Raw genomic sequence first — 144,179 nt, forward strand, 5'->3', positions numbered from 1 at the left:
ACAGAATGAGCAGTATGGCTGGTGGCATTGTCATGCCGGAGGGTCCTGTCAGGATGAGCCTGCAGGAAGGGTACCACATGAGGGAGGAGGATGTCTTCCCTGTAACGCACAGCGTTGAGATTGCTTGAAATGACAATGAGCACCGATGGAGGGATTGTGCGATCCTGGTGTAATTCGGGCAGTTGTTGTTGCCATCCTGTCCCTGTCCCACAGGTGTGATGTTCGGATGTATCGATCATGTGCAGGTGTTGTTACACGTGGTCTGCAACTGCGAGGACCATCAGCTGTCCGTCCTGTCTCCCTGTAGCTCTGTCTTAGGCGTCTCACAGTACGGACATGGGCGTCTTTTGGTGTTTTTCAGAGTCAGTAGAAAGGCCTCTTTAGTGTCCTAAGTTTTCATAACTGTGACCTTAATTGCTTACCGTCTGTTAGCTGTTAGTGTCTTAACGACCGTTCCACAGGTGCATGTTCATTAATTGTTTATGGTTCATTGAACATGCATGGGAAACAGTGTAAAAACCCTTTACAATGAAGATCTGTGAAGTTATTTGGATTTTTACAAATTATCTCTGACAGACAGGGCCTGAAAAAAGGACGTTTCTTTTTTTGCTGAGTTTAGATCTTTAGAAAGTATCTTTCCGCCCGTAGTGGATTCTTTGCTTTGAATTGCACTACTGAGCAGTGGAGTCCTCTATGAACAGCCACTTTTATTCTGAACTAATCAAAGTCACTACAATTGATCACAGATGGAAGCCAATTAGCTTGATTTGGGATCTGGAAGGTGGTTGGTTATACCTCAGCAAGTTTGCAATTGCAATTCTAAGGGTGTTTACTTATCCAAGTTGTAACGCTGTGCGCTGAGAGTCGGGAAGCAAGTTCAGGGAGTGAGTGTTTTAATACATAAACACAACAATGAACACGAAACACAAACAACCCCCTGACACGAAAACAGAGTCAATAACACCTGAGGAAAGAACCAGGGGGAGTGACAGATACAGGGAAGATAATCATGGAGGTGATGGAGTCCAGGGGAGGGACAGATATAGGGAAGATAATCATGGAGGTGGTGGAGTCCAGGTGAGTTTCATGAGGCCCAGGTGCGCGAGACGATGGTGACAGGTGTGTGGGATAATCAGCATCCTGATGACCTAGAGGCCGGAGAGGGAGTATACGTGTAACAAATAGGGTATTGTTTTATTTTTAATTGTTGTTTTAATTTATTTTTCACTTGGACATTGTGGGTTACTGTGTGTAAATACATTTTATGTATGTGTTTTCATTTCAGACTGTAAGGCAACAAAAGGTGAACATTTTGAAAAGGGTTGGTGACTCTCTATACCCACTGTATGTGTGTGTTATCATTCATTCTGTCGGTGTGTGTGTGTGTGTGTGTGTGTGTGTGTGTGTGTGTGTGTGTGTGTGTGTGTGTGTGTGTGTGTGTGTGTGTGTGTGTGTGTGTGTGTGTGTGTGTGTGTGTGTGTGTGTGTGTGTGTGTGTGTGTGTAGATGGCAGAGAGCCTGATGACCATAGCCTATGACAACGGAGTGAACCTGTTTGACACAGCAGAGGTTTACGCTTCAGGAAGGTACGCTACTCTCTCTCCCACTCTTTCTATCTTTCTCTCCCCTTCTCCACCCAGTAGGCAAGCAAATAATTCATAGATGGCTAAATGTAGTGATTTGTGGGTCTCTCTCAGGGCTGAGACGACTCTGGGTAAAATCCTAAAGAAGAAGGAATGGAGGTGAGGCCCATCTTACACTCTTTCACTCATTCTCTCTATCCGTCTCAGTCACTGATGGTGACAGCTCAGCAATAATACTGAAATAATGTCTATCCCTCTCTCCTCCTTCAACTCCATCTCATCCCCCTTCCTCTATTAATCATCCATCCCTCTTCTCCCCCCTCTCCCCCTCTTCCTTTCTCTCTTTCTCTTCCCCTCTCTCCCTCACCCCCTCTCTCTCTCCCCCCCTCTTCCCCCTCTCCCACCTCTCTCTCCCCTCTCTCTTTCTCCTCCCTCTCTCTCTCTATCCTCCCTCTATTTCTCTCTCCCCCTCTCTTTCAATTCAATTGACTTTATTCACATGGCAAGTTCATTATTGTGTGTGTGTGGACATTGTCAAATTGTTCTTTCTCTCTCTATCCACCAGGAGGTCTAGTTATGTGGTGACCACTAAGATCTACTGGGGAGGACAGTAAGTGTCTCTAAAAGCAGATGTTTAATAGTTTGACTCTCTCTTAAATCACTTATTGTGTTTCTGTTGGAAATGTCTTTTAAAGGGATAGTTCAGGATTTTGGCAATGAAGCCCTTTATCTACTTCACCAGAGTCAGATGAACCAGTGGATACCATTGTGTCCAGTATAAAGGAAGTTAGAGGTTGTTCCATGTGGCTCAGTTGGTAGAGCACTTGCAATGCCAGGGTTGTGGGTTCAATTCCCACGGGGGACCATAACAAAAATGTATGCACGTAAGTCGACTCTGGATAAGAGTGTTTTTTAAAATGTAGTTTCCCGAAACAATGAAGCAATGGAACAGCGAGCAGCATCGAGAGCCACGAGCTCATCTGACTCTGGGGAAGAAAATAAAGGGCTCCAAAACTATCCCCTGAGAGAATGTCCAAAAGAGGACTATGTTTATTTATTTCACCTTTATTAAACCAGGTAGGCTAGTTGAGAACAAGCTCTCATTTACAACTGCGACCTGGCCAAGATAAAGCAAAGCAATTCGACACATACAACAACACAGAGTTACACATGGAATAAAAAAAAAACATACAGTCAATAATACAGTAGAAAAAATAAAACAAAAAGTCTATATACAGCGAGTGTAAATGAGGTAAGGGAGTTAATACAATAAATAGGCCGTGGTGGCGAAGTAAACAATATAACAATTCACACTGGAATGGTAGATGTGCAGATGATGAATGTGCAAGTAGGGATACTGGGGTGCAAAGGAGCAAGATAAATAAATAAATGCAGTATGGGGATGAGGTAGTTGGGTGGGCTGTTTACAGATGGGCTATGTACAGGTGCAGTGATCTGTGAGCTGCTCTGACAGCTGGTGCTTAAAGCTAGTGAGGGAGATAAGAGTCTCCAGCTTCAGTGATTTTTGCAATTCATTCCAGTCATTGTCAGCAGAGAACTGGAATGAAAGTCGGCCAAAGGAGGAATTGGCTTTGGGGGTGACCAGTGAGATATACCTGCTGGAGCGCGTGCTACGAGTGGGTGCTGCTATGGTGAGCTGAGATAAGGCGGGGCTTTACCTAGCAAAGACTTGTAGATGACCTGGAGCCAGTGGGTTTGGCGACGAGAGTGAAACGAGGGCCAGCCAACGAGAGCATACAGATCGCAGTGGTGGGTAGTATATGGGCCTTTGGTGACAAAACGGATGGCACTGTGATAGACTGCATCCAATTTGTTGAGTAGAGTGTTGGAGGCAATTTTGTAAATGACATCGCCGAAGTCAATGACTGGTAGGATGGTCAGTTTTACGAGGGTATGTTTGGCAGCAGGAGTGAAGGATGCTTTGTTGCGAAATAGGAAGCCGATTCTAGATATCATTTTGGATTGGAGATGCTTAATGTGAGTCTGGAAGGAGAGTTTACCGTCTAACCAGACACCTAGGTATTTGTAGTTATGCACATATTCTAAGTCAGAGTGCGGGCAGATGCAGGCAGTGATCGGTTGAAGAGCATGTATTTAGTTTTACTTGCATTTAAGAGCCGTTGGAGGCCACGGAAGGAGAGTTGTATGGCATTGAAGCTCATCGGGAGGTTAGTTAACACAGTGTCCAACGAAGGGCCAGAAATATACAGAATGGTGTCATCTGCGTAGAGGTGGATCAGAGAATCACCAGCAGCAAGAGCAACATCATTGATGAGAAAAGAGTCGGCCCGAGAATTGAACCCTGTGGTACCCCCATAGAGACTGCCAGAGGGCCGGTTAACAGGCCCTCCGAATTGACACATTGAACTCTATCAGAGAAGTAGTTGGTAAACCAGGCGAGGCAATCATTTGAGAAACCAAGGCTGTTGAGTCTGCCAATAAGAATGTTGTGATTGACAGAGTCGAAAGCCTTGGCCAGGTCGATGAATACAGCTGCACAGTAATGTCTCTTTTCGATGGCGGTTATGATGTCGTTTAGGACCTTGAGCGTGGCTGAGGTGCACCCATGACCAGCTCGGAAACCAGATTGCATAGCGGAGAAGGTGCGGTGGGATTCGAAATGGTCAGTAATCTGTTTGTTAACTTGGCTTTCGAAGACCTTAGAAATGCAGGGTAGGATAGATATAGGTCTGTAGCAGTTTGGGTCTAGAGTGTCCCCACTTTTGAAGAGGGGGATGACTGTGGCAGCATTCCAATCTTTGGGAATCTCAGACGACACGAGAGGTTGAACAGGCTAGTAAATAGGGGTTGCAACAGTTTCGGCAGATCATTTTAGAAAGAGGGTCCAGATTGTCTAGCCCGGCTGATTTGTAGGGGTCCAGATTTTGCAGCTCTTTCAGAACATCAGCTATCTGAGATCTTGGTTGAAAACAGCAGAGGTGTATTTGGAGGGAAAGTTAGTTAGGATATCTATGAGGGTGCCCGTATTTATAGATTTGGGAATGTACCTGGTAGGTTCACTGATAATTTGTGTGAGATTAAGGGCATCAAGCTTAGATTGTAGGATGGCCAGGGTGTTAAGCATGTTCCAGTTTAGGTCACCTAGCAGCACGAGCTCTGAAGACAGATGGGGGGCAATCAGTTCACATATGGTGTCCAGGGCACAGCTGGGGGCAGAAGGTGGTCTATAGCAAGCGGCAACGGTGAGAGACTTGTTTCTGGAAAGGTGGATTTTTAAAAGTAGAAGCTCAAATTGTTTGGGTAAGGTCTGGACAATAAGGTCTACCTGAACACTAAGCCATAACTTCCTCTTACTTCCTGTGAAGGGCGGAGACGGAGAGAGGGTTGTCTCGGAAACACATCATTGAAGGTATGACATCACTTCCTCCTCACAGAGCTATGTCCCCTAGCTCAGTGACATCATCAGCTGACAGCTCAGAACATAGAGGAAAGAGAGACCAAGCAGAAAGAGAGGGATTGAGGGAGAAAGGAGAGCAGAGGGCTTGAGGGAGAAAGGAGAGCAGAGGGATTGAGGGAGAAAGGAGAGCAGAGGGATTGAGGGAGAAAGGAGAGCAGAGGGCTTGAGGGAGAAAGGAGAGCAGAGGGATTGAGGGTCAAAGGAGAGCAGAGGGATTGAGGGAGAAAGGAGAGCAGAGGGCTTGAGGGAGAAAGGAGAGCAGAGGGCTTGAGGGAGAAAGGAGAGCAGAGGGATTGAGGGTCAAAGGAGAGCCGAGGGATTGAGGGTTAAAGGAGAGCAGAGGGCTTGAGGGTCAAAGGAGAGCAGAGGGATTGAGGGTCAAAGGAGAGCCGAGGGATTGAGGGTTAAAGGAGAGCAGAGGGATTGAGGGTTAAAGGAGAGCAGAGGGATTGAGGGAGAAAGGAGAGCAGAGGGATTGAGGGAGAAAGGAGAGCAGAGGGATTGAGGGTAAAGGAGAGCAGAGGGATTGAGGGAGAACGGAGAGCAGAGGGATTGAGGGTCAAAGGAGAGCAGAGGGATTGAGGGTCAAAGGAGAGCAGAGGGATTGAGGGAGAAAGGAGAGCAGAGGGATTGAGGGAGAAAGGAGAGCAGAGGGATTGAGGGTCAAAGGAGAGCAGAGGGATTGAGGGTCAAAGGAGAGCAGAGGGGTTGAGGGTCAAAGGAGAGCAGAGGGATTGAGGGTCAAAGGTGAGCAGAGGGATTGAGGGTCAAAGGAGAGCAGAGGGATTGAGGGTTAAAGGAGAGCAGAGGGATTGAGGGAGAAAGGAGAGCAGAGGGATTGAGGGTCAAAGGAGAGCAGAGGGGTTGAGGGTAAAAGGAAAGCAGAGGGATTGAAGGAGAAAGGAGAGCAGAGGGATTGAGGGAGAAAGGAGAGCAGAGGGATTGAGGGTCAAAGGAGAGCAGAGGGATTGAGGGGGAAAGGAGAGCAGAGGGATTGAGGGTCAAAGGAGAGCAGAGGGATTGAGGGGGAAAAGGAGTGATAAATATCATAGTGGAAATGTCATAGTGATGATGTCATAGCGATGATGTAGTGTGAAAAATGGCATAGTGATACTGCCATAGTGATGATGCCATAGTGATGATGTCATAGTGATGATGTCATAGCGATGATGGCATAGCGATGATGTCATAGCAATGATGTCATAGTGATGATGTCATAGCGATGATGTCATAGTGATGATGTCATAGTGATGATGTTATTGTGATGTAGCGATTACGTCATAGTGGAAATGGCATAGCGATAATGTCATAGCGATGATGTCATAGTGATGATGTAGTGAAAATGTAACAGTGATGATGTAGTGAAAATGTGACAGTGATGATGTAGTGATAATGTCACAGTGATGATGCAGTGATAATGTCACAGTGATGATGTAGTGATAATGTCACAGTGATGATGTAGTGATAATGGCACAGTGATGATGCAGTGAAAATGTCAGTGTTGTCAGTGATGATGTCGTAGTGATGATGTCATAGCTATGATATCATCACTGTGTTCCAGGTCTGAGGGGATCTCTGTCTCATTGTGATGTTAGAGTGATGATGTAATAATGACGTATTGAAGTGATGATGATGTAACCTCTTTAATCCAGGTCTGAGGGATTCTCTGTCTCGGCTGCAATTGGAGTATGTTGACATCGTCTTCGCTAACCGCACAGACATCAACTCACCTATGGAGGGTAATAACCATGCTTTTATTGAACAGATTGGACAGTAGAGACAAGACTGGCAGGACAGTAGAGACGAGACTGACAGGACAGTAGAGACGAGACTGACAGGACAGTAGAGATGAGACTGACAGGACAGTACAGACGAGACTGACAGGACAGTAGAGACAAGACTGACAGGACAGTAGAGACGAGACTGACAGGACAGTAGAGACTGTCAGGACAGTAGAGACGAGACTGACAGGACAGTAGAGACAAGACTGGCAGGACAGTAGAGACGAGACTGGCAGGACAGTAGAGACGAGACTGACAGGACAGTAGAGACGAGACTGACAGGACAGTAGAGACGAGACTGACAGGACAGTAGAGACGCGACTGACAGGACAGTAGAGACGAGACTGACAGGACAGTAGAGACAAGACTGACAGGACAGTAGAGACGAGACTGACAGGACAGTAGAGACGCGACTGACAGGACAGTAGAGACGAGACTGACAGGACAGTAGAGACGCGACTGACAGGACAGTAGAGACGAGACTGACAGGACAGTAGAGACAAGACTGACAGGACAGTAGAGACGAGACTGACAGGACAGTAGAGACAAGACTGACAGGACAGTAGAGACGAGACTGACAGGACAGTAGAGACGCGACTGACAGGACAGTAGAGACGAGACTGACAGGACAGTAGAGACAAGACTGACAGGACAGTAGAGTCTGTCAGGACAGTAGAGACGAGACTGACAGGACAGTAGAGACGAGACTGACAGGACAGTAGAGACGCGACTGACAGGACAGTAGAGACGAGACTGACAGGTCAGTAGAGACAAGACTGATAGGGACAGTAGAGACGAGACTGATAGGGACAGTAGAGACGAGACTGATAGGGACAGTAGAGACGAGACTGATAGGACAGTAGAGACGAGACTGACAGGACAGTAGAGACGAGACTGACAGGACAGTAGAGACGAGACTGACAGGACAGTAGAGACGAGACTGACAGGACAGTAGAGACGAGACTGACAGGACAGTAGAGACGAGACTGACAGGACAGTAGAGACTGTCAGGACAGTAGAGATTAGTTTGGGTTGCTCTATCCAATCAAATCTTGTTTAAACCCTTCCCTGTTTTGGTTGTAGAGGTTGTGAGGTCTAACCCTGTGTGTTGTAGAGGATGTGAGGTCTAACCCTGTGTGTGTTGTAGAGGATGTGAGGTCTAACCCTGTGTGTGTTGTAGAGGATGTGAGGTCTAACCCTGTGTGTGTTGTAGAGGTTAAGAGGTCTAACCCTGTGTGTGTTGTAGAGGATGTGAGGTCTAACCCTGTGTGTGTTGTTGAGGTCTAACCCTGTGTGTGTTGTAGAGGTTAAGAGGTCTAACCCTGTGTGTGTTGTAGACGATGTGAGGTCTAACCCTGTGTGTGTTGTAGAGGATGTGAGGTCCAACCCTGTGTGTGTTGTAGAGGATGTGAGGTCTAACCCTGTGTGTGTTGTAGAGGATGTGAGGTCTAACCCTGTGTGTGTTGTAGAGGTTGTGAGGTCTAACCCTGTGTGTGTTGTAGAGGATGTGAGGTCTAACCCTGTGTGTGTTGTTGAGGTTAAGAGGTCTAACCCTGTGTGTGTTGTAGAGGATGTGAGGTCTAACCCTGTGTGTGTTGTTGAGGTCTAACCCTGTGTGTGCTGTAGAGGATGTGAGGTCTAACCCTGTGTGTGTTGTAGAGAATGTGAGGTCTAACCCTGTGTGTGTTGTAGAGGTTGTGAGGTCTAACCCTGTGTGTGTTGTAGAGGATGTGAGGTCTAACCCTGTGTGTGTTGTATAGGATGTGAGGTCTAACCCTGTGTGTGTTGTAGAGGATGTGAGGTCTAACCCTGTGTGTGTTGTAGAGGATGTGAGGTCTAACCCTGTGTGTGTTGTAGAGGATGTGAGGTCTAACCCTGTGTGTTGTAGAGGTTGTGAGGTCCAACCCTGTGTGTGTTGTAGAGGATGTGAGGTCTAAACCTGTGTGTGTGTGTGTGTGTGTGTGTGTGTGTGTGTGTGTGTGTGTGTGTGTGTGTGTGTGTGTGTGTGTGTGTGTGTGTGTGTGTGTGTGTGTGTGTGTGTGTGTGTGTGTGTGTGTGTGTGTGTTGTAGAGGTGGTGAGGGCGATGACGTTTGTGATCAACCATGGCATGGCCATGTACTGGGGCACGTCACGATGGAGCGCAATGGAGATCATGGTGAGGATGACCTTTAACCCCTAATCCCTTCACCATCTAACCTGACCTTAGTCCTAACCTTAACCCTAACCCATCCCATTGTTTCAGATTGTGGGAGTGAATCATGTAATGTGGCAGAGTATATTGACTCCTTTCTCAACCCCTTATCTCAGAAGCACCCAAGTTATGTAAAGGATACCTATAGCATTTGTTAATAAACTTAGAGAAATGGAGTTACCTTCTGGAGCAATGTTATTCTCGATTGATGTAGACTCGCTATACACTAATATCGACACTCAGCTCGGACTTAGGGCAGACATTTTCCAAAAACACGGGGATACAAATAGACCAGATGAGGCCATCCTTTCTCTCTTAAAACTTGGACTAATGCATAATGACTTTGAATTTGATTCTAAACACTACTTACAAATCTCAGGTACTGCAATGGGGAAGAAGTTTGCTCCTGCATTGGATAGAAAACACTCTGAAGTTTCTAAAACTGTTAAAATAATGTCTGTGAGTATAACAGAACTGATATGGCAGGAGAAAACACGAGGAAAATTCATCCGGATTTCTTTTTTTTTTTGAGGTCACAGGCCTTTTTGAAATCTGACAACGTGGTTGGATTATCAAGAAGTTAAGCTTTTAAATGATGTATGACACTTGTATTTTCATGAATGTTTAATATTACGATTTTTGTATTTTGAATTTCGTGCTCTGTAATTTCACCGAATGTTGTCGTAGGTGTCCCGCTAGCGGTTCATGCACCAAAACAGGTTTTAACAGAATTTGTACAAATATGAAGGTAAACAAATACTCTTTAAAGCACTCAGACATAGGGGCTACACCAATAGATCTCTACTCACAGTCAAAGCAGAGGTAACGATGGACCTGGAGTGTGGGGAACCTCCTAGCCAGTCCAATGACTAAAGAGGGACCTGGAGCGTGGGGAACCTCCTAGCCAGTCCAATGAGTAAAGAGGGACCTGGAGTGTGGGGAACCTCCTAGCCAGTCCAATGAGTAAAGAGGGACCTGGAGCGTGGGGAACCTCCTAGCCAGTCCAATGAGTAACGATGGACCTGGAGCGTGGGGAACCTCCTAGCCAGTCCAATGAGTAAAGAGGTAACGATGGACCTGGAGCGTGGGGAACCTCCTAGCCAGTCCAATGAGTAAAGAGATAAAGAGTGACCTGGAGCGTGGGGAACCTCCTAGCCAGTCCAATGAGTAAAGAGGGACCTGGAGCGTGGGGAACCTCCTAGCCAGTCCAATGAGTAAAGAGGTAAAGAGTGACCTGGAGCGTGGGGAACCTCCTAACCAGTCTAATGAGTAAAGAGGTAAAGATGGACCTGGAGCGTGGGGAACCTCCTAGCCAGTCCAATGAGTAAAGAGGTAAAGAGTGACCTGGAGCGTGGGGAACCTCCTAGCCAGTCCAATGAGTAAAGAGGTAAAGAGTGACCTGGAGCGAGGGGAACCTCCTGGCCAGTCCAATGAGTAAAGAGGGACCTGGAGCGTGGGGAACCTCCTAGCCAGTCCAATGAGTAAAGAGGGACCTGGAGCGTGGGGAACCTCCTAGCCAGTCCAATGAGTAAAGAGGGACCTGGAGCGTGGGGAACCTCCTAGCCAGTCCAATGAGTAAAGAGGGACCTGGAGCGAGGGGAACCTCCTAGCCAGTCCAATGAGTAAAGAGGGACCTGGAGCGTGGGGAACCTCCTAGCCAGTCCAATGAGTAAAGAGGTAAAGAGTGACCTGGAGCGAGGGGAACCTCCTGGCCAGTCCAATGAGTAAAGAGGGACCTGGAGCGTGGGGAACCTCCTAGCCAGTCCAATGAGTAAAGAGGGACCTGGAGCGTGGGGAACCTCCTAGCCAGTCCAATGAGTAAAGAGGGACCTGGAGCGTGGGGAACCTCCTAGCCAGTCCAATGAGTAACGAGGGACCTGGAGCGAGGGGAACCTCCTAGCCAGTCCAATGAGTAAAGAGGGACCTGGAGCGTGGGGAACCTCCTAGCCAGTCCAATGAGTAAAGAGGGACCTGGAGCGTGGGGAAAATCCTAGCCAGTCCAATGAGTAACGAGGTAAAAAGGGACCTGGAGTGTGGGGAAACTCCTAGCCAGTCCAATGAGTAACGAGGGACCTGGAGCGTGGAGAAGCTCCTGGCCAGTCCAATGACTAAAGAGGGACCTGGAGCGTGGGGAACCTCCTAGCCAGTCCAATGAGTAAAGAGGAACCTGGAGCGTGGGGAACCTCCTAGCCAGTCCAATGAGTAAAGAGGTAAAAAGGGACCTGGAGTGTGGGGAAACTCCTAGCCAGTCCAATGAGTAAAGAGGGACCTGGAGCGTGGGGAACCTCCTAGCCAGTCCAATGAGTAAAGAGGGACCTGGAGCGTGGGGAACCTCCTAGCCAGTCCAATGAGTAAAGAGGGACCTGGAGCGTGGGGAACCTCCTAGCCAGTCCAATGAGTAAAGATGGACCTGGAGTGTGGGGAACCTCCTAGCCAGTCCAATGAGTAAAGAGGGACCTGGAGTGTGGGGAACCTCCTAGCCAGTCCAATGAGTAAAGAGGGACCTGGAGCGTGGGGAACTTCCTAGCCAGTCCAATGAGTAAAGAGGGACTTGGAGTGTGGGGAACCTCCTAGCCAGTCCAATGAGTAAAGAGGGACCTGGAGCGTGGGGAACCTCCTAGCCAGTCCAATGAGTAACGAGGGACCTGGAACGTGGGGAACCTCCTAGCCAGTCCAATGAGTAAAGAGGGACCTGGAGCGTGGGGAACCTCCTAGCCAGTCCAATGAGTAAAGAGGGACCTGGAGCGTGGGGAAAATCCTAGCCAGTCCAATGAGTAACGAGGTAAAAAGGGACCTGGAGTGTGGGGAAACTCCTAGCCAGTCCAATGAGTAACGAGGGACCTGGAGCGTGGAGAAGCTCCTGGCCAGTCCAATGACTAAAGAGGGACCTGGAGCGTGGGGAACCTCCTAGCCAGTCCAATGAGTAAAGAGGAACCTGGAGCGTGGGGAACCTCCTAGCCAGTCCAATGAGTAAAGAGGTAAAAAGGGACCTGGAGTGTGGGGAAACTCCTAGCCAGTCCAATGAGTAAAGAGGGACCTGGAGCGTGGGGAACCTCCTAGCCAGTCCAATGAGTAAAGAGGGACCTGGAGCGTGGGGAACCTCCTAGCCAGTCCAATGAGTAAAGAGGGACCTGGAGCGTGGGGAACCTCCTAGCCAGTCCAATGAGTAAAGAGGGACCTGGAGTGTGGGGAACCTCCTAGCCAGTCCAATGAGTAAAGAGGGACCTGGAGTGTGGGGAACCTCCTAGCCAGTCCAATGAGTAAAGAGGGACCTGGAGCGTGGGGAACCTCCTGGCCAGTCCAATGAGTAAAGAGGGACCTGGAGTGTGGGGAACCTCCTAGCCAGTCCAATGAGTAAAGAGGGACCTGGAGTGTGGGGAACCTCCTAGCCAGTCCAATGAGTAAAGAGGGACCTGGAGTGTGGGGAACCTCCTAGCTAGTCCAATGAGTAAAGAGGGACCTGGAGCGTGGGGAACATCCTAGCCAGTCCAATGAGTAAAGAGATAACGATGGACCTGGAGCGTGGGGAACCTCCTAGCCAGTCCAATGAGTAAAGAGATAAAGAGGGACCTGGAGCGTGGGGAACCTCCTAGCCAGTCCAATGAGTAAAGAGGGACCTGGAGCGTGGGGAACCTCCTAGCCAGTCCAATGAGTAAAGAGGGACCTGGAGCGTGGGGAACCTCCTAGCCAGTCCAATGAGTAAAGAGGGACCTGGAGCGTGGGGAACCTCCTAGCCAGTCCAATGAGTAAAGAGGGACCTGGAGTGTGGGGAACCTCCTAGCCAGTCCAATGAGTAAAGACGTAATGATGCACCTGGAGCGTACCTAACCTTTCCTCCTAGACCACCGCTCTGAGCTTGGCCCCTGGTCTCTATTCTTAGTTCTGAATCCGTAGTTCTTAACCCAAGCATTATTTTAAATTCTGATTCTAATCTTATTTTATATTCTTTTTTAGTCATTAACTTCTCTGCGCTACGGATCCCTTTTACGGGATCATTTTCCTAAACAACCGCTGAATTGCAGGGCGCAAAATGTTACTAAAAATATTTATAATCATGCAATCACAAGTGAAATATACCAAAACACAGCTTAGCTTGTTGTTAATCCACCTATCGTGTCAGAATTTGAAAATATGCTTTACAGAGAAAGAAATCCAAGCTTTTGTCAGTGTATCAATCAATGCTAGAACAGCTAGCCCCAAATTAGCATGGTCACGAAAGTCAGAAAAGCAATAAAATGAATCGCTTAACTTTGATAATCTTCGGATGTTTGCACTCACGAGACTCCCAGTTACACAATAAATGTTATTTTTGTTTGATAAATATTACTTTTATAACAAAAAAACGTAATTTGGGTTGCGCGTTATGTTCAGAAAACTACAGCCTCGTTCCGGTCCTGAAAGGCAGAAGAAAATTCCCAAACGTATCAGATTCAAAAATATTACTAAAAATATTTATAATCATGCAATCACAAGTGAAATATACCAAAACACAGCTTAGCTTGTTGTTAATCCACCTATCGTGTCAGATTCTGAAAATATGCTTTGCAGCGAAAGCAATCTAAGCTTTTGTGAGTGTATCAATCAATGCTAGAACAGTTAGCCTTATATTAGCTTGGTTAGCTTGGTCACGAAAGTCAGAAAAGCAATACAATTAATGGCTTACCTTTGATAATCTTCGGATGTTTGCACTCACGAGACTCCCAGTTAAACAACAAATGTTATTTTTGTTCGATAAATATTACTTTTATAACAAGAAAACGCCATTTGGGTTGCGCGTTATGTTCAGAAAACCAAAGCCTCGTTCCGTTCTACGAAAATTCCAAAAAGTATCCGTAATGGTCGTAGAAACATGTCAAATGTTTTTTATAATCAATCCTCAGGTTGTTTATAACAAACATAATCGATAATATTTCAACCGGACCGTAACCTATTCAATAAGAGAGAAAAAGAAAATGGGGAGCCCCTCTCTCGCGCGCAGGAACTAATCAATCAATCAATCAATTTTATTTTATATAGCCCTTCGTACATCAGCTAATATCTCGAAGTGCTGTACAGACACCCAGCCTAAAACCCCAAACAGCTAGTAATGCAGGTGTAGAAGCACGGTGGCTAGGAAAAACTCCCTAGAAAGGCCAAAACCTAGGAAGAAACCTAGAGAGGAACCAGGCTATGAGGGGTGGCCAGTCCTCTTCTGGCTGTGCCGGGTGGAGATTATAACAGAACTATGCCAAGATGTTCAAAAATGTTCATAAGTGACAAGCATGGTCAAATAATAATCATGAATAATTTTCAGTTGGCTTTTCATAGCCGATCATCAAGAGTTGAAAAACAACAGGTCTGGGACAGGTGGCGGTTCCATAACCGCAGGCAGAACAGCTGAAACTGGAATAGCAGCAAGGCCAGGCGGACTGGGGACAGCAAGGAGTCACCACGGGCGGCAGTCCCGACGCATGGTCCTAGGGCCCAGGTCCTCCGAGAGAAAGAAAGAGAGAAGGAGAAAATTAGAGAGAGCCAAGATTTTCAAAATGTTCATAAATGACAAGCATGGTCAAATAATAATCAGGAATAAATCTGTTGGCTTTTCATAGCCGATCATTAAGAGTTGAAAACAGCAGGTCTGGGACAGGTAGGGGTTCCATAACCGCAGGCAGAACAGTTGAAACTGGAATAGCAGCAAGGCCAGGCGGACTGGGGACAGCAAGGAGTCACCACGGCCGGTAGTCCCGACGTATGGTCCTAGGGCTCAGGTCCTCCGAGAGAAAGAAAGAGAGAAGGAGAAAATTAGAGAGCGCCAAGATTTTCAAAATGTTCATAAATGACAAGCATGGTCAAATAATAATCAGGAATAAATCTCAGTTGGCTTTTCATAGCCGATCATTAAGAGTTGAAAACAGCAGGTCTGGGACAGGTAGGGGTTCCGTAACCGCAGGCAGAACAGTTGAAACTGGAATAGCAGCAAGGCCAGGCGGACTGGGGACAGCAAGGTGTCATCATGCCCGGTAGTCCTGACATATGGTCCTAGGGCTCAGGTTCTCAGAGAGAAAGAGAGAACGAGAGAATTAGAGAGAGCATACTTAAATTCACACAGGACACTGGATAAGACAGGAGAAGTACTCCAGGTAACCAACTGACCCTAGCCCCCCGACACATAAACTACTGCAGCATAAATACTGGAGGCTGAGACAGGAGCGGTCAGGAGACACTGTGGCCCCATCCGAAGAAACCCCCGGACAGGGCCAAACAGGAAGGATATAACCCCACCCACTTTGCCAAAGCACAGCCCCCGCACCACTAGAGGGAAATCCTCAACCACCAACATTACAATCCTGAGACAAGGCCGAGTATAACCCACAAAGGTCTCCACCACAGCACAAGCCAAGGGGGGGCGCCAACCCAGACAGGAAGATCACGTCAGTAACTCAACCCACTCAAGTGACGCACCCCTCCTAGGGACGGCATGAAAGAGCACCAGCAAGCCAGTGACTCAGCCCCTGTAACAGGGTTAGAGGCAGAGAATCCCAGTGGAGAGAGGGGAACCGGCCTGGCAGAGACAGCAAGGGCGGTTCGTTGCTCCAGAGCCTTTCCGTTCACCTTCACACTCCTGGGCCAGACTACACTCAATCATATGACCTACTGAAGAGATAAGTCTTCAGTAAAGACTTAAAGGTTGAGACCGAGTCTGCGTCTCTCACATGGGTAGGCAGACTGTTCCATAAAAATGGAGATCTATAGGAGAAAGCCCTGCCTCCCGCTGTTTGCTTAGAAATTCTAGGGACAATTAGGAGGCCTGCGTCTTGTGACCGTAGCGTACGTATTGGTATGTACGGCAGGACCAACTCGGAAAGATAGGTAGGAGCAAGCCCATGTAACGCTTTATAGGTTAACAGTAAAACCTTGAAATCAGCCCTTGCCTTAACAGGAAGCCAGTGTAGGGAAGCTAGCACTGGAGTAATATGATCAAATTTCTTGGTTCTAGTCAGGATTCTAGCAGCCGTATTTAGCACTAACTGAAGTTTATTTAGTGCTTTATCCGGGTAGCCGGAAAGTAGAGCATTGCAGTAGTCTAACCTAGAAGTAACAAATGCATGGATTAATTTTTCTGCATCATTTTTGGACAGAAAATTTCTGATTTTTGCAATGTTACGTAGATGGAAAAAAGCTGTCCTTGAAACAGTCTTGATGTGTTCGTCAAAAGAGAGATCAGGGTCAAGAGTAACGCCGAGGTCCTTCACAGTTTTATTTGAGACGACTTTACAACCATCAAGATGAATTGTCAGATTTAACAGAAGATCTCTTTGTTTCTTGGGACCTAGAACAAGCATCTCTGTTTTGTCCGAGTTTAAAAGTAGAAAGTTGTCAGCCATCCACTTCCTTATGTCTGAAACACAGGCTTCTAGCGAGGGCAATTTTGGGGCTTCACCATGTTTCATTGAAATGTACAGCTGTGTGTCATCCGCATAGCAGTGAAAGTTAACATTATGTTTTCGAATAACATCCCCAAGAGGTAAAATATATAGTGAAAACAATAGTGGTCCTAAAACGGAACCTTGAGGAACACCGAAATGTACAGTTGATTTGTCAGAGGACAGACCATTCACAGAGACAAACTGATATCTTTCCGACAGGTAAGATCTAAACCAGGCCAGAACTTGTCCGTGTAGACCAATTTGGGTTTCCAGTCTCTCCAAAAGAATATGGTGATCGATGGTGTCAAAGGCAGCACTAAGGTCTAGTAGCACGAGGACAGATGCAGAGCCTCGGTCTGACGCCATTAAAAGGTCATTTACCACCTTCACAAGTGCAGTCTCAGTGCTATGATGGGGTCTAAAACCAGACTGAAGCATTTCGTATACATTGTTTGTCTTCAGAAAGGCAGTGAGTTGCTGCGCAACAGCTTTTTCTAAAATTTTTGAGAGGAATGGAAGATTCGATATAGGCCGATAGTTTTTTATATTTTCCGGGTCAAGGTTTGGCTTTTTCAAGAGAGGCTTTATCACTGCCACTTTTAGTGAGTTTGGTACACATCCGGTGGATAGAGAGCTGTTTATTATGTTCAACATAGGAGGGCCAAGCACAGGAAGCAGCTCCTTCAGCAGTTTAGTAGGAATAGGATCCAGTATGCAGCTTGAAGGTTTAGAGGCCATGATTATTTTCATCATTGTGTCAAGAGATATAGTACTAAAACACTTAAGTGTCTCTCCCGATCCCAGGCCCTCGCAGAGCTGTGCGGATCCAGGACAGCTAAGCCCTGGAGGAATACGCAGATTCAAAGAGGAGTCCGTAATTTGCTTTCTAATGGTCATGATCTTTTCCTCAAAGAAGTTCATGAATTTATTACTGCTGAAGTGAAAGCCATCCTCTCTTGGGGAATGCTGCTTTTTAGTTAGTTTCGCAACAGTATCAAAAAGAAATTTTGGATTGTTCTTATTTTCCTCGATTAAGTTGGAAAAGTAGGATGATCGAGCAGCAGTGAGGGCTCTTCGGTACTGCACGGTACTGTCTTTCCAAGCTAGTCGGAAGACTTCCAGTTTGGTGTGGCGCCATTTCCGTTCCAATTTCCTGGAAGCTTGCTTCAAAGCTCGGGTATTTTCTGTATACCAGGGAGCTAGTTTCTTATGACAAATGTTTTTCGTTTTTAGGGGTGCAACTGCATCTAGGGTATTGCGCAAGGTTAAATTGAGTTCCTCAGTTAGGTGGTTAACTGATTTTTGTCCTCTGATGTCCTTGGGTAGGCAGAAGGAGTCTGGAAGGGCATCAAGGAATTTTTGTGTTGTCTGAGAATTTATAGCACGACTTTTGATGCTCCTTGGTTGGGGTCTGAGCAGATTATTTGTTGCGATTGCAAACGTAATAAAATGGTGGTCCGATAGTCCAGGATTATGTGGAAAAACATTAAGATCTACAACATTTATTCCATGGGACAAAACTAGGTCCAGAGTATGACTGTGGCAGTGAGTAGGTCCAGAGACATGTTGGACAAAACCCACTGAGTCGATGATGGCTCCGAAAGACTTTTGGAGTGGGTCTGTGGACTTCTCCATGTGAATATTAAAATCACCAAAAATTAGAATATGATCTGCTATGACTACAAGGTCTGATAGGAATTCAGGAAACTCAGAGAGGAACGCTGTATATGGCCCAGGAGGCCTGTAAACAGTAGCTATAAAAAGTGATTGAGTAGGCTGCATAGATTTCATGACTAGAAGCTCAAAAGACGAAAACGCCATTTTTTTTTTTGTAAATTGAAATTTGCTATCGTAAATGTTAGCAACACCTCCGCCTTTGCGGGATGCACGGGGGATATGGTCACTAGTGTAACCAGGAGGTGAGGCCTCATTTAACACAGTAAATTCATCAGGCTTAAGCCATGTTTCAGTCAGGCCAATCACATCAAGATTATGATCAGTGATTAGTTCATTGACTATGACTGCCTTTGAAGTGAGGGATCTAACATTAAGTAACCCTATTTTGAGATGTGAGGTATCACGATCTCTTTCAATAATGGCAGGAATGGAGGAGGTCTTTATCCTAATAAGATTGCTAAGGCGAACACCGCCATGTTTAGTTTTGCCCAACCTAGGTCGAGGCACAGACACAGTCTCAATGGGTATGGCTGAGCTGACTACACTGACTGTGCTATTGGCAGACTCCACTAAGCTGGCAGGTTGGCTAACATCAGAAGACACCTGACTAGTTTTGAAAAATCTCGCTCTTTTTTCTAAATAAAAGCCTGAAACTATGTCTAAAGCCTGGTCACAGCCTGAGGAAGCCATTGGGAAAGGAATCTGGTTGATACCCCTTTAAATGGAAGAAAGACGGGCCAGGAAACACAGATTTAAAAAAAAGAAAATCACTTCCGGGTTATATTTTCTCAGGTTTTCGCCTGCAGAATCAGTTTTGTTATACTCACAGACAATATTTTGACCGTTTTGGAAACTTTGGAGTGTTTTCTATCCTAATCTGTAAATTATATGCATATTCTACGATCTGGACCTGAGAAATAGTCTGTTTACCTTGGGAATGTTTATTTTTTATTTTTACTATTGACCTTTAACCTCTTGACCTTTAACCTCTTTAACCTCTTGACCCCTAGCGTCAAGGGGTTAAAGTATTTTTATACATAAGTCTTACCATCTATCCTAAAGGGGTTGCCTGTGCCAGTGCACATCAGATTCGTCTGTTATTTATTGAACCTAACCTTAACCCTAACCTTAACCTTAACCTTAACCCTAACCTTAACCCTAACCTTAACCCTAACCTTAACCTTAACCCTAACCTTAACCCTAACCTTAACCTTAACCTTAATACCTTCATCCCTTGGGGGATTCCAATTATGTACTTAATTATTTATTTATTTCATTGATCCAGTTTTTATGTTTTATTATGATTTTATGATATAACATTTGCTTTAAAGTTAAACCTTTTTACCCTCAGCACTTGTCTTCCTCCTGTTATTGAACTGTTATGGGTGACCCCTCAAAGCTCTGTCTCATGGTCTCCTCTCCAGACCTGTTATTGAACTGTTATGGGTGACCCCTGACCCCTCAGGCACCCTCTGTCTCATGTTCTCCCACCCTCTCCAGACTGGTCTGATGTACAGCCTCTTTCTCCTGGAGAAAAATAACAGCGACTGGAGCATATGTGTGTGTGTGTGTGTGTGTGTGTGTGTGTGTGTGTGTGTGTGTGTGTGTGTGTGTGTGTGTGTGTGTGTGTGTGTGTGTGTGTGTGTGTGTGTGTGTGTGTGTGTGTGTGTGTGTGTGTGTGTGTGTGTGTGTGTGTGTGTGTGTGTGTGTGTGTGTAGGAGGCATACTCAGTAGCACGGCAGTTCAACCTCATCCCTCCAGTGTGTGAGCAGGCAGAATACCACTACTACCACAGAGACAAAGTGGAGGTCCAGCTACCTGAACTATACCACAAGATAGGTACTGTACACACACACACACACACACACACACACACAACAGTGGATCTCTTTAGCACAAACAAATAAGAATATGAAAGACAGATAATTCACTTTATTTTTAACGATGGTGAATGAATCACACATGTTAAATGTTGTACCTGCAACCTGTCTGTGTTTACATCCTCTCAGTCCAACCACCATAGACGGCTACAGTAGAGGGAGAGAGGTTACAAGAGAAGGGGGGAGACTAGGTGGAGGTTCAGACTGCTATAGTAGAGGGAGAGAGGTTACAAGAGAAAAGGGTGAGGGACTAGGTGGAGGTTCAGACTGCTATAGTAGAGGGAGAGAGGTTACAAGAGAAAAGGGTGGGGGACTAGGTGGAGGTTCAGACTGCTATAGTAGAGGGAGAGAGGTTACAAGAGAAAAGGGTGGGGGACTAGGTGGAGGTTCAGACTGCTATAGTAGAGGGAGAGAGGTTACAAGAGAAAAGGGTGGGGGACTAGGTGGAGGTTCAGACTGCTATAGTAGAGGGAGGGAGGTTACAAGAGAAAAGGGTGAGGGACTAGGTGGAGGTTCAGACTGCTATAGTAGAGGGAGGGAGGTTACAAGAGAAAAGGGTGAGGGACTAGGTGGAGGTTCAGACTGCTATAGTAGAGGGAGAGAGGTTACAAGAGAAAAGGGTGAGGGACTAGGTGGAGGTTCAGACTGCTATAGTAGAGGGAGAGAGGTTACAAGAGAAAGGGGTGGGGGACTAGGTGGAGGTTCAGACTGCTATAGTGGAGGGAGGGAGGTTACAAGAGAAAAGGGTGGGGGACTAGGTGGAGGTTAAGATCTCCTGGAGAGTTACCCTCCTGTAGCTTATCAACCAGCTAGTTAATATAGTCAGGTGCACAAGATTAGGGTTGGAGATGGTAATTCTCCAAGAGAGCCCTGAATCAGATCATACTGGATGTTGTGTTAAGTCTGTGGATTCCATCTTCTTCTGGTCATCCTCATCGTGGTACTCCAGATCGCTGGGGCCTGATTGGGTCATCCTCATCGTGTTACTCCAGATCTCTGGGGCCTGATTGGGTCATCCTCATCGTGATACTCCAGATCTCTGGGGCCTGTTTGGGTCATCCTCATCGTGGTACTACAGATCTCTGGGGCCTGATTGGGTCATCCTCATCGTGATACTACAGATCTCTGGGCCTGATTGGGTCATCCTCATCGTGATACTACAGATCTCTGGGGCCTGATTGGGTCATCCTCATTGTGGTACTCCAGATCTCTGGGGCCTGATTGGCTCATCCTCATCGTGATACTACATACCTCTGGGGCCTGATTGGGTCATCCTCATCGTGGTACTACAGATCTCTGGGGCCTGATTGGGTCATCCTCATCGTGGTACTACAGATCTCTGGGGCCTGATTGGGTCATCCTCATCGTGATACTACAGATCTTTGGGGCCTGATTGGGTCATCCTCATCGTGATACTACAGATCTCTGGGGCCTGATTGGGTCATCCTCATCGTGATACTACATACCTCTGGGGCCTGATTGGGTCATCCTCATCGTGATACTACAGATCTCTGGGACCTGATTGGGTCATCCTCATCGTGATACTCCAGATCTCTGGGGCCTGATTGGGTCATCCTCATCGTGATACTACATACCTCTGGGGCCTGATTGGGTCATCCTCATCGTGATACTACAGACCTCTGGGGCCTGATTGGGTCATCCTCATCGTGGTACTACATACCTCTGGGGCCTGATTGGGTCATCCTCATCGTGGTACTACATACCTCTGGGGCCTGATTGGGTCATCCTCATCGTGGTACTACAGATCTCTGGGGCCTGATTGGGTCATCCTCATCGTGGTACTACATACCTCTGGGGCCTGATTGGGTCATCCTCATCGTGATACTACATACCTCTGGGGCCTGATTGGGTCATCCTCATCGTGGTACTCCAGATCTCTGGGGCCTGATTGGGTCATCCTCATCGTGATACTTAAATGGTTATCTTTGTTAAAGCAAGGCCCCTGAACTCTCATGTATTTTCTGCATTATGCAATGATATGGGCAGCGACCATGTAGCGCTTTACAGCGTACAGAAGTGCGCTGGTTATCAAGGGGCAAAGTATTGACACGTTTTTTTTAATTGAGAGAAGAGCTGAAAGTTTTCTTTACTGACCATCATTTCCACTTGTCCGACCTCTTGCATGATGACGAGTTTCTGACACGACTGGCCTATCTGGGGGATGTTTTCTCTCACACGACTGGCCTATCTGGGGGATGGTTTTTCTCTCCTGAATGATCTGAATCTAGGATTACAGGGACTCTCCGCAACTATATTCAATGTGGGGGACAATATTGAGGCGATGATTAAGAAGTTGGAGCTCTTCTCTGTCTGCATTAACAAGGACAACACATAGGTCTTTCCATCAGTGTATGATTTTTTTTGTGTGCAAATGAACTCAAGCTTACGGACAACGTCAAATGTGATATAGCGAAGCACCTGAGTGAGTTGGGTGCTCAATTACGCAGGTACTTTCCCAAAACGGACGACACAAACCACTGGATTTGTTATCCCTTTCATGCCTCCAGTCCACTTACCGATATCTGAACAAGAGAGACAAATTGCAACAAGCGGTTCTGTGAAAATGTAATTTAATCAGAAGCCACTGGCAGATTTCTGGATTTCTGCGCTCAGAGTATCTTGCCTTGGCAAATCGCGCTGCTAAGACACGGATACCCTTTGCACTTTGCAACCACATACCTATGTGAGAGTGGATTCTCTGCCCTCACTAACTAAATACAGGCACAGACTGTGTGTGGGAAAGGATTTAAGACTCTCTCCAATACAACCCAACATTGCAGAGTTATGTGCATCCTTTTAAGTACACCCTTCTCATTAACCTGTGGTGAGTTATTCACAGTTTTCGATGAACAAATAAGGTTTTGACAAAGAGCAAAATGACAAAGAGCAAAATTATTGATTATTATATTATTATTTGTGCCCTGGTCCTATAAGAGCTCTTTGTCACTTCCAGCGATCCGGGTTGTGACAAACTCACACTCATTCTTCTGTTTAATAAATGTATCATATAGTGTGTGTGTGTGGCAGGCTTACAATGATGGCAAAAAACAACATTTGAGAGTGCGCTGACCCTGGTGCTAGAAGGGGTACAGCTGGAGGTTGAATGGGTACGGGACTATAAAATGTTTGGGAACCACTGGTGTAGAGAATCATTGTACCATCTAAACCGCTGTGAAATATATTTTCAATATCCAAAAATATTGTATTTTCAACAGTTTGAAGCTGGTGTACAAAACCGAAATTCAAAGAGGCAAAAATTGAAATTTCAGCATAGAAATAGCAAACATAGAACATAACAACCGCTTCTTAGACTTCCTTTCAATGAGAATGACAGATCTATAACTCACATTTCTATGTGAATTTGGCCGGTCACCCAAAAAGTTACACATTGCAGCCTTAATCCCAGGTGTAGGAGTGATGACGTGGTCCCCTCTAGCTGGAGGTCTGATATCAGGGTTACAGATTCAATAGAGCCTTTAGTAACTATCTGTTCCCAGGTGTAGGAGTGATGACGTGGTCCCCTCTAGCTGGAGGTCTGATATCAGGGAAATACAACGACGGAGTTCCTGAAGACTCTAGAGCTGCCATGAAGGTACACACACACACAACCGTGCACGTACCAACACACACACACAACCGTGCACGTACCAACACACACACTTTCTTATCTTTACAAATATGTTTTTAAGCTATTTTAAGATTTCTGGAACAGATCAATCAAATCAAATGTATTTATAAAGCCCTTCTTACATCAGCTGATGTCACAAAGTGCTGTACAGAAACCCAGCCTAAGACCCCAAACAGCAAGCAAGGCAGGTGTAGAAGCACGGTGGCTAGGAAAAACTCCCTAGAAAGGCCAGAACCTAGGAAGAAACCTAGAGAGGAACCAGGCTATGAGGGGTGGCCAGTCCTCTTCTGGCTGTGCCAGGTGGAGATTATAACAGAACATGGCCAAGATGTTCAAATGTTCATAAATGACCAGCAGGGTCAAATAATAATAATCACAGTGGTTGTCGAGGGTGTAACAGGTCAGCACCTCAGGAGTAAATGTCAGTTGGCTTTTCATAGCCAATCATTCAGAGTATCTCTACCGCTCCTGCTGTCTCTAGAGAGTTGAAAACAGGCCTCCCGGGTGGCGCAGTGGTCTAGAGCACTGCATCGCAGTGCTATGCTGCGCCACCAGAGTCTGGGTTCGCGCCCAGGCTCTGTCGCAGCCGGCCGTGACCGGGAGGTCCGTGGGGCGACGCACAATTGGCTTAGCGTCGTCCGGGTTAGGGAGGGTTTGGCCGGTAGGGATATCCTTGTCTCATCGCGCTCCAGCGACTCCTGTGGCGGGCCGGGCGCAGTGCGCGCTAACCGAGGGGGGCGGGTGCACGGTGTTTCCTCCGACACATTGGTGCGGCTGGCTTCCGGGTTGGAGGCGCGCTGTGTTAAGAAGCAGTGCGGCTAGGTTGGGTTATGCTTCGGAGGACGCATGACTTTCGACCTTCGTCTCTCCCGAGCCCGTACGGGAGTTGTAGCGATGAGACAAGATAGTAATTACTAGCGATTGGATACCACGAAAATTGGGGAGAAAAGGGGATAAAATTTAAAAAATTAAAAAAAATAAAAAATAATAAAAAGAGAGTTGAAAACAGCAGGTCTGGGACAGGTAGCACGTCCAGTGAACAGGTCAGGGTTCCATAGCCACAGGCAGAACAGTTGAAACTGGAGCAGCAGCACGACCAGGTGGACTGGGGACAGCAAGGAGTCATAGCTGGAGGCTGTATTATTACCGCTAGAATATAAATAAATAAACCTGCAGTAGAATTCATCCACTCTCTGAGACAACACCAATAAGGCTGTCCATTACCGCACATCAATAAGCCCGGTTATACAAACTGTGTGTGTGTGTGTGTGTGTGTGTGTGTGTGTGTGTGTGTGTGTGTGTGTGTGTGTGTGTGTGTGTGTGTGTGTGTGTGTGTGTGTGTGTGTGTGTGTGTGTGTGTGTGTGTGTGTTTGCAGGGCTATGTGTGGATGAAGGATCGAATATTCAGTGAGGAGGGACAGAAACAGCTGGCCAAGATCAAAGAGCTCCACCCTCTGGCTGATCGGATGAACTGCACCCTATCTCAACTCGCTATAGGTACAGGTATTGCGTTGTGTTTGGGTGTGTTAGTGCTGAGCGATTCCCAGAAAACGTCGTAAATGGTTTTTTTTAAACAACTAATTGACTAATGTCTGTTCAATTATTTGAATTCCATAGTGTTTTTCTTTCTTTCGGTGAGCGCATTGTTTCTCTAGAGATAAATCAGATCTAACTGAGTAATGTTTTAGCTCTGACAGTGCAGTAATACACAACATATACCCAATATATACACAACATATACCCAATATATACATGTACACAACATGTACCCAATATATACATATACACAACGTATACCCAATATATAGACAACATATACCCAATATATACATGTACACAACGTATACCCAATATATAGACAACATATACCCAATATATACATATACACAACATATACAGAATATATACACAACATATACCCAATATATACATACACACAACATATACCCAATACATACATATACACAACATATACCCAATATATACATATACACAACATATACCCAATATATACATATACACAACATATACCCAATATATACATATACACAACATATACCCAATATATAGACAACATATACCCACAACATATACCCAATATATACATACACACAACATATACCCAATATATACATATACACAACATATACCCAATATATACATATACACAACATATACCCAATATATACATACACACAACATATACCCAATACATACATATACACAACATATACCCAATACACACATATACATACACACAACATATAGCCAATAGACACAAATCTAGTAAAGGAATGGATTTAAGAATATAAAAATATATGGATGAGGATTGTCAGAGCGGCAAAGACTAAGACATAGTAGAACTGTCTGTCTGTCTGTCTGTCTGTCTGTCTGTCTGTCTGTCTGTCTGTCTGTCTGTCTGTCTGTCTGTCTGTCTGTCTGTCTGTCTGTCTGTCTGTCTGTCTGTCTGTCTGTCTGTCTGTCTGTCTGTCTGCCTGCCTGCCTGCCTGCCTGCCTGCCTGCCTGCCTGCCTGCCTGCCTGCCTGCCTGCCTGCCTGCCTGTCTCTTCCCCCCCCTCTCCCTCCCCAGCCTGGTGTCTGCGTAGTGAGAGGGTCAGCTGTGTTCTCCTGGGGATCACCAACACAGACCAGCTGCACGAGAACCTCGGCTGTATCAGGGTAACACACACCACTCAAGGTGTAGACCTTACCGTGAAATGCTTACTCACAAGCCCTTAAGCAACACTGCAGTTCAAGAACTAACTAACCTAAAAAATAAATTAAATGTAACACAATCAAATAACAATAATGAGGCTATATACAGGGGCTACCGGTACCTAGTCAATGTGCGGGGGTACAGCTTAGTCGAGGTAATTTGTACATGTAGTGAGGAAAAAGAGACTATGCATAGATAATAAACAGCGAGTAGCAGCAGTGTAAAAACAAAGGGAGGGGGGGGGGTCAATGTATATAGTCCGGTGGCCATTTGATTGATTGTTCAGCAGGCTTATGGCTTGGGGGTAGAAGCTGTTAAGGAGCCTTTTGGTCCTAGACTTGTCGCTCCGGTATGTATAACCCAGTATCACTGATATAATGTGATGTATAGTCCAGTATCACTGATATAATGTGATGTATAGTCCAGTATCACTGATATAATGTGATATAATGTGATGTATAGTCCAGTATTACTGATATAATGTGATGTATAGTCCAGTATTACTGATATAATGTGATGTATAGTCCAGTATTACTGATATAATGTGATGTATAGTCCAGTATTACTGATATAATGTGATGTATAGTCCAGTATTACTGATATAATGTGATGTATAGTCCAGTATCACTGATATAATGTGATGTATAGTCCAGTATCACTGATATAATGTGATGTATAGTCCAGTATTACTGATATAATGTGATGTATAGTCCAGTATTACTGATATGTGATATAATGTGATGTATAGTCCAGTATTACTGATATAATGTGATGTATAGTCCAGTATTACTGATATAATGTGATGTATAGTCCAGTATTACTGATATAATGTGATGTATAGTCCAGTATCACTGATATAATGTAATATAATGTGATGTATAGTCCAGTATCACTGATATAATGTGATGTATAGTCCAGTATTACTGATATAATGTGATGTATAGTCCAGTATTACTGATATAATGTGATATAATGTGATGTATAGTCCAGTATTACTGATATAATGTGATGTATAGTCCAGTATTACTGATATAATGTGATGTATAGTCCAGTATTACTGCTATAATGTGATGTATAGTCCAGTATTACTGATATAATGGGATGTATAGTCCAGTATTACTGATATAATGTGATGTATAGTCCAGTATTACTGATATAATGTGATGTATAGTCCAGTATGACTGATATAATGTGATGTATAGATGTGATTTCTAGATGTGATGTATAGATGTGATGTATAGATGTGATTTCTAGATGTGATGTATAGATGTGATGTATAGATGTATAGATGTGATGTATAGATGTGATTTCTAGATGTGATGTATAGATGTGATGTATTGATGTATAGATGTGATGTATAGATGTGATGTATAGATGTGATGTATAGATGTGATGTATTGATGTATAGATGTGATGTATAGATGTGATGTATAGATGTGATTTCTAGATGTGATGTATAGATGTGATGTATAGATGTGATGTATAGATGTGATGTATAGATGTGATTTCTAGATGTGATGTATAGATGTGATGTATAGATGTGATTTCTAGATGTGATGTATAGATGTGATTTCTAGATGTGATGTATAGATGTGATGTATAGATGTATAGATGTGATGTATAGATGTGATTTATAGATGTGATTTCTAGATGTGATGTATAGATGTGATTTCTAGATGTGATGTATAGATGTGATGTATAGATGTGATTTCTAGATGTGATGTATAGATGTGATGTATAGATGTGATGTATAGATGTGATGTATAGATGTATAGATGTGATGTATAGATGTGATTTCTAGATGTGATGTATAGATGTGATGTATTGATGTATAGATGTGATGTATAGATGTGATGTATAGATGTGATGTATAGATGTGATGTATTGATGTATAGATGTGATGTATAGATGTGATGTATAGATGTGATTTCTAGATGTGATGTATAGATGTGATGTATAGATGTGATGTATAGATGTGATTTCTAGATGTGATGTTTATATGTGATGTCTAGATGTAATGTGGAGATGTGTTGTATAGATGTGATGTATAGATGTGATGTATAGATGGGCTGTATAGATGTGATGTATAGATGTGATGTATAGATGTGATGTATATATGTGTTGTATAGATGTGATGTATAGATGTGATGTATATATGTGTTGTATAGATGTGATGTATAGATGTGATTTCTAGATGTGATGTATATATGGGTTGTATAGATGTGATGTATAGATGTGATGTATATATGTGATGTATAGCTGTGATGTATAGATGTATAGATGTGATGTATAGATGTATAGACATGATGTGGTGTATAGATGTGATGTATAGCTGTGATGTATAGATGTGATGTATAGATGTATAGACATGATGTGATGTATAGATGTGATGTATAGCTGTGATGTATAGCTGTGATGTATAGCTGTGATGTATAGCTGTGATGTATAGATGTATAGATGTGATGTATAGATGTATAGATGTGATGTATAGATGTATAGACATGATAGGATGTATAGATGTGATGTATAGCTGTGATGTATAGATGTGATGTATAGATGTATAGATGTGATGTATAGATGTGATGTATAGATGTATAGATGTGATGTATAGATGTGATGTATAGATGTATAGACATGATGTGATGTATAGATGTGATGTATAGCTGTGATGTATAGATGTATAGATGTGATGTATAGATGTATAGATGTGATGTATAGATGTATAGACATGATGTGATGTATAGACGTGATGTATAGCTGTGATGTATAGATGTGATGTATAGCTGTGATGTATAGATGTATAGATGTGATGTATAGATGTGATGTATAGATGTGATTTCTAGATGTGATGTATAGATGTGATGTATAGATGTGATGTATAGATGTGATGTATAGCTGTGATGTATAGATGTATAGATGTGATGTATAGACATGATGTGATGTATAGATGTGATGTATAGATGTGATGTATAGCTGTGATGTATAGCTGTGATGTATAGATGTATAGATGTGATGTATAGATGTGATGTATAGATGTGATTTCTAGATGTGATGTATAGATGTGATGTATAGATGTGATGTATAGATGTGATGTATAGATGTGATTTCTAGATGTGATGTATAGATGTGATGTCTAGATGTATAGATGTGATGTATAGATGTGATGTATAGACATGATGTGATGTATAGATGTGATGTATAGCTGTGATGTATAGCTGTGATGTATAGATGTGATGTATAGATGTGATGTATAGATGTGATTTCTAGATGTGATGTATAGATGTGATGTATAGATGTATAGATGTGATGTATAGATGTGATTTCTAGATGTGATGTATAGATGTGATTTCTAGATGTGATGTCTAGATGTATAGATGTATAGATGTGATATATAGATGTATAGATGTGATGTATAGATGTATAGATGTGATGTATAGATGTGCTGTATAGATGTGATGTATAGATGTATAGATGTATAGATGTGATGTATAGATGTGATGTATAGATGTGCTGTATAGATGTATAGATGTGATGTATAGATGTGATTTCTAGATGTGATGTCTAGATGTATAGATGTGATGTATAGATGTGATTTCTAGATGTGATGTATAGATGTGATGTATAGATGTGATGTTTATATGTGATGTATAGATGTTATGTATAGATGGGCTGTATAGATGTGATGTATAGATGGGCTGTATAGATGTGATGTATAGATGTGATGTATAGATGTATAGATGTGATGTATAGATGTGATGTCTAGATGTGATGTATAGATGTATAGATGTGATGTATAGCTGTGATGTCTAGATGTGATGTATAGATGTGATGTATAGATGTATAGATGTGATGTATAGATGTGATTTCTAGATGTGATGTCTAGATGTATAGATGTGATGTATAGATGTGCTGTATAGATGTGATTTCTAGATGTGATGTATAGATGTGATGTATAGATGTGATGTTTATATGTGATGTATAGATGTTATGTATAGATGGGCTGTATAGATGTGATGTATAGATGGGCTGTATAGATGTGATGTATAGATGGGCTGTATAGATGTGATGTATAGATGTGATGTATAGATGTATAGATGTGATGTATAGATGTGATTTCTAGATGTGATGTGTAGATGTGATGTCTAGATGTATAGATGTGATGTATAGATGTGATGTCTAGATGTAATGTGTAGATGTGATGTCTAGATGTATAGATGTGATGTATAGATGTGATGTATAGACATGATGTGATGTATAGATGTGATGTCTAGATGTAATGTGTAGATGTGATGTCTAGATGTATAGATGTGATGTATAGATGTGATGTATAGACATGATGTGATGTATAGATGTGATGTATAGATGTGATGTATAGATGTGATTTCTAGATGTGATGTATAGATGTATAGATGTGATGTATAGATGTAATGTATAGATGTGATGTATAGATGTGATGTATAGATGTGATTTCTAGATGTGATGTATAGATGTATAGATGTGATGTATAGATGTGATTTCTAGATGTGATGTATAGATGTGATGTCTAGATGTATAGATGTGATTTCTAGATGTGATGTATAGATGTGATGTATAGATGTGATTTCTAGATGTGATGTATAGATGTATAGATGTGATGTATAGATGTAATGTATAGATGTGATGTATAGATGTGATGTATAGATGTGATGTCTAGATGTATAGATGTGATTTCTAGATGTGATTTCTAGATGTGATGTATAGATGTGATGTATAGATGTGATGTATAGATGTGATGTATAGATGTGATGTATAGATGTAATGTATAGATGTAATGTATAGATGTAATGTATAGATGTGATGTATAGATGTGATGTATAGATGTGATGTATAGATGTGATGTATAGATGTGATGTATAGATGTGATGTATAGATGTATAGACATGATGTGATGTTTATATGTGATGTATAGATGTGCTGTATAGATGTGATGTATAGATGTGATGTATAGATTTCTAGATTTGATGTATAGATGTATAGATGTGATGTATAGATGTATAGACATGATGTGATGTTTATATGTGATGTATAGATGTTATGTATAGATGGGCTGTATAGATGTGATGTATAGATGGGCTGTATAGATGTGATGTATAGATGTGATGTATAGATGTATAGATGTGATGTATAGATGTGATTTCTAGATGTGATGTATAGATGTGATGTCTAGATGTAATGTGTAGATGTGATGTCTAGATGTATAGATGTGATGTATAGCTGTGATGTATAGATGTGATGTATAGATGTGATGTCTAGATGTGTTGTATAGATGTGATGTATAGATGTGATGTATAGATGTGCTGTATAGATGGGCTGTATAGATATATAGATGTATAGATGTGCTGTATATATATATAGATGTATAGATGTGATGTATAGTCCAGTAGAGTTGATCTGATGTTATTATTTATGAAGATCACCTCATCCACACTCTCTCTCTCCTTCCCCCTGCTCTCTCTTCCTCGTTCCCCCATCCACCCTGGTCTCCTTCAGGTCCTCACCCAGCTTTCCCCTCAGACCGTAGCAGAGATGGACGATCTTCTGGGAAACAAACCCCGACCCAAGAAGGAGGCTCTCGCATGAAGAGAGATGGAGAGAAATCTAAAGGGAACAAGAGATGAAGAGAGAGACAGAGAATGGGGGAAAAGGAGACGAAAAGCAGAGGAGTGAAAAGGAGGAGAGGAAGGACAAACAAACAGATAATACTATGTAGAAGGAGAATCTGAAGTGAAGTACAGTCAGAAATTAAGGTTTAGATGTGTTCCTAAAGGGGTACAACTGGTTGTCACTGGGGTCCTCCTTTGTACTTTTGGTTAGAGGTACATAATTGTATCCCAGGTCATACCTCAGAGAGTACCTTTCTACACAGGTACAAATGCATGCTCTTTTCCTTTAAATAGTACTACCACAGTGACAAAGCCATTTGTCAAAGGTGGCAAAACATTACCTTTAGCATAGATCACGAAAACTGGTAAAACACTTTCACTCATGGGTGGCCAAAAATAACTATCTGAAAGCAACGCCCCCAGTAAGCCACGCCTCCAATATGCTTTCCCAGTGTGCCTTGACTGTCAAGGTTAGGAACAGTGTGAGGACACGACCTAAGCCATTTCAACTGGAACAACCATTTCAGTAACGGGTGCAAAAAAATCTAACTAACTGATTGGATTAGTTTCGAAAAATGTATGTTATTGATCTTTGTGTAGTATAACACAGATTTAAAAAAAAAAATCTATAAACCTGCAGCAGAGCATGCTGGGAAATATGATGATGAAAATAATGATGGTACAAATGACCCTTTTAGGGTGGCACCCCAGTGACACATCCCTTAGTTCCTTTTAGGGTGTCATTGTACCTTATAGTGGGTATTGAGGGTACCAAAAATACATTCGTACCCTGGGTAACAGAAATGCACAGTGCATTCGGAAAGTATTCAGACCCCTTGACTCGTTCCACATTCCACATCTACACACAATACCCCATAATGACATCACAATACCCCATAATGACATCACAAAACCCCATTATGACAAAACGAAAACAGGATTTTAGAATTTTTTCCGCACTTATACCCTTAAAAGGTGCAAGTATACTCTTTATCTGCACATGTACCTGAAAATGTACCATTATAGTCTTTATCTGCACATGTACCTGAAAATTTACCATTATAGTCTTTATCTGCACTTGTACCTGAAAATGTACCATTATACTCTTTATCTGCACTTGTACCTGAAAATGTACCATTATAGTCTTTATCTGCACATGTACCTGAAAATGTACCATTATAGTCTTTATCTGCACTTGTACCTGAAAATGTACCATTATACTCTTTATCTGCACATGTACCTTAAACGGTACCATTATACTCTTTATTTGCACTTGTACCCTAAAAGGTACCATTATACTCTTTATCTGCACATGTACCTGAAAATGTACCATTATAGTCTTTATCTGCACGTGTACCTGAAAATGTACCATTATACTCTTTATCTGCACATGTACCTTAAAGGTACCATTATACTCTTTATCTGCACGTGTACCCTTAAAAGGTACCATTATACTCTTTATCTGCACGTGTACCTTAAAAGGTAGCAAAATGTGAGATCAATATGTGTACCTCTATTCTGATATTTTTTTACCCCAGGGAACAATACGTACCCTTATTTCTAAGAGTGTATTGTTCTACTGCACACCACCTTTAAGACACTGTGCTCATCCCTTTAATACACACTGCTCATCCCTTTAATACACACTGTGCTCATCCCTTTAATACACACTGCTCATCCCTTTAAGACACACTGTGCTCATCCCTTTAATACACACTGTGGTCATCCCTTTAATACACACTGTGCTCATCCCTTTAATACACACTGTGCTCATCCCTTTAAGACACACTGTGCTCATCCCTTTAAGACACTGTGCTCATCCCTTTAATACACACTGTGCTCATCCCTTTAATACACACTGTGCTCATCCCTTTAAGACACACTGTGCTCATCCCTTTAAGACACTGTGCTCATCCCTTTAATACACACTGTGCTCATCCCTTTAATACACACTGCGCATCCCTTTAATACACACTGTGCTCATCCCTTTAATACACACTGCTCATTCCTTTAATACACACTGTGCTCATCCCTTTAAGACACTGTGCTCATCCCTTTAATACACACTGTGCTCATCCCTTTAATACACACTGTGCTCATCCCTTTAAGACACACTGTGCTCATCCCTTTAAGACACTGTGCTCATCCCTTTAATACACACTGTGCTCATCCCTTTAATACACACTGCGCATCCCTTTAATACACACTGTGCTCATCCCTTTAATACACACTGCTCATTCCTTTAATACACACTGCGCATCCCTTTAATACACACTGTGCTCATCCCTTTAATACACACTGCTCATTCCTTTAATACACACTGTGCTCATCCCTTTAATACACACTGCTCATCCCTTTAATACACACTGTGCTCATCCCTTTAATACACACTGCTCATCCCTTTAAGACACACTGTGCTCATCCCTTTAATACACACTGTGGTCATCCCTTTAATACACACTGTGCTCATCCCTTTAATACACACTGTGGTCATCCCTTTAATACACACTGTGCTCATCCCTTTAATACACACTGTGCTCATCCCTTTAAGACACACTGTGCTCATCCCTTTAAGACACACTGTGCTCATCCCTTTAATACACACTGTGCTCATCCCTTTAAGACACACTGTGCTCATCCCTTTAATACACACTGTGCTCATCCCTTTAAGACACACTGTGCTCATCCCTTTAAGACACTGTGCTCATCCCTTTAATACACACTGCTCATCCCTTTAATACACACTGTGCTCATCCCTTTAATACACACTGCTCATCCCTTTAAGACACACTGTGCTCATCCCTTTAATACACACTGTGCTCATCCCTTTAAGACACACTGTGCTCATCCCTTTAATACACACTGTGCTCATCCCTTTAAGACACACTGTGCTCATCCCTTTAAGACACTGTGCTCATCCCTTCAATACACACTGTGCTCATCCCGTTAAGACACACTGTGCTCATCCCTTTAATACACACTGTGCTCATCCCTTTAATACACACTGTGCTCGTCCCTTTAAGACACACTGTGCTCATCCCTTTAATACACACTGTGCTCATCCCTTTAAGAGACACTGTGCTCATCCCTTTAAGACACTGTGCTCATCCCTTTAATACACACTGTGCTCGTCCCTTTAATACACACTGTGCTCATCCCTTTAAGACACTGTGCTCATCCCTTTAATACACACTGTGCACATCCCTTTAAGACACACTGTGCTCATCCCTTTAATACACACTGTGCTCATCCCTTTAAGACACACTGTGCTCATCCCTTTAAGACACACTGGAGGGTGTCGGTGAACACTGAGACAAAAGGAGCAGACAGAAGAGGAAGCAGCAGCCGTCTGCCACAAAGACTATCCCCGGACCTCACCTCCAAGACCCTCCCAAAGGCACACAGACTGTGGCCAAGGCTCTGTACTTATGGTCTGTTCAGGGGGAGAGAAGAAGAAAGGACAGTAGAGGACCAGACTACCTCTGTGTGTGTAGACAGAGTCCATCTATGGAGGGAGCTATACAAACACTACTGTCATATAGACTAGAGAAGTTCACTGTCCTCGTAAACGCACATGCTGTATCTGTAACCCACTGGGTTGGCTGCTTTTCCTTCACTCTGCACTACAACTCATCCCAAACCATCACAATTGGGTTGAGGTCGTGTGATTGTGGCCAGGTCATCTGATGCAGCACTAAATCACTCTCCTTCTTGGTCAAATAGACCTAACACAGCCTGGAGGTGTGTTGGGACATTGTACTGTTGAAAAAAAATGAAAGCGCAAACCAGATGAGATGGGAAATGTAGTCCTGACCCGACAAATCTGTACCTCTAACCCTGATATTACATATCTATAACTCTATCCTCTCCATAACTCTAACCCTACATATCTATATCTCTATAACTCTAACCCTACATATCTATAACTCTATCCCTACATATCTATAACTCTAACCCTACATATCTATAACTCTAACCCTACATATCTATAACTCTAACCCTACATATCTATAACTCTATCCTCTCTATAACTCTAACCCTACATATCTATAACTCTAACCCTACATATCTATATCTCTATAACTCTAACCCTACATATCTATAACTCTAACCCTACATCTCTAAAACTCTAACCCTACATATTTATAACTCTAACCCTACATATCTATAACTCTAACCCTACATATTTATAACTCTAACCCTACATATCTATAACTCTAACCCTACATATCTATAACTCTATAACTCTAACCCTACATATCTATAACTCTAACCTTACATATCTATAACTCTAACCCTACATATCTATAACTCTAACCCTACATATCTATAACTCTAACCCTACATATCTATAACTCTATCCTCTCTATAACTCTAACCCTACATATCTATAACTCCAACCCTACATATCTATAACTCCAACCCCACATATCTATAACTCTAACCCTACATATCTATAACTCTAACCCTACATATCTATAACTCTAACCCTACATATCTATAACTCTAACCCTACATATCTATAACTCTAACCCTACATATCTATAACTCTAACCCTACATATCTATAACTCTAACCCCACATATCTATAACTCTAACCCTACATATCTATAACTCTAACCCTACATATCTATAACTCTAACCCTACATATCTATAACTCTCACCCTACATATCTATAACTCTAACCCTACATATCTATAACTCTATCCTCTCTATAACTCTAACCCTACATATCTATAACTCTAACCCCACATATCTATAACTCTAACCCTACATATCTATAACTCTATCCTCTCTATAACTCTAACCCTACATATATATAACTCTAACCCTACATATCTATAACTCTAACCCTACATATCTATAAATCTAACCCTACATATCTATAACTCTAACCCTACATATCAATAACTCTAACCCTACATATCTATAACTCTATCCTCTCTATAACTCTAACCCTACATATCTATAACTCTATAACTCTAACCCTACATATCTATAACTCTAACTCTATCCTCTCTATAACTCTAACCCTACATATCTATAACTCTAACCCCACATATCTATAACTCTAACCCCACATATCTATGTAGGGTTAGATAACTCTATATAACTCTAATATAACTATATAACTTAGAGTTATAGATATGTAGGGTTAGAGTTATAGATATGTAGGGTTAGAGTTATAGAGAGGATAGAGTTAGAGTTATAGATATGTAGGGTTAGAGTTATAGATATGTAGGGTTAGAGTTATAGATATGTAGGGTTAGAGTTATAGAGAGGATAGAGTTAGAGTTATAGAGATGTAGGGTTAGAGTTATAGATATGTAGGGTTAGAGTTATAGATATGTAGGGTTAGAATTATAGATATGTGGGGTTAGAGTTATAGATATGTGGGGTTAGAGTTATAGATATGTGGGGTTAGAGTTATAGAGTTATAGATATGTAGGGTTAGAGTTATAGAGAGGATAGAGTTAGAGTTATAGATATGTAGGGTTAGAGTTATAGATATGTGGGGTTAGAGTTATAGATATGTAGGGTTAGAGTTATAGAGTTATAGATATGTAGGGTTAGAGTTATAGATATGTAGGGTTAGAGTTAAAGATATGTAGGATTAGAGTTATAGATATGTAGGGTTAGAGTTATAGATATGTAGGGTTAGAGTTATTGATATGTAGGGTTAGAGTTATAGATATGTAGGGTTAGAGTTATAGATATGTAGGGTTAGAGTTATAGAGAGGATATAGTTAGAGTTATAGATATGTAGGGTTAGAGTTATAGATATGTAGGGTTAGAGTTATAGAGAGGATAGAGTTAGAGTTATAGAGAGGATAGAGTTATATATATGTAGGGTTATAGTTATAGATATGTAGGATTAGAGTTATAGATATGTAGGATTAGAGTTATAGATATGTAGGGTTAGAGTTATAGATATGTAACTTATAGATATAACCCTACATATCTATTTTTCAGATTTTATTTATTTCAAAGAAAAGAAGTGAAAGACAGAACAGTAGAAACTGTTAAACACGGTGTGTAGGTGGGAAGCCCTGAAAAAGGTATGTTTATTGTGACTGTACCTGACTCAGTAAACCAGAAAAACATCAATGATTTGTTTTTGTGTCTGTGTGTGTGTGTGTGTCTGTCTGTGGGTGTGTGTGTGTCTGTGTGTCTGTCTGTGTGTGTGTGTGTGTGTGTGTGTGTGTGTGTGTGTGTGTGTGTGTGTGTGTGTGTGTGTGTGTGTGTGTCTGTCTGTGTGTGTCTGTGTGTGTGTCTGTCTGTGTGTGCGTGTGTGTGTGCGTGCGTGTGCATGTGTGCGTGTGTGCGCATGTGTGCGTGTGTGTGCTAGGATACATGAGGGGATTATTGGGTAGTTTGATTCATCAGGCTGACCCCCAGTCTTCATGGGGGGATTATCGGGTAGTTTGATTCATCAGGCTGACCCCCAGTCTTCATGGGGGGATTATCGGGTAGTTTGATTCATCAGGCTGACCCCCAGTCTTCATGGGGGGATTATCGGGTAGTTTGGTTCATCAGGCTGACCCCCAGTCTTCATGGGGGGATTATCGGGTAGTTTGGTTCATCAGGCTGACGCCCAGTCTTCATGGGGGGATTATCGGGTAGTTTGGTTCATCAGGCTGACCCCCAGTCTTCATGGGGGGATTATCGGGTAGTTTGGTTCATCAGGCTGACCCCCAGTCTTCATGGGGGGATTATCGGGTAGTTTGGTTCATCAGGCTGACGCCCAGTCTTCATGGGGGGATTATCGGGTAGTTTGGTTCATCAGGCTGACCCCCAGTCTTCATGGGGGGATTATCGGGTAGTTTGGTTCATCAGGCTGACGCCCAGTCTTCATGGGGGGATTATCGGGTAGTTTGGTTCATCAGGCTGACCCCCAGTCTTCATGGGGGGATTATCGGGTAGTTTGGTTCATCAGGCTGACGCCCAGTCTTCATGGGGGGATTATCGGGTAGTTTGGTTCATCAGGCTGACCCCCAGTCTTCATGGGGGGATTATCGGGTAGTTTGGTTCATCAGGCTGACGCCCAGTCTTCATGGGGGGATTATCGGGTAGTTTGGTTCATCAGGCTGACCCCCAGTCTTCATGGGGGGATTATTGGGTAGTTTGATTCATTGGTTTAGGTAAACTGTCTGGGACCTGGAAGAATCCATTGACGGGTTTAGGTAAACTGTCTGGGAGGTATGAGTATATGTAGATGAAAGTGCATAATTGGTGCATATTAATGTCGTAAATAGACAAGATATTGAGTTATAGTATAGAGTTAGGAAGCAAGCCTGATGAACCAAACCCCTAATCTGTCTGATGACACCAACAGATTTCATCACTTTGCTGCAGACAAATTTAATAAAATCTTTCCAGGATAACGTTTCATCAATTAGAACTCAATGGGGAATCTAGTGGATGGGATTTGTTCCATTTCATTCAAACCAATTGAGATTCTCGCTCTTTTTTTATTCTTACTTGTGAATATAATAAAGTAGCATTTTTGTACATTTAAAGATCATTTGTTTATCTGTAACCATTCAGAAACTGTGGAAATACCTGAGTTTGTTTCATTAATTAGTGAATCAAGATTTTTGCGTGATAAAATCTAATTGGTATCATCAGAAAAGAGAAAGGGAAGTGCAGTTGAAGACCCAGCAGTAAGGTCATTGATATAGATTAGTATGGTAGAAGACCCAGCAGTCAGGTTATTGATATAGATTAGTATGGTAGAAGACCCAGCAGTCAGGTTATTGATATAGATTAGTATGGTAGAAGACCCAGCAGTCAGGTTATTGACATAGATTAGTATGGTAGAACACCCAGCAGCAAGGTTATTGATATAGATTAGTATGGTAGTAGACCCAGCAGTAGGGTTATTGATATAGATTAGTATGGTAGAACACCCAGCAGCAAGGTTATTGATATAGATTAGTATGGTAGAAGACCCTGCAGTCAGGTTATTGATATAGATTAGTATGGTAGAAGACCCAGCAGTAAGGTTATTGATATAGATTAGTATGGTAGTAGACCCAGCAGTAAGGTTATTGATATAGATTAGTATGGTAGTAGACCCAGCAGTCAGGTTATTGATATAGATTAGTATGGTAGAAGACCCAGCAGTAAGGTTATTGATATAGATTAGTATGGTAGTAGACGCAGCAGTCAGGTTATTGATATAGATTAGTATGGTAGTAGACCCAGCAGTAAGGTTATTGATATAGATTAGTATGGTAGTAGACCCAGCAGTAAGGTTATTGATATAGATTAGTATGGTAGTAGACCCAGCAGTAAGGTTATTGATATAGATTAGTATGGTAGTAGACGCAGCAGTCAGGTTATTGATATAGATTAGTATGGTAGAAGACCCAGCAGTCAGGTTATTGATATAGATTAGTATGGTAGAAGACCCAGCAGTCAGGTTATTGAAATAGATTAGTATGGTAGAAGACCCAGCAGTAAGGTTATTGATATAGATTAGTATGGTAGAACACCCAGCAGCAAGGTTATTGATATAGATTAGTATGGTAGTAGACCCAGCAGTAGGGTTATTGATATAGATTAGTATGGTAGAAGACCCAGCAGTCAGGTTATTGATATAGATTAGTATGGTAGAAGACCCAGCAGTCAGGTTATTGATATATATTAGTATGGTAGAAGACCCAGCAGTCAGGTTATTGATATAGATTAGTATGGTAGAAGACCCAGCAGTCAGGTTATTGATATAGATTAGTATGGTAGAAGACCCATCAGTAAGGTTATTGATATAGATTAGTATGGTAGAAGACCCAGCAGTCAGGTTATTGATATAGATTAGTATGGTAGAAGACCCAGCAGTCAGGTTATTGATATAGATTAGTATGGTAGAAGACCCAGCAGTCAGGTTATTGATATAGATTAGTATGGTAGAAGACCCAGCAGTAAGGTTATTGATATAGATTAGTATGGTAGAACACCCAGCAGCAAGGTTATTGATATAGATTAGTATGGTAGTAGACCCAGCAGTAGGGTTATTGATATAGATTAGTATGGTAGAAGACCCAGCAGTCAGGTTATTGATATAGATTAGTATGGTAGAAGACCCAGCAGTCAGGTTATTGATATAGATTAGTATGGTAGAAGACCCAGCAGTCAGGTTATTGATATAGATTAGTATGGTAGAAGACCCAGCAGTCAGGTTATTGATATAAATTAGTATGGTAGAAGACCCATCAGTAAGGTTATTGTTATAGATTAGTATGGTAGAAGACCCAGCAGTCAGGTTATTGATATAGATTAGTATGGTAGAAGACCCAGCAGTCAGGTTATTGATATAGATTAGTATGGTAGAAGACCCAGCAGTCAGGTTATTGATATAGATTAGTATGGTAGAAGACCCAGCAGTCAGGTTATTGATATAGATTAGTATGGTAGAAGACCCAGCAGTAAGGTTATTGATATAGATTAGTATGGTAGAAGACCCAGCAGTCAGGTTATTGATATAGATTAGTATGGTAGAAGACCCAGCAGTCAGGTTATTAATATAGATTAGGAATAACAACGGTCCAGTTGTCTTGGCCCTGGTAGATGCCAAGCCATTTGTATAAACAAATTGTTCTCTCTCATAAACATAACTATAACCAATTATGTGTTTAATCGTGAAAAATGTAATAATGCAATAAGAAAGTAATATTTAATGATTAACCGTTTAAAACGCTTTGGATGAATCTATAAGGTGCCAAGAGTGTATTAATTGTTAAGGGCTGTAAAGATTTTATCTACAAGTTGCAAAAGAGACATATCTGTGGAGTAGTTTTTGTGAAAACCATATTGGTGCTCATATAGAATACCGTGTTGATTTAAATGTTTTAACATTCTCTTACACACCAACTTTTAGAAAAACATGGTAGTATAGATATTGGGCGATAGTTTATAAAGGATCTTGGATCCCCAGATTTACAGAGGGGGATAACTTTGGCAATTTTCAAATCTTTAGGAACAATACCAGTTTGCATAGATTTGGTGAAGATATAAATTAGAGGTTCAGTGATCGAGGAAGACACTGATTTCACCAGAGGCACCAATCTCATCATGACCTACTGCTGATATCTCTAAATGACCTCCATCACCTCCATCCCCTCCATTACCTCCATCACATCAGGAGGATCAAACTGAAGCAGAGAAGGGAAATGTCCTTTAATGTAATCCAAGGGATTTCCGTCAGTTTTCTCTCATTTCTTTGACAGAGAGAAACCCACATTTACAAAAAGGGTATTAAATTGACATGAAATAGCATCAGTGTCACTATAGGTCTTATTTACAACAAGACATTGAGATGGAATAGCATCAGGATCACTATAGGTCTTATTTCCAACAAGACATTGACATGAAATAGCATCAGGATCACTATAGGTCTTATTTCCAACAAGACATTGAGATGGAATAGCATCAGTGTCACTATAGGTCTTATTTCCAACAAGACATTGACATGAAATAGCATCAGGATCACTATAGGTCTTATTTCCAACAAGACATTGAGATGGAATAGCATCAGTGTCACTATAGGTCTTATTTCCAACAAGACATTGAGATGGAATAGCATCAGGATCACTATAGGTCTTATTTCCAACAAGACATTGACATGAAATAGCATCAGGATCACTATAGGTCTTATTTCCAACAAGACATTGACATGAAATAGCATCAGGATCACTATAGGTCTTATTTCCAACAAGACATTGACATGAAATAGCATCAGGATCACTATAGGTCTTATTTCCAACAAGACATTGAGATGGAATAGCATCAGTGTCACTATAGGTCTTATTTCCAACAAGACATTGAGATGGAATAGCATCAGTGTCACTATAGGTCTTATTTCCAACAAGACATTGACATGAAATAGCATCAGTGTCACTATAGGTCTTATTTCCAACAAGACATTGAGATGGAATAACATCAGGATCACTATAGGTCTTATTTCCAACAAGACATTGAGATGGAATAACATCAGGATCACTATAGGTCTTATTTCCAACAAGACATTGACATGGAATAACATCAGGATCACTATAGGTCTTATTTCCAACAAGACATTGACATGAAATAGCATCAGTGTCACTATAGGTCTTATTTCCAACAAGACATTGAGATGGAATAGCATCAGGATCACTATAGGTCTTATTTCCAACAAGACATTGAGATCTATAGTTGTAGATGCTTTTTTCTTAGTCAACAGTTGATTGATGATTTTCCAAGTTGACTTTATATTATTTAAGGATTCTTGGAATTTGTTTGTAAAATATACTTTTGTGGATTGTTCTTATACTTTTGGTAATTTGCAGAGTTCAAGGGAGAGGGATTTGTGAGAAACTTTTTATACAATTTGTTTTTTAAAGTGAGGTTTCCAGAACCTTCTGCTGCTCTTACATGGTTTAACTAAGGGAAAGCAGTGGTGAAATACAGAACCTTCTGCTGCTCTTACATGGTTTAACTAAGGGAAAGCAGTGGTGAAATACAGAACCTTCTGCTGCTCTTACATGGTTTAACTAAGGGAAAGCAGTGGTGAAATACAGAACCTTCTGCTGCTCTTACATGGTTTAACTAAGGGAAAGCAGTGGTGAAATACAGAACCTTCTGCTGCTCTTACATGGTTAAACTGAGGGAAAGCAGTGGTGAAATACAGAACCTTCTGCTGCTCTTACATGGTTTAACTAAGGGAAAGCAGTGGTGAAATACAGCATTGAAAGATGTGAGAAAACTCTGGTAAGCAGACTCCACATCGGCCTGATCATAAACAATTCACCATGAAATATCAATCGACATTTTACAGCGCTCACAATTACTTATTTAATGCTGCTAATCATCCCGTCTATTCATTTCCAGCTGCCAAAGAGAAGTGGGAAATTGGAAAGAGATCACTATAAAGTATACCTGTATTAGCCACATTATTAATATAATTAGTAAAAATATGACCAACAAGGGTGGCAGGTGAACTGGTCAGTCTTGTGGGATTATAGGTCAGGGGACACAGATAGATGATGGATAAAGTATTTAAAACATCAGATGTCAGTGAGATGTTCTCACTTTCAAATACATTTATGCTGTAATCACCCAATATAAAACACATTTTATCTTCATTATTAATCAAGTCCAAGGTTAATGCAAGGATATCAATGAAAATACCCATGTCAGCATCGGGTGGCCGATAGATGCATCCAATTACCACTTTTTTTTACCACCAACAAATGAACAGGAGGGAATTTCTATGAAAAGATTTAACATCAATGTTATCAAGCGTAAGTGCGAGGTCCTCTCTCACAGAGAATTGAAAACATTTATGAACAAAAATGGACCCTCGTCCTCCCACTCTTGAGGTTCTCCAGTGGTGAGCAGCATTATAAGGAGACATGTTAAAGCATGATTGTCTCTTCAGTCAACCAGGTTTCTGAAAGGGCAACAATGGAACATTCATAACTGAGACAAGACAGATATTAAAGGTGGTCATGATTTTTAGGAAGACTGTGAACATCCAAATGAAAGGTAGAAAATAAGCTTGTCTTGGAATTAGATACACTGCTGTACAGGCTGTTAATCTGTTTCACATTATAGTAATCACAAGTGATAGATTTTTTAAATCTAGATCAACACAATGATTATATTTATAATTGGCTTCATTAATATCTAATGGGTTAAAGACCATGTTATCAGGGTTGATATCTTGCCCAACTTAAAGAGATACACAGTCTGAGAGTGGAACAGAAACAAGTGTATGCCTCACATGTCCAATACAACCATACATTGGTGTTAGTTTCATCAGTAGGGGTGCACTTCCTGTGGACTGCACATTGACACAGTCCACCTAACACCACTGAAGACAGTTAGCAATGTGTGGTAACGGTCATGAGGTGAAACACAGAAACACACTTCTTCAATTGGCAGCAGTTCCTTTCTTTTTTGATGGAGATTTGAGTTCCCTTCAGGCACTTGGCTCTCCTGAGAATCATCTTTGAACCAGTTTCATCACTATAGATCTTTATTTTATTTATTTAACGAGGCAAGTCAGTTAAGATCAAATTCTTATTTACAATGACGACCTACCAAAAGGCCTCCGCAGGGACGGGGGCCGGGATTCTAAATAACAATGTAGGACAAAACACACATCACAAGAGAGAACTAAATCTTTCCGTCGGGGAAGAAAAACCCATTTATATGCGCCCTCTAACATTTCGATGAGTTTAGCGTCTAGTTTGAGTTGTTCTGCCAGGAGTTTCTTGGCCTTGAGTTCTGTGTCATACCAAGTTTCAGTCTTTATGTCCTCAATTCCATCCATTAAAATGTTATTGTACCTCGAGTGGTTTTCGAGGTAGTCTCCTTTGGAAGAGTGCTTGTCAAGTGTTGTTTGGAAAATTGTGAAATCCTCAGACATGGTTTTGAATGCAGTCAACTCTAACCCTACATATCTATAACTCTAACCTACATACAGTGCATTTGGAAAGTATTCAGACCCCTTGACTTTTTCCACATTTTGTTACGTTACAGCCTTATTCTAAAATGGATTACATAAATAACAATCCTCAGCAATATACAAACAATACCCCATAATGACATCACAATACCCCATAATGACATCACAATACCCCATAATGACATCACAATACCCCATAATGACGAAGTGAAAACATTTTTATTTTTATAAAAAATAAAAACAGAAGTACCTTATTTACATAATTATTCAGACCCTTTGCTATGAGACTCGAAATTGAGATGAGGTGCATTCTGTTTCCATTGATCATCCTTGAGATGATTCTACAACTTGATTAGAGTCCACCTGCGGTAAATTCAATTGATTGGACATGATTTGGAAAGGCACACACCTGTATTTATAAGGTCCCACAGTTGACAGTGCATGTCAGATTTTAAACCAAGCCATTAGGTTGAAGGAATTGTCCATAGAGCTACGAGATGATTGTGTTGAGACAGAGAGGTGGGGAAGGGTAACAAAACATTCTGCAGCATTGAAGGTCCCCAAGAACACAGTGGCCTCCATCATTCTTAAATGGAAGTTTGGAACCACCAAGACTCTTCCTAGAGCTGGCCGCCCGGCCAAACTGAGCAATCGGGGGAGAAGGGCCTTGGTCAGGGAGGTGACCAATAACCCGATGCTCACTCTGACAGAGCTCCAGAGTTCCTCTGTGGAGGTGGGAGAATCTTCCAGAAGGACAACCATCTCTGCAGCACTCCACCAATCAGGCCTTTATAGTAGAGTGGCCAGATGGAAGCCACTCCTCAGTAAAAGGCACATGACGGCCCGCTTGGAGTTTGCCAAAAGGCACCTAAAGGACACGGACCACGAGAAACACGATGTTCTGGTCTGATGAAACCAAGATTGAACTCTTTGACCTGAATGCCAAGCGTCACGTCTGGAGGAAACAAGGCACCATCCCTATGGTGAAGCATGGTGGTGGCAGCATCATACTGTGGGGATGTTTTTCAGCTGCAGGGACTGGGAGCCTAGTCAGGGTCGAGGGAAAGATGAACGGAGCAAAGTAGAGAGAGATCCTTGATGAAAACCTGCTCCAGAGCGCTCAGGACCTCAGACTGAGGTGAAGGATCACCTTCCAACAGGACAACGACCCTAAGCACAAGGCCAAGACAACTCAGGAGTGGCTTCGGTACAAGTCTCTGAATGGCCTTGGGTGGCCCAGCCAGAATCCGGACTTGAACCCGATCGAACATCTCTGGAGAGACCTGAAGATATCTATGCAGCAACGCTCCCCATCCAACCTGACAGAGCTTGAGAGGATCTGCAGAGAAGAATGGGAAAAACTCTCCAAATAAAGGAGTGCCAAACGTGTAGCGTCATACCCAAGAAGACTCAAGGCTGTAATCGCTGTCAAAGGTGCTTCAACAAAGTACTGAGTAAAGGGTCTGAATACTTATGTAAATGTGATATTTCCATACATACAGTTCCACATATCAGCCCTGTCGTCCCTAGAACATATCAGCCCTGTCGGTCCCCAGAACATATCAACCCTGTCGGTCCCTAGAACATATCAACCCTGTCGGTCCCTAGAACATATCAGCCCTGTCGGTCCCTAGAACATATCAGCCCTGTCGTCCCTAGAACATATCAGCCCTGTCGGTCCCCAGAACATATCAGCCCTGTCGGTCCCTAGAACATATCAGCCCTGTCGGTCCCTAGAACATATCAACCCTGTCGGTCCCTAGAACATATCAGCCCTGTCGGTCCCTAGAACATATCAGCCCTGTCGTCCCTAGAACATATCAGCCCTGTCGGTCCCCAGAACATATCAGCCCTGTCGGTCCCTAGAACATATCAGCCCTGTCGTCCCTAGAACATATCAGCCCTGTCGGTCCCCAGAACCTATCAGCCCTGTCGGTCCCCAGAACATATCAGCCCTGTCGGTCCCTAGAACATATCAGCCCTGTCGGTCCCTAGAACATATCAGCCCTGTCGGTCCCTAGAACATATCAGCCCTGTCGGTCCCTAGAACATATCAGCCCTGTCGGTCCCTAGAACATATCAGCCCTGTCGGTCCCTAGAACATATCAGCCCTGTCGGTCCCTAGAACATATCAGCCCTGTCGGTCCCTAGAACATATCAGCCCTGTCGGTCCCTAGAACATATCAGCCCTGTCGGTCCCTAGAACATATCAGCCCTGTCGGTCCCTAGAACATATCAGCCCTGTCGGTCCCTAGAACATATCAGCCCTGTCGGTCCCTAGAACATATCAGCCCTGTCGGTCCCTAGAACATATCAGCCCTGTCGGTCCCTAGAACATATCAGCCCTGTCGGTCCCTAGAACATATCAGCCCTGTCGGTCCCTAGAACATATCAGCCCTGTCGGTCCCTAGAACATATCAGCCCTGTCGGTCCCTAGAACATATCAGCCCTGTCGGTCCCTAGAACATATCAGCCCTGTCGGTCCCTAGAACATATCAGCCCTGTCGGTCCCTAGAACATATCAGCCCTGTCGGTCCCTAGAACATATCAGCCCTGTCGGTCCCTAGAACATATCAGCCCTGTCGGTCCCTAGAACATATCAGCCCTGTCGGTCCCTAGAACATATCAGCCCTGTCGGTCCCTAGAACATATCAGCCCTGTCGGTCCCTAGAACATATCAGCCCTGTCGGTCCCTAGAACATATCAGCCCTGTCGGTCCCTAGAACATATCAGCCCTGTCGGTCCCTAGAACATATCAGCCCTGTCGGTCCCTAGAACATATCAGCCCGGTCGGTCCCTAGAAAATATCAGCCCTGTCGGTCCCTAGAACATATCAGCCCTGTCGGTCCCTAGAACATATCAGCCCTGTCGGTCCCTAGAACATATCAGCCCTGTCGGTCCCTAGAACATATCAGCCCTGTCGGTCCCTAGAACATATCAGCCCTGTCGGTCCCTAGAACATATCAGCCCTGTCGGTCCCCAGAACATATCAGCCCTGTCGGTCCCTAGAACCTATCAGCCCTGTCGGTCCCCAGAACCTATCAGCCCTGTCGGTCCCTAGAACATATCAGCCCTGTCGGTCCCCAGAACCTATCAGCCCTGTCGGTCCCCAGAACCTATCAGCCCTGTCGGTCCCCAGAACCTATCAGCCCTGTCGGTCCCCAGAACCTATCAGCCCTGTCGGTCCCCAGAACCTATCAGCTTGGTCTGGGGAATGGCCATGGGGGGGGGGGGGGGGGGGGGGATCTTGGTCTGAATCTCCATGGAAACATCGTCTCCTCCTCTGGTTACCGTAGAAACACCATGGTGAGCAGACCTTAGAGACAAATAAATAAGAGTTACACACACACACACACACACACACACACACACACACACACACACACACACACACACACACACACACACACACACACACACACACACACACACACACACACACACACACACACAGAAGTCTTACCCAGTGCGTAGGCGCACACCAATTTCTGTGTGACAGTCACATGGGCATAGCTAGGAACCAAGCTGTTGGGCTCAGAGTGGAGGGGGAGCATTAAGAAAGCAACACACACCACACCCATCACCATCGACACTGCAAACTGGGACAGTCTCCGAACTAGAGGGGAGAGAGAGATGGTACATGTTGACTGAGATGTAACTGTTTCTTTAAGGAAAGAGATGATACATGTTGACTGAGATGTAACTGTTTCTTTAAGGGGAGAGAGATGATACATGTTGACTGAGATGTAACTGTTTCTTTAAGGAGAGAGATGATACATGTTGACTGAGATGTAACTGTTTCTTTAAGGAGAGAGATGATACATGTTGACTGAGATGTAACTGTTTCTTTAAGGGGAGAGAGATGATACATGTTGACTGAGATGTAACTGTTTCTTTAAGGAGAGAGAGATGATACATGTTGACTGAGTTGTAACTGTTTCTTTAAGGGGAGAGAGATGATACATGTTGACTGAGATGTAACTGTTTCTTTAAGGGGAGAGAGATGATACATGTTGACTGAGATGTAACTGTTTCTTTAAGGGGAGAGATGATACATGTTGACTGAGGTGTAACTGTTTCTTTAAGGAGAGAGATGATACATGTTGACTGAGATGTAACTGTTTCTTTAAGGGGAGAGAGATGATACATGTTGACTGAGATGTAACTGTTTCTTTAAGGAGAGAGATGATACATGTTGACTGAGATGTAACTGTTTCTTTAAGGAGAGAGAGATGATACATGTTGACTGAGGTGTAACTGTTTCTTTAAGGGGAGAGATGATACATGTTGACTGAGATGTAACTGTTTCTTTAAGGAGAGAGATGATACATGTTGACTGAGTTGTAACTGTTTCTTTAACTAACTGACTCACCTTTCTGGGGCGCTGTGAAGCAAGGTAGAGGTTGAGGGACAGGGTGAGGGAGGGAGGGAGGGAGGAGTCAGTGGGTCTGTGCTGGGGGGTGTCCTCTCTCCCCCTGTATGGAGGGCTAACTAACTGACTCACCTTTCTGGGGCGCTGTTAAGCAAGGTAGAGGTTGAGGGACAGGGTGAGGGAGGGAGGGAGGGAGGAGTCAGTGGGTCTGTGCTGGGGGGTGTCCTCTCTCCCCCTGTATGGAGGGCTAACTAACTGACTCACCTTTCTGGGGCAATGTGAAGTAAGGTGTCGGGGCGAGAGAGGGCGGGAGGAGTCTCGGAGGGGCAGTGGGTCGGTTCTGGGCAGTGGCCTCTCCTCCCCTGAGCTCAGCCCACACCTCCCGATTCGCCCCGTGCCCTCCCCCCGACACCTCCAGGCGGAACCGATCTCTCCTTCCCCAGTGGCGGGGGGACACATCTTGGTGACGCACCACTCTGTGAGGAGAAAGAGGAAGTCAGGTCAGAGGACAGGAAGTCTCAGGTTGTGTCACAAATGGCACCCTATTTCAACAGTACTGCACTATAAAGGCCCTGGTCAACAGTACTGCACTATAAAGGCCCTGGTCAACAGTACTGCACTATAAAGGCCCTGGTCAACAGTACTGCACTATAAAGGCCCTGGTCAACAGTACTGCACTATAAAGGCCCTGGTCAACAGTACTGCACTATAAAGGCCCTGGTCAACAGTACTGCACTATAAAGGCCCTGGTCAACAGTACTGCACTATAAAGGCCCTGGTCAACAGTACTGCATTATAAAGGACCTGGTCAACAGTACTGCACTATAAAGGCCCTGGTCAACAGTACTGCACTATAAAGGACCTGGTCAACAGTACTGCACTATAAAGGCCCTGGTCAACAGTACTGCACTATAAAGGCCCTGGTCAACAGTACTGCACTATATGGGCCCTGGTCAACAGTACTGCACTATAAAGGCCCTGGTCAACAGTACTGCACTATAAAGGCCCTGGTCAACAGTACTGCACTATAAAGGCCCTGGTCAACAGTACTGCACTATAAAGTCCCTGGTCAACAGTACTGCACTATAAAGGCCATGGTCAACAGTACTGCACTATAAAGGCCCTGGTCAACAGTACTGCACTATAAAGGCCCTGGTCAACAGTACTGCACTATAAAGGCCCTGGTCAACAGTACTGCACTATAAAGGCCCTGGTCAACAGTACTGCACTATAAAGGCCTGGTCAACAGTACTGCACTATAAAGGCCCTGGTCAACAGTACTGCACTATAAAGGCCCTGGTCAACAGTACTGCACTATAAAGGCCCTGGTCAACAGTACTGCACTATAAAGGCCCTGGTCAACAGTACTGCACTATAAAGGCCCTGGTCAACAGTACTGCACTATAAAGGCCCTGGTCAACAGTACTGCACTATAAAGGCCCTGGTCAACAGTACTGCACTATAAAGGCCCTGGTCAACAGTACTGCACTATAAAGGCCCTGGTCAACAGTACTGCACTATAAAGGCCCTGGTCAACAGTACTGCACTATAAAGGCCCTGGTCAACAGTACTGCACTATAAAGGCCCTGGTCAACAGTACTGCACTATAAAGGCCCTGGTCAACAGTACTGCACTATAAAGGCCCTGGTCAACAGTACTGCACTATAAAGGCCCTGGTTAACAGTACTGCACTATAAAGGCCCTGGTCAACAGTACTGCACTATAAAGGCCCTGGTCAACAGTACTGCACTATAAAGGCCCTGGTCAACAGTACTGCACTATAAAGGTCCTGGTCAACAGTACTGCACTATAAAGGCCCTGGTCAACAGTACTGCACTATAAAGGCCCTGGTCAACAGTACTGCACTATAAAGGCCCTGGTCAACAGTACTGCACTATAAAGGCCCTGGTCAACAGTACTGCACTATAAAGGCCCTGGTCAACAGTACTGCACTATAAAGGCCCTGATCAACAGTACTGCACTATAAAGGCCCTGGTCAACAGTACTGCACTATAAAGGCCCTGGTCAACAGTACTGCACTATAAAGGCCCTGGTCAACAGTACTGCACTATAAAGGCCCTGGTCAACAGTACTGCACTATATGGGCCCTGGTCAACAGTACTGCACTATAAAGTCCCTGGTCAACAGTACTGCACTATAAAGGCCCTGGTCAACAGTACTGCACTATAAAGGCCCTGGTCAACAGTACTGCACTATAAAGGCCCTGGTCAACAGTACTGCACTATAAAGTCCCTGGTCAACAGTACTGCACTATAAAGGCCATGGTCAATAGTACTGCACTATAAAGTCCCTGGTCAACAGTACTGCACTATAAAGGCCCTGGTCAACAGTACTGCACTATAAAGGCCCTGGTCAACAGTACTGCACTATAAAGGCCCTGGTCAACAGTACTGCACTATAAAGGCCCTGGTCAACAGTACTGCACTATAAAGGCCCTGGTCAACAGTACTGCACTATAAAGGCCCTGGTCAACAGTACTGCACTATAAAGGCCCTGGTCAACAGTACTGCACTATATGGGCCCTGATCAACAGTACTGCACTATAAAGGCCCTGGTCAACAGTACTGCACTATAAAGGCCCTGGTCAACAGTACTGCACTATATGGGCCCTGGTCAACAGTACTGCACTATAAAGGCCCTGGTCAACAGTACTGCACTATAAAGGCCCTGGTCAACAGTACTGCACTATAAAGGCCCTGGTCAACAGTACTGCACTATAAAGGCCCTGGTCAACAGTACTGCACTATAAAGGCCCTGGTCAACAGTACTGCACTATAAAGGCCCTGGTCAACAGTACTGCACTATAAAGGCCCTGGTCAACAGTACTGCACTATAAAGGCCCTGGTCAACAGTACTGCACTATATGGGCCCTGATCAACAGTACTGCACTATAAAGGCCCTGGTCAACAGTACTGCACTATATGGGCCCTGATCAACAGTACTGCACTATAAAGGCCCTGGTCAACAGTACTGCACTATAAAGGCCCTGGTCAACAGTACTGCACTATATGGGCCCTGGTCAACAGTACTGCACTATATGGGCCCTGGTCAACAGTACTGCACTATAAAGGCCCTGGTCAACAGTACTGCACTATAAAGGCCCTGGTCAACAGTACTGCACTATAAAGGCCCTGGTCAACAGTACTGCACTATAAAGGCCCTGGTCAACAGTACTGCACTATAAAGGCCCTGGTCAACAGTACTGCACTATAAAGGCCCTGGTCAACAGTACTGCACTATAAAGGCCCTGGTCAACAGTACTGCACTATAAAGGCCCTGGTCAACAGTACTGCACTATAAAGGCCCTGGTCAACAGTACTGCACTATAAAGGCCCTGGTCAACAGTACTGCACTATAAAGGCCCTGGTCAACAGTACTGCACTATAAAGGCCCTGGTCAACAGTACTGCACTATAAAGGCTCTGGTCAACAGTACTGCACTATATGGGCCCTGGTCGACATAACTGCACTAAAAAGGCCCTGGTCAACAGTACTGCACTATAAAGGCCCTGGTCAACAGTACTGCACTATAAAGGCCCTGGTCAACAGTACTGCACTATAAAGGCCCTGGTCAACAGTACTGCACTATAAAGGCCCTGGTCAACAGTACTGCACTATAAAGGCCCTGGTCAACAGTACTGCACTATAAAGGCCCTGGTCAACAGTACTGCACTATAAAGGCCCTGGTCAACAGTACTGCACTATATGGGCCCTGGTCAACAGTACTGCACCATACTGCACTATAAAGCCCTAGGGTGTCATTTCAACTCTCTGCTATTCCCAATAAAACCAATAACAACTTATAAAGGCGTTATAGAGCCTTGTAGAGCCGTCATAAGCACTACACAGAGTGTGTTGTATTTGTATTATGCTTAATGATACTCACAGGTCAACACAGGACTTGGCTCTGACACTGCCCTCTGCCTCTACCACTGAGTACAGAGATGGGGCTGTACACAACACTATAGAGAGGTTAGAGGTCAGGGGTTTAAGGTCAACACAGGACTTCAGACTGCCTTTACCATAGAATACAGAGACGTTCACAACAGGTCAGAGGTCAGAGGTAGGTAGGGTTCTTACCCTTGAATCTGATGGTGAAGGTGTAGGGGTTGTAGAGAGTCAGGACTCTCCTGTGGGAACTCCTCTGATCAGAGTAGAACACCAGTTCAGATGGAAACAGGAAGATAGGAAGAGGGCTGGGAGGAGACGATGGGAAGGCAGGGTCATCTCTCTCAGCCCTCCGCTTTACCCCCCCAACCTCAGCCCCGCCCCTGGACCCGCTCTCCTGCCCTTTCATTGGCTGCTGCTGCATGACGACGGGTCCTTAGTCATGGTCTGATTGGCTCATAAACGGAGTGGGTGTGACGTTACAACAGCGACATCTGTCGGCTAGGGGGAGACGGTGCAGGAGGACAGATCGCTTTCGGTTAGAGAAAATTACAGTAATTTCATCTGGTATTCATTTTAGCTAAGGTTACTTGTCTGAGAGGTTTAAAAGCAGGGCTTTATTTCAGATAACGTTATTCCTCATCTCTTTGTGATTCCTGCAGATGGATGAGGACTTCGTTTCCGCATCTATTCCCTCGTCATGCTGTTATTCCTCCATCTCACAGTTAGCTAACGTTACTTGGTTGCCATCTGTGTGTCTAGTTAATTAAAACAATTTATCTATCCACACCGACTGGCTTCACCAAGTTATCCAGAACGCTACAACCAAACTTCCGTCTGTAGCTATAAGATAACGTTACGTTAGCTAACAGGCTGCAGATAGCGAGCTTAACGAAGATCTCTGCCCACAAAACATGACATATATAGGCTGAAAAAAAGACCCTGACCTGTTATACTAACTATCCCTACTGTATAGACGGTTAAAACATACACAACTACAGTAAAAGTAGAGATCCTTCACCAATTTACCTCACTCCTATCTTCTGTGCATGTTCTACATCAGAACCCGACCTTTGAAATGAACCAATGAAGGAAGCGTACCGAGTCAATGCTGCCGTTTCATTGGTAATTGCTCGTGTCCATCTGAGTGTTTTTCCGTGTTTACGTTTTGTGCAGTGACAGCGCCAACGCCCGCCTTTCCTGTCCACTGATTGGTTTGCCTGGAGAGGCGTGATGCGCTGAACGGACTGCCGTAGAGTTCAAGTATGGATGACTGCATTACAGTAACTAAGATCCTGTTTTAAAGCGGCATACAGGTCTGCTCTGACTTACTTTACAACTGTTGTTGTTCTATTTAGATATGAATACCTATTTCCAAATGAGAAACGTCTTAGGAATGTGTATATATTTTCTTTTTTTGTCCTCTTGGTTTTTTATGATCACTTTTCATATGTACTTAAAACAGTAGATACCCCTTTATTTATTTTATTATTATTTTGTATTTTATTTAGTATTTAATTTTCTTTCTCAGAATAGTCCCTGATTACACTAAGAGGGGTTTTATTCTCTCTTCCTACTGAGAACACTTGGTTTGAGTTGAATTTCAAAAGCGGGATAGCAACTAACTCAGAGTTTATGATATGAGCTATTTTCACTTCAAGTTGATTTAAATGGTGCAGATCTCGGTTCCTTATCGCTTACGTTCACTTCTCCTGTGTTTTTTGACTCATCCTACAGTTTATACATTTATATAATCTTTGTTGTTTAGTCTTTGTCTATAGTGTCTCTTAATGCTAGAGGGTGTTTTCTTTGTCTATAGTGTCTCTTAATGCTAGAGGGTGTTTAGTCTTTGTCTATAGTGTCTCTTAATGCTAGAGGGTGTTGTCTTTGTCTATAGTGTCTCTTAATGCTAGAGGGTGTTTAGTCTTTGTCTATAGTGTCTCTTAATGCTAGAGGGTGTTGTCTTTGTCTATAGTGTCTCTTAATGCTAGAGGGTGTTGTCTTTGTCTATAGTGTCTCTTAATGCTAGAGGGTGTTTAGTCTTTGTCTATAGTTTCTCTTAATGCTAGAGGGTGTTTAGTCTTTGTCTATAGTGTCTCTTAATGCTAGAGGGTGTTGTCTTTGTCTATAGTGTCTCTTAATGCTAGAGGGTGTTTTCTTTGTCTATAGTGTCTCTTAATGCTAGAGGGTGTTTAGTCTTTGTCTATAGTGTCTCTTAATGCTAGAGGGTGTTGTCTTTGTCTATAGTGTCTCTTAATGCTAGAGGGTGTTGTCTTTGTCTATAGTGTCTCTTAATGCTAGAGGGTGTTTTCTTTGTCTATAGTGTCTCTTAATGCTAGAGGGTGTTTAGTCTTTGTCTATAGTGTCTCTTAATGCTAGAGGGTGTTGTCTTTGTCTATAGTGTCTCTTAATGCTAGAGGGTGTAGTCTTTGTCTATAGTGTCTCTTAATGCTAGAGGGTGTTGTCTTTGTCTATAGTGTCTCTTAATGCTAGAGGGTGTTTAGTCTTTGTCTATAGTGTCTCTTAATGCTAGAGGGTGTTGTCTTTGTCTATAGTGTCTCTTAATGCTAGAGGGTGTTGTCTTTGTCTATAGTGTCTCTTAATGCTAGAGGGTGTTTAGTCTTTGTCTATAGTGTCTCTTAATGCTAGAGGGTGTTGTCTTTGTCTATAGTGTCTCTTAATGCTAGAGGGTGTTGTCTTTGTCTATAGTGTCTCTTAATGCTAGAGGGTGTTTAGTCTTTGTCTATAGTGTCTCTTAATGCTAGAGGGTGTTGTCTTTGTCTATAGTGTCTCTTAATGCTAGAGGGTGTTTAGTCTTTGTCTATAGTTTCTCTTAATGCTAGAGGGTGTTTAGTCTTTGTCTATAGTGTCTCTTAATGCTAGAGGGTGTTTAGTCTTTGTCTATAGTGTCTCTTAATGCTAGAGGGTTATGAAACAATGTGAAGCACAAGGCCTTATTCTTATTTGTTAAACAACTTCAAACAGATTTGAGTTTTTTTCAAGAGTCACACTCCATTTCTGCCGATGCCAACTTCTGGAAGTCACAGTTGGGAAACGATATTTGGCTTTCCCATGGCTCTCATCTCTCCACCGGGGTCATTACAATGAAACATTCCTTTGGTGGTAATAGTCTACAGTCGGACTGTGACCCCTTCGGCCACTTTATTTGTCTTGTGATCAGTTACAATGACATAACGCTCATTACTGTAAACCTCTACGGGTACAACACCAAACATGAGAATGATGAGTTGCTTGAATCTGTAGAGAAACATACTTCATTGGTTATCTAAATTTCCCAATTCGTTATTATTGATAGGAGGGGACTTTAACATTACTATAGATAATTCATCTGATAGATGGTCCCCAAGTAGGCCATCCAATCAGAATTTGGGTTTAATACTTTTTATGGAAGAATTTGATCTTACTGAAATATAAACGGACTCCGTTTATATATAGCGGTCTAAGGCACTGCATTTCATAGCAAGAGGCGTTACTACAGTCCCTGGTTCGAATCCAGGCTGTGTCACATCCGGACGTGATTGGGAGTCCCATAGGGCGGTGCACAATTGGCCCAGCGACGTCTGGGGTAGGCGGTCATTGTAAATAAGAATGTGTTCTTACCTGACTTGCCTAGTTAAATAAAGGTTAAATAAATAAAATAGAAAATGAACACAGGCTTAGATCGTATACATTTTGTTCTATGATAATATCAGTCTGTTAACATTATGAAGCCTTTGAGATTTATGTGTTTTCTATTATTACATCAATTCTTAAAAATTCACAAAAATGTACGTTAGCTGACGAAGATTATGTCACAGGGAAAATCTTTATCAAATACATTCTAGTGGTGTAAAGATAGTCTCCTCTAACCTGTTTTGTAGTATACTGTTACATAATTCATTCTCGAAACAACTTGAATAACACAATACAATTGTTGACGACAGATCTAAAATACCTTCTTAATAAATGAAAGTATATTTTAAACTACGAAGCTTATGCCCTCGATAACACCGTCATTGTTTTGCGTTTTGAATACTATAACTACATGAATTTCCAATGTAACGCTGCGCTTGCCTTGCAGCATTGCATTGCGGAGGCAGTTGCAGTGCGTTCTGTGTGGAGCATATATTGTATTTATCGAACGTATGCATCAAATGGTATGCTTTACGGCTTGACAGAAATGGTAGCAGAAGGTGAATGTTCAACTTTTGTTGCACACATATCCAGATGATGCTGCGACCCATTTTGCGAATAATCACTGTCGATGTGACCCTGCGTGCTCGTTCCCTGGAGACCCCTCGACGTTCCTTATTGGACCACCCACTTCCTCTGTCTCCGTGCGTGCGCACCCCCGTGTGTCACCTTGCTCCGTAGCCAGAGGTAAAGCACCGACCAGCAGCTGTAGCTCCGCGTGAGGCCAAAACCAGTGCTGTTACCGGTAACCGACAGAAACAAGATGGCTGAAGCTTCCAAACCGAAGACCTCTCCCAAGGCCATCAAGTTCCTCTTCGGAGGCTTGGCGGGCTAGGTACCGGGGTTACTACAAGCCTCCCTCAGCAGGGGTAGGTACCGGGGTTACTACAAGCCTCCCTCAGCGGGGCTAGGTACCGGGGTTACTACAAGCCTCCCTCAGCGGGGGTAGGTACCGGGGTTACTACAAGCCTCCCTCAGCGGGGGTAGGTACCGGGGTTACTACAAGCCTCCCTCAGCGGGGGTAGGTACCGGGGTTACTACAAGCCTCCCTCAGCGGGGGTAGGTACCGGGGTTACTACAAGCCTCCCTCAGCGGGGGTAGGTACCGGGGTTACTACAAGCCTCCCTCAGCGGGGGTAGGTACCGGGGTTACTACAAGCCTCCCTCAGCGGGGGTAGGTACCGGGGTTACTACAAGCCTCCCTCAGCGGGGGTAGGTACCGGGGTTACTACAAGCCTCCCTCAGCGGGGGTAGGTACCGGGGTTACTACAAGCCTCCCTCAGCGGGGGTAGGTACCGGGCTTACTACAAGCCTCCCTCAGCGGGGGTAGGTACCGGGGTTACTACAAGCCTCCCTCAGCGGGGGTAGGTACCGGGGTTACTACAAGCCTCCCTCAGCGGGGATAGGTACCGGGCTTACTATAAGCCTCCCTCAGCGGGGGTAGGTACCGGGGTTACTACAAGCCTCCCTCAGCGGGGATAGGTACCGGGGTTACTACAAGCCTCCCTCAGCGGGGTTAGGTACCGGGGTTACTACAAGCCTCCCTCGGTGGGGTAGGTACCGGGGTTACTACAAGCCTCCCTCAGCGGGGTTAGGTACCGGGGTTACTACAAGCCTCCCTCAGCGGGGGTAGGTACCGGGGTTACTACAAGCCTCCCTCAGCGGGGGTAGGTACCGGGGTTACTACAAGCCTCCCTCAGCAGGGGTAGGTACCGGGGTTACTACAAGCCTCCCTCAGCAGGGGTAGGTACCGGGGTTACTACAGCCTCCCTCAGCGGGGGTAGGTACCGGGGTTACTACAAGCCTCCCTCAGCGGGGGTAGGTACCGGGGTTACTACAAGCCTCCCTCAGCGGGGGTAGGTACCGGGGTTACTACAGCCTCCCTCAGCGGGGGTAGGTACCGGGGTTACTACAAGCCTCCCTCAGCGGGGGTAGGTACCGGGGTTACTACAAGCCTCCCTCAGCGGGGTTAGGTACCGGGGTTACTACAAGCCTCCCTCGGTGGGGGTAGGTACCGGGGTTACTACAAGCCTCCCTCAGCGGTCACATTCACACAATTGCCTGAAGATACTTTAAACTAAGCAGCACTTGGGTCGGAAGGCAATATGGTTACATTGAGTACAGTTACATGCACACAATAATACGATAGTCAGGAAAATATGCAGTATTTTGTTTTTTTACGTGTTATTTCTTACATCGGTACCCCAGGTAATCTTAGGTTTCATTACATACAGTCGGGAGGAACTACTGAATATACGATTAACGTCAACTCATCATCGTTCCTACCAGGAATATGACTTTCCCGAAACGGATCCAGTGTTTTGCCTTCCACCCAATACAATGGATCTGATCCCAGCCGGCGACCCTGTGCGACGCCGAAAAAGGGGAAAACGAGGCGGTCTCGTGGTCAGGCTTCGGAGACGGGCACATCGCGCTCCACTCCCTAGCATACTACTCGCCAATGTCCAGTCTCTTGACAATAAGGTTGATGAAATCCGAGCACGGGTAGCATTCCAGAGAGACATCAGGGATTGCAACGTGCTCTGCTTCACGGAAACATGGCTAACTCAAGGGACGCTAACGGAGTCGGTGCAGCCAGCTGGTTTCTTCATGCATCGCGCCGACAGAAACAAACATCTTTCCGGTAAGAAGAGGGGCGGGGGGGTATGCCTTATGATTAACGAGAAGTGGTGTGATCATCATAACAACACACAGGAACTCAAGTCATTCTGTTCACCTGATCTAGAACTCCTCACAATCAAATGTCGACCGCATTATCTACCAAGGGAATTCTCTTCAATCATAATCACAGCCGTATATATTCCCCCCCAAGCAGACACATCGATGGCCCTGAACGAACTTTATCTGACTCTTTGTAAACTGGAAACCACACACCCTGAGGCTGCATTCATCGTAGCTGGGGATTTTAACAAGGCTAATCTAAAAACAAAACTCCCTAAATTCTATCAGCATATCGATTGTGCTACCAGGGCTGGAAAAACACTAGACCATTGTTATACTAATTTCCGCGACGCTTATAAGGCCCTCCCCCGCCCCCCTTTCGGAAAAGCTGACCACGACTCCATTTTGTTGATTCCAGCCTACAAACAGAAACTCAAACAACAAGCTCCCGCGCTCAGGTCTGTTCAACGCTGGTCCGACCAATCTGAATCCACGCTTCAAGACTGCTTCGATCACGCGGATTGGAATATGTTCCGCATCGCGTCCAACAACAATATTGACGAATATGCTGATTCGGTGAGCGAGTTCATTAGGAAGTGCATTGACGATGTCGTACCCACAGCAACGATAAAAACATTCCCAAACCAGAAACCGTGGATTGACGGCAGCATTCGCGTGAAACTGAAAGCGCGAACCACTGCTTTTAACCAGGGCAAGGTGACCGGAAGCATGACCGAATACAAACAGTGTAGCTATTCTCTCCGCAAGGCAATCAAACAGGCTAAGTCTCAGTACAGAGACAAAATCGAGTCGCAATTCAACAGCTCAGACACAAGAGGTATGTGGCAGGGTCTACAGTCAATAACGGATTACAAAAAGAAAACCAGCCCCGTCGCGGACCAGGATGTCTTGCTCCCAGACAGGCTAAACAACTTTTTTGCCCGCTTTGAGGACAATACAGTGCCACTGACACGGCCCCCTACCAAAACCTGCGGGCTCTCCTTCACTGCAGCCGAGGTGAGTAAAACATTTAAACGTGTTAACCCTCGCAAGGCTGCAGGCCCAGACGGCATTCCCAGCCGCGTCCTCAGAGCATGCGCAGACCAGCTGGCTGGTGTGTTTACGGACATATTCAATCAATCCTTATCCCAGTCTGCTGTTCCCACATGCTTCAAGAGGGCCACCATTGTTCCTGTTCCCAAGAAAGCTAAGGTAACTGAGCTAAACGACTACCGCCCCGTAGCACTCACTTCCGTCATCATGAAGTGCTTTGAGAGACTAGTCAAGGACCATATCACCTCCACCCTACCGGACACCCTAGACCCACTCCAATTTGCTTACCGACCCAATAGGTCCACAGACGACGCAATCGCAACCACACTGCACACTGCCCTAACCCATCTGGACAAGAGGAATACCCATGTGAGAATGCTGTTCATCGATTACAGCTCAGCATTTAACACCATAGTACCCTCCAAACTCGTCATCAAGCTCGAGACCCTGGGTCTCGACCCCGCCATGTGCAACTGGGTCCTGGACTTCCTGACGGGCCGCCCCCAGGTGGTGAGGGTAGGTAACAACATCTCCACCCCGCTGATCCTCAACACTGGGGCCCCACAAGGGTGCGTTCTGAGCCCTCTCCTGTACTCCCTGTTCACCCACGACTGCGTGGCCATGCACGCCTCCAACTCAATCATCAAGTTTGCGGATGACACTACAGTGGTAGGCTTGATTACCAACAACGACGAGACGGCCTACAGGGAGGAGGTGAGGGCCCTCGGAGTGTGGTGTCAGGAAAATAACCTCACACTCAACGTCAACAAAACAAAGGAGATGATTGTGGACTTCAGGAAACAGCAGAGGGAGCACCCCCCTATCCACATCGACGGGTCAGTAGTGGAGAAGGTGGAAAGTTTTAAGTTCCTCGGTGTACACATCACGGACAAACTGAATTGGTCCACCCACACAGACAGCGTTGTGAAGAAGGCGCAGCAGCGCCTCTTCAACCTCAGGAGGCTGAAGAAATTCGGCTTGTCACCAAAAGCACTCACAAACTTCTACAGATGCACAATCGAGAGCATCCTGTCGGGCTGTATCACCGCCTGGTACGGCAACTGCTCCGCCCACAACCGTAAGGCTCTCCAGAGGGTAGTGAGGTCTGCAGAACGCATCACCAGGGGCAAACTACCTGCCCTCCAGGACACCTACACCACCCGATGTCACAGGAAGGCCATAAAGATCATCAAGGACAACAACCACCCAAGCCACTGCCTGTTCACCCCGCTATCATCCAGAAGGCGAGGTCAGTACAGGTGCATCAAAGCAGGGACCGAGAGACTGAAAAACAGCTTCTATCTCAAGGCCATCAGACTGTTAAACAGCCACCACTAACATTTAGCGGCCGCTGCCAACATACTGACTCAACTCCAGCCACTTTAAAAATGGGAATTGATGGAAATTATGTAAAAATGTACCACTAGCCACTTTAAACAATGCCACTTAATACAATGTTTACATACCCTACATTACCCATCTCATATGTATATACTGTACTCTATATCATCTACTGCATCTTGCCATCTTTATGTAATACATGTACCACTAGCCACTTTAAACTATGCCACTTTATGTTTACATACCCTACAGTACTCATCTCATATGTATATACCGTACTCTATACCATCTACTGCATCTGCCATGCCGTTCTGTACCACCACTCATTCATATATCTTTATGTACATATTCTTTATCCCTTTACACTTGTGTGTGTGTGTAAGGTAGTAGTTGTGGAATTGTTAGGTTAGATTACTGTTGGTTATTACTGCATTGTCGGAACTAGAAGCACAAGCATTTCGCTACACTCGCATTAACATCTGCTAACCATGTGTATGTGACTAATACAATTTGATTTGATTTGATTTGATTTGATTAATTGATTAAAACGTGTACATGCTTTGCAAGAAGAACGATTTGCTCAATAATCGAATCCGATATAAAATACACACTTCCCAAACAGTCCGAATGTTGAATAAACTTTCAGTGTACTTTACCTGTTGTCCGCCAATTTTGTCCCTATGTCGGAGGTAATGTGATACAAAATATCGACAGGGAAGCTTTATCAATCCGACCTTTAGTGACAACATTCGGTTACGTTCGGCAGTTGTTTACAAATTGTGCATCACATGACTGAAAATACTCACTGCAATTACAAGCCATGTATCTACCGGCACAAGGTCCAACAGCACGAACAACCGGTAAAGTACATTTAAATACTATTGTATTCAGATTTCCGGCCTGTAGACTATTGCTCTTTATTCAGATACTTTTATTTATCCTTTATTTAACCAGGCAAGTCAGTTAAGAACAAATTATTATTGACAATGACGGCCGAGGAACTGACCCTGACAAGGCAGTTAACCCACTGGTTAGGGGCAGAACGACAGATGTTTACCTTGTCAGGGTTACTGGCCCAACACTCTAACCACTAGGCTACCTGCCGCCCCCTTCTTTCAGACTGATATCCATAGATTATCCATGGTAAATCTGATGTTTGATACTATGTTATACATTTTGTTTTACCTCCTGTTTCAGGAGGGCACTGAGCACTGAGCCCCTGTATATAGGACCTTCCACCCTTCCACATATGGTACTGACAGGGTCATATGGAGGTAGATATGTATAGGGGTAAGGTGACTATATACAGGGTCCGTACCATATTAACAATGTGTAGGGATACTGGAGTGATGGAGGTAGATATGTATAGGGGGAAGGTGACTATATACAGGGTCAGTACCATATTAACAATGTACAGGGATACTGGAGTGATGGAGGTAGATATGTATAGGGGTAAGGTGACTATATACAGGGTCCGTACCATATTAACAATGTGCAGGGATACTGGAGTGATGGAGGTAGATATGTATAGGGGTAAGGTGACTATATACAGGGTCAGTACCATATTAACAATGTACAGGGATACTGGAGTGATGGAGGTAGATATGTATAGGGGTAAGGTGACTATATACAGGGTCAGTACCATATTAACAATGTACAGGGATACTGGAGTGATGGAGGTAGATATGTATAGGGGTAAGGTGACTATATACAGGGTCAGTACCATACTAACAATGTACAGGGATACTGGAGTGATGGAGGTAGATATGTATAGGGGTAAGGTGACTATATACAGGGTCAGTACCATACTAACAATGTACAGGGATACTGGAGTGATGGAGGTAGATATGTATAGGGGGAAGGGGACTAGGCATCAGGATATATGATAAACAGAGTAGCAGCAGCTTGTGGGTGTATAGAGTCAGTATAAATGTATGTGCATATTATGTGTTAGTGAACAGATGAAGGAGTGAGTGTTTTGAAGTGACAGTCAGAGTGTAGAGTCCTGTCAGTGTGTAGAGTCCTGTCAGAGTGTTGGGCCCTGTCAGTGTGTAGGGCCCTGTCAGTGTGTAGGGCCCTGTCAGTGTGTAGGGCCCTGTCAGTGTGTAGAGTCCTGTCAGTGTGTAGGGCCCTGTCAGTGTGTAGAGTCCTGTCAGTGTGTAGAGTCCTGTCAGTGTGTAGAGTCCTGTCAGTGTGTAGAGTCCTGTCAGTGTGTAGAGTCCTGTCAGTGTGTAGAGTCCTGTCAGTGTGTAGAGTCCTGTCAGTGTGTAGAGTCCTGTCAGAGTCCTGTCAGAGTGTTGGGCCCTGTCAGTGTGTAGAGTCCTGTCAGAGTCCTGTCAGAGTGTAGAGCCCTGTCAGAGTGCTGTCAGTGTGTAGAGTCCTGTCAGTTTCAGTAGTCCTGTCAGTGTGTAGAGTCCTGTCAGTGATTAGAGTCCTGTCAGTGTGTAGAGTCCTGTCAGTGTGTAGAGTCCTGTTAGTGTGTAGAGTCCTGTCAGAGTGTAGAGTCCTGTCAGTGTGTAGAGTCCTGTCAGTGTGTAGAGTCCTGTCAGTGTGTAGAGTCCTGTCAGTGTGTAGAGTCCTGTCAGTGTGTAGAGTCCTGTCAGAGTGTAGAGTCCTGTCAGTGTGTAGAGTCCTGTCAGAGTGTAGAGTCCTGTCAGAGTCCTGTCAGTGTGTAGAGTCCTGTCAGTGTGTAGAGTCCTGTCAGAGTCCTGTCAGTGTGTAGAGTCCTGTCAGTGTGTAGAGTCCTGTCAGTGTGTAAAGTCCTGTCAGTGTGTAGAGTCCTGTCAGTGTGTAGAGTCCTGTCAGAGTCCTGTCAGTGTGTAGAGTCCTGTCAGTGTGTAGAGTTCTGTCAGTGTGTAGAGTCCTGTCAGTGTGTAGAGTCCTGTCAGAGTCCTGTCAGAGTGTTGGGCCCTGTCAGTGTGTAGAGTCCTGTCAGTGATTAGAGTCCTGTCAGTGTGTAGAGTCCTGTCAGTGTGTAGAGTCCTGTCAGTGTGTAGAGTCCTGTCAGTGTGTAGAGTCCTGTCAGTGTGTAGAGTCCTGTCAGTGTGTAGAGTCCTGTCATTGATTAGAGTCCTGTCAGTGATTAGAGTCCTGTCAGAGTGTAGAGTCCTGTCAGTGTGTAGAGTCCTGTCAGTGTGTAGAGTCCTGTCAGTGTGTAGAGTCCTGTCAGTGTGTAGAGTCCTGTCAGTGTGTAGAGTCCTGTCAGTGTGTAGAGTCCTGTCAGTGTGTAGAGTCCTGTCAGTGTGTAGAGTCCTGTCAGTGATTAGAGTCCTGTCAGTGTGTAGAGTCCTGTCAGTGTGTAGAGTCCTGTCAGTGTGTAGAGTCCTGTCAGTGTGTAGAGTCCTGTCATTGATTAGAGTCCTGTCAGTGTGTAGAGTCCTGTCAGTGTGTAGAGTCCTGTCAGTGTGTAGAGTCCTGTCAGTGTGTAGAGTCCTGTCAGAGTGTAGAGTCCTGTCAGTGTGTAGAGTCCTGTCAGTGTGTAGAGTCCTGTCAGAGTGTAGAGTCCTGTCAGTGTGTAGAGTCCTGTCAGTGTGTAGAGTCCTGTCAGAGTCCTGTCAGTGTGTAGAGTCCTGTCAGTGTGTAGAGTCCTGTCAGTGTGTAGAGTCCTGTCAGTGTGTAGAGTCCTGTCAGTGTGTAGAGTCCTGTCAGTGTGTAGAGTCCTGTCAGAGTGTAGAGTCCTGTCAGTGTGTAGAGTCCTGTCAGTGTGTAGAGTCCTGTCAGTGTGTAGAGTCCTGTCAGTGTGTAGAGTCCTGTCAGTGTGTAGAGTCCTGTCAGAGTGTAGAGTCCTGTCAGTGTGTAGAGTCCTGTCAGTGTGTAGAGTCCTGTCAGTGTGTAGAGTCCTGTCAGAGTGTAGAGTCCTGTCAGTGTGTAGAGTCCTGTCAGTGTGTAGAGTCCTGTCAGTGTATAGAGTCCTGTCAGTGTGTAGAGTCCTGTCAGAGTGTAGAGTCCTGTCAGAGTGTAGAGTCCTGTCAGTGTGTAGAGTCCTGTCAGTATGTAGAGTCCTGTCAGTGTGTAGAGTCCTGTCAGTGTGTAGAGTCCTGTCAGTGTGTAGAGTCCTGTCGTGTGTAGAGTCCTGTCAGTGTGTAGAGTCCTGTCAGTGTGTAGAGTCCTGTCAGTGTGTAGAGTCCTGTCAGTGTGTAGAGTCCTGTCAGTGTGTAGAGTCCTGTCAGAGTGTAGAGTCCTGTCAGTGTGTAGAGTCCTGTCAGTGTGTAGAGTCCTGTCAGTGTGTAGAGTCCTGTCAGTGTGTAGAGTCCTGTCAGTGTGTAGAGTCCTGTCAGAGTGTAGAGTCCTGTCAGTGTGTAGAGTCCTGTCAGTGTGTAGAGTCCTGTCAGTGTGTAGAGTCCTGTCAGAGTGTAGAGTCCTGTCAGTGTGTAGAGTCCTGTCAGTGTGTAGAGTCCTGTCAGTGTGTAGAGTCCTGTCAGTGTGTAGAGTCCTGTCAGAGTGTAGAGTCCTGTCAGAGTGTAGAGTCCTGTCAGTGTGTAGAGTCCTGTCAGTATGTAGAGTCCTGTCAGTGTGTAGAGTCCTGTCAGTGTGTAGAGTCCTGTCAGTGTGTAGAGTCCTGTCAGTGTGTAGAGTCCTGTCAGTGTGTAGAGTCCTGTCAGTGTGTAGAGTCCTGTCAGAGTGTAGAGTCCTGTCAGTGTGTAGAGTCCTGTCAGTGTGTAGAGTCCTGTCAGTGTGTAGAGTCCTGTCAGAGTGTAGAGTCCTGTCAGTGTGTAGAGTCCTGTCAGTGTGTAGAGTCCTGTCAGTGTGTAGAGTCCTGTCAGAGTGTAGAGTCCTGTCAGTGTGTAGAGTCCTGTCAGTGTGTAGAGTCCTGTCAGTGTGTAGAGTCCTGTCAGTGTGTAGAGTCCTGTCAGAGTGTAGAGTCCTGTCAGAGTGTAGAGTCCTGTCAGTGTGTAGAGTCCTGTCAGTATGTAGAGTCCTGTCAGTGTGTAGAGTCCTGTCAGTGTGTAGAGTCCTGTCAGTGTGTAGAGTCCTGTCAGTGTGTAGAGTCCTGTCAGTGTGTAGAGTCCTGTCAGTGTGTAGAGTCCTGTCAGAGTCCTGTCAGTGTGTAGAGTCCTGTCAGTGTGTAGAGTCCTGTCAGTGTGTAGAGTCCTGTCAGTGTGTAGAGTCCTGTCAGTGTGTAGAGTCCTGTCAGTGTGTAGAGTCCTGTCAGTGTGTAGAGTCCTGTCAGAGTGTAGAGTCCTGTCAGTGTGTAGAGTCCTGTCAGTGTGTAGAGTCCTGTCAGTGTGTAGAGTCCTGTCAGTGTGTAGAGTCCTGTCAGTGTGTAGAGTCCTGTCAGAGTGTAGAGTCCTGTCAGTGTGTAGAGTCCTGTCAGTGTGTAGAGTCCTGTCAGTGTGTAGAGTCCTGTCAGAGTGTAGAGTCCTGTCAGTGTGTAGAGTCCTGTCAGTGTGTAGAGTCCTGTCAGTGTGTAGAGTCCTGTCAGTGTGTAGAGTCCTGTCAGAGTGTAGAGTCCTGTCAGAGTGTAGAGTCCTGTCAGTGTGTAGAGTCCTGTCAGTATGTAGAGTCCTGTCAGTGTGTAGAGTCCTGTCAGTGTGTAGAGTCCTGTCAGTGTGTAGAGTCCTGTCAGTGTGTAGAGTCCTGTCAGTGTGTAGAGTCCTGTCAGTGTGTAGAGTCCTGTCAGAGTGTAGAGTCCTGTCAGTGTGTAGAGTCCTGTCAGTGTGTAGAGTCCTGTCAGTGTGTTGGGCCCTCTGACCTCTGACCTCCTACTCTCAAGCCAAAACAGGCTCTCAAAGAGATGGGTAATCAATCAATCAAGTGTATTTTATAAAGCTTTTTTATAGCAGTTTTTACAAAGTGCTTTACAGATACCCAGCCTAAAACCCTAAAGAACAAGCAATGCAGACGTAGAAGCACAGTAGCTAGGAAAAACTCCCTAGAAAGCAGGAACCTAGGAAGAAACCTAGAGAGGAACCAGGCTCGGAGGGGAAACTCTCTAGAACGCTGGAACCTAGAGAGGAACCTGGCTCGGAGGGGAAACTCTCTAGAACGCTGGAACCTAGAGATGAACCAGGCTCGGAGGGGAAACTCTCTAGAACGCTGGAACCTAGAGAGGAACCAGGCTCGGAGGGGAAACTCTCTAGAACGCTGGAACCTAGAGAGGAACCTGGCTCGGAGGGGAAACTCTCTAGAACGCTGGAACCTAGAGAGGAACCAGGCTCGGAGGGGAAACTCTCTAGAACGCTGGAACCTAGAGAGGAACCAGGCTCCCTGAACTCTTAACTCCATAGTAATATGTAGACAGGGCTGTGTTCTCTATGTACAAGCATTCTGTCTGCTGTATAAATGAAGGGTAACGATCTTGTTTGACTACATATCCATAATGCATTTATTATTATCTATAAGCATTTCAGGAAGGTGTTAGATTGGGTCCCAAATGCATTACTAAGGTTAAGGCAATATATCTGTTGTGTATTGGGTATAGTGGTGGTCGGCACATTATTAAGGAGCACAGACACTCCCACATACAGTTGAAGTCGGAAGTTTACATACACTTAGGTTGGAGTCATTAAAACTCGTTTTTCAACCACTCCACAATTTTCTTGTTAACAAACTATAGTTTTGGCAAATCTACTTTGTGCATGACACAAGTAATTTTTACAACAATTGTTTACAGACATATTATTTCACTTATAATTCACTGTATCACAATTCCAGTGGGTCAGAAGTTTACGTACACTAAGTTGACTGTGCCTTTAAACAGCTTGGAAAATTCCAGAAAATGTTGTCATGGCTTTAGAAGCTTCTGATAGGCTAATTGACATAATTTGAGTCGATTGGAGGTGTACCTATGGATGTATTTCAAGGCCTACCTTCAAAGGCCTCTTTGCTTGACAATATGGGAAATCAAAAGACATCAGCCAAGACCTCAGAAAAATAAATTGTAGACCTCCACAAGTCTGGTTCATCCTTGGGAGCAATTTCCAAACGCCTGAAGGTACCAGGTTCATCTGTACAAACAATAGTACGCAAGTATAAACACCATGGGACCACGCAGCCGTCATACCGCTCAGGAAGGAGACGCGTTCTGTCTCCTAGAGATGAACGTACTTTTGTGCGAAGAGTGCAAATCAATCCCAGAACAACAGCAAAGGACCTTGTGCAGATGTTGGAGGAAACAGGTACAAAGGTATCTATATCCACAGTAAAACCAGTCCTATATCGACATAACCTGAAAGGCCGCTCAGCAAGGAAGAAGGCACTGCTCCGAAACAGCCATAAAAAAGCCAGACTACGGTTTGCAGCTGCACATGGGGACAAATATTGTACTTTTTGGAGAAATGTCCTCTGGTCTGATGAAACAAAAATAGAACTGTTTGGCCATAATGACCATCGTTATGTTTGGAGGAAAAAGGGGGAGGCTTGCAAGCCGAAGAACACCATCCCAACCGTGAAGCACACCATCCCAACCGTGAAGCACGGGGGTGGCAGCATCATGTTGTGGGGGTGCATTGCTGCAGGAGGGACTGGTGCACTTCACAAAATAGATAGCATCATGAGGTAGGAACATTATGTGGATATATTGAAGCAACATCTCAATACATCAGTCAGGAAGTTAAAGCTTGGTCGCAAATGGATCTTCCAAATGGACAATGACCCCAAGCATACTTCCAAAGTTGTGGCAAAATGGCTTAAGGACAACAAAGTCAAGGTATTGGAGTGGCCATCACAAAGCCCTGACCTCAATCCTATAGAACGTTTGTGGGCAGAACTGAAAAAGCGTGTGCGAGCAAGGAGGCCTACAAACCTGACTCAGTTACACCAGCTCAGTCAGGAGGAATGGGACAAAATTCACCCAACTTGTTGTGGGAAGCTTGTGGAAGGCTACCCGAAACGTTTGACCCAAGTTAAACAATTTAAAGGCAATGCGACCGACCCAGGATAAGGTCAAGGCCATTAAGGAGGAACCTTTTCCCCGGAAAAAGTCTGAGCTTCAGTCGTTTCAGGGGGCTTCTCAACTTTTACAACTGCTTCCTGCCTGATAAAGCTACAGTGTTGGAGTCCTTATATCGCCTACTGGACCAGGAAGCTCCCTGGAGTTGGACTGACACTAACCAGGAAGTCTATAAACAGGTTAAGCAGCTACCACAAGCAGATCGGCTGCTAGCCCACTATGATGATAGAAAGCTCTTGTTACTGGTCTGTGATGAGTCTCCATGAGGCTCTGAACCCCTGTTACTGGTCTGTGATGAGTCTCCATGATCCTCTGAACCCCTGTTACTGGTCTGTGATGAGTCTCCATGAGGCTCTGAACCCCTGTTACTGGTCTGTGATGAGTCTCCATGAGGCTCTGAACCCCTGTTACTGGTCTGTGATGAGTCTCCATGAGGCTCTGAACCCCTGTTACTGGTCTGTGATGAGTCTCCATGAGGCTCTGAACCCCTGTTACTGGTCTGTGATGAGTCTCCATGATCCTCTGAACCCCTGTTACTGGTCTGTGATGAGTCTCCATGAGGCTCTAAATCCCTGTTACTGGTCTGTGATGAGTCTCCATGAGGCTCTGAACCCCTGTTACTGGTCTGTGATGAGTCTCCATGAGGCTCTGAACCCCTGTTACTGGTCTGTGATGAGTCTCCATGAGGCTCTGAACCCCTGTTACTGGTCTGTGATGAGTCTCCATGAGGCTCTGAACCCCTGTTACTGGTCTGTGATGAGTCTCCATGAGGCTCTAAACCCCTGTTACTGGTCTGTGATGAGTCTCCATGATCCTCTGAACCCCTGTTACTGGTCTGTGATGAGTCTCCATGAGGCTCTGAACCCCTGTTACTGGTCTGTGATGAGTCTCCATGAGGCTCTGAACCCCTGTTACTGGTCTGTGATGAGTCTCCATGAGGCTCTGAACCCCTGTTACTGGTCTGTGATGAGTCTCCATGAGGCTCTGAACCCCTGTTACTGGTCTGTGATGAGTCTCCATGAGGCTCTGAACCCCTGTTACTGGTCTGTGATGAGTCTCCATGAGGCTCTGAACCCCTGTTACTGGTCTGTGATGAGTCTCCATGATCCTCTGAACCCCTGTTACTGGTCTGTGATGAGTCTCCATGAGGCTCTGAACCCCTGTTACTGGTCTGTGATGAGTCTCCATGAGGCTCTGAACCCCTGTTACTGGTCTGTGATGAGTCTCCATCCTTATAATGTCTCTCTCCAGGCTTTATTATAATGTCTCTCTCCAGGCTTTATTATAATGTCTCTCTCCAGGCTTTATTATAATGTCCCTCTCCAGGCTTTATTATAATGTCTCTCTCTAGGCTTTATTATAATGTCCCTCTCCAGGCTTTATTATAATGTCTCTCTCCAGGCTTTATTATAATGTCCCTCTCCAGGCTTTATTATAATGTCCCTCTCCAGGCTTTATTATAATGTCTCTCTCCAGGCTTTATTATAATGTCTCTCTCCAGGCTTTATTATAATGTCCCTCTCTAGCCTTTATTATAATGTCCCTCTCCAGGCTTTATTATAATGTCCCTCTCCAGGCTTTATTATAATGTCCCTCTCCAGGCTTTATTTTAATGTCTCTCTCCAGGCTTTATTATAATGTCCCTCTCCAGGCTTTATTATAATGTCCCTCTCCAGGCTTTATTATAATGTCCCTCTCCAGGCTTTATTATAATGTCCCTCTCCAGGCTTTATTATAATGTCTCTCTCTAGCCTTTATTATAATGTCCCTCTCTAGCCTTTATTATAATGTCCCTCTCCAGGCTTTATTATAATGTCTCTCTCTAGCCTTTATTATAATGTCCCTCTCTAGCCTTTATTATAATGTCTCTCTCTAGGCTTTATTATAATGTCTCTCTCCAGGCTTTATTATAATGTCTCTCTCCAGGCTTTATTATAATGTCTCTCTCCAGGCTTTATTATAATGTCCCTCTCCAGGCTTTATTATAATGTCTCTCTCTAGCCTTTATTATAATGTCTCTCTCCAGGCTTTATTATAATGTCTCTCTCTAGCCTTTATTATAATGTCCCTCTCTAGCCTTTATTATAATGTCCCTCTCCAGGCTTTATTATAATGTCTCTCTCCAGGCTTTATTATAATGTCCCTCTCCAGGCTTTATTATAATGTCTCTCTCCAGGCTTTATTATAATGTCTCTCTCCAGGCTTTATTATAATGTCCCTCTCCAGGCTTTATTATAATGTCTCTCTCTAGCCTTTATTATAATGTCTCTCTCCAGGCTTTATTATAATGTCTCTCTCTAGCCTTTATTATAATGTCCCTCTCTAGCCTTTATTATAATGTCCCTCTCCAGGCTTTATTATAATGTCTCTCTCTAGCCTTTATTATAATGTCTCTCTCCAGGCTTTATTATAATGTCCCTCTCCAGGCTTTATTATAATGTCTCTCTCTAGCCTTTATTATAATGTCTCTCTCTAGCCTTTATTATAATGTCCCTCTCTAGCCTTTATTATAATGTCTCTCTCCAGGCTTTATTATAATGTCTCTCTCCAGGCTTTATTATAATGTCCCTCTCTAGCCTTTATTATAATGTCTCTCTCCAGGCTTTATTATAATGTCTCTCTCCAGGCTTTATTATAATGTCTCTCTCCAGGCTTTATTATAATGTCCCTCTCTAGCCTTTATTATAATGTCCCTCTCCAGGCTTTATTATAATGTCTCTCTCTAGCCTTTATTATAATGTCCCTCTCTAGCCTTTATTATAATGTCTCTCTCCAGGCTTTATTATAATGTCTCTCTCTAGCCTTTATTATAATGTCTCTCTCTAGCCTTTATTATAATGTCTCTCTCTAGCCTTTATTATAATGTCTCTCTCCAGGCTTTATTATAATGTCCCTCTCTAGCCTTTATTATAATGTCCCTCTCCAGGCTTCATTATTTTTTTTTCGTTTTTTATTTTTTGGGGGGCTTTAATACTGCAGATGAATTGAGCTTCCATCAATGTAATTGTCTGCATCATTTCCAATCCCCCATATCTTTTTTGTATATATATAGTTCATTCGGAAAGTGTTCAGACCCCTTGACTTTTTCCTCATTTTGTAACTTTACAGCCTTATTCTAAAATGGATTACTCATCAATCTACACATAATACCCCTTAATGACTCAATACCCCATAATGACTCAATACCCCACAGTGACTCGATACCCCACAGTGACTCAATACCCCATAATGACACGATACCCCATAATGACTCAATACCCCATAATGACTCAATACCCCATAATGACTCAATACCCCATAATGACTCAATACCCCACAGTGACTCGATACCCCACAGTGACTCGTTACCCCATAATGACAAAACGACTCAATACCCCATAATGACTCAATACCCCATAATGACTCAATACCCCATAATGACTCAATACCCCATAATGACTCAATACCCCATAATGACTCAATACCCCACAGTGACTCGATACCCCACAGTGACTCGTTACCCCATAATGACAAAACGACTCAATACCCCATAATGACTCAATACCCCATAATGACACAATACCCCACAGTGACTCGATACCCCACAGTGACTCAATACCCCACAGTGACTCGATACCCCATAATGACAAAATGACTCAATACCCCATAATGACACGATACCCCATAATGACACAATACCCCACAGTGACTCGATACCCCACAGTGACTCAATACCCCACAGTGACACGATACCCCATAATGACTCGATACCCCATAATGACACAATACCCCACAGTGACTCGATACCCCACAGTGACTCAATACCCCACAGTGACTCGATACCCCATAATGACAAAATGACTCAATACCCCATAATGACACGATACCCCATAATGACTCGATACCCCATAATGACACAATTCCAGATAATGACACGATACCCCATAATGACTCGATACCCCATAATGACACGATACCCCATAATGACTCGATACCCCATAATGACACAATTCCAGATAATGACATAATAGCCCATAATGACAACGAGAAAACAGTTCTTTAGAAATGTTTGAAAATGTATACAAAGCAGAAATTATTTTGCCACTATGGCCTATTTATTGCCTCACCCCCGTTATCCTACCTCATTTGCACACACTGTATATATACTTTTTCTATTGTATTATTGACTGTATGTTTGTTTATTCCACGTGTAACTCTGTGTTGTTGTTTTTGTCACACTGCTTTGCTTTATCTTGGCCAGGTCTCAGTTGTAAATGAGAACTTGTTCTCAACTGGCCTACCTGGTTAAATAAAGGTGAAATAAAATGGCTACTCTGACTAGCTGAATCAATATGAGCGCATTCCCTTCGTCCCCCCTCTCTCCTATTGGCTAGCGCATTCCCTTCGTCCCCCCTCTCTCCTATTGGCTAGCGCATTCCCTTCGTCCCCCTTCTCTCCTATTGGCTAGCACATTCCCTTCACCCCCCCTCTCTCCTATTGGCTAGCACATTCCCTTCACCCCCCCTCTCTCCTATTGGCTAGCGCATTCCCTTCGTCCCCCTTCTCTCCTATTGGCTAGCACATTCCCTTCGTCCCCCCTCTCTCCTATTGGCTAGCACATTTCCTTCACCCCCCCTCTCTCCTATTGGCTAGCACATTCCCTTCGTCCCCCTTCTCTCCTATTGGCTAGCACATTTCCTTCACCCCCCCTCTCTCCTATTGGCTAGCACATTCCCTTCACCCCCCCCCCCTCCCTCTCTCTCTCTCCTATTGGCTAGCACATTCCCTTAATCCCCCCCCTCTCTCCTATTGGCTAGCACATTCCCTTCACCCCCCCCCCTCTCTCTCTCCTATTGGCTAGCACATTCCCTTAATCCCCCCTCTCTCTCTCCTATTGGCTAGCGCATTCCCTCCGTCCCCCCTCTCTCCTATTGGCTAGCACATTCCCTTTACCCCGCCTCTCTCTCTCCTATTGGCTAGCGCATTCCCTTCGTCCACCCTCTCTCCTATTGGCTAGCACATTCCCTTCACCCCCCCTCTCTCTCTCCTATTGGCTAGCACATTCCCTTCGTCCCCCCTCTCTCTCTCCTATTGGCTAGCACATTCCCTTCGTCCCCCTCTCTCTCTCCTATTGGCTAGCACATTCCCTTAATCCCCCCTCTCTCCTATTGGCTATCACATTCCCTTAATCCCCCCTCTCTCCTATTGGCTAGCACATTCCCTTCATCCCCCCTCTCTCTCTCCTATTGGCTAGCACATTCACGTCATCCCCTCTCTCTCTCTCCTATTGGCTAGCACATTCCCTTAATCCCCCCCTCTCTCTCCTATTGGCTAGCACATTCCCTTCATCCCCCCCCTCTCTCTCTCCTATTGGCTAGCACATTCCCTTAATCCCCCCTCTCTCCTATTGGCTAGCACATTCCCTTCATCCCCCCTCTCTCCTATTGGCTAGCACATTCACTTCACCCCGCCTCTCTCTCTCCTATTGGCTAGCACATTCCCTTAATCCCCCCTCTCTCCTATTGGCTAGCACATTCCCTTCATCCCCCCTCTCCCTCTCCTATTGGCTAGTACATTCCCTTCATCCCCCCTCTCTCTCTTCTATTGGCTAGCACATTCCCTTCATCCCCCCTCTCTCTCTCCTATTGGCTAGCACATTCCCTTAATCCCCCCTCTCTCCTATTGGCTAGCACATTCCCTTCATCCCCCCTCTCTCTCTCCTATTGGCTAGCACATTCACTTCACCCCCCTTTCTCTCTCCTATTGGCTAGCACATTCCCTTAATCCCCCCTCTCTCCTATTGGCTAGCACATTCCCTTCATCCCCCCTCTCCCTCTCCTATTGGCTAGCACATTCCCTTCATCCCCCCTCTCTCTCTCCTATTGGCTAGCACATTCCCTTCATCCCCCCTCTCCCTCTCCTATTGGCTAGTACATTCCCTTCATCCCCCCTCTCTCTCTTTTATTGGCTAGCACATTCCCTTCATCCCCCCTCTCTCTCTCCTATTGGCTAGCACATTCCCTTAATCCCCCCTCTCTCCTATTGGCTAGCACATTCCCTTCATCCCCCCTCTCTCTCTCCTATTGGCTAGCACATTCACTTCACCCCCCTTTCTCTCTCCTATTGGCTAGCACATTCCCTTAATCCCCCCTCTCTCCTATTGGCTAGCACATTCCCTTCATCCCCCCTCTCCCTCTCCTATTGGCTAGCACATTCCCTTCATCCCCCCTCTCTCTCTCCTATTGGCTAGCACATTCCCTTCATCCCCCCTCTCCCTCTCCTATTGGCTAGTACATTCCCTTCATCCCCCCTCTCTCTCTTTTATTGGCTAGCACATTCCCTTCATCCCCCCTCTCTCTCTCCTATTGGCTAGCACATTCCCTTAATCCCCCCTCTCTCCTATTGGCTAGCACATTCCCTTCATCCCCCCTCTCTCTCTCCTATTGGCTAGCACATTCACTTCACCCCCCTTTCTCTCTCCTATTGGCTAGCACATTCCCTTAATCCCCCCTCTCTCCTATTGGCTAGCACATTCCCTTCATCCCCCCTCTCCCTCTCCTATTGGCTAGCACATTCCCTTCATCCCCCCTCTCTCTCTCCTATTGGCTAGCACATTCCCTTCATCCCCCCTCTCTCTCTCCTATTGGCTAGCACATTCCGTTTATCTTTCTCCTGTTGTCCCCTCTCTCATTGTTGGATATTTCCCCCGTAATCCATTTTAATCCATGTGAATGAGTGAAGGGTAGTAAGCTGTGTTGTGTTCCCTCTTCTATCTCACAGACGGTCATATCTATTCTAAAACACACCATTCTCTCCTATTGGCTAGCACCTTCTGGAACCTACGTCTGCTTGGGGGAAAGTTTAAACTATCTCACTCTCTGCAGGGTATTTTGTGGGCGGCATCTTCCTCCATTTCTGTGCCAGTATGATTAGCGGGTTGGTAACCACGGCAGCATCCATGCCCGTCGACATCGTCAAGACCAGGATGATCGATGGAAAACCAGAGTTAAAAAACGGCCTGGTGATTATGTGTGATGGTGGGGATGCTGTGTTCCAAACCATTCATATCCTGTAGACAGCTCCTACACATCACGTGGGCTGGATTCATATCCTGTAGACAGCTCCTACACATCACGTGGGCTGGATTCATATCCTGTAGACAGCTCCTACACATCACGTGGGCTGGATTCATATCCTGTAGACAGCTCCTACACATCACGTGGGCTGGATTCATATCCTGTAGACAGCTCCTACACATCACGTGGGCTGGATTCATATCCTGTAGACAGCTCCTACACATCACGTGGGCTGGATTCATATCCTGTAGACAGCTCCTACACATCACGTGGGCTGGATTCATATCCTGTAGACAGCTCCTACACATCACGTGGGCTGGATTCATATCCTGTAGACAGCTCCTACACATCACGTGGGCTGGATTCATATCCTGTAGACAGCTCCTACACATCACGTGGGCTGGATTCATATCCTGTAGACAGCTCCTACACATCACGTGGGCTGGATTCATATCCTGTAGACAGCTCCTACACATCACGTGGGCTGGATTCATATCCTGTAGACAGCTCCTACACATCACGTGGGCTGGATTCATATCCTGTAGACAGCTCCTACACATCACGTGGGCTGGATTCATATCCTGTAGACAGCTCCTACACATCACGTGGGCTGGATTCATATCCTGTAGACAGCTCCTACACATCACGTGGGCTGGATTCATATCCTGTAGACAGCTCCTACACATCACGTGGGCTGGATTCATATCCTGTAGACAGCTCCTACACATCACGTGGGCTGGATTCATATCCTGTAGACAGCTCCTACACATCACGTGGGCTGGATTCATATCCTGTAGACAGCTCCTACACATCACGTGGGCTGGATTCATATCCTGTAGACAGCTCCTACACATCACGTGGGCTGGATTCATATCCTGTAGACAGCTCCTACACATCACGTGGGCTGGATTCATATCCTGTAGACAGCTCCTACACATCACGTGGGCTGGATTCATATCCTGTAGACAGCTCCTACACATCACGTGGGCTGGATTCATATCCTGTAGACAGCTCCTACACATCACGTGGGCTGGATTCATATCCTGTAGACAGCTCCTACACATCACGTGGGCTGGATTCATATCCTGTAGACAGCTCCTACACATCACGTGGGCTGGATTCATATCCTGTAGACAGCTCCTACACATCACGTGGGCTGGATTCATATCCTGTAGACAGCTCCTACACATCACGTGGGCTGGATTCATATCCTGTAGACAGCTCCTACACATCACGTGGGCTGGATTCATATCCTGTAGACAGCTCCTACACATCACGTGGGCTGGATTCATATCCTGTAGACAGCTCCTACACATCACGTGGGCTGGATTCATATCCTGTAGACAGCTCCTACACATCACGTGGGCTGGATTCATATCCTGTAGACAGCTCCTACACATCACGTGGGCTGGATTCATATCCTGTAGACAGCTCCTACACATCACGTGGGCTGGATTCATATCCTGTAGACAGCTCCTACACATCACGTGGGCTGGATTCATATCCTGTAGACAGCTCCTACACATCACGTGGGCTGGATTCATATCCTGTAGACAGCTCCTACACATCACGTGGGCTGGATTCATATCCTGTAGACAGCTCCTACACATCACGTGGGCTGGATTCATATCCTGTAGACAGCTCCTACACATCACGTGGGCTGGATTCATATCCTGTAGACAGCTCCTACACATCACGTGGGCTGGATTCATATCCTGTAGACAGCTCCTACACATCACGTGGGCTGGATTCATATCCTGTAGACAGCTCCTACACATCACGTGGGCTGGATTCATATCCTGTAGACAGCTCCTACACATCACGTGGGCTGGATTCATATCCTGTAGACAGCTCCTACACATCACGTGGGCTGGATTCATATCCTGTAGACAGCTCCTACACATCACGTGGGCTGGATTCATATCCTGTAGACAGCTCCTACACATCACGTGGGCTGGATTCATATCCTGTAGACAGCTCCTACACATCACGTGGGCTGGATTCATATCCTGTAGACAGCTCCTACACATCACGTGGGCTGGATTCATATCCTGTAGACAGCTCCTACACATCACGTGGGCTGGATTCATATCCTGTAGACAGCTCCTACACATCACGTGGGCTGGATTCATATCCTGTAGACAGCTCCTACACATCACGTGGGCTGGATTCATATCCTGTAGACAGCTCCTACACATCACGTGGGCTGGATTCATATCCTGTAGACAGCTCCTACACATCACGTGGGCTGGATTCATATCCTGTAGACAGCTCCTACACATCACGTGGGCTGGATTCATATCCTGTAGACAGCTCCTACACATCACGTGGGCTGGATTCATATCCTGTAGACAGCTCCTACACATCACGTGGGCTGGATTCATATCCTGTAGACAGCTCCTACACATCACGTGGGCTGGATTCATATCCTGTAGACAGCTCCTACACATCACGTGGGCTGGATTCATATCCTGTAGACAGCTCCTACACATCACGTGGGCTGGATTCATATCCTGTAGACAGCTCCTACACATCACGTGGGCTGGATTCATATCCTGTAGACAGCTCCTACACATCACGTGGGCTGGATTCATATCCTGTAGACAGCTCCTACACATCACGTGGGCTGGATTCATATCCTGTAGACAGCTCCTACACATCACGTGGGCTGGATTCATATCCTGTAGACAGCTCCTACACATCACGTGGGCTGGATTCATATCCTGTAGACAGCTCCTACACATCACGTGGGCTGGATTCATATCCTGTAGACAGCTCCTACACATCACGTGGGCTGGATTCATATCCTGTAGACAGCTCCTACACATCACGTGGGCTGGATTCATATCCTGTAGACAGCTCCTACACATCACGTGGGCTGGATTCATATCCTGTAGACAGCTCCTACACATCACGTGGGCTGGATTCATATCCTGTAGACAGCTCCTACACATCACGTGGGCTGGATTCATATCCTGTAGACAGCTCCTACACATCACGTGGGCTGGATTCATATCCTGTAGACAGCTCCTACACATCACGTGGGCTGGATTCATATCCTGTAGACAGCTCCTACACATCACGTGGGCTGGATTCATATCCTGTAGACAGCTCCTACACATCACGTGGGCTGGATTCATATCCTGTAGACAGCTCCTACACATCACGTGGGCTGGATTCATATCCTGTAGACAGCTCCTACACATCACGTGGGCTGGATTCATATCCTGTAGACAGCTCCTACACATCACGTGGGCTGGATTCATATCCTGTAGACAGCTCCTACACATCAGGTGGGCTGGATTCATATCCTGTAGACAGCTCCTACACATCACGTGGGCTGGATTCATATCCTGTAGACTGCTCCTACACATCAGGTGGGCTGGATTCATATCCTGTAGACAGCTCCTACACATCACGTGGGCTGGATTCATATCCTGTAGACAGCTCCTACACATCACGTGGGCTGGATTCATATCCTGTAGACAGCTCCTACACATCACGTGGGCTGGATTCATATCCTGTAGACAGCTCCTACACATCACGTGGGCTGGATTCATATCCTGTAGACAGCTCCTACACATCACGTGGGCTGGATTCATATCCTGTAGACTGCTCCTACACATCACGTGGGCTGGATTCATATCCTGTAGACTGTCTCTCCCTACAGGACGTCCTGACCAGGGTGATCTGTAATGAAGGGTGTCTCTCTGTCTCCCCCTACAGGACGTCCTGACCAGGGTGATCTGTAATGAAGGGTGTCTCTGTCTCTCCCTACAGGACGTCCTGACCAGGGTGATCTGTAATGAAGGGTGTCTCTCTGTCTCCCCCTACAGGACGTCCTGACCAGGGTGATCTGTAATGAAGGGTTTCTCTCTGTCTCCCCCTACAGGACGTCCTGACCAGGGTGATCTGTAATGAAGGGTGTCTCTCTGTCTCCCCCTACAGGACGTCCTGACCAGGGTGATCTGTAATGAAGGGTGTCTCTCTGTCTCCCCCTACAGGACGTCCTGACCAGGGTGATCTGTAATGAAGGGTGTCTCTCTGTCTCCCCCTACAGGACGTCCTGACCAGGGTGATCTGTAATGAAGGGTTTCTCTCTGTCTCTCCCTACAGGACGTCCTGACCAGGGTGATCTGTAATGAAGGGTGTCTCTCTGTCTCTCCCTACAGGACGTCCTGACCAGGGTGATCTGTAATGAAGGGTGTCTCTCTGTCTCTCCCTACAGGACGTCCTGACCAGGGTGATCTGTAATGAAGGGTGTCTCTCTGTCTCTCCCTACAGGACGTCCTGACCAGGGTGATCTGTAATGAAGGGTGTCTCTCTGTCTCCCCCTACAGGACGTCCTGACCAGGGTGATCTGTAATGAAGGGTGTCTCTCTGTCTCTCCCTACAGGACGTCCTGACCAGGGTGATCTGTAATGAAGGGTGTCTCTCTGTCTCCCCCTACAGGACGTCCTGACCAGGGTGATCTGTAATGAAGGGTGTCTCTCTGTCTCTCCCTACAGGACGTCCTGACCAGGGTGATCTGTAATGAAGGGTGTCTCTCTGTCTCTCCCTACAGGACGTCCTGACCAGGGTGATCTGTAATGAAGGGTGTCTCTCTGTCTCTCCCTACAGGACGTCCTGACCAGGGTGATCTGTAATGAAGGGTGTCTCTCTGTCTCCCCCTACAGGACGTCCTGACCAGGGTGATCTGTAATGAAGGGTTTCTCTCTGTCTCCCCCTACAGGACGTCCTGACCAGGGTGATCTGTAATGAAGGGTGTCTCTCTGTCTCCCCCTACAGGACGTCCTGACCAGGGTGATCTGTAATGAAGGGTGTCTCTCTGTCTCCCCCTACAGGACGTCCTGACCAGGGTGATCTGTAATGAAGGGTGTCTCTCTGTCTCCCCCTACAGGACGTCCTGACCAGGGTGATCTGTAATGAAGGGTTTCTCTCTGTCTCTCCCTACAGGACGTCCTGACCAGGGTGATCTGTAATGAAGGGTGTCTCTCTGTCTCTCCCTACAGGACGTCCTGACCAGGGTGATCTGTAATGAAGGGTGTCTCTCTGTCTCTCCCTACAGGACGTCCTGACCAGGGTGATCTGTAATGAAGGGTGTCTCTCTGTCTCTCCCTACAGGACGTCCTGACCAGGGTGATCTGTAATGAAGGGTGTCTCTCTGTCTCCCCCTACAGGACGTCCTGACCAGGGTGATCTGTAATGAAGGGTGTCTCTCTGTCTCTCCCTACAGGACGTCCTGACCAGGGTGATCTGTAATGAAGGGTGTCTCTCTGTCTCCCCCTACAGGACGTCCTGACCAGGGTGATCTGTAATGAAGGGTGTCTCTCTGTCTCCCCCTACAGGACGTCCTGACCAGGGTGATCTGTAATGAAGGGTGTCTCTCTGTCTCTCCCTACAGGACGTCCTGACCAGGGTGATCTGTAATGAAGGGTGTCTCTCTGTCTCTCCCTACAGGACGTCCTGACCAGGGTGATCTGTAATGAAGGGTGTCTCTCTGTCTCCCCCTACAGGACGTCCTGACCAGGGTGATCTGTAATGAAGGGTGTCTCTCTGTCTCTCCCTACAGGACGTCCTGACCAGGGTGATCTGTAATGAAGGGTGTCTCTCTGTCTCCCCCTACAGGACGTCCTGACCAGGGTGATCTGTAATGAAGGGTGTCTCTCTGTCTCTCCCTACAGGACGTCCTGACCAGGGTGATCTGTAATGAAGGGTGTCTCTCTGTCTCTCCCTACAGGACGTCCTGACCAGGGTGATCTGTAATGAAGGGTGTCTCTCTGTCTCTCCCTACAGGACGTCCTGACCAGGGTGATCTGTAATGAAGGGTGTCTCTGTCTCTCCCTACAGGACGTCCTGACCAGGGTGATCTGTAATGAAGGGTGTCTCTCTGTCTCTCCCTACAGGACGTCCTGACCAGGGTGATCTGTAATGAAGGGTGTCTCTCTGTCTCTCCCTACAGGACGTCCTGACCAGGGTGATCTGTAATGAAGGGTGTCTCTCTGTCTCCCCCTACAGGACGTCCTGACCAGGGTGATCTGTAATGAAGGGTGTCTCTCTGTCTCCCCCTACAGGACGTCCTGACCAGGGTGATCTGTAATGAAGGGTGTCTCTCTGTCTCTCCCTACAGGACGTCCTGACCAGGGTGATCTGTAATGAAGGGTGTCTCTCTGTCTCTCCCTACAGGACGTCCTGACCAGGGTGATCTGTAATGAAGGGTGTCTCTCTGTCTCTCCCTACAGGACGTCCTGACCAGGGTGATCTGTAATGAAGGGTGTCTCTCTGTCTCCCCCTACAGGACGTCCTGACCAGGGTGATCTGTAATGAAGGGTGTCTCTCTGTCTCTCCCTACAGGACGTCCTGACCAGGGTGATCTGTAATGAAGGGTGTCTCTCTGTCTCCCCCTACAGGACGTCCTGACCAGGGTGATCTGTAATGAAGGGTGTCTCTCTGTCTCTCCCTACAGGACGTCCTGACCAGGGTGATCTGTAATGAAGGGTGTCTCTCTGTCTCTCCCTACAGGACGTCCTGACCAGGGTGATCTGTAATGAAGGGTGTCTCTCTGTCTCTCCCTACAGGACGTCCTGACCAGGGTGATCTGTAATGAAGGGTGTCTCTCTGTCTCCCCCTACAGGACGTCCTGACCAGGGTGATCTGTAATGAAGGGTGTCTCTCTGTCTCTCCCTACAGGACGTCCTGACCAGGGTGATCTGTAATGAAGGGTGTCTCTCTGTCTCTCCCTACAGGACGTCCTGACCAGGGTGATCTGTAATGAAGGGTGTCTCTGTCTCTCCCTACAGGACGTCCTGACCAGGGTGATCTGTAATGAAGGGTGTCTCTCTGTCTCTCCCTACAGGACGTCCTGACCAGGGTGATCTGTAATGAAGGGTGTCTCTCTGTCTCCCCCTACAGGACGTCCTGACCAGGGTGATCTGTAATGAAGGGTGTCTCTCTGTCTCCCCCTACAGGACGTCCTGACCAGGGTGATCTGTAATGAAGGGTGTCTCTCTGTCTCCCCCTACAGGACGTCCTGACCAGGGTGATCTGTAATGAAGGGTGTCTCTCTGTCTCTCCCTACAGGACGTCCTGACCAGGGTGATCTGTAATGAAGGGTGTCTCTCTGTCTCTCCCTACAGGACGTCCTGACCAGGGTGATCTGTAATGAAGGGTGTCTCTCTGTCTCCCCCTACAGGACGTCCTGACCAGGGTGATCTGTAATGAAGGGTGTCTCTGTCTCTCCCTACAGGACGTCCTGACCAGGGTGATCTGTAATGAAGGGTGTCTCTCTGTCTCTCCCTACAGGACGTGTTGGCCAGGGTGATCCGTAACGAAGGATTCTTCTCTCTGTGGAAGGGTTTCACTCCATACTACGCCAGACTGGGACCTCACACCGTCCTCACATTCATCTTCCTGGAACACATGAACAAGGCTTATAAAGTCTACTTCCTGGATTAGAGACTGGAGATACACTACACACTACACACTATACACTATACACTATACACTACACACTATACACTACACACTATACACTACACACTATACACTACACACTATACACTACACACTATACACTACACACTATACACACAATCGCACACTATACACTATACACACAGACGCACACTACACACTACACACTTTACACTATACACTACACACTACACACTACACACTATACACTATACACTATACACACAATCGCACACTATACACTACACACTTTACACTATACACTACACACTACACACTACACACTATACACTACACACTATACACTATACACTATACACACAGACGCACACTACACACTACACACTATACACTATACACTACACACATACATCGTGTCGAGGGACCTCTTATGGCTGCAGGGCGGTGCCGGTACACTTATGACAACAGCCCGTCCAAGTGCAGGGCGCGAAATTCAAAATATATTTTTTAGAAATATTTAATTTTCACACATTAACAAGTCCAATACAGCAAATCAAAGATACACATCTTGTGAATCCAGCCAACATGTCCGATTTTTAAGATGTTTTACAGCGAAAACACCACGTATATTTATGTTAGCTCACCACCAAATACAAAAAAGCACAGACATTTTTCACAGCACAGGTAGCTTGCACAAAACCAACCTAACTAACCAAGAACCAACCAAACTAACCAAGAAACAACTTCATCAGATGACAGTCTTATAACAAGTTATACAATAAATCTATGTTTTGTTCGAAAAATGTGCATATTTGAGGTATAAATCATAGTTTTACATTGCAGCTACAATCGGAAATAGCACCGAAGCAGCTAGAACAATTACAGAGACCAAATTGAAATACCTAAATACTCATCATAAAACATTTATGAAAAATACATGGTGTACAGCAAATTAAAGACAAACATCTTGTGAATCCAGACAATATTTCCGATTCTTTAAGTGTTTTACAGCGAAAACACAATATAGCATTATATTAGCTTACCACAATAGCCAAAAACACAACAGCATTGATTCAAGCCAACAGTAGCGATAACGAATAAACCAGCAAAAGATATTAATTTTTTCACTAACCTTCTCAAAATTCATCAGATGACAGTCCTATAACATCATATTACACAATACATATATTGTTTGTTCGAAAATGTGCATATTTAGCGGCACAAATCGTGGTTATACAATGTGAATACTAGGCAAAATGCAATAACAATGTCCGGAGAAATCTTGGAGAGGCACCTAATCTAATCCATAACTAATCATAAACGTTACTAAAAAATACATGTTGGACAGCAAATTAAAGATAGCTTAGTTCTTAATGCAATCGCCGTGTTAGAATTCTAAAAATAACTTCATTACGACATGCAGCTTACGTTATGGCGAGAGAGCGCCCAAAATCTGGGCGCAAACTAATAGTACACATGTTCGACAGATATATGAAATAGCATCATAAATGGGTCCTACTTTTGATGATCTTCCATCAGAATGTTGTACAAGGGGTCCTTTGTCGGGAACAATCGTTGTTTGGTTTTAGAATGGCATTTTTCCCTCTTGAATTAGCAAGCACACTAGCCAAGTGGCGCGAAGCTCTCCTTCCTGAACAAACGCAGAGAACGCAACACGCCTAACCTCCCGAAAAAAATTCAATAATATGATAAAACTATATTGAAAAAACATACTTTACGATGATATTGTCACATTTATCAAATAAAATCAAAGCCGGAGATATTAGCCGTCTATAACGACAGCTTTTCAGAAGGCAATACCCGGTTCCTTCTCGCGCCTTCCAGAAAACAGGAAATTGGTGTCACGTCATGCCAAGAGCTCTTATTCGACCTCAGATCAAGATATACACTCCATTTCTTCTCTCACTGCCTGTTGACATCTAGTGGAAGGCGTATGAAGTGCATGTATACTAATACATATCAAGCAAATTAATAGGGATGCCCTGGAACAGAGCATCGATTTCAGATTTTCCACTTCCTGTCAGGAAGTTTGCTGCAAAATGAGTTCTGTTTTACTCACAGATATAATTCAAACGGTTTTAGAAACTAGAGAGTGTTTTCTATCCAATAGTAGTAATAATATGCATATTGTACGAGCAAGAATTGAGTACGAGGCCGTTTGAAATGGGCACCTTTCATCCAAGCTACTCAATACTGCCCCTGCAGCCCAAAGAAGTTAACTCCTCCAACTCCCCGTTAACTTCCACCCTTTATACTGCAGAACTCAGAATGTACCATTTAACCCCCCCGCACTGATACTTGGTACAGCACACAGTCTCACAGCAATGTTGTCATGACTACATGATTTTTGAAGAGGATAAAGCTGATTAGCGGTTGGTAGCGATAGTTAATTAGAATAATATTTTACCCTATGAAACACACAGGCCTGCTGGTTACCGTGACACACAATGGGATGGTTTAGTAACCATGGTAACAGATGACTAAAACCTTGATGTTGACAAACAAACAAACAAATTAAAAAACAGTATTTCTTAAGCAAGGTTTTGTTTTTGTTTATTTCATCAAGTTGTAAACAGTTCCAGAGAATGACCTGATTAATTGGTTGATTGGTTGACATACTGTGCCTGTCTGTATGTGTTACTGTACTCAGTCGTGTGTACACCGAATACATACTCTTATGCTGAAGGCAAAGCACAAATCACATTATTATTGTGGGGCCAAGAAAGAGCCCCCATTTAAATCTTGAACATTCTTCTTCAACTTTATTTTTGTTCAACTTTATAAAATGTTTCTTCCTCAACCTTCTTTAACATTTTTCTTAAACATTCTTATTTTTTAACATTCTCCTTCTTTAACATTTCTTTAACCTTCTTATTTAACATTCTTCAAAATATTTTTCAACCTTCCTGTAACGGCAGCCTTCCTTCTCTTCAAGAGAAGAGGAGGTGTAGCAGGGATCGGACCAAGACGCAGCGTAGCCAGTGCTCAACATATTTAATAATGATAAACAGTGAACACTTAACAATTACAAAAATAACAAATGTGGCATACCGATACAGTCCTAGCTGGTGCAGAGAAAACACAGAGACAGGAAACAACCACCCACAAACCCCAACACAAAACAAGCCACCTATATATGATTCCCAATCAGAGACAACACAAAACACCTGCCTCTGATTGAGAACCATATTAGGCCAAACACAGAAACAGACAAACTAGACACACAACATAGAATGCCCACCCAGCTCACGTCCTGACCAACACTAAAACAAGCAAAACACACAAGAACTATGGTCAGAACGTGACACTTCCTCTTTAAAATGTGTCCTTTGTCTGGTCAACTGATGTCAAGAAGGCAAAGCAACACCCTGTCACGGACAGACCTCTTCCCATTGAGTCTATGTTTTGACTGTAACAGCTATCTAGGGTCACACCCAGCAGTTTAGTCTCTTAAACTTGCTCAATCGCCACGTTATTCAATAATATATCTAAATGAGGTTTACAACTACTGACCACAACTACTGACCACAACTACTGACCACAACTACCGACCACAACTACTGACCATGGCCATACTGTAGGGCCCAAAGAACCTGCAACACAACTACTGACCACAACTACTGACCACAACTACTGACCACAACTACTGACCACAACTACTTACCACAACTACTGACCACAACTACTGACCACAACTACTTACCATGGCCATACTGTAGGGCCCAAAGAACCTGCAACACAACTACTGACCATGGCCATACTGTAGGGCCCAAAGAACCTGCAACACAACTACTGACCACAACTACTGACCACAACTACTGACCACAACTACTTACCACAACTACTGACCACAACTACTGACCACAACTACTTACCATGGCCATACTGTAGGGCCCAAAGAACCTGCAACACAACTACTGACCATGGCCATACTGTAGGGCCCAAAGAACCTGCAACACAACTACTGACCACAACTACTGACCACAACTACTGACCACAACTACTTACCACAACTACTGACCACAACTACTGACCACAACTACTTACCATGGCCATACTGTAGGGCCCAAAGAACCTGCAACACAACTACTGACCATGGCCATACTGTAGGGCCCAAAGAACCTGCAACACAACTACTGACCAATACCTATGTGAGAATGCTGTTCATCGACTACAGCTCAGCATTTAACACCATAGTACCCTCCAAACTCGTCATCAAGCTCGAGACCCTGGGTCTCGACCCCGCCCTGTGCAACTGGGTCCTGGACTTCCTGACGTGCCGCCCCCAGGTGGTGAGGGTAGGTAACAACATCTCCACCCCGCTGATCCTCAACACTGGGGCCCCACAAGGGTGCGTTCTGAGCCCTCTCCTGTACTCCCTGTTCACCCACGACTGCGTGGCCATGCACGCCTCCAACTCAATCATCAAGTTTGCGGAGGACCGCCACAGGAAAGGAAGACCCAGAGTTATCTCTGCTGCAGAGGATAAGTTCATTTGAGTTACCAGCCTCAGAGTGCAGCCCAAATAAATGCTTCACAGAGTTCAAGTAACAGACACATCTCAACATCAACTGTTCAGAGGAGACTGCGTGAATCAGGCCTTCATGGTCAGATTGCTGCAAAGAAACCACTACTGATGGACACCAATGAGAAGACGAGACTTGCTTGGGCCAAGAAACACAAGCAATGGACATTAGACCGGTGGAAATCTGTCCTTGGGTCTGAAGAGTCCAAATTTGAGATTTTTGGTTCCAACCGCCATGTCTTTGTGAGACGCAGAGTATGTGAACGAATGATGTCTATGTGTGGTTCCCACCGTGAAGCATGGAGGAGGAGGTGTGATGGTGTGGTGATGCTTTGCTGGTGACACTGTCTGTGATTTATTTCAAATTCAGGGCACACTTAACCAGCGTGGTTACCACAGCATTCTGCAGCGATACGCCATCCCATCTGGTTTGGGCCTAGTGGAACTATCATTTGTTTTACAACAGGACAATGACCCAAAACACACCTCCAGGCTATGTAAAGGTTATTTGACCAAGGAGAGTGATGAAGTGCTGCATCAGATGACCTGGTCTCCACAATCAACCAACCTTAACCCAATTGAGATGGTTTAGGATGAGTTGGACAACAGAGTGAAGGAAAAGCAGCCAACAAGTTCTCAGCATATGTGGAAACTCCTTCAAGACAGCGGTACCGGAGTGCCAAGTCTAGGAAAAAAAGCTTCTCAACAGTTTTTACCCCCAAGCCATAAGACTCCTGAACAGGTAATCAAATGGCTACCCGAACTATTTGCATTGTGTGCCTCCCCCAACCCCTCTTTTTACGCTGCTGCTACTCTCTGTTTATCATATACGCATAGTCACTTTAACTATACATTCATGTACATACTACCTCAATTGGGCCGACCAACCAGTGCTCCCGCACATTGGCTAACCGGGCTATCTTCATTGTGTCCCACCACCCACCCCCCGCCAACCCCTATTTTACGCTACTGCTACTCTCTGTTTATGATATATGCATAGTCACTTTAACCATATCTACGTGTACATACTACCTCAATCAGCCTGACTAACCAGTGCCTGTATGTAGCCTCTCTACTGTAAATAGCCTCCCTACTGTATATAGCCTCCCTACTGTATGTAGCCTCTCTACTGTATATAGCCTCCCTACTGTATATAGCCTCGCTACTGTATATAGCCTCTCAACTGTATGTAGCCTCCCTACTGTATATAGCCTCCCTACTGTATGTAGCCTCTCTACTGTATATAGCCTCCCTACTGTATATAGCCTCTCTACTGTATATAGCCTCCCTACTGTATATAGCCTCTCAACTGTATGTAGCCTCTCTACTGTATATAGCCTCTCTACTGTATATAGCCTCGCTACTGTATATAGCCTCTCAACTGTATGTAGCCTCTCTACTGTTATAGCCTCTCTACTGTATATAGCCTCTCTACTGTATATAGCCTCTCTACTGTTTATAGCCTCGCTACTGTATATAGCCTCTCTACTGTATATAGCCTCTCTACGGTATATAGCCTCTCTACTGTATATAGCCTCGCTACTGTATATAGCCTCTCTACTGTATGTAGCCTCGCTACTGTTATAGCCTCTCTACTGTATATAGCCTCTCTACTGTATATAGCCTCGCTACTGTTATAGCCTGTCTACTGTATATAGCCTCTCTACTGTATATAGCCTCGCTACTGTATATAGCCTCTCTACTGTATGTAGCCTCGCTACTGTTATAGCCTCTCTACTGTATATAGCCTCTCTACTGTATATAGCCTCGCTACTGTATATAGCCTCTCTACTGTATATAGCCTCTCTACTGTATATAGCCTCTCTACTGTATATAGCCTCGCTACTGTATATAGCCTCTCTACTGTATGTAGCCTCGCTACTGTTATAGCCTCTCTACTGTATATAGCCTCTCTACTGTATATAGCCTCGCTACTGTATATAGCCTCTCTACTGTATGTAGCCTCTCTACTGTATATAGCCTCTCTACTGTATATAGCCTCTCTACTGTATATAGCCTCTCTACTGTATGTAGCCTCGCTACTGTTATAGCCTCTCTACTGTATATAGCCTCTCTACTGTATGTAGCCTCGCTACTGTATGTAGCCTCGCTACTGTATATAGCCTCTCTACTGTATATAGCCTCTCTACTGTATATAGCCTCTCTACTGTTATAGCCTCTCTACTGTATGTAGCCTCGCTACTGTATATAGTCTCTCTACTGTATATAGCCTGTCTACTGTTATAGCCTCTCTACTGTATATAGCCTCGCTACTGTATGTAGCCTCCCTACTGTATATAGCCTCTCTACTGTATATAGCCTCTCTACTGTATATAGCCTCTCTACTGTATATAGCCTCTCTACTGTATATAGCCTCTCTACTGTATGTAGCCTCTCTACTGTATGTAGCCTCTCTACTGTATATAGCCTCTCTACTGTATATAGCCTCTCTACTGTATATAGCCTCTCTACTGTATATAGCCTCTCTACTGTTATAGCCTCTCTACTGTATATAGCCTCGCTACTGTATATAGCCTCACTACTGTATGTAGCCTCTCTACTGTATGTAGCCTCTCTACTGTATATAGCCTCTCTACTGTATATAGCCTCTCTACTGTATATAGCCTCACTACTGTATATTGCCTCTTTACTGTATATAGCCTCGCTACTGTATATAGCCTCTCTACTGTATATAGCCTCACTACTGTATGTAGCCTCTCTACTGTATGTAGCCTCTCTACTGTATATAGCCTCCCTACTGTATATAGCCTCTCTACTGTATGTAGCCTCGCTACTGTTATAGCCTCTCTACTGTATGTAGCCTCGCTACTGTTATAGCCTCTCTACTGTATGTAGCCTCGCTACTGTTATAGCCTCTCTACTGTATATAACCTCCCTACTGTATGTAGCCTCTCTACTGTATATAGCCTCCCTACTGTATATAGCCTCTCTACTGTATGTAGCCTCGCTACTGTTATAGCCTCTCTACTGTATGTAGCCTCGCTACTGTTATAGCCTCTCTACTGTATGTAGCCTCTCTACTGTTATAGCCTCTCTACTGTATGTAGCCTCGCTACTGTTATAGCCTCTCTACTGTATATAACCTCCCTACTGTATATAGCCTCTCTACTGTATATAGCCTCTCTACTGTTATAGCCTCTCTACTGTATATAGCCTCTCTACTGTATATAGCCTCTCTACTGTTATAGCCTCTCTACTGTATATAGTCTCTATACTGTATATAGCCTCTCTACTGTATGTAGCCTCGCTACTGTTATAGCCTCTCTACTGTATGTAGCCTCGCTACTGTTATAGCCTCTCTACTGTATGTAGCCTCGCTACTGTTATAGCCTCTCTACTGTATATAACCTCCCTACTGTATGTAGCCTCTCTACTGTATATAGCCTCCCTACTGTATATAGCCTCTCTACTGTATGTAGCCTCGCTACTGTTATAGCCTCTCTACTGTATATAACCTCCCTACTGTATATAGCCTCTCTACTGTATATAGCCTCTCTACTGTTATAGCCTCTCTACTGTATATAGCCTCTCTACTGTATATAGCCTCTCTACTGTATATAGCCTCTCTACTGTATATAGCCTCTCTACTGTATATAGCCTCTCTACTGTTATAGCCTCTCTACTGTATATAGCCTCTCTACTGTTATAGCCTCTCTACTGTATATAGCCTCTCTACTGTATATAGCCTCTCTACTGTATGTAGCCTCACTACTGTATATAGCCTCTCTACTGTTATAGCCGCTCTACTGTATATAGCCTCTCTACTGTATATAGCCTCTCTACTGTATATAGCCTCTCTACTGTATATAGCCTCTCTACTGTATATAGCCTCTCTACTGTTATAGCCTCTCTACTGTATATAGCCTCTCTACTGTATATAGCCTCTCTACTGTTATAGCCTCTCTACTGTATATAGCCTCGCTACTGTATATAGCCTCACTACTGTATGTAGCCTCTCTACTGTATGTAGCCTCTCTACTGTATATAGCCTCTCTACTGTATATAGCCTCTCTACTGTATATAGCCTCACTACTGTATATTGCCTCTTTACTGTATATAGCCTCGCTACTGTATATAGCCTCTCTACTGTATATAGCCTCACTACTGTATGTAGCCTCTCTACTGTATGTAGCCTCTCTACTGTATATAGCCTCCCTACTGTATATAGCCTCTCTACTGTATATCGCTACTGTTATAGCCTCTCTACTGTATGTAGCCTCTCTATAGCCTCTCTACTGTATGTAGCCTCGCTACTGTTATAGCCTCTCTACTGTATATAACCTCCCTACTGTATGTAGCCTCTCTACTGTATATAGCCTCCCTACTGTATATAGCCTCTCTACTGTATGTAGCCTCGCTACTGTTATAGCCTCTCTACTGTATGTAGCCTCGCTACTGTTATAGCCTCTCTACTGTATGTAGCCTCTCTACTGTTATAGCCTCTCTACTGTATGTAGCCTCGCTACTGTTATAGCCTCTCTACTGTATATAACCTCCCTACTGTATATAGCCTCTCTACTGTATATAGCCTCTCTACTGTTATAGCCTCTCTACTGTATATAGCCTCTCTACTGTATATAGCCTCTCTACTGTTATAGCCTCTCTACTGTATATAGTCTCTATACTGTATATAGCCTCTCTACTGTATGTAGCCTCGCTACTGTTATAGCCTCTCTACTGTATGTAGCCTCGCTACTGTTATAGCCTCTCTACTGTATGTAGCCTCGCTACTGTTATAGCCTCTCTACTGTATATAACCTCCCTACTGTATGTAGCCTCTCTACTGTATATAGCCTCCCTACTGTATATAGCCTCTCTACTGTATGTAGCCTCGCTACTGTTATAGCCTCTCTACTGTATATAACCTCCCTACTGTATATAGCCTCTCTACTGTATATAGCCTCTCTACTGTTATAGCCTCTCTACTGTATATAGCCTCTCTACTGTATATAGCCTCTCTACTGTATATAGCCTCTCTACTGTATATAGCCTCTCTACTGTTATAGCCTCTCTACTGTATATAGCCTCTCTACTGTTATAGCCTCTCTACTGTATATAGCCTCTCTACTGTATATAGCCTCTCTACTGTATGTAGCCTCACTACTGTATATAGCCTCTCTACTGTTATAGCCTCTCTACTGTATATAGCCTCTCTACTGTATATAGCCTCTCTACTGTATATAGCCTCTCTACTGTATATAGCCTCTCTACTGTATATAGCCTCTCTACTGTTATAGCCTCTCTACTGTATATAGCCTCTCTACTGTTATAGCCTCTCTACTGTATATAGCCTCTCTACTGTTATAGCCTCTCTACTGTATATAGCCTCTCTACTGTATATAGCCTCTCTACTGTATATAGCCTCTCTACTGTATATAACCTCTCTACTGTATATAGCCTCTCTACTGTATATAGCCTCTCTACTGTATGTAGCCTCTCTACTGTATATAGCCTCTACTGTATGTAGCCTCTCTACTGTATATAGCCTCTCTACTGTATATAGCCTCTCTACTGTTATAGCCTCTCTACTGTATATAGCCTCTCTACTGTTATAGCCTCTCTACTGTATATAGCCTCTCTACTGTTATAGCCTCTCTACTGTATATAGCCTCTCTACTGTATATAGCCTCTCTACTGTATATAGCCTCTCTACTGTATATAGCCTCTCTACTGTATATAACCTCTCTACTGTATATAGCCTCTCTACTGTATATAGCCTCTCTACTGTATATAGCCTCTCTACTGTATATAGCCTCTCTACTGTATATAGCCTCTCTACTGTATATAGCCTCTCTACTGTATATAGCCTCTCTACTGTATATAGCCTCTCTACTGTATATAGCCTCTCTACTGTATATAGCCTCTCTACTGTATATAGCCTCTCTACTGTATATAGCCTCTCTACTGTATATAGCCTCTCTACTGTATATAGCCTCTCTACTGTATATAGCCTCTCTACTGTATATAGCCTCTCTACTGTATATAGCCTCTCTACTGTATATAGCCTCTCTACTGTATATAGCCTCTCTACTGTATATAGCCTCTCTACTGTTATAGCCTCTCTACTGTATATAGCCTCTCTACTGTTATAGCCTCTCTACTGTATATAGCCTCTACTGTATATAGCCTCTCTACTGTATATATCGCCTCTCTACTGTATATAGCCTCTCTACTGTATATAGCCTCCCTACTGTATATAGCCTCTCTACTGTATATAGCCTCTCTACTGTATATAGCCTCTCTACTGTTATAGCCTCTCTACTGTATATAGCCTCTCTACTGTTATAGCCTCTCTACTGTATATAGCCTCTCTACTGTATATAGCCTCTCTACTGTATATAGCCTCTCTACTGTATATAACCTCTCTACTGTATATAGCCTCTCTACTGTATATAGCCTCTCTACTGTATATAACCTCTCTACTGTATATAGCCTCTCTACTGTATATAGCCTCTCTACTGTATATAGCCTCTCTACTGTTATAGCCTCTCTACTGTATATAGCCTCTCTACTGTATATAGCCTCTCTACTGTATATAGCCTCTCTACTGTATATAGCCTCTCTACTGTATATAGCCTCTCTACTGTATATAGCCTCTCTACTGTTATAGCCTCTCTACTGTATATAGCCTCTCTACTGTATATAGCCTCTCTACTGTATATAGCCTCTCAACTGTATATAGCCTCTCTACTGTATATAGCCTCTCTACTGTATATAGCCTCTCTACTGTATATAGCCTCTCTACTGTATATAGCCTCTCTACTGTATATAGCCTCTCTACTGTATATAGCCTCTCTACTGTATATAGCCTCTCTACTGTATATAGCCTCGCTACTGTATATAGCCTCCCTACTGTATATAGCCTCTCTACTGTTATAGCCTCTCTACTGTATATAGCCTCTCTACTGTATATAGCCTCTCTACTGTTATAGCCTCTCTACTGTATATAGCCTCTCTACTGTATATAGCCTCTCTACTGTATATAGCCTCTCTACTGTATATAGCCTCCCTACTGTATATAGCCTCGCTACTGTATGTAGCCTCCCTACTGTATATAGCCTCTCTACTGTTATAGCCTCTCTACTGTATGTAGCCTCTCTACTGTATGTAGCCTCTCTACTGTATATAGCCTCTCTACTGTATATAGCCTCTCTACTGTATATAGCCTCTCTACTGTATATAGCCTCTCTACTGTATATAGCCTCTACTGTATATAGCCTCTCTACTGTATATAGCATCTCTACTGTATGTAGCCTCGTTACTGTTATTTTTCACTGTCTTTTTACTGTTGTTTTTATTTCTTTACTTACCTATTTTTCACCTAATACCTTTTTTGCAATATTGGTTAGAGCCTGTAAGTAAGCATTTCATTGTATTCGGCGCACGTGACAAATAAACTTTGATTTGATTTCTCAACTATACCTATTTTTGATGCGTCTAATTTTCTCATGAGCTCCACAAGGCTTAACTTCACCCTTTCATGGTTGTCCACAACTTTGACTTTCTACAGTAGTGGGCTGTACCTCAATGGGCTGTACTTCAATGGGCTGTACTTCAATGGGCTGTACTTCAGTGGGCTGTACTTCAATGGGCTGTACTTCAATGGGCTGTACTTCAGTGGGCTGTACTTCAATGGGCTGTACTTCAATGGGCTGTACTTCAATGGGCTGTACTTCAATGGGCTGTACTTCAATGGGCTGTACTTCAATGGGCTGTACTTCAATGGGCTGTACTTCAATGGGCTGTACTTCAGTGGGCTGTACTTCAGTGGGCTGTACTTCAATGGGCTGTACTTCAATGGGCTGTACTTCAGTGGGCTGTACTTCAATGGGCTGTACTTCAATGGGCTGTACTTCAGTGGGCTGTACTTCAGTGGGCTGTACTTCAGTGGGCTGTACTTCAATGGGCTGTACTTCAATGGGCTGTACTTCAATGGGCTGTACTTCAATGGGCTGTACTTCAGTGGGCTGTACTTCAATGGGCTAAACTTCAGTGGGCTGTACTTCAATGGGCTGTACTTCAGTGGGCTGTACTTCAATGGGCTGTACTTCAATGGGCTGTACTTCAAACAACATGTACAGGCAGCTATTCTTTCTCTTCTTCTCAGGAGACTGATAGAGACTAATAATGACTAATAGATACTGATAGAGACTGATAGAGACTAATAGAGACTAATAGACATGTCATACAGTCTGCCTGCAGACCAAACATCCCATGTCCAGAAGCTACTTGTCAATCTATAAATTTTACCATTTCATCTTCTTTTACATTTTCCTCTCTCTTTATCTCGCTTGCTCTCTTTCTCTCTCTCTTCCTGTTTTGCCAAATAAGGAGACAGACTAGCACCAATCAGACACTGACAGCTATGGTTAGAAGAGGTTAAGAACTCTTCTAGTTAAAGGTTGCGTGTGTGTGTGTGTGTGTGTGTGATGTTTGTGACCACTTCCTCTCATCTCTCGTCTTCATTCTCTCAAAATGAGTCAGGAAGCCGGAGTATCGTTAGCTACAGGAAGTCTGTGTGTGTTTACTGATCAACTTCTCATTCCCCATAGTTCAGCCCTTTCACTGGCTAGTCTATATGTAATCTTCAGGTGAATGCTTACACAGAAGTGTGTGTGTGTGTGTGTGTGTGTGTGTGTGTGTGTGTGTGTGTGTGTGTGTGTGTGTGTGTGTGTGTGTGTGTGTGTGTGTGTGTGTGTGTGTGTGTGTGTGTGTGTGTGTGTGTGTGTGTGTGTCTACATGCTCCATCACTGCCTCCCGGAATGTGTGTGTGTTAGAAAAGGAGAGAGACAAGAAGGGGACAGAAGGAGAGAGAGAATAAGAAGGGGAGAGATGGAGAGAGAGAAGAAGGGGAGAGAGAGGAGAAGGGGAGAGATGGAGAGAGAAAGGGAGAGATGGAGAGAGAAGAAGAAGAGGAGAGATGGAGAGAAGAAGAAGAGGAGAGATGGAGAGAGAGAAGAAGGGGAGAGAGAGGAGAAGGGGAGAGATGGAGAGAGAGAAGAAGGGGAGAGAGAGGAGAAGGGGAGAGATGGAGAGAGAAAGGGAGAGATGGAGAGAGAAGAAGAAGAGGAGAGATGGAGAGAAGAAGAAGAGGAGAGATGGAGAGAGAAGAAGAAGAGGAGAGATGGAGAGAGAGAATAAGAAGGGGAGAAGAAGAGGAGAGATGGAGAGAGAAGAAGAGGAGAGATGGAGAAAGGGAGAGAGATGAGAAGAAGAGGAGAGATGGAGAGAGAAGAAGAGGAGAGATGGAGAGAGAGAATAAGAAGGGGAGAGAAGAAGAGAGAAGAAGAAGGGGAGATGGAGAGAGAAGAAGAAGAAGAGGGGAGATGGAGAGAGAAGAAGAAGAAGAGGGGAGATGGAGAGAGAAGAAGAAGAAGAGGGGAGATGGAGAGAGAAGAAGGGGAGAGATGGAGAGAGTCCAGAGAGTGTGTGTCTGTACATGTTGTGTACAAGGTCTGCCTGAAGGGTTGGATTCTGTAGCTGTGTGTGTAATTAGACTTGCAGTAACACGCCCCTGATACTGTGTGCAATGCTAATCTCTCCCCTGATTAGAAGACAGGTTAAGATACCTCAGTCCTTCTTTCTCCTGATTAGAAGACAGGTTAAGATACCTCAGTCCTTCTCTCTCCTGATTAGAAGACAGGTTAGGACACTAGTATGTATCAGTCCTTCTCTCTCCTGATTAGAAGACAGGTTAGGACACTAGTATGTATCAGTCCTTCTCTCCCCTGATTAGAAGACAGGTTAGGACACTAGTATGTATCAGTCCTTCTCTCTCCTGATTAGAAGACAGGTTAGGACACTAGTATGTATCAGTCCTTCTCTCCCCTGATTAGAAGACAGGTTAGGACACTAGTATGTATCAGTCCTTCTCTCTCCTGATTAGAAGACAGGTTAGGACACATCAGTCCTTCTCTCCCTGATTAGAAGACAGGTTAGGACACATCAGTCCTTCTCTCCCTGATTAGAAGACAGGTTAGGACACTAGTATGTATCAGTCCTTCTCTCTCCTGATTAGAAGACAGGTTAGGACACCTCAGTCCTTCTCTCCCCTGATTAGAAGACAGGTTAGGATACCTCAGTCCTTCTCTCCCCTGATTAGAAGACAGGTTAGGACACATCAGTCCTTCTCTCCCTGATTAGAAGACAGGTTAGGATACCTCAGTCCTTCTCTCTCCTGATTAGAAGACAGGTTAGGACACTAGTATGTATCAGTCCTTCTCTCTCCTGATTAGAAGACAGGTTAGGATACCTCAGTCCTTCTCTCTCCTGATTAGAAGACAGGTTAGGACACATCAGTCCTTCTCTCCCCTGATTAGAAGACAGGTTAGGACACTAGTATGTATCAGTCCTTCTCTCCCCTGATTAGAAGACAGGTTAGGACACTAGTATGTATCAGTCCTTCTCTCCCCTGATTAGAAGACAGGTTAGGACACTAGTATGTATCAGTCCTTCTCTCCCCTGATTAGAAGACAGGTTAGGACACTAGTATGTATCAGTCCTTCTCTCCCTGATTAGAAGACAGGTTAGGACACTAGTATGTATCAGTCCTTCTCTCCCCTGATTAGAAGACAGGTTAGGACACTAGTATGTATCAGTCCTTCTCTCCCCTGATTAGAAGACAGGTTAGGACACTAGTATGTATCAGTCCTTCTCTCCCCTGATTAGAAGACAGGTTAGGACACTAGTATGTATCAGTCCTTCTCTCCCTGATTAGAAGACAGGTTAGGACACTAGTATGTATCAGTCCTTCTCTCCCCTGATTAGAAGACAGGTTAGGACACTAGTATGTATCAGTCCTTCTCTCTCCTGATTAGAAGACAGGTTAGGACACATCAGTCTTTCTCTCCCCTGATTAGAAGACAGGTTAGGACACATCAGTCCTTCTCTCCCCTGATTAGAAGAGAGGTTAGGACACATCAGTCCTTCTCTCCCCTGATTAGAAGACAGGTTAGGACACATCAGTCCTTCTCTCCCCTGATTAGAAGACAGGTTAGGACACTAGTATGTATCAGTCCTTCTCTCCCCTAATTAGAAGACAGGTTAGGACACATCAGTCTTTCTCTACCCTGATTAGAAGACAGGTTAGGACACTAGTATGTATCAGTCCTTCTCTCTCCTGATTAGAAGACAGGTTAGGACACATCAGTCCTTCTCTCCCCTGATTAGAAGACAGGTTAGGACACATCAGTCCTTCTCTACCCTGATTAGAAGACAGGTTAGGACACATCAGTCCTTCTCTCCCCTGATTAGAAGACAGGTTAGGACACATCAGTCCTTCTCTACCCTGATTAGAAGACAGGTTAGGACACTAGTATGTATCAGTCCTTCTCTCCCCTGATTAGAAGACAGGTTAGGACACATCAGTCCTTCTCTACCCTGATTAGAAGACAGGTTAGGACACATCAGTCCTTCTCTCCCCTGATTAGAAGACAGGTTAGGACACATCAGTCCTTCTCTCCCCTGATTAGAAGAGAGGTTAGGACACATCAGTCCTTCTCTACCCTGATTAGAAGACAGGTTAGGACACTAGTATGTATCAGTCCTTCTCTCTCCTGATTAGAAGACAGGTTAGGACACTAGTATGTATCAGTCCTTCTCTCCCCTGATTAGAAGACTTGTTAGGACACTAGTATGTATCAGTCCTTCTCTCTCCTGATTAGAAGACAGGTTAGGACACTAGTATGTATCAGTCCTTCTCTCCCCTAATTAGAAGACAGGTTAGGACACATCAGTCCTTCTCTACCCTGATTAGAAGACAGGTTAGGACACTAGTATGTATCAATCCTTCTCTCTCCTGATTAGAAGACAGGTTAGGACACATCAGTCCTTCTCTCCCCTGATTAGAAGACAGGTTAGGACACATCAGTCCTTCTCACCCCTGATTAGAAGACAGGTTAGGACACATCAGTCCTTCTCTCCCCTGATTAGAAGACAGGTTAGGACACATCAGTCCTTCTCTCCCCTGATTAGAAGACAGGTTAGGACACATCAGTCCTTCTCTCCCCTGATTAGAAGACAGGTTAGGACACATCAGTCCTTCTCTCCCCTGATTAGAAGACAGGTTAGGACACATCAGTCCTTCTCTCCCCTGATTAGAAGACAGGTTAGGACACATCAGTCCTTCTCTCCCCTGATTAGAAGAGAGGTTAGGACACATCAGTCCTTCTCTCCCCTGATTAGAAGAGAGGTTAGGACACATCAGTCCTTCTCTCCCCTGATTAGAAGAGAGGTTAGGACACATCAGTCCTTCTCTCCCCTGATTAGAAGACAGGTTAGGACACATCAGTCCTTCTCTCCCCTGATTAGAAGAGAGGTTAGGACACATCAGTCCTTCTCTCCCCTGATTAGAAGACAGGTTAGGACACATCAGTCCTTCTCTCCCCTGATAGGAAGACAGGTTAGGACACTAGTATGTATCAGTCCTTCTCTCCCCTGATTAGAAGACAGGTTAGGACACATTTATGCTGCAGTAGTTTGTGTCGGGGGGCTAGGGCCAGTTGGTTATATCTGGAGTACTTCTCCTGTCTTATCCAGTGTCCTGTGTGAATTTAAGTATGCTCTCTCTAATTCTCTCCTTCTCTCTTTCTTTCTCTCTCTCGGAGGACCTGAGCCCTAGGGGACCTGGGCCCTGGGGGCGGCGGGGAGTCGTCGTGCCCAGTAGTCCTAACGTATGGTCGTGCGTTGGGACTGCTGGGCATGGTGGCTCCTTGCTGTCCCCAGTCCACCTGGCCTTGCTGCTGTTCCAGTTTCAACTGTTCTGCCTGCAGTTATGGAACCCCTACCTGTCCCAGACCTGCTGTTTTCAACTCTTAATGATCGGCTATGAAAAGCCAACTGACATTTATTCCTGATTATTATTTGACCATGCTTGTCATTTATGAACATTTTGAACATCTTGGCTCTCTCTAATTCTCTCCTTCTCTCTTTCTTTCTCTCTCTCGGAGGAACTGAGCCCTAGGACCATACGTCAGGACTACCGGGCATGATGACTCCTTGCTGTCCCCAGTCCACCTGGCCTTGCTGCTGTCCCAGTTTCAACTGTTCTGCCTGCGGTTATGGAACCCCTACCTGTCCCAGACCTGCTGTTTTCAACTCTTAATGATCGGCTATGAAAAGCCAACTGAGATTTATTCCTGATTATTATTTGACCATGCTTGTCATTTATGAACATTTTGAACATGTTCTGTTATAATCTCCACCCGGCACAGCCAGAAGAGGACCCCTCATAGCCTGGTTCCTCTCTAGGTTTCTTCCTAGGTTTTGGCCTAGTGAGTTTTTCCTAGCCACTGTGCTTCTACACCTGCATTGCTTGCTGTTTGGGGTTTTAGGCTGGGTTTCTGTACAGCACTTCGAGATATTAGCTGATGTACGAAGGGCTATATAAAATAAACTTGATTGATTGATACATCAGTCCTTCTCTCCCCTGATTAGAAGACAGGTTAGGATGCCTCAGTCCTTCTCTCCCCTGATTAGAAGACAGGTTAGGACACATCAGTCCTTCTCTCTCCTGATTAGAAGACAGGTTAGGACACATCAGTCCTTCTCTCCCTGATTAGAAGACAGGTTAGGATACTTCTATATACTGTATGCCATTTAGCTTTTATCCAAAGTGACTTACAGTAGGGGTGAATACATGTTGGTATGAACGTTCCTGGGAACCCACTATCCTGGCAGGAGCCATGCTCTACCAGCTGAGCCACCACTTCCTGACTCTTCTGATTCTCCTAAAGCATGTCTCTTTCTGCTTGTCAGTTCTAGTCCTCCTTCTCTCTGTCATCTCATATCTTCTTTCTCCCCTCCATCTTGCTTTCTCAAGTACTCCTCCCTACCCTTTCTCCCCCCCTCTTTCTCCTTCTCTCTCTTCTATAAGGTTACAGGATGTGGTTCTTACAGGTGTGTGTGTGTGTGTGTGTGTGTGTGTGTGTGTGTGTGTGTGTGTGTGTGTGTGTGTGTGTGTCTGTCTGTGTGTCTGCGAGTGTGTGTGTGTGAGTGTGTGTGCGCGCTTTACCCACGATACACACACCCCTTCAAACAATAACACCTGGATATAGGAGACTGACCAAGGGGCAGTTCTGAGCCATCACACACACACACACACACACACACACACACACACACACACACACACACACACACACACACACACACACACACACACACACACACACACACACAGTGAGTTCTGCTTGGACAGGTCTGAGAATCCCAGAGGTGTGTGTAGGACTGTGTGGAATGCTGTGCACATGCAGAAAAAGAACAGTTTGTCAACTTTATCCATGACCATTCTAAAATAAATATTGGAAACGTTTTAGTTGGAATAAAATATAAATAACCTACAATTTAACAAAAAAAAAAATGGGCGTATGAAACGGAAACAGAGTTGCTTTGGAGGAAAAGTGTAGACTAGTTTGTAATTGGTGTCGTCATAATATTAACACTTCTAATGCTGTTAAATTGCCAAAACCAAGAGAGCAAAAACTTCCTCAAGAGAATGCCAGGACATTGTTTGCAGCAGCACGATACAATGGCGCCCTATGTAAATCCCCGTGTTCTTCTGAGAGTCCGCTGACCCGTTCATCAGGACACAACGGTGCGCAACGTTTAATTAAAATGGTAATGGTGCTGTACTGAACGACCAGTTGTTCCGAACGACCGGTTGAAAATCGTTGTAAATAAGGTGACCCGGAGGGGACTGGTCTAGAGTGCTGCTGTACGAATTTTGCTGCAGCCTACGAGACTGTTGAATAAATGTTTTTTGGGGAAAAGGGGCCTTCAGTACTCTACATAACGGAATGAAACGTTGAGTGAACTGAACGCGTCCCGGCTTCTCCCTGCCTGAATGAGGAAGTCCGGAGGGGTGGGCGCGACACCGTATATATAATCGCGTGCCTGCTTTTTCTCCCGCTTCACTCCTCGGTCCCTGCGAGCCGCTCAGGTAAGAGCTTTATAGTTCTATACATAGGCCTACACGTCTTTATGACTATTTGTTCTCCTTGGTGATTTGTGTTACATTCTACCTTTTACTCACACTGTGCAGATTTAAAGCAGTAGCCTCGGAATGTTGAATGTTGAGAATGTTGGTTCGTCTCCTCCTCATCCACCCCACCTCTCCTCTCCTCCACCCCACCTCTCCTCCTCCTCCTCTCCGTCTCCCCCTAGTCTATAGGTGTTTATAGTCGAATCAGTGCTGTAGAACCATGGCGTGGGATGGCTATATAACCAACCTGATGGCAGGAACACCTCCCTTCGTGCAGGAGGCAGCGATCTGTGGGTCTGAGGCGGGGAAGGAGTCAGTCTGGGCAGCAACACCTGGAGGTCAACTGGCTGGTGTGACGGTAAGTAGGCTAGCTAACATGTATGGTATACTTAGTCATAGGTGTTTAATTGGGGTGGCTGTTGACGTGACGGTTGGTTTAATGGTTTACTAGTTTGGGGGTTTGATATTTCCTGGCAGGTCTGACATCAGAGGTGTGTTTTTCTGTAGTTGGCCAACCAGGGAGTAGCCAACTCACAGGGAGGGGTGGAGAGAATTGCATTGCTTTGACAATGTTAAGGTGTGTTTCCCATGCTAATAAAGCCCTTAAATTAAATTGGAGGGAGAGAGGGGGGATGAGCTTGGGTAATTTTCACACTGTCACATCAACACGCAGTTGGTTCTGGTACTCTATAAACTAGTAGGATAAACATGTTAGACAATAGCTGGTACTCTATAAACAGTAGAGAATATTTTGTCAAGTTATTACTCTCTGTGACCTTGTATTGTGAGGACTCTCCTGACTTCTGGTAAACGTGTTCAAATGAGACCGTGGCATTATTTAACTATTCATACTGCAGAATGGTGTCTGAGCTAGTTCCGTGTTCACATCATTATTTAACTATTCATACTGCAGAATGGTGTCTGAGCTAGTTCTGTGTTCACATCATTTAACTATTCATACTGCAGAATGGTGTCTGAGCTAGTTCCGTGTTCACATCATTATTTAACTATTCATACTGCAGAATGGTGTCTGAGCTAGTTCCGTGTTCACATCATTATTTAACTATTCATACTGCAGAATGGTGTCTGAGCTAGTTCCGTGTTCACATCATTATTTAACTATTCATACTGCAGAATGGTGTCTGAGCTAGTTCCGTGTTTTCAGTTTGATTCTCAGCTCCTTATTTGGTCATGTTGCACACAGCAACTTGAGGCACACACCGCAACATATAGGAAGTGAAGAGAGCGTCTTCTGTGAGCCACTTCCCCCATCGAGAAAGTCTGCCACACACACACCTACAGCCAGTCACATGAGGAGCATGAAGATGTGTTTGCTGAGAATGGCCAGTGTGTGTGTCACAGACATTTTCATGGTTTGGAAAGCTCAGGGTGGTGGGTGTGGTGTTTGTAAACAAACCTGCAGTCTTTCTCCACAACGCTCTAACACACACACACACACACACACAACTGATTGAGCAAACAGTAGGCGTGCAGATTACCCAAGAGGAGAGAGATTACCCAAGAGGAGAGAGGGAGACCTTTTGGTAGAAGAGAATCATCTTTAATGTCCACATAGTTTCTTTGACAGTTTCTCTGAAGCAGGCAAGTCTCCCCCTTCTCTCTTCTCCCCCTTCTCTCTCTCTTCTCCCCCTTCTCTCTCTCTTCTCCCCCTTCTCTCTCTCTTCTCCCCCTCCTTCTCCCCCCCCCCCTTCTCTCTCTCTCTCCCCTCCTCTTCTCTGTCTCTCTCTCTCCCCTCCCCTTTCTCTCTTCTCTGTCTCTCTCTCGTGGTTACATTTTCAGGAAGTCAGTTGAACTCTGAAGACAGCATCGTGTGTTTTGTGGACAAGTCAGTACTTGTGCAGAGTTCTCCTCTCTTTCCCCTGTCAGGACTTGCATCTTCTTTCTCACTCTCTCTCCATTTTGTTTTTCTTTCTCTCTCGCTCTCTTTCCACCTCTTCTCTCAATCTCTCTGTTGTGTGTGCATGTGCGCGTGTCTGTGTGTGTACATGCTTGTAACCACTTCCTAAGAGGGCTGAAGGGGATCTCTAGGCTGTTAGTAGTAACATAGTGGTGAAATACTGTCTTAGTGGTGGAGGTGATCTCTAGGCTGTTAGTAGTAACATAGTGGTGAAATACTGTCTCTTAGTGGTAGAGAAGTACAGTATGACTGGAGATAGATGGTCTATAGCTAACTCAGGTGCATTGTGGTTAAATACTGTCTCTTAGTGGTGGTGAAGGGCAGTATCACTAGAGATAGATGGTCTATAGCTAACTCAGGTGCATTGTGGTTAAATACTGTCTCTTAGTGGTGGTGAAGGGCAGTATCACTAGAGATAGATGGTCTATAGCTAACTCAGGTGCATTGTGGTTAAATACTGTCTCTTAGTGGTGGTGAAGGGCAGTATCACTAGAGATAGATGGTCTATAGCTAACTCAGGTGCATTGTGGTTAAATACTGGTTGGGTGTTCCATTCCCAGTTAAATGATCGACACTGACAATACCGACCACGTTTCCAGGCGGTTTGCTGACATCGTTCATTATGATAAGTAGCCTGTAGTAGAGAGATGTGACGTTTGAAATGGAATAAGTTAGCTGACATGGCTGTTAAGGGGACAGTTGATGACTACAACGGTCCAACTAGTTTAAAGGAAAATAACAAACTGCTTCACATGAAGGTTTTAAACTTCTCCTTCTGTTTGTCCTTAACGCATCAATTCAGACAATTTATCCTGATATGGGTTTTTGTCCCAGTTCTGTTAGGGAGGTAGATTAGTGGTAAGGCACTGCCGTAGACTAGTGTCCTGTCCAGGGGGTGTCCTGTACATCAAGCTGCCTCAATACAGAAACAGGAGATAGACTAGTGTCCTGTCCAGGGGGTGTCCTGTACATCAAGCTGCCTCACTACAGAAACAGGAGATAGACTAGTGTCCTGTCCAGGGGGTGTCCTGTACATCAAGCTGCCTCACTACAGAAACAGGAGATAGACTAGTGTCCTGTCCAGGGGGTGTCCTGTACATCAAGCTGCCTCACTACAGAAACGGGAGATAGACTAGTGTCCTGTCCAGGGGGTGTCCTGTACATCAAGCTGCCTCACTATAGAAACAGGAGATAGACTAGTGTCCTGTCCAGGGGGTGTCCTGTACATCAAGCTGCCTCACTATAGAAACGGGAGATAGACTAGTGTCCTGTCCAGGGGGTGTCCTGTACATCAAGCTGCCTCACTACAGAAACGGGAGATAGACTAGTGTCCTGTCCAGGGGGTGTCCTGTACATCAAGCTGCCTCACTATAGAAACAGGAGATAGACTAGTGTCCTGTCCAGGGGGTGTCCTGTACATCAAGCTGCCTCACTACAGAAACGGGAGATAGACTACTGCCTTATGGGCAGTTCTGGCTGGGACAAGGCTTATGGGTAGTTCTGGCTGGGACAAGGCTTATGGGTAGTTCTGGCTGGGACAAGGCTTATGGGTAGTTCTGGCTGGGACAAGGCTTATGGGTAGTTCTGGCTGGGACAAGGCTTATGGGTAGTTCTGGCTGGGACAAGGCTTATGGGTAGTTCTGGCTGGGACAAGGCTTATGGGTAGTTCTGGCTGGGACAAGGCTTATGGGTAGTTCTGGCTGGGACAAGGCTTATGGGTAGTTCTGGCTGGGACAAGGCTTATGGGTAGTTCTGGCTGGGACAAGGCTTATGGGTAGTTCTGGCTGGGACAAGGCTTATGGGTAGTTCTGGCTGGGACAAGGCTTATGGGTAGTTCTGGCCGGGACAAGGCTTATGGGCAGTTCTGGCCGGGACAAGGCTTATGGGCAGTTCTGGCCGGGACAAGGCTTATGGGCAGTTCTGGCCGGGACAAGGCTTATGGGCAGTTCTGGCCGGGACAAGGCTTATGGGCAGTTCTGGCCGGGACAAGGCTTATGGGCAGTTCTGGCTGGGACAAGGCTTATGGGTAGTTCTGGCTGGGACAAGGCTTACTTACTTAGCTATAGCTAAACCTTTACAGATATTTAGTGTGTGTATCGGGTGTGGTCTAAGTTGGAGGTTCAGGGTGGGCATGACTGGACTAGAAGTGTTGGAATTCCTGGAAATCTGGGACATTTTGGGGGGGGGGGAGAGAGAAGAAGAGCTTGATGGGAGTGAAAAGTTTGAATCCTTCTAATAAAAATGCAGGAACCTGTTTGAGCATGTACTTGATCTTTTTCCTGTCTTTCTCTCTCCCTCGTTTCCTGTCTTTCTCTCTCCCTCGTTTCCTGTCTTTCTCTCTCCCTCGTTTCCTGTCTTTCTCTCTCCCTCGTTTCCTGTCTTTCTCTCTCCCTCGTTTCCTGTCTTTCTCTCTCCCTCGTTTCCTGTCTCTTTTTTTCCTGTCTTTCTCTTTTTTCCTGTCTTTTTTTCCTGTCTTTCTCTCTCTCTCTCCTCTCTGAGTGTGTATAATTTCTAAATGTTCATATATACTGTATATAATGTTCATATACTATATATATCATAAGAAATACTGCATTCATCCACTAGATATGTTTCTCGTTACATATATTATGTAAATGCCGCTAGTTAATGTACCAATTGCCACCATATTTCCTATTTAGTCATTATGACCAGGGTCCATAAGGCTGTAGGTAATGGGGTGCGTGAGGCTGTAGGTAATGGGGTGCGTGAGGCTGTAGGTAATGGGGTGCGTGAGGCTGTAGGTAATGGGGTGCGTGAGGCTGTAGGTAATGGGGTGCGTGAGGCTGTAGGTAATGGGGTGCGTGAGGCTGTAGGTAATGGGGTGCGTGAGGCTGTAGGTAATGGGGTGCGTGAGGCTGTAGGTAATGGGGTGCGTGAGGCTGTAGGTAATGGGGTGCGTGAGGCTGTAGGTAATGGGGTGCGTGAGGCTGTTTGCTGTGCCAACGCACACTAGTGAGTTGAGTTTGTAGTGCATCTAGCTCAGGGCTGCCCAACCCTGTTCCTGGACTAACCCTCCTGGAGGTTTTAACTCCAACCCTAATTTAGTACATCTGATTCTACTTATTAGCTAACCCAGATCTCTATTAGCCGACCCAGATCTCTATTAGCCGACCCAGACCTCTATTAGCCGACCCAGACCTCTATTAGCCGACCCAGACCTCTATTAGCCGACCCAGACCTCTATTAGCCGACCCAGACCTCTATTAGCCGACCCAGACCTCTATTAGCCGACCCAGACCTCTATTAGCCGACCCAGACCTCTATTAGCCGACCCAGACCTCTATTAGCCGACCCAGACCTCTATTAGCCGACCCAGACCTTGGTTGTGTTCCCTTACTCAGACTTTGCATTCATCAACCAATGGTTGTGCCATGTCATCGACAGTGCAGTCAGACACCAGATTGCTGTAACATATGTGGTTAGCTGATAGGTAAAATACCTTTCCAGGCATAAGATCTCGAATGTGTCAGCAACATCTAAGCAGGGAAACAACCCTTGTCTAGCTGAATCAGGTTCGTTATGGTTGGACTAACACTACAGTACAGCAGGGTAGATCTCTGGGAACAGGGTAGATCTCTGGGAACAGGGTAGATGTCCGGGAACAGGGTAGATGTCCGGGAACAGGGTAGATGTCCGGGAACAGGGTAGATGTCCGGGAACAGGGTAGATGTCCGGGAACAGGGTAGATGTCCGGGAACAGGGTAGATGTCCGGGAACAGGGTAGATGTCCGGGAACAGGGTAGATGTCCGGGAACAGGGTAGATGTCCGGGAACAGGGAACAGGGTAGATCTCCAGCTGTAGAATAACTCTACTACCACTAGGTGGCACTGCAGGGTGGTGACGGCAACAGACACCGAGGAGTAGCAGTGGCAATGTGCATTGAATGTGACTGACTTGTTGTTAGTGAAATGAGTGAGCTTCTGCATAGCTTGATGATGAGTTGATTAGGAAACTCAGCTGTGTAGTGCTAAGGCACAAGGTGCACTGCTTTGGTTCCTTAGGACCCTGTCACCCTCTCTCTCCCTCTAACTCTTCTACCATGTGTAATGTGTATACTGAATGTCTATAGACCATTCAAATATATGAATGTATGCAGTCAGTCCTCCAAGTTGTGCAGCAGCTCCTATATTATTTGTTGAGAACTCTGATGTACAGCATGGCCTGTATTGATCCCTCCCCCTCCCCAGGTTGCAGAGATCAAGGCGATGATGTCCTTGGATCGTTCTCCTCTCTTCGCCAGTGGTCTTCATCTCAGTGGGAACAAGTGTACTGTCCTGAGAGATAATCTTCACACTGAGGAGGACTACACTTTAGATGTTAAGATGAGGCCCACTGCTACTGATACCGACTCCTACAGCGTCACCATCGCTAAGAGTGTCCAGAGTATGAACCCCCCCACACTCACTCACTCACTCTTCTGTACATCATCTGATGTTGTCCTGTATTGGATTATACTGTTTATTAGGTACACCACCCTGGCCAGTTTATTAGGTACACCACCCTGGCCTGTTTATTAGGTACACCACCCTGGCCTGTTTATTAGGTACACCACCCTGGCCTGTTTATTAGGTACACCACCCTGGCCTGTTTATTAGGTACACCACCCTGGCCTGTTTATTAGGTACACCACCCTGGCCTGTTTATTAGGTACACCACCCTGGCCTGTTTATTAGGTACACCACCCTGGCCTGTTTATTAGGTACACCACCCTGGCCTGTTTATTAGGTACACCACCCTGGCCTGTTTATTAGGTACACCACCTTGGCCTGTTTATTAGGTACACCACCCTGGCCAGTTTATTAGGTACACCACCCTGAGAATATTTGTTAATATGGAAAAAGGTACTGTGTTCTAAATGAGTGTCTCTCGCTTTCTATCCCTCCCCCTCTTTCCCTCTCTCTCTCTCTCTCTCTCCCTCTGTCCTCCCTCTGTCCTCCCTCTGTCCTCCCTCTGTCCTCCCTCTGTCCTCCCTCTGCCCTCCCTCTCTCTCCCTCTGCTCTCTCTCCCTCTGCCCTCCCTCTCTCTCCCTCTGCCCTCCCTCTCTCTCCCTCTGCCCTCCCTCTCTCTCCCTCTGCCCTCCCTCTCTCTCCCTCTGCCCTCCCTCTCTCTCCCTCTGCCCTCCCTCTCTCTCCCTCTGCCCTCCCTCTCTCTCCCTCTGCCCTCCCTCTCTCTCCCTCTGCCCTCCCTCTCTCTCCCTCTGCCCTCCCTCTCTCTCCCTCTGCCCTCCCTCTCTCTCCCTCTGCCCTCCCTCTATCAGCTCTGATCATTGTTAAAGGGATGAAGGACATTCCAGGTGGAAAGATCAACATAAAGGCCTCCGACATGATGCAGTACCTGAGGAAGAGTGGCTATTAACGCTTGACCCCTGACCCCGACACCCCCCTTAGATGCTGATCTTGGTTAAGTTTAGCATTCCCCCACTAATGGTTAGGATTGGGGGAAGCTCGTCTGTGCCTCGTGGAAACGTTACCCAGCAGCCTCAGTGCCTTGTTGTTTTTGATGATGATGATGATATGCAAATGATCAAACATGTGAAATTATCAGAGTGGCAAAATAAATAAACAGATGTATTCTAAGAAACTATTTATTTTGACTGCTGATTTAATTATTTATTGAGGAGAATGTACTTACTGTGACATTTAGTTAAATGACTAAGATGTTAATGGTAAGTGTGTGTGTGCTCTCTCTTTCTCTATATCCCTGTGTATAACCAGGTCACACTGCAGTGTTCAACCTGAGGACTGTTAACCAACTCAACAGTTACATGTGTATAACCAGGTCACACTGCAGTGTTTAACCTGAGGACTGTTAACCAACTCAACAGTTACATGTGTATAACCAGGTCACACTGCAGTGTTTAACCTGAGGACTGTTAACCAACTCAACAGTTACATGTGTATAACCAGGTCCAACTACGTACAGTGCATTCGGAAACTATTAAGACCTCTTGACTTTTCCAGATTTTTTTACGTTTCAGCCTTATTTTAAAATTGATGAAATTGTTTTTCCCCCTCATCTGTCTACACTCCAAAATTTTGCGAATGTATTAAAGAAAACGTAAAAAAGATCACATTTCCATAAGTATTCAGACCCTTTACTCAGTACTTTGAAGCACCTTTGGCAGCGATTACAGCCTTGAGTCTTCTTGGGTATGACGCTACACGCTTGACACACCTGTATTTGGGGAGTTTCTCCCATTCTTCTCTGCAGATCCTCTCAAGCTCTGTCAGGTTGGACGGGGAGCGTCGCTGCACAGCTATTTTCAGGTCTCTCCAGAGATGTTAGATCGGGTTCATGTCCGGTTTCTGGCTGGTCCACTCAAGGACATTCAGAGACTTGTACCGAAGCCACTCCTGTATTGTCTTGGCTGTGTGCTTAGGGTCGTTGTCTTGTTGGAAGGTGAACCTTCACCCCAGTCTTAGGTCCTGAGATCTCTGGAGCAGGTTTTCATCAAGGATCTCTCTGTACTTTGCTCCGTTCTTCTTTGCCTCGATCCTGACTAGTCTCCCAGTCCCTGCTTCTGAAAAACATCCCCACAGCATGATGCTGCTGCCACCCCCATGCTTCACTGTAGGGATGGTGCCAGGTTTCCTCCAGATATGACGCTTGGCATTCAGGCCAGAGAATCTTGTTTCTCATGGTCTGAGACTCTTTTGGTGCCTTTTGGCAAACTCCAAGCGAGCTGTCATGTGCCTTTTTACTGAGGAGTGGCTTCCGTCTGGCCACTCTGCCATAAAGGCCTGATTGGTGGAGTGCTGCAGAGATGGTTGTCCTTCTGGAAGGTTTTCCCATCTCCACAGAGGAACTCAATCGGGTTCTTGGTCACCTCCCTGACCAAGGCCCTTCTCCCCCGATTGCTCAGTTTAGCCAGGCGGCCAGCTCTAGGAAGAATCTTGGTTGTTCCAAACTACTTCCATTTAAGAATAATGGAGGCCACTGAATTCTTGGGGACCTTCAATGGCGCAGAATGTTTTTGGTGCCCTTCCCCAGATCTGTGCCTCGACACATTCCTGTCTCGGAGCTCTACGGACAATTTCTTCGACCTCACGGCTTGGTTTTCGCTCTGACGAGCACTGTCAACTGTGGGACCTTATACATACAGGTGTGTGCCTTTCCAAATCCTGTCCAATCAATAGAATTTACCACAGGTGGACTCAAATTGTAGAAACATCTCAAGGATGTTCAATGTAAACAGGATGCACCTGAGCTCAATTTCGAGTCTCATAACAAAGGGTCTGAATAATTATGTAAATAAAGTACGTATGTTTTTAATTTTTTATATATTTGCAAATATTTCAAAAAACTTGTTTTTGCTTTGCCATTATGGGGTATTGTGATGTCATTATGATGTATTGTTTGTAGATTGATGATGAAAAACATGAATTTAATCATTTTTAGAATAAGGCTGTAAAGTAACAATGTGGAAAAAGTCAAGGGGTCTGAATAGTTTCCGAATGTGCTGTATCTCTATGAAGTATCTGTGTAAGTACCCATTAACCCTCTCTGTCTAACTAACTACGTATCTCTATGTACCCATTCGCACTCTCTGTCTGTAACTAACTACGTATCTCTATGAAGTATCTCTATGTACCCATTAACACCCTCTGTCTGTAACTAACTACGTATCTCTATGAAGTATCTGTGTAAGTACCCATTCACACTCTCTGTCTGTAACTAACTACGTAAATCTAAACTCAGCATAAAAAGAAACGTCCTCTCACTGTCAACTGCGTTTATTTTCAGCTAACTAAACATGTGTAAATATTTGTATGAACATAACAAGATTCAACAACTGAGACATAAACTGAACACGTTCCACAGACATGTGACTAACAGAAATGGAATAATGTGTCCCTGAACAAACAGGTCAAAAGTAACAGTCAGTATCTGGTGTGGCCACCAGCTGCATTAAGTACTGCAGTGCTTCTCCTCCTCATGGACTGCACCAGATTTGTCAGTTCTTGCTGTGAGATGTTACCCCACTCTTCCACCAAGGCACCTGCAAGTTCCCAGACATTTTTGAGGGGGGAACGTCCCTAGCCCTCACCCTCCGATCCAACAGGTCCCAGACGTGCTCAATGGGATTGAGATCCGGGCTCTTCGCTGGCCATGGCAGAACACTGACATTCCTGTACTGCAGGAAATCACACACAGAACGAGCAGTATGGCTGGTGGCATTGACATGCTGGAGGGTCATGTCAGGATGAGACTGCAGGAAGGGTACCACATGAGGGAGGAGGATGTCTTCCCTGTAACGCACAGCGTTGAGATTGCTTGCAATGACAACAAGCTCAGTCCGATGATGCTGTGACACACCACCCCAGACCATGATGGACCCTCCACCTCCAAATCGATCCCGCTCCAGAGTACAGGCCTCGGTGTAACGCTCATTCCTTCGACGATAAACGTGAATCCGACCATCACCCCTGGTGAGACAAAACTGCCACTCGTCAGTGAAGAGCACTTTCTGCCAGTCTTGTCCAGCGACGGAGGGTTTGTGCCCATAGGCAACGTTGTTGTTGGTGATGTCTGGTGAGGACCTGCCTTACAACAGGCCTACAAGACCTCAGTCCAGCCTCTCTCCTCTCTCAGCCTATTGCGGACAGTCTGAGCACTGATGGAGGGATTGTGCGTTCCTGGTGTAACTCGGGCAGTTGTCATTCTGTACCTGTCCCGTAGGTGTGATGTTCAGATGTACCGATCCTGGGCAGATGTTACACGTGGTCTGCCACTGCGAGGACGATCAGCTGTCCGTCCTGTCTCCCTGTAGCGCTGTCTTAGGCGTCTCACAGTACGGACATCGCAATTTATTGCCCTGGCCACATCTCTATGTACCCATTAACTCTCTCTGTCTGTAACTAACTACGTATCTCTATGTACCCATTAACACCCTCTCTGTCTGTAACTAACTACGTATCTCTATGAAGTATCTCTATGTACCCATTAACACTCTCTGTCTGTAACTAACTACGTATCTCTATGTACCCATTAACACTCTCTGTCTGTAACTAACTACGTATCTCTATGTACCCATTAACACCCTCTCTGTCTGTAACTAACTACGTATCTCTATGAAGTATCTCTATGTACCCATTAACACTCTCTGTCTGTAACTAACTACGTATCTCTATGTACCCATTAACACCCTCTCTGTCTGTAACTAACTACGTATCTCTATGAAGTATCTCTATGTACCCATTAACACCCTCTCTGTCTGTAACTAACTACGTATCTCTATGAAGTATCTCTATGTACCCATTAACACCCTCTCTGTCTGTAACTAACTACATATCTCTATGAAGTATCTCTATGTACCCATTAACACTCTCTGTCTGTAACTAACTACGTATCTCTATGTACCCATTAACACCCTCTCTGTCTGTAACTAACTACGTATCTATGAAGTATCTGTCTGTACCCATTAAAACGCTCTCTGTCTAACTACGTATCTCTGTTAGATACTTTACAATCTGGTCACAAGGAGAGTAGGAGGGTTAAATATATTTTTGTACACAGTAGTAAAGGGTAGGGGTGCTGCTGAGGGGACTGGCAAAGGGTAAGAGAGAGAGAGAGAGAGAGTGTGTGTGTGTGTGTGTGTGTGTGTTGGTGCACTGGCCTTTCGCGCACCACGTACAGTGAAAAGGGTACATGATTGTGTGTTTGTCGGGTCGCTGGCCTTTTACTGTGAACCCAGAGCGGCTCACATTTCACCTTTAGCTGAACCTTGACCTTTACACCTTAGCTGGAGAGCTAGGGAGCGTCTGACATGAGGAGAGAAGGAGAGAATGAATGAATAGTTATTGGGAAAGTGATTCAGTCTATAACTACATTGCTTTAAGGCATGGATTCAAAGTCTAGGCCTACTGCACTGTTGACCATGTGCCTCTTAAAGGTGGCCTGAGAGCCAAACATTTTTGCTTCGTGACCCACCAACTGAGGTGTCTTTTGAGTTGCGACCCACCATAAGGGTTGAGCGGTGAAAAAACAGACACAGACCAAAGAATAAGTCAAAAAATATCATCTTGGCAGCGGTCAGAAGCTAATCTTCTGCAATTCTACACATTGCCATGGCTAATGCCGTGTTCTAATGCAGTGTTCTAATGCAGTGTTCTAACGCAGTATTCTAACGCAGTGTTCTAACGCAGTGTTCTAACGCAGTGTTCTAACGGCGTGTTCTAGTGCCGTGTTCTAATACAGTGTTCCAATACAGTGTTCCAATACAGTGTTCCAATACAGTGTTCTAATACAGTGTTCTAATACAGTGTTCTAATGCAGTGTTCTAATGGCGTGTTCTAGTGCCGTGTTCTAGTGCCGTGTTCTAATACAGTGGTCTAATGCCGTGTTCTAATGCCGTGTTCTAATACAGTGTTCTAATGCCGTGTTCTAATGCCGTGTTCTAATGGCGTGTTCTAATACAGTGTTCTAGTACAGTGTTCTAATGCAGTGTTCTAATGGCGTGTTCTAATGCAGTGTTCTAATGGCGTGTTCTAGTGCCGTGTTCTAATACAGTGTTCTAATGCCGTGTTCTAGTGCCGTGTTCTAATACAGTGTTCTAATGCAGTGTTCTAATACAGTGTTTTAATGCCGTGTTCTAATGCCGTGTTCTAATACAGTGTTCTAATGCAGTGTTCTAATACAGTGTTTTAATGCCGTGTTCTAATGCAGTGTTCTAATACAGTGTTCTAATGCCGTGTTCTAATAGAGTGTTCTAATGCTGTGTTCTAATGCAGTGTTCTAATACAGTGTTTTAATGCCGTGTTCTAATGCAGTGTTCTAATACAGTGTTCTAATGCCGTGTTCTAATAGAGTGTTCTAATGCTGTGTTCTAATGGCGTGTTCTAATACAGTGTTATAGTGCCGTGTTCTAATGTCGCGTTCTGACGCCGCGTTCTAACGCAGTGTTCTAACGCAGTGTTCTAATGCTGTAACATTATAAAAACATCAATGGGGGCCTGATTGTCTGGCTTTAGTTTAGTTTATTGTAAATTCTCCAAGATTATAGGCTATTATAAAAAAATATATAGGTCCATTAGCTTTTCTACATACTTCTATTTGGGTTTTATCATTTAAGTTTAAACAAAACGTTTTTCCATCCATTTTTTCCATCCATTTTCTTCAATACAAAAACAAATGTAATCCCACGGCTTTCTGGGACCCTCGACCCAGTTTAGGCACTGCACTATCACTACCTCTACCTGACTAGTGTGGGCTCCTGTACCCTAATAGTAAGTCTCCCTGCTCCTGAAGAGCTGCAGTAAGGCCTTGTGCATGGTTTAGTTCAAACCAAGCACCACATCACCTCCCCAACTCAACTCATTGATCAATATCAGTGATTGGATTAATTACACTAACCGGTTTTCCAGAAGCATCTGAAGTCTAAGTTCCCTGTTAGAACCTTCAGAGGAGCATTGCTAAATCTCTGTGCTGATCACCAAAACCATCGTTATCAACTTTGCACTTGAAAACGCTCATAATCTTAAAAAGGTCAAAAACGTTCAGAATCAGCAGAACTAGAACTCAGTCCTAAAGTAGAGCTGTATCCAGTCCTAAAGTAGAGCTGTATCCATGTCTCAGTCCTAAAGTAGAGCTGTATCCATGTCTCAGTCCTAAAGTAGAGCTGTATCCAGTCCTAAAGTAGAGCTGTATCCATGTCTCAGTCCTAAAGTAGAGCTGTATCCATGTCTCAGTCCTAAAGTAGAGCTGTATCCAGTCCTAAAGTAGAGCTGTATCCATGTCTCAGTCCTAAAGTAGAGCTGTATCCATGTCTCAGTCCTAAAGTAGAGCTGTATCCATGTCTCAGTCCTAAAGTAGAGCTGTATCCAGTCCTAAAGTAGAGCTGTATCCATGTCTCAGTCCTAAAGTAGAGCTGTATCCATGTCTCAGTCCTAAAGTAGAGCTGTATCCAGTCCTAAAGTAGAGCTGTATCCATGTCTCAGTCCTAAAGTAGAGCTGTATTCAGTCCTAAAGTAGAGCTGTATCCAGTCCTAAAGTAGAGCTGTATCCATGTCTCAGTCCTAAAGTAGAGCTGTATCCATGTCTCAGTCCTAAAGTAGAGCTGTATCCAGTCCTAAAGTAGAGCTGTATCCATGTCTCAGTCCTAAAGTAGAGCTGTATCCATGTCTCAGTCCTAAAGTAGAGCTGTATCCAGTCCTAAAGTAGAGCTGTATCCATGTCTCAGTCCTAAAGTAGAGCTGTATCCATGTCTCAGTCCTAAAGTAGAGCTGTATCCAGTCCTAAAGTAGAGCTGTATCCATGTCTCAGTCCTAAAGTAGAGCTGTATCCAGTCCTAAAGTAGAGCTGTATCCATGTCTCAGTCCTAAAGTAGAGCTGTATTCAGTCCTAAAGTAGAGCTGTATCCAGTCCTAAAGTAGAGCTGTATCCAGTCCTAAAGTAGAGCTGTATCCAGTCCTAAAGTAGAGCTGTATCCATGTCTCAGTCCTAAAGTAGAGCTGTATCGAGTCCTAAAGTAGAGCTGTATCCAGTCCTAAAGTAGAGTTGTATCCATGTCTCAGTCCTAAAGTAGAGCTGTATCCATGTCTCAGTCCTAAAGTAGAGCTGTATCCTTGTCTCAGTCCTAAAGTAGAGCTGTATCCTTGTCTCAGTCCTAAAGTAGAGCTGTATCCTTCTCTCAGTCCTAAAGTAGAGCTGTATCCAGTCCTAAAGTAGAGCTGTATCCATGTCTCAGTCCTAAAGTAGAGCTGTATCAAGTCCTAAAGTAGAGCTGTATCCTTGTCTCAGTCCTAAAGTAGAGCTGTATCCAGTCCTAAAGTAGAGCTGTATCCAGTCCTAAAGTAGAGCTGTATCCAGTCCTAAAGTAGAGCTGTATCCATGTCTCAGTCCTAAAGTAGAGCTGTATCCAGTCCTAAAGTAGAGCTGTATCCAGTCCTAAAGTAGAGCTGTATCCAGTCCTAAAGTAGAGCTGTATCCAGTCCTAAAGTAGAGCTGTATCCAGTCCTAAAGTAGAGCTGTATCCATGTCTCAGTCCTAAAGTAGAGCTGTATCCAGTCCGAAAGTACAGCTGTATCCATGTCTCAGTCCTAAAGTAGAGCTGTATCCAGTCCTAAAGTAGAGCTGTATCCATGTCTCAGTCCTAAAGTAGAGCTGTATCCTTGTCTCAGTCCTAAAGTAGAGCTATATCCATGTCTCAGTCCTAAAGTAGAGCTGAAACCTTGTCTCAGTCCTAAAGTAGAGCTGTATCCAGTCCTAAAGTAGAGCTGTATCCTTGTCTCAGTCCTAAAGTAGAGCTGTATCCAGTCCTAAAGTAGAGCTGTATCCTTGTCTCAGTCCTAAAGTAGAGCTGTATCCATGTCTCAGTCCTAAAGTAGAGCTGTATCCAGTCCTAAAGTAGAGCTGTATCCAGTCCTAAAGTAGAGCTGTATCCAGTCCTAAAGTAGAGCTGTATCCAGTCCTAAAGTAGAGCTGTATCCAGTCCTAAAGTAGAGCTGTATCCAGTCCTAAAGTAGAGCTGTATCCAGTCCTAAAGTAGAGCTGTATCCAGTCCTAAAGTAGAGCTGTATCCAGTCCTAAAGTAGAGCTGTATCCAGTCCTAAAGTAGAGCTGTATCCAGTCCTAAAGTAGAGCTGTATCCAGTCCTAAAGTAGAGCTGTATCCAGTCCTAAAGTAGAGCTGTATCCAGTCCTAAAGTAGAGCTGTATCCATGTCTCAGTCCTAAAGTAGAGCTGTATCCAGTCCTAAAGTAGAGCTGTATCCAGTCCTAAAGTAGAGCTGTATCCAGTCCTAAAGTAGAGCTGTATCCATGTCTCAGTCCTAAAGTAGAGCTGTATCCTTGTCTCAGTCCTAAAGTAGAGCTGTATCCTTGTCTCAGTCCTAAAGTAGAGCTGTATCCATGTCTCAGTCCTAAAGTAGAGCTGTATCCAGTCCTAAAGTAGAGCTGTATCCATGTCTCAGTCCTAAAGTAGAGCTGTATCCAGTCCTAAAGTAGAGCTGTATCCAGTCCTAAAGTAGAGCTGTGTCCAGTCCTAAAGTATAGCTGTATCCAGTCCTAAAGTAGAGCTGTATCCATGTCTCAGTCCTAAAGTAGAGCTGTATCCAGTCCTAAAGTAGAGCTGTGTCCAGTCCTAAAGTAGAGCTGTATCCAGTCCTAAAGTAGAGCCGTATCCAGTCCTAAAGTAGAGCTGTATTCATGTCTCAGTCCTAAAGTAGAGCTGTATCCAGTCCTAAAGTAGAGCTGTATTCATGTCTCAGTCCTAAAGTAGAGCTGTATCCAGTCCTAAAGTAGAGCTGTGTCCAGTCCTAAAGTAGAGCTGTATCCATGTCTCAGTCCTAAAGTAGAGCTGTATCCAGTCCTAAAGTAGAGCTGTGTCCAGTCCTAAAGTAGAGCTGTATCCAGTCCTAAAGTAGAGCTGTATCCTTGTCTCAGTCTTAAAGTAGAGCTGTATCCATGTCTCAGTCCTAAAGTAGAGCTGTATCCATGTCTCAGTCCTAAAGTAGAGCTGTATCCAGTCCTAAAGTAGAGCTGTATCCAGTCCTAAAGTAGAGCTGTATCCAGTCCTAAAGTAGAGCTGTATCCAGTCCTAAAGTAGAGCTGTATCCAGTCCTAAAGTAGAGCTGTATCCATGTCTCAGTCCTAAAGTAGAGCTGTATCCATGTCTCAGTCCTAAAGTAGAGCTGTATCCAGTCCTAAAGTAGAGCTGTATCCAGTCCTAAAGTAGAGCTGTATCCAGTCCTAAAGTAGAGCTGTATCCATGTCTCAGTCCTACAGTAGAGCTGTATCCAGTCCTAAAGTAGAGCTGTATCCAGTCCTAAAGTAGAGCTGTATCCAGTCCTAAAGTAGAGCTGTATCCAGTCCTAAAGTAGAGCTGTATCCATGTCTCAGTCCTAAAGTAGGGCTGTATCCATGTCTCAGTCCTAAAGTAGAGCTGTATCCAGTCCTAAAGTAGAGCTGTATCCAGTCCTAAAGTAGAGCTGTATCCAGTCCTAAAGTAGAGCTGTATCCATGTCTTAGTCCTAAAGTAGAGCTGTATCCATGTCTCAGTCCTAAAGTAGAGCTGTATCCAGTCCTAAAGTAGAGCTATATCCATGTCTCAGTCCTAAAGTAGAGCTGTATCCTTGTCTCAGTCCTAAAGTAGAGCTGAATCCAGTCCTAAAGTAGAGCTGTATCCTTGTCTCAGTCCTAAAGTAGAGCTGTATCCATGTCTCAGTCCTAAAGTAGAGCTGTATCCAGTCCTAAAGTAGAGCTGTATCCATGTCTCAGTCCTAAAGTAGAGCTGTATCCAGTCCTAATGTAGAGCTGTATCCATGTCTCAGTCCTAAAGTAGAGCTGTATCCAGTCCTAAAGTAGAGCTGTATCCAGTCCTAAAGTAGAGCTGTGTCCAGTCCTAAAGTAGAGCTGTATCCAGTCCTAAGGTAGAGCCGTATCCAGTCCTAAAGTAGAGCTGTATTCATGTCTCAGTCCTAAAGTAGAGCTGTATCCAGTCCTAAAGTAGAGCTGTATTCATGTCTCAGTCCTAAAGTAGAGCTGTATCCAGTCCTAAAGTAGAGCTGTATCCAGTCCTAAAGTAGAGCTGTGTCCAGTCCTAAAGTATAGCTGTATCCAGTCCTAAAGTAGAGCTGTATCCATGTCTCAGTCCTAAAGTAGAGCTGTATCCAGTCCTAAAGTAGAGCTGTGTCCAGTCCTAAAGTAGAGCTGGGTCCAGTCCTAAAGTAGAGCTGTATCCAGTCCTAAAGTAGAGCTGTATCCTTGTCTCAGTCCTAAAGTAGAGCTGTATCCATGTCTCAGTCCTAAAGTAGAGCTGTATCCATGTCTCAGTCCTAAAGTAGAGCTGTATCCAGTCCTAAAGTAGAGCTGTGTCCAGTCCTAAAGTAGAGCTGTATCCAGTCCTAAAGTAGAGCTGTATCCATGTCTCAGTCCTAAAGTAGAGCTGTATCCAGTCCTAAAGTAGAGCTGTATCCAGTCCTAAAGTAGAGCTGTATCCAGTCCTAAAGTAGAGCTGTATCCAGTCCTAAAGTAGAGCTGTATCCAGTCCTAAAGTAGAGCTGTATCCAGTCCTAAAGTAGAGCTGTATCCAGTCCTAAAGTAGAGCTGTATCCATGTCTCAGTCCTAAAGTAGAGCTGTATCCAGTCCTAAGTAGAGCTGTATCCAGTCCTAAGTAGAGCTGTATCCAGTCCTAAAGTAGAGCTGTATCCAGTCCTAAAGTAGAGCTGTATCCAGTCCTAAAGTAGAGCTGTATCCAGTCCTAAAGTAGAGCTGTATCCAGTCCTAAAGTAGAGCTGTATCCATGTCTCAGTCCTAAAGTAGAGCTGTATTCAGTCCTAAAGTAGAGCTGTATCCAGTCCTAAAGTAGAGCTGTATCCAGACCTAAAGTAGAGCTGTATCCAGTCCTAAAGTAGAGCTGTATCCAGTCCTAAAGTAGAGCTGTATCCAGTCCTACAGTAGAGCTGTATCCAGTCCTAAAGTAGAGCTGTATCCAGTCCTAAAGTAGAGCTGTATCCAGTCCTAAAGTAGAGCTGTATCCATGTCTCAGTCCTAAAGTAGAGCTGTATCCAGTCCTAAAGTAGAGCTGTATCCAGTCCTAAAGTAGAGCTGTATCCATGTCTCAGTCCTAAAGTAGAGCTGTATCCAGTCCTAAAGTAGAGCTGTATCCAGTCCTAAAGTAGAGCTGTATCCAGTCCTAAAGTAGAGCTGTGTCCAGTCCTAAAGTAGAGCTGTATCCATGTCTCAGTCCTAAAGTAGAGCTGTATCCATGTCTCAGTCCTAAAGTAGAGCTGTATCCAGTCCTAAAGTAGAGCTGTGTCCAGTCCTAAAGTAGAGCTGTATCCAGTCCTAAAGTAGAGCTGTATCCATGTCTCAGTCCTAAAGTAGAGCTGTATCCAGTCCTAAAGTAGAGCTGTATCCAGTCCTAAAGTAGAGCTGTATCCAGTCCTAAAGTAGAGCTGTATCCAGTCCTAAAGTAGAGCTGTATCCAGTCCTAAAGTAGAGCTGTATCCAGTCCTAAAGTAGAGCTGTATCCAGTCCTAAAGTAGAGCTGTATCCATGTCTCAGTCCTAAAGTAGAGCTGTATCCAGTCCTAAGTAGAGCTGTATCCAGTCCTAAGTAGAGCTGTATCCAGTCCTAAAGTAGAGCTGTATCCAGTCCTAAAGTAGAGCTGTATCCAGTCCTAAAGTAGAGCTGTATCCAGTCCTAAAGTAGAGCTGTATCCAGTCCTAAAGTAGAGCTGTATCCATGTCTCAGTCCTAAAGTAGAGCTGTATCCAGTCCTAAAGTAGAGCTGTGTCCAGTCCTAAAGTAGAGCTGTATCCATGTCTCAGTCCTAAAGTAGAGCTGTATCCAGTCCTAAAGTAGAGCTGTATCCAGTCCTAAAGTAGAGCTGTATCCAGTCCTAAAGTAGAGCTGTATCCAGTCCTAAAGTAGAGCTGTATCCAGTCCTAAAGTAGAGCTGTATCCAGTCCTAAAGTAGAGCTGTATCCATGTCTCAGTCCTAAAGTAGAGCTGTATCCAGTCCTAAAGTAGAGCTGTATCCAGTCCTAAAGTAGAGCTGTATCCATGTCTCAGTCCTAAAGTAGAGCTGTATCCAGTCCTAAAGTAGAGCTGTATCCAGTCCTAAAGTAGAGCTGTATCCATGTCTCAGTCCTAAAGTAGAGCTGTATCCAGTCCTAAGTAGAGCTGTATCCAGTCCTAAGTAGAGCTGTATCCAGTCCTAAAGTAGAGCTGTATCCAGTCCTAAAGTAGAGCTGTATCCAGTCCTAAAGTAGAGCTGTATCCAGTCCTAAAGTAGAGCTGTATCCAGTCCTAAAGTAGAGCTGTATCCATGTCTCAGTCCTAAAGTAGAGCTGTATTCAGTCCTAAAGTAGAGCTGTATCCAGTCCTAAAGTAGAGCTGTATCCAGACCTAAAGTAGAGCTGTATCCAGTCCTAAAGTAGAGCTGTATCCAGTCCTAAAGTAGAGCTGTATCCAGTCCTAAAGTAGAGCTGTATCCAGTCCTAAAGTAGAGCTGTATCCAGTCCTAAAGTAGAGCTGTATCCAGTCCTAAAGTAGAGCTGTATCCAGTCCTAAAGTAGAGCTGTATCCATGTCTCAGTCCTAAAGTAGAGCTGTATCCAGTCCTAAAGTAGAGCTGTATCCAGTCCTAAAGTAGAGCTGTATCCATGTCTCAGTCCTAAAGTAGAGCTGTATCCAGTCCTAAAGTAGAGCTGTATCCAGTCCTAAAGTAGAGCTGTATCCAGTCCTAAAGTAGAGCTGTGTCCAGTCCTAAAGTAGAGCTGTATCCATGTCTCAGTCCTAAAGTAGAGCTGTATCCATGTCTCAGTCCTAAAGTAGAGCTGTATCCAGTCCTAAAGTAGAGCTGTGTCCAGTCCTAAAGTAGAGCTGTATCCAGTCCTAAAGTAGAGCTGTATCCATGTCTCAGTCCTAAAGTAGAGCTGTATCCAGTCCTAAAGTAGAGCTGTATCCAGTCCTAAAGTAGAGCTGTATCCAGTCCTAAAGTAGAGCTGTATCCAGTCCTAAAGTAGAGCTGTATCCAGTCCTAAAGTAGAGCTGTATCCAGTCCTAAAGTAGAGCTGTATCCAGTCCTAAAGTAGAGCTGTATCCATGTCTCAGTCCTAAAGTAGAGCTGTATCCAGTCCTAAGTAGAGCTGTATCCAGTCCTAAGTAGAGCTGTATCCAGTCCTAAAGTAGAGCTGTATCCAGTCCTAAAGTAGAGCTGTATCCAGTCCTAAAGTAGAGCTGTATCCAGTCCTAAAGTAGAGCTGTATCCAGTCCTAAAGTAGAGCTGTATCCATGTCTCAGTCCTAAAGTAGAGCTGTATCCAGTCCTAAAGTAGAGCTGTGTCCAGTCCTAAAGTAGAGCTGTATCCATGTCTCAGTCCTAAAGTAGAGCTGTATCCAGTCCTAAAGTAGAGCTGTATCCAGTCCTAAAGTAGAGCTGTATCCAGTCCTAAAGTAGAGCTGTATCCAGTCCTAAAGTAGAGCTGTATCCAGTCCTAAAGTAGAGCTGTATCCAGTCCTAAAGTAGAGCTGTATCCATGTCTCAGTCCTAAAGTAGAGCTGTATCCAGTCCTAAAGTAGAGCTGTATCCAGTCCTAAAGTAGAGCTGTATCCATGTCTCAGTCCTAAAGTAGAGCTGTATCCAGTCCTAAAGTAGAGCTGTATCCAGTCCTAAAGTAGAGCTGTATCCAGTCCTAAAGTAGAGCTGTGTCCAGTCCTAAAGTAGAGCTGTATCCATGTCTCAGTCCTAAAGTAGAGCTGTATCCAGTCCTAAAGTAGAGCTGTATCCATGTCTCAGTCCTAAAGTAGAGCTGTATCCAGTCCTAAAGTAGAGCTGTATCCAGTCCTAAAGTAGAGCTGTATCCAGTCCTAAAGTAGAGCTGTATCCAGTCCTAAAGTAGAGCTGTGTCCAGTCCTAAAGTAGAGCTGTATCCATGTCTCAGTCCTAAAGTAGAGCTGTATCCAGTCCTAAAGTAGAGCTGTTTCCATGTCTCAGTCCTAAAGTAGAGCTGTATCCAGTCCTAAAGTAGAGCTGTATCCAGTCCTAAAGTAGAGCTGTATCCAGTCCTAAAGTAGAGCTGTATCCAGTCCTAAAGTAGAGCTGTATCCAGTCCTAAAGTAGAGCTGTATCCAGTCCTAAAGTAGAGCTGTATCCATGTCTCAGTCCTAAAGTAGAGCTGTATCCATGTCTCAGTCCTAAAGTAGAGCTGTATCCATGTCTCAGTCCTAAAGTAGAGCTGTATCCAGTCCTAAAGTAGAGCTGTATCCAGTCCTAAAGTAGAGCTGTATCCAGTCCTAAAGTAGAGCTGTATCCAGTCCTAAAGTAGAGCTGTATCCAGTCCTAAGTAGAGCTGTATCCAGTCCTAAAGTAGAGCTGTATCCAGTCCTAAAGTAGAGCTGTATTCAGTCCTAAAGTAGAGCTGTATCCATGTCTCAGTCCTAAAGTAGAGCTGTATCCAGTCCTAAAGTAGAGCTGTATCCAGTCCTAAAGTAGAGCTGTATCCAGTCCTAAAGTAGAGCTGTATCCATGTCTCAGTCCTAAAGTAGAGCTGTATTCAGTCCTAAAGTAGAGCTGTATCCAGTCCTAAAGTAGAGCTGTATCCAGTCCTAAAGTAGAGCTGTATCCAGTCCTAAAGTAGAGCTGTATCCAGTCCTAAAGTAGAGCTGTATCCAGTCCTAAAGTAGAGCTGTATCCAGTCCTAAAGTAGAGCTGTATCCATGTCTCAGTCCTAAAGTAGAGCTGTATCCAGTCCTAAAGTAGAGCTGTATCCAGTCCTAAAGTAGAGCTGTATCCATGTCTCAGTCCTAAAGTAGAGCTGTATCCAGTCCTAAAGTAGAGCTGTATCCAGTCCTAAAGTAGAGCTGTATCCAGTCCTAAAGTAGAGCTGTGTCCAGTCCTAAAGTAGAGCTGTATCCATGTCTCAGTCCTAAAGTAGAGCTGTATCCAGTCCTAAAGTAGAGCTGTATCCATGTCTCAGTCCTAAAGTAGAGCTGTATCCAGTCCTAAAGTAGAGCTGTATCCAGTCCTAAAGTAGAGCTGTGTCCAGTCCTAAAGTAGAGCTGTATCCATGTCTCAGTCCTAAAGTAGAGCTGTATCCAGTCCTAAAGTAGAGCTGTTTCCATGTCTCAGTCCTAAAGTAGAGCTGTATCCAGTCCTAAAGTAGAGCTGTATCCAGTCCTAAAGTAGAGCTGTATCCAGTCCTAAAGTAGAGCTGTATCCATGTCTCAGTCCTAAATTAGAGCTGTATCCATGTCTCAGTCCTAAAGTAGAGCTGTATCCATGTCTCAGTCCTAAAGTAGAGCTGTATCCAGTCCTAAAGTAGAGCTGTATCCAGTCCTAAAGTAGAGCTGTATCCAGTCCTAAAGTAGAGCTGTATCCAGTCCTAAGTAGAGCTGTATCCAGTCCTAAAGTAGAGCTGTATCCAGTCCTAAAGTAGAGCTGTATTCAGTCCTAAAGTAGAGCTGTATCCATGTCTCAGTCCTAAAGTAGAGCTGTATCCAGTCCTAAAGTAGAGCTGTATCCAGTCCTAAAGTAGAGCTGTATCCAGTCCTAAAGTAGAGCTGTATCCATGTCTCAGTCCTAAAGTAGAGCTGTATCCAGTCCTAAAGTAGAGCTGTATCCATGTCTCAGTCCTAATGTAGAGCTGTATCCAGTCCTAAAGTAGAGCTGTATCCAGTCCTAAAGTAGAGCTGTATCCAGTCCTAAGTAGAGCTGTATCCAGTCCTAAAGTAGAGCTGTATCCAGTCCTAAAGTAGAGCTGTATTCAGTCCTAAAGTAGAGCTGTATCCATGTCTCAGTCCTAAAGTAGAGCTGTATCCAGTCCTAAAGTAGAGCTGTATCCAGTCCTAAAGTAGAGCTGTATCCAGTCCTAAAGTAGAGCTGTATCCATGTCTCAGTCCTAAAGTAGAGCTGTATCCAGTCCTAAAGTAGAGCTGTATCCATGTCTCAGTCCTAAAGTAGAGCTGTATCCAGTCCTAAAGTAGAGCTGTATCCATGTCTCAGTCCTAATGTAGAGCTGTATCCAGTCCTAATGTAGAGCTGTATCCAGTCCTAAAGTAGAGCTGTGTCCATGTCTCAGTCCTAAAGTAGAGCTGTATCCAGTCCTAAAGTAGAGCTGTGTCCAGTCCTAAAGTAGAGCTGTATCCAGTCCTAAAGTAGAGCTGTATCCATGTCTCAGTCCTAAAGTAGAGCTGTATCCAGTCCTAAAGTAGAGCTGTATCCAGTCCTAAAGTAGAGCTGTATCCATGTCTCAGTCCTAAAGTAGAGCTGTATCCAGTCCTAAAGTAGAGCTGTATCCAGTCCTAATGTAGAGCTGTATCCATGTCTCAGTCCTAAATTAGAGCTGTATCCAGTCCTAATGTAGAGCTGTATCCAGTCCTAAAGTAGAGCTGTATCCAGTCCTAAAGTAGAGCTGTATCCATGTCTCAGTCCTAAAGTAGAGCTGTATCCAGTCCTAAAGTAGAGCTGTATCCATGTCTCAGTCCTAAAGTAGAGCTGTATCCATGTCTCAGTCCTAAAGTAGAGCTGTATCCAGTCCTAAAGTAGAGCTGTATCCATGTCTCAGTCCTAAAGTAGAGCTGTATCCAGTCCTAAAGTAGAGCTGTATCCTTGTCTCAGTCCTAAAGTAGAGCTGTATCCAGTCCTAAAGTAGAGCTGTATCCAGTCCTAAAGTAGAGCTGTATCCAGTCCTAAAGTAGAGCTGTATCCTTGTCTCAGTCAGATTCATGTGTTCATAGGAACCCCCCTGTAAATCAACAGTAGGCCTACATGTTTTAATTTGAAGAATAAAACTCCAAAGTAATCTGAATTATTATGTGATGCTCTTCAAATCCTCTTACATACTGTTGAATCATTTGGAGAGAGAAACTAGAAAACATATTATATATTGATGAATAATTTGGAGAGAAACTAGAGATCATATTATAAATTTATGAATAATTTGGAGAGAAACTAAGAAACATATTATATATTGATGAATCATTTGGAGGGAAACTAAGAAACATATGATATATTGATTAATAATTTGGAGGGAAACGTATGTATTCGACACATTAACACTAACTCAGAGACATATTTTACCGTCTTTTCAGTTTCTGCATTTCTGAGTGTGTCTGATAATTTCCCTTCCGTCCCTAAGCCCTTGTCCTTATATGGGGGCGGCAGGCCGCTAGTGGCGGTCTATATAGCACCCGCGGGGGGACAGGGGTGTCACTTTCCAGAAGGACAGTCGGACAGCCAGCCAGCCGCATCAACCCCCCTCAGGTACCATGCTTTCTGGGTTATTCGATTCGCTCTGCATACACATTCATAGACACTTCAGGAAAGACCAACTTGTGTAGTTGTCAATTTAATGTTTCTTTTGCTTTGGCATTCTCAACTCTAGCCTTGTAACTTTGTTTGCTTATGTTCTATGACTGATAAACCTGATAAACTTTATAAACAGGTCTACAATGAATACATTCATTTTAGCGTTTGGGATTGAAGCCGTGGGATATGTTCTTAGACACTGCAACTGTTAGAAACATACAGTGTAGTAGGCCTAGTTCTCATGCGTCTGCGATTGAATTCGTTTTTCATCTTTTCAGTTTTTGTACACAAACCTCCTCCTGTGTGTTTGTAGACGAATGGCAACGTGATGACCTTCAGCTGAGGACTCTAATAGTTAATGTGTTGTAAGCAACAAAGCTGAAGGCGTAGAATAAACTAAAATAATTAACTTGACTGCTACTCTCTGCAGATGGATCTGAGCTATACTACAGCCTGTATAGTAAAGCCTGAATATTGATTTAGGCATATACATTTATGACCAGCATGCAATTAAATATTGTAGCGGGATGACTTTAATTCACTTCCACATTTGCAGCGCATTTGATGGTAGTCCAGGCCTACGCTACATCTAACAAAGAGAGATAGTTCGCAGGATGTAGCCTATAGCGTCGGAGGAGGAGCAGGACACTGTTACACAATCTCCCGATAAAGTGCCGGCCAAAGTCCGTCTCACAATCACTGTTGGGCGCTTAGCCGGTTCAGTTGATGCTCTTTTGATATTTCTGTGTGACGTTATACTTCCTCCTGACCATCTAATCTATTCAAACATTCTGTAAGTATCCAGGCAGTTACCAAGCACGCACTCGCTTTGATTCCTCGCCGGTCACAGTTGGTGTTGGGCGGAGTTATTGGGCAGCTGAACCTTTAACGACTGTTGTCTGCTGTCATCTAACAGGGAGAGTGAGGGAGACCAGTGTGCTGTCTTTGTGTGAAGGACGTGCATGTTGTTGTTTCAGCCTCTCTTGTATCTCTACACTCTTAGACAAAAGTGTTCCAAAGTGTTCTGCAGCTGTCCCCATAGGAGAACCCTTTTTGGTTCCAGGTAGAACTCTTTAGTGTTCCATGTAGAACCAAAAGGGGTTTAGTTTCTCCTAGGGCTGACCCCATTTAGTTTCTCCTAGGGCTGACCCCATTTAGTTTCTCCTAGGGCTGACCCCATTTAGTTTCTCCTAGGGCTGACCCCATTTAGTTTCTCCTAGGGCTGACCCCATTTAGTTTCTCCTAGGGCTGACCCCATTTAGTTTCTCCGAGGGCTGACCCCATTTAGTTTCTCCTAGGGCTGACCCCATTTAGTTTCTCCGAGGGCTGACCCCATTTAGTTTCTCCTAGGGCTGACCCCATTTAGTTTCTCAGAGGGCTGACCCCATTTAGTTTCTCCTAGGGCTGACCCCATTTAGTTTCTCCGAGGGCTGACCCCATTTAGTTTCTCCTAGGGCTGACCCCATTTAGTTTCCCCGAGGGCTGACCCCATTTAGTTTCCCCGAGGGCTGACCCCATTTAGTTTCTTCGAGGGCTGACCCCATTTAGTTTCTCCTAGGGCTGACCCCATTTAGTTTCTCCGAGGGCTGACCCCATTTAGTTTCTCCTAGGGCTGACCCCATTTAGTTTCTCCTAGGGCTGACCCCATTTAGTTTCTCCTAGGGCTGACCCCATTTAGTTTCTCCTAGGGCTGACCCCATTTAGTTTCTCCTAGGGCTGACCCCATTTAGTTTCTCCGAGGGCTGACCCCATTTAGTTTCTCCTAGGGCTGACCCCATTTAGTTTCTCCGAGGGCTGACCCCATTTAGTTTCTCCTAGGGCTGACCCCATTTAGTTTCTCCGAGGGCTGACCCCATTTAGTTTCTCCTATGGCTGACCCCATTTAGTTTCCCCGAGGGCTGACCCCATTTAGTTTCTCCGAGGGCTGACCCCATTTAGTTTCTCCTAGGGCTGACCCCATTTAGTTTCTCCTAGGGCTGACCCCATTTAGTTTCTCCTAGGGCTGACCCCATTTAGTTTCTCCTAGGGCTGACCCCATTTAGTTTCTCCGAGGGCTGACCCCATTTAGTTTCTCCTAGGGCTGACCCCATTTAGTTTCTCCGAGTGCTGACCCCATTTAGTTTCTCCGAGGGCTGACCCCATTTAGTTTCTCCGAGGGCTGACCCCATTTAGTTTCTCCGAGTGCTGACCCCATTTAGTTTCTCCTAGGGCTGACCCCATTTAGTTTCTCCGAGGGCTGACCCCATTTAGTTTCTCCGAGGGCTGACCCCATTTAGTTTCTCCTAGGGCTGACCCCATTTAGATTCTCCGAGGGCTGACCCCATTTAGTTTCTCCGAGGGCTGACCCCATTTAGTTTCTCCGAGGGCTGACCCCATTTAGTTTCTCCGAGGGCTGACCCCATTTAGTTTCTCCGAGGGCTGACCCCATTTAGTTTCTCCGAGGGCTGACCCCATTTAGTTTCTCCGAGGGCTGACCCCATTTAGTCTACTGGTCAATAGGCTGCTGGTCGACCAATATTTTTTTTAGTAGCAGTAGCAAAAAAATAAAAAAGATAATCATGACGCCTGTGTGAGTGGACTGATCCATTGTGGAGGCTGTGGGGATGGCACAGTCCATCAGTCTAACATGTTGACATCACCAGGCACACGCGACATCGCGCACATGTTGATTTTTGTCCATCCACACCAGACTCGATCAGGACACGCAGGTTGAAATATCACAACAAACTCTGAACCAACTATATAAATGTAAATGACGTCGCCGAAGTCGAAGATCGGTAGGATGGTCAGTTTTACGACGGTATGTTTGGCAGCATGAGTGCTGCCAAAGGAGGCTTTGTTGCGGAATAGGAAGCCGATTCTAGATTTAACTTTGGATTGGAGATGTTTTATGTGAGTCTGGAAGGAGAGTTTACAGTCTAACCAGACACCTAGGTATTTGTAGTTGTCCACATATTCTAAGTCAGAACCGTCCAGAGTAGTGATGCTGGATGGGCGGGCAGGTGCAGGCAGCGATCGGTTGAAGATTATGCATTTAGTTTTACTTGCAGTTGGAGGCCGCGGAAGGAGAGTTGTATGGCATTGAAGCTCGTCTGGAGATGAGTTAACACAGTGTCCAAAGAATGGCCAGAGGTATACAGAATGTTGTCATCTGCGTAGAGGTGGATCAGAGAATCACCAGCAGCAAGAGCGACATCATTGATGTATACAGAGAAGAGTCGGCCCGAGAATTGAACCCTGTGGCACCCCCATAGAGACTGCCAGAGGTCCAGACAACAGGCCCTCCGATTTGACACACTGAACTCTATCTGAGAAGTAGTTGGTGAACCAGGCGAGGCAGTCATTTGAGAAACAAAGGCTGTTGAGTCTGCCGATAAGAATGTGGTGATTGACAGAGTCGAAAGCCTTGACCAGGTCGATGAATACGGCTGCACAGTAATGTCTCTTATCGATGGCGGTTATGATATCGTTTAGGACCTTGAGCGTGGCTGAGGTGCACCCATGACCAGCTCGGAAACCAGATTGCATAGCGGAGAAGGTACGGTGGGATTCGAAATGGTCGGTAATCTGTTTGTTAACTTGGCTTTCGAAGACCTTAGAAAGGCAGGGTAGGATAGATATAGGTCTGTAGCAGTTTGGGTCTAGAGTGTCTCCCCCTTTGAAGAGGGGGATGACCGTGGCAGCTTTCCAGTCTTTAGGGAATCTCAGACGATACGAAAGAGAGGTTGAACAGGCTAGTAATAGGGGTTGCAACAATTTCGGCAGATCATTTTAGAAAGAGAGGGTCCAGATTGTCTAGCCCGGCTGATTTGTAGGGGTCCAGATTTTGCAGCTCTTTCAGGACATCAGCTATCTGGATTTGGGTGAAGGAGAAATGGGGGAGGTTTGGACGAGTTGCTGTGGGGGGTGCAGGGCTGTTGATCGGGGTAGGGGTAGCCAGGTGGAAAGCATGGCCAGCCGTAGAAAAATGCTTATTGAAATTCTCAATTATCGTGGATTTATCGGTGGTGACAGTGTTTCCTAGCCTCAGTGCAGTGGGCAGCTGGGAGGAGGTGCTCTTATTCTCCATGGACTTTACAGTGTCCCAAAACTTTTTTGAGTTTGTGCTACAGGATGCAAATTTCTGCTTGAAAAAGCTAGCCTTAGCTGTCCTAACTGCCTGTGTATATTGGTTCCTAACTTCCCTGAAAAGTTACACATCACGGGGGCTATTCGATGATAATGTAGAACGCCACAGGATGTTTTTGTGCTGGTCAAGGGCAGTCAGGTCTGGAGAGAACCAAGGGGACTATATAGGGCTATATCTGTTTCTGGTTTAAAAAAAATGAATGGAGCATGCTTATTTAATGTGAGGAAGCCACCTTTAAAGAATAACCAGGCATCCTCTACTGGTGGGATGAGGTCAATATCCTTCCAGGATAACCGGGCCTGGTCGATTAGAAAGGCCTGCTCGCTGAATTGTTTTAGGGAGCGTTTGACAGTGATGAGTGGAGGTCGTTTGACCGCTGACCCATTACGGATGCAGGCAATGAGGCAGTGATCGCTGAGATCTTGGTTGAAAACAGCAGAGGTCTATTTGGAGGGCAAGTTGGTTAGGATGATATCTATGAGGGTGCCCGTGTTTACGGATTTGGGTTCGTACCTGGTAGGTTCATTGATAATTTGTGTGAGATTAAGGGCATCAAGCTTAGATTGTAGAATGGCTGGGGTGTTAAGCATGTCCCAGTTTAGGTCACCTAACAGCACGAGCTCTGAAGATAGATTGGGTGGCAATCAATTCACATATGGTGTCCAGGGCACAGCTGGGGCTGAGGGGGGTCTATAACAAGCAGCAACGGTGAGAGACTTGTTTCTGGAAAGGTGGATTTTTAAAAGTAGAAGCTCGAATTGTTTGGGCACAGACCTGGATAGTAAGACAGAACTCTGCAGGCTATCTCTGCAGTAGAGGACAGGGAGAATGGGACAGGGAGAATGGGTGCTACTAACACAGTCACTAGCTGTAGCACGGAGGACAGGGAGAATGGGTGCTTGTAACACAGTCACTAGCTGTAGCACGGAGGACAGGCAGAACAGGTGCTAGTAACACAGTCACTAGCTGCAGCACGGAGGACAGGCAGAACAGGTGCTAGTAACACAGTCACTAGCTGTCTTTCTTTTTAACACAGCAGGGAGAGAGAGACAACACTACACACTGATTTACTGTGGTTGTCAATGTAGCACGGAGGACAGGGAGAGAGAGACAACACTACACACTGATTTACTGTGGTTGTCAATGTAGCACGGAGGACAGGGAGAGAGAGACAACATTACACACTGATTTACTGTGGTTGTCAATGCAGCACGGAGGACAGGGAGAGAGAGACAACACTACACACTGATTTACTGTGGTTGTCAATGCAGCACGAAGGACAGGGAGAGAGAGACAACATTACACACTGATTTTCTGTGGTTGTCAATGCAGCACGGAGGACATGGAGAGAGAGACAACACTACACACTGATTTACTGTGGTTGTCAATGCAGCACGGAGGACAGGGAGAGAGAGACAACATTACACACTGATTTACTGTGGTTGTCAATGTAGCACGGAGGACAGGGAGAATGGGTGCTAGTAACACAGTCACTAGCTGCAGCACGGAGGACAGGGAGAATGGGTGCTAGTAACACAGTCACTAGCTGCAGCACGGAGGACAGGGAGAATGGGTGCTAGTAACACAGTCACTAGCTGCAGCACGGAGGACAGGGAGAAAGGGTGCTAGTAACACAGTCACTAGCTGTAGCACGGAGGACAGGGAGAACGGGTGCTAGTAACACAGTCACTAGCTGCAGCACGGAGGACAGGGAGAATGGGTGCTAGTAACACAGTCACTAGCTGTAGCACGGAGGACAGGGAGAATGGGTGCTAGTAACACAGTCACTAGCTGTAGCACGGAGGACAGGGAGAATGGGTGCTAGTAACACAGTCACTAGCTGTAGCACGGAGGACAGGGAGAATGGGTGCTAGTAACACAGTCACTAGCTGTAGCACGGAGGACAGGGAGAATGGGTGCTAGTAACACAGTCACTAGCTGTAGCACGGAGGACAGGCAGAACGGGTGCTAGTAACACAGTCACTAGCTGCAGCACGGAGGACAGGCAGAACGGGTGCTAGTAACACAGTCACTAGCTGCAGCACGGAGGACAGGCAGAACGGGTGCTAGTAACACAGTTACTAGCTGTCTTTCTTTTTAACACAGCGCAGCAAGTCTGAGCCAGGCTCGGCACAATCAAATCAATTGCGGTTGGACTGCCTCTAGTCATTTGTGTGTCTTCATTATTTAATCAAACGGTGTGCTTAAAGCATCAGACAATCTCAGTGCATATAGTTGATTTGATTAAAACACATAGGATGTATCGATATATGGAAAAATAACATTTTTACAATTTCAACAGCCCTAGTTTCTCCTATGGAAACAGCCAAAGAACACAGCCCTAGTTTCTCCTATGGGAACAGCCAAAGAACACAGCCCTAGTTTCTCCTATGGGAACAGCCAAAGAACACAGCCCTAGTTTCTCCTATGGGAACAGCCAAAGAACACAGCCCTAGTTTCTCCTATGGGAACAGCCAAAGAACACAGCCCTAGTTTCTCCTATGGGAACAGCCAAAGAACACAGCCCTAGTTTCTCCTATGGGAACAGCCAAAGAACACAGCCCTAGTTTCTCCTATGGGAACAGCCAAAGAACACAGCCCTAGTTTCTCCTATGGGAACAGCCAAAGAACACAGCCCTAGTTTCTCCTATGGGAACAGCCAAAGAACACAGCCCTAGTTTCTCCTATGGGAACAGCCAAAGAACCTATTTTGGTTCCAGGTTGCACTTTTGTTTTTAGAGTGTAGTACAGTCTCTACTAGCAACCCAGTCCTCTCAAAGCAACAGGGTGAATGGTGTGTTGTGCAACAGGTTTGTGTGTAGAATGAATGAAGATCAGGTACATTTAGAAGAGATTTGGGATGTGGGTTTTAATGGTGATGTGGACATACCTAGTGTAGCTAAAACAACAGACCAGTATAAAAAAATAAAAAAGAATAAATATATAACATCTTAATGTTGCTCTAGGATATTGCTTTAAAATGTTGATGAGGACAAACAGAATGAGAAGGTTGTCTCTCAGTCATATAAGGGGAGTCTCAGGGAGAGAGGGAGAGAGGCAGAGTCTCAGGGAGAGAGGCAGAGTCTCAGGGAGAGAGGCAGAGTCTCAGGGAGAGAGGGAGAGTCTCAGGGAGAGAGGCAGAGTCTCAGGGAGAGAGGCAGAGTCTCAGGGAGAGAGGCAGAGTCTCAGGGAGAGAGGCAGAGTCTCAGGGAGAGAGGGAGAGTCTCAGGGAGAGAGGCAGAGTCTGAGGGAGAGAGGCAGAGTCTCAGGGAGAGAGGCAGAGTCTCAGGGAGAGAGTGAGAGAGGCAGAGTCTCAGGGAGAGAGGCAGAGTCTCAGGGAGAGAGGCAGAGTCTCAGGGAGAGAGGGAGAGTCTCAGGGAGAGAGGCAGAGTCTCAGGGAGAGAGGCAGAGTCTCAGGGAGAGAGGCAGAGTCTCAGGGAGAGAGGCAGAGTCTCAGGGAGAGAGGCAGAGTCTCAGGGAGAGAGGCAGAGTCTGAGGGAGAGAGGCAGAGTCTCAGGGAGAGAGGCAGAGTCTCAGGGAGAGAGGGAGAGTCTCAGGGAGAGAGGGAGAGAGGCAGAGTCTCAGGGAGAGAGGCAGAGTCTCAGGGAGAGAGGGAGAGAGGCAGAGTCTCAGGGAGAGAGGCAGAGTCTCAGGGAGAGAGGCAGAGTCTCAGGGAGAGAGGCAGAGTCTCAGGGAGAGAGGCAGAGTCTGAGGGAGAGAGGCAGAGTCTCGGGGAGAGAGGCAGAGTCTCGGGGAGAGAGGCAGAGTCTCAGGGAGAGAGGGAGAGAGGCAGAGTCTCAGGGAGAGAGGCAGAGTCTCAGGGAGAGAGGGAGAGAGGCAGAGTCTCAGGGAGAGAGGCAGAGTCTCAGGGAGAGAGGCAGAGTCTCAGGGAGAGAGGCAGAGTCTCAGGGAGAGAGGCAGAGTCTCAGGGAGAGAGGGAGAGAGGCAGAGTCTCAGGGAGAGAGGCAGAGTCTCAGGGAGAGAGGCAGAGTCTGAGGGAGAGAGGCAGAGTCTCGGGGAGAGAGGCAGAGTCTCGGGGAGAGAGGCAGAGTCTCGGGGAGAGAGGCAGAGTCTCAGGGAGAGAGGCAGAGTCTCAGGGAGAGAGTTAGACAGACATAAAAGATAACTCAAGAACCAGATAGGAAATGTAATCTCAAATGTTCTGAATGTTGAGTGTGTGGGGGAGGGCCGGTGTGTGTGTATTAATAGACACACTGTATTGCGTACTGTAATACAGTAATGCCATGGCCAACAATAACATCGAGTGAAAGGTCACACTGTAGCCTCTAGTGAATCTACAGAAAGGTCAAATTAAAAGGTTAGAGATTAAACAGGCTCTAGACCTCTTAACACACTGCTAACAACACATTTAGCTCAGCACGTATACACACACACACACACACACACACACACACACACACACACACACACACACACACACACACACACACACACACACACACACACACACACACACACACACACACACACACACACTGAACGTAACCAGGTAACCATACTACACTAACCTACGTAACCAGGTAACCATACTCCTGTGACCTCACTGCTCTCTGATAGGCTAGCTGTGTGTGATGCTTGTAGGAGGAAGCACAGTGTGGAGAGTGGGACAGATTCCACTGTGATGCAGACATGAAGCTACCCACACAGTGGCCAAGCTACCCACACAGTGGCTAAGCTACCCACACAGTGGCTAAGCTACCCACACAGTGGCTAAGCTACCCACACAGTGGCTAAGCTACCCACACAGTGGCTAAGCTACCCACACAGTGGCCAAGCTACCCACACAGTGGCTAAGCTACCCACACAGTGGCTAAGCTACCCACACAGTGGCTAAGCTACCCACACAGTGGCTAAGCTACCTGGCTAAGTCAGGTCACACACACACAGTGGCTAAACTACCTACACAGTGGCTAAGCTACCTACACAGTGGCTAAGCTACCTACACAGTGGCTAAGCTACCCACACAGTGGCTAAGCTACCCACACAGTGGCTAAGCTACCCACACAGTGGCTAAGCTACCTACACAGTAGCTAAGCAACCTACACAGTAGCTAAGCTACCCACACAGTGGCTAAGCTACCCACACAGTGGCTAAGCTACCTACACAGTGGCTAAGCTACCTACACAGTAGCTAAGCTACCTACACAGTGGCTAAGCTACCTACACAGTAGCTAAGCAACCTACACAGTGGCTAAGCTACCCACACAGTAGCTAATTTAACACACACAGTGGTCACACACAGAGGTGTACATACCGACTACAGTACAGATTGCTAGGAGAGTGGAGACTGACCTGAATTTTGATTGGCTGACAGCAACAGAGTAAATCTGAAGGTCAATATAATAGTTGATTATTCATTTTTTCCCATTCCCTCCTATCTTTCTCTCTCTCCTCCCCCCTGTTCCCTCCTATATCTCTCCTTCTCCCCCCTGTTCCCTCCTATATCTCTCCTTCTCCCTGTCCCCTACTATCTCTCTCTATCTCTCCTTCCCCCTGTCCCCTCCTATCTTTCTCTCACTCTCTCCCCCTCATCTCTTTCTATCGCTCCTCTCTAGTCAGGATGTCTATCACTAAGATCCATGCCCGGGAGATCCTCGACTCCAGAGGAAACCCCACCGTGGAGGTGGACCTCTACACCGCCAAAGGTGCACACAATGTTTACATACAAGTGTCCATACATACACTGTACCACAATGTTGTTCACCGACCCAGCAGTTTAACCTCTCTGTGTGTTCAGGCCGTTTCAGGGCAGCCGTGCCCAGCGGTGCCTCTACTGGTGTCCATGAGGCTCTGGAGCTGAGAGATGGAGACAAGTCACGCTATCTGGGAAAAGGTGAGTTATGTCTCTCTGGGATCTGTTTATCTGGTCTGATCTGGGATCTGTTGATATGGTCTGATCTGCCTCTCTGGGATCTGTTGATCTGGTCTGATCTACCTCGCTGGGATCTGTTGACCTGGTCTGAGCTACCTCTCTGGGATCTGTTGACCTGGTCTGATCTAAGTCTCTGGGATCTGTTGACCTGGTCTGATCTAAGTCTCTGGGATCTGTTGACCTGGTCTGATCTAAGTCTCTGGCATCTGTTGACCTGGTCTGATCTAAGTCTCTGGGATCTGTTGACCTGGTCTGATCTAAGTCTCTGGGATCTGTTGATCTGGTCTGATCTAAGTCTCTGGGATCTGTTGATCTGGTCTGAGCTACGTCTCTGGGATCTGTTGACCTGGTCTGATCTAAGTCTCTGGGATCTGTTGATCTGGATGGGAGATACTCAAATCTAGACCATAAGTCCAGTTCCACTTCTGATTTTAATTTCTACCTGCTAGTTAATTGCAGTCACCTGGTGCGGTACTAGACTAGAGGGTAGAGGTACTAGACTAGAGGGTAGAGGTACTAGACTAGAGGGTAGAGGTACTGGACTAGAGGGTAGAGGTACTGGACTAGAGGGTACAGGTACTGGACTAGAGGGTACAGGTACTGGACTATAGGGTAGAGGTACTAGACTAGAGGGTAGAGGTACTGGACTAGAGGTACTGGACTAGAGGGTAGAGGTACTGGACTAGAGGTACTGGACTAGAGGGTAGAGGTACTAGACTAGAGGGTAGAGGTACTGGACTAGAGGGTAGAGGTACTGGACTAGAGGGTAGAGGTACTGGACTAGAGGGTACAGGTACTAGACTAGAGGGTACAGGTACTAGACTAGAGGGTAGAGGTACTGGACTAGAGGGTAGAGGTACTGGACTAGAGGGTAGAGGTACTAGACTAGAGGGTAGAGGTACTAGACTAGAGGGTAGAGGTACTGGACTAGAGGGTAGAGGTACTGGACTAGAGGGTAGAGGTACTGGACTAGAGGTACTGGACTAGAGGGTAGAGGTACTGGACTAGAGGGTAGAGGTACTAGACTAGAGGGTAGAGGTACTAGACTAGAGGGTAGAGGTACTGGACTAGAGGGTAGAGGTACTGGACTAGAGGGTAGAGGTACTAGACTAGAGGGTAGAGGTACTAGACTAGAGGGTAGAGGTACTGGACTAGAGGGTAGAGGTACTGGACTAGAGGGTAGAGGTACTAGACTAGAGGGTAGAGGTACTAGACTAGAGGGTAGAGGTACTAGACTAGAGGGTACAGGTACTGGACTAGAGGGTAGAGGTACTGGACTATAGAGTAGAGGTACTAGACTAGAGGGTAGAGGTACTGGACTATAGAGTAGAGGTACTGGACTAGAGGGTAGAGGTACTGGACTAGAGGGTAGAGGTACTGGACTAGAGGTACCTGTATTGTCCTCAAAGCGAGCAAAGAAGTTGTTTAGTTTGTCTGGGAGCAAGACATTGTGGTTCGCGACGGGGCTGGTTTTTAGGTACTGGACTATAGAGTAGAGGTACTGGACTATAGAGTAGAGGTACTGGACTATAGAGTAGAGGTACTGGACTATAGAGTAGAGGTACTGGACTAGAGGGTAGAGGTACTGGACTAGAGGTACTGGACTAGAGGTACTGGACTATAGACTAGAGGTACTGGACTATAGAGTAGAGGTACTGGACTATAGAGTAGAGGTACTGGACTAGAGGTACTGGACTAGAGGTACTGGACTATAGACTAGAGGTACTGGACTATAGACTAGAGGTACTGGACTATAGAGTAGAGGTACTGGACTATAGAGTAGAGGTACTGGACTATAGAGTAGAGGTACTGGACTATAGACTAGAGGTACTGGACTAGAGGTACTGGACTATAGAGTAGAGGTACTGGACTATAGAGTAGAGGTACTGGACTATAGACTAGAGGTACTGGACTAGAGGTACTGGACTATAGAGTAGAGGTACTGGACTATAGAGTAGAGGTACTGGACTATAGACTAGAGGTACTGGACTATAGAGTAGAGGTACTGGACTAGAGGTACTGGACTATAGAGTAGAGGTACTGGACTAGAGGTACTGGACTATAGACTAGAGGTACTGGACTATAGAGTAGAGGTACTGGACTAGAGGTACTGGACTATAGACTAGAGGTACTGGACTATAGAGTAGAGGTACTGGACTAGAGGTACTGAACTATAGAGTAGAGGTACTGGACTAGAGGTACTGGACTATAGACTAGAGGTACTGGACTATAGACTAGAGGTACTGGACTAGAGGTACTGGACTATAGACTAGAGGTACTGGACTATAGACTAGAGGTACTGGACTATAGACTAGAGGTACTGGACTATAGAGTAGAGGTACTGGACTAGAGGTACTGGACTATAGAGTAGAGGTACTGGACTAGAGGTACTGGACTATAGACTAGAGGTACTGGACTATAGAGTAGAGGTACTGGACTATAGAGTAGAGGTACTGGACTATAGACTAGAGGTACTGGACTATAGACTAGAGGTACTGGACTATAGAGTAGAGGTACTGGACTAGAGGTACTGGACTGTAGGTACTGGACTAGAGGTACTGGACTATAGAGTCAGGTTTGATCATCCCTGGAGTAGACTGATCTGTATCTCTGTGATCTAACAGTGTGTTCTATCTCTTTAATATCTTTAAAGGTATCATTAAGGCAGTAGACTGATCGGTTCCTCTGTGCTCTAACAGTCTGTTCTATCTCTTTAATATCTTTAAAGGTATCATTAAGGCAGTAGACTGATCGGTTTCTCTGTGCTCTAACAGTCTGTTCTATCTCTCTAAAGGTACCATTAAAGCTGTGGACCATGTAAACAAGGACATCGCTGCCAAACTGATTGAGAAGAAGTTCAGTGTTGTTGACCAGGAGAAGATCGACAAATTCATGCTGGAGTTGGACGGAACTGAGAACAAGTGTATGTCTCTTCTCCTTCGTCTTAATTGACATTCAAATTTCGAGCACTTAAGCCCAATGTAAACCTTCTGCTTCTATCGAACGTCCCATCAGCACAGGATTCCTTGTCTGCGTCCACGCATCTCCTAGGAAAAGTGTCCTGCTGACGCGTAGAGTCCGTGCAGACGGGAGCATCCTGTTGTTCAAATTAAATGAGGCTTTACACTGTCAAAGTAAACTCTTAGCAGTATGCATATTCACACAGTCTCCTCCCCTTCCACCTGCCCCCTCACCCTCCTGCTTCCTGCCCCCTCACCCTCCTGCCTCTTCCTGCCCCCCTCTCTTTCCTGCCCCCCTTCACCCTCCTGCCTCTTCCTGCCCCCTCCCACCCTCCTGCCTCTTCCTGCCCCCCTCCCACCTGCCCCCTCACCCTCCTGCCTCTTCCTGCCCCCCTCTCTTTCCTGCCCCCCCTCACCCTCCTGCCTCTTCCTGCCCCCCCCCATCCTCCTGCCTCTTCCTGCCCCCCTCCCACCTGCCCCCTCACCCTCCTGCCTCTTCCTGCCCCCCTCCCACCTGCCCCCTCTCCTTCCTGCCTCCTCCTGCCCCCCTCCCACCTGCCCCCGCACCCTCCTGCCTCTTCCTGCCCCCCTCTCTTTCCTGCCTCCCCCTCCCTCTTGCCTCCCTCACACCCCCTGCCTCATGCCTCTCCCCCTCCTGCAGCTAAGTTTGGAGCCAATGCCATCCTGGGTGTGTCTCTGGCGGTCTGCAAGGCAGGAGCAGCAGAGAAGGGAGTGCCCCTGTACCGTCACATCGCTGACCTGGCCGGACACAAGGACGTCATCCTGCCCTGCCCCGTGAGTAAACCTTTAACCTTTTAACTCTTTCCCCTGCCCTGTGAGTACATATGCCTTCATATTTACTACCTTAATACTTGATGTACAGTATATTGTCAGCTTTGGAAATGAAAAATAAATAGAATGGGTAGCATATCAAACTAGAAATGACATTTCCTAAATAAAATACGTCTGCTTGCCTGCCCTCTCTCCAGGCCTTCAACGTGATCAACGGTGGTAGCCATGCTGGTAACAAGCTGGCCATGCAGGAGTTCATGATCCTGCCCATCGGAGCGGCTAACTTCCACGAGGCCATGAGGATCGGAGCTGAGGTTTACCACAACCTGAAGAACGTGATCAAGGCCAAGTACGGAAAGGATGCCACCAACGTAGGAGATGAGGGCGGCTTCGCACCCAACATCCTGGAGAACAACGAGGGTAAGAGCTTATAGGGCCCCCTGGTGGACCTGCACCACAGGGACTATTACTATACGTGGTGGCATCCTTTCCCTTGTGGAGCTGCACCACAGGGACTATTACTATAGGGCACCCTTGTGGAGCTGCACCACAGGGACTATTACTATAGGGCACCCTTGTGGAGCTGCACCACAGGGACTATTACTATACGTGGTGGCATCCTTTCCCTGGTGGACCTGCACCACAGGGACTATTACTATACGTGGTGGCATCCTTTCCCTGGTGGAGCTGCACCACAGGGACTATTACTATACGTGGTGGCATCCTTTCCCTGGTGGAGCTGCACCACAGGGACTATTACTATACGTGGTGGCATCCTTTCCCTGGTGGAGCTGCACCACAGGGACTATTACTATACGTGGTGGCATCCTTTCCCTGGTGGACCTGCACCACAGGGACTATTACTATAGGAACCCCCTTGTGGAGCTGCACCACAGGGACTATTACTATAGGGCACCCTTGTGGAGCTGCACCACGGGGACTATTATAAAGGGCCCCCTGGCGGAGGTGTGATACTTTAACCCTTTCTTCTCCCTCCAGCTCTGGAGCTCCTGAAGTCAGCCATTGAGAAGGCCGGCTACCCAGACAAGATCATCATCGGCATGGACGTGGCTGCCTCGGAGTTCTACAAGGCAGGAAAGTACGACCTGGACTTCAAGTCACCTGACGACCCTGCCAGGTACATCACCGGGGATCAGCTGGGAGATCTGTACAAGAGCTTCATCAAGGGATATCCCGGTATGTAGAGAAACACAGGCACACACACACTGTATATACACCCTTCCTCGCTAACTCCTTCGGTCCTCTCCAGTCCAGTCCATTGAGGATCCCTTCGATCAGGATGATTGGGCGGCATGGTCAAAGTTCAC

At 45.1% G+C, this 144,179-nt stretch overlaps 4 protein-coding genes across 4 annotated transcripts in view; 3 read left to right on the forward strand and 1 right to left on the reverse strand.

The window, feature by feature from the left end:
• The first annotated feature begins 1,505 nt into the window (after positions 1-1,505).
• On the forward strand, positions 1,506-33,590 carry LOC139534803 (voltage-gated potassium channel subunit beta-3-like). The gene is made up of 11 exons (XM_071334259.1): positions 1,506-1,585; positions 1,697-1,741; positions 2,148-2,192; positions 4,930-4,973; positions 6,674-6,760; positions 8,873-8,958; positions 19,796-19,916; positions 23,476-23,570; positions 24,983-25,103; positions 26,196-26,284; positions 31,851-33,590. The coding sequence occupies exons 1-11, from the start codon at positions 1,506-1,508 to the stop codon at positions 31,938-31,940; spliced, it is 903 nt and encodes a 300-aa protein (XP_071190360.1). The 3' UTR covers positions 31,941-33,590.
• Positions 33,591-48,301: 14,711 nt separating this feature from the next.
• LOC139534799 (motile sperm domain-containing protein 1-like) lies at positions 48,302-54,829 on the reverse strand. Its single transcript, XM_071334255.1, has 6 exons — positions 54,724-54,829; positions 53,887-54,195; positions 53,693-53,768; positions 50,051-50,262; positions 48,878-49,030; positions 48,302-48,730 (listed from the first exon to the last, which is right to left on the reverse strand). Exons 2-6 carry the CDS (start codon positions 54,116-54,118, stop codon positions 48,702-48,704), a joined length of 702 nt encoding a protein of 233 aa, XP_071190356.1. The 5' UTR covers positions 54,119-54,195; positions 54,724-54,829; the 3' UTR covers positions 48,302-48,701.
• A 49,386-nt stretch (positions 54,830-104,215) lies between these two features.
• On the forward strand, positions 104,216-111,912 carry LOC139534801 (profilin-1-like). Its single transcript, XM_071334257.1, has 4 exons — positions 104,216-104,347; positions 104,572-104,747; positions 110,517-110,712; positions 111,587-111,912. The coding sequence occupies exons 2-4, from the start codon at positions 104,610-104,612 to the stop codon at positions 111,682-111,684; spliced, it is 432 nt and encodes a 143-aa protein (XP_071190358.1). The 5' UTR covers positions 104,216-104,347; positions 104,572-104,609; the 3' UTR covers positions 111,685-111,912.
• A 17,021-nt stretch (positions 111,913-128,933) lies between these two features.
• Positions 128,934-144,179, forward strand: part of LOC139534800 (beta-enolase) — a 20,815-nt gene continuing 5,569 nt past the window's right edge. Inside the window, exons 1-8 of the mRNA XM_071334256.1 lie at positions 128,934-129,033; positions 138,783-138,872; positions 138,965-139,060; positions 141,894-142,022; positions 142,721-142,854; positions 143,049-143,271; positions 143,851-144,048; positions 144,122-144,179. The exon at positions 144,122-144,179 is cut by the window's right edge and continues 19 nt beyond it. Coding sequence (XP_071190357.1) covers positions 138,788-138,872; positions 138,965-139,060; positions 141,894-142,022; positions 142,721-142,854; positions 143,049-143,271; positions 143,851-144,048; positions 144,122-144,179 — 923 coding nt within the window. The 5' untranslated portion in view covers positions 128,934-129,033; positions 138,783-138,787. The remainder of the gene's footprint in view (positions 129,034-138,782; positions 138,873-138,964; positions 139,061-141,893; positions 142,023-142,720; positions 142,855-143,048; positions 143,272-143,850; positions 144,049-144,121) is intronic.

The sequence above is a fragment of the Salvelinus alpinus genome, chromosome 11 (assembly GCF_045679555.1).
Source record: "Salvelinus alpinus chromosome 11, SLU_Salpinus.1, whole genome shotgun sequence".
NCBI classification, from domain to species: domain Eukaryota; kingdom Metazoa; phylum Chordata; class Actinopteri; order Salmoniformes; family Salmonidae; genus Salvelinus; species Salvelinus alpinus.

Coding starts and splice junctions, on each gene's coding strand:
- LOC139534803 (XM_071334259.1), top strand. CDS start 1,506: ATGGCAGAGAGCCTGATGACCATAGCCTATGACAACGGAGTGAACCTG. Junction 6,761..8,872: donor CATCAACTCACCTATGGAGG/GTAATAACCATG, acceptor TGTGTGTTGTAG/AGGTGGTGAGGGCGATGACG. Junction 26,285..31,850: donor AGAACCTCGGCTGTATCAGG/GTAACACACACC, acceptor GGTCTCCTTCAG/GTCCTCACCCAGCTTTCCCC.
- LOC139534799 (XM_071334255.1), bottom strand. CDS start 54,118: ATGCAGCAGCAGCCAATGAAAGGGCAGGAGAGCGGGTCCAGGGGCGGG. Junction 50,263..53,692: donor GCCAAGTCCTGTGTTGACCT/GTGAGTATCATT, acceptor TTCTCCTCACAG/AGTGGTGCGTCACCAAGATG. Junction 49,031..50,050: donor CTTCACATTGCCCCAGAAAG/GTGAGTCAGTTA, acceptor TCTCCCCTCTAG/TTCGGAGACTGTCCCAGTTT.
- LOC139534801 (XM_071334257.1), top strand. CDS start 104,610: ATGGCGTGGGATGGCTATATAACCAACCTGATGGCAGGAACACCTCCC. Junction 104,748..110,516: donor GTCAACTGGCTGGTGTGACG/GTAAGTAGGCTA, acceptor CCCCCTCCCCAG/GTTGCAGAGATCAAGGCGAT. Junction 110,713..111,586: donor CATCGCTAAGAGTGTCCAGA/GTATGAACCCCC, acceptor TCCCTCTATCAG/CTCTGATCATTGTTAAAGGG.